Below are 144,179 nucleotides of genomic sequence, written 5' to 3'. Positions count from 1 at the left end.
TTGCTCTTTGTGCAACGTTACTTTGGTTTAGTTTAGTTTAGAGAATACAGCGCCCGTCATTTTAGCGAGTCCGCGCCGACCGGCGATTCCTGTACACAAACACTCCCCTACACACGAGGGACAATTTACAATTTTTACCGAGGCCAATTAACCTACAAACCTGTACGTCTTTGGAGTGTGCGAGGAAGCCGGAGCAGCCGGAGAAAACTCACGCAGGTCACAGGGAGAACGTTCAAGCTCCGTACAGACAGCACCCATAGTCAGGATCGAACCAGGGTCTCTGGCGCTGTAAGGCCGCAACTCTACTACTGCGCCCCTCTTGAAATGCGGATTGCTATTAATTTACAGCAGTTTAACCAACAGCCGGATTGTGGTCAGAATATATATTTTTGAGGCTGTTGATTGTTCATAACACTACAGAAGAAATAGGTGTGGACTTTTCCTTAATAGTACATCAAACAGAATGGAATAGCTATTATTGCCATTTCCACGTTCACCTTGACTCCTGTGTTGTTGACTAATAGATCTTCATTGATCTGAAGCCCGCTGTCTTTAGCAGTGTTTGTATGGAGCAAGTTCCTCTGGGTTCCATGTTTTGAGATGCCATCAGAGACAAAATTAATTATAAAACTGTCGCCTGAAGGAACGTTGTAACAATTAATATTTGAGCATAATTAGCAGTAATGAAGGAAAGGGGATTTAAATATTCCTTTTGAACATTAACTGGTAACAAACCAATTAACAGTGTAATTGGGAAATTTTATTCCCACGGATTGAGACCACCGTGGGAATGAAATTTTTTTTTATTGTTTATTTATTTTATTTGTTGGTTTAATTGTTTTATGATGCTCTGCCAGCACAAGAGTTTAAACTGTCAGAAGTCATCACACCAGTTTCTCAAACGTAACAATTAACAGTACCATTCACCATAAAGCTGTGATCATAACATTTCAATTCAAGCCTTCAAATCCAGAATTCCCCTCACTATGCTGAAGTTTAGCCTCATTTAGTCTCAAGATGGATCTTTTCAAGACATATTAGATTAACCCAGTAAAGGGTAAGAAGGAAGGACATTAGTTCTAGTCCTGCCAGCAGGGCCTGGTAACACACTGTAACACATTGGGATAAGGGATTTAAAAACAGTGAAAATCTGGAAAAAGCAGAAAAGACAGGTTTGAACAACAGGCAAAAGAACATGATGGAGGTGTTTTATTTATGCAACACCTTGCTGTGATCAGGAGTGCATTACAGATATCCTGTACAAAGTATTCTGATGGGATACATCTCAGCCTGGTCTTCTCTTGAACGCCTAAACCTACAGAGAGTGTTGAACACGGCCCAATCAATCAGAAGCCCTTCACTTCCCCCTTACATCTCCTTCCACCTATATTCCTCTCCCTGGCTTTACATTTCACTCCACTTCTCTCCGCACTGACAGCACCCGTAGTTGGGATCGAACCCTGGTCTCTGGCGCGGCAAGCGCTGTAAGGCGGCAACTATACCGCTGCTCCACCGTGCCACCCCGTTACCACCACTTATTAAGCAAAGTATTGTGAATGCACACAAGGAAACAGAGAATGCTGCAGAGATTCAGCAGGACAGGCAGCATCTATGGAGAAATAAACTGTTAGATTCTGGGTTGATTATTCATCAGAACAGGAAGGGATGGGACGTAACGTTGCTTCAGAGGAAGCAGGGCAGGCAATGTGGGAGGGGCATGAGAACTACACTGCAGCACTGAAGGAGCCCATTTGGCCCATTGGATTGATGATAGCACCTAGGAGAACATTCACAGCCTTTCTCTGCCCTGAGTTATCTCCTAAATCTGTAGAGGTATTTCCAATCGGGGCTGAATGATTCTGTTTCCAACCCCCTGTGGGCAATTAAATGTAAATCCTGACAGCACAGAAGGAGGCTATTCAACCCATCGGGTCCATCCGGGCTATCAGGGAGCAATTCCCTATCTCCACTTCCTTTCTCTTTTTTCTTTCTCACATCTGCTCCCTTTGATTTTTTTAAATTGCCATTTACCAACACGGGTGTCATTTACAGTAGCCAATTAATTTGCCAACGCTTCTTTGGGGCCTGAGAGCAAAATTGGAACACCGGATTGAAATTCTCATGGGTACTGGCAGAACGTGCAAACTCCACATAGACAGTGTGCAGGATCAGAATTGAATCTGGAGCCTCGGATTCAAAGCCTGAAGAAAGGTCTCGACTCGAAACGTCACCCATTCCTTCCCTCCAGAGATGCTGCCTGTCCCGCTGAGTTACTCCAGCATTTTGTGTCTACCTTGGATTCAGCCTTGGCAATGCCAATCATCGTTCCTAAAGACCAACTTCCAGTTGGAGTTGGAAATAAATTAATATTGCCTGAAACTTCTGTAAAATGTCAGTGAAAAATTAGCTGGAGGCAGTGAAGGCTATTTTCTGTATGCTTTGCTGATGTCCTTTTGTGTCGATTTAATTTACTGTTCCTTGTGTTGAAAGGCAATTCTAGTTGGAAGTTAAAATAATGTGACAAAATAATTTGTGTTCAGGGTAATTATTGACCAAGGTGTAATTTTTGAAGACTGCATTCAGATGTAGCATTAAATGATGGTTGATCAAGATCCTACTGATAAATGGTTGGTAATTTCTCTGATTTTCCTATAATGATTTGAGTTTCCCAATGACTTCCAGGTCTACTGTTATAATGCACATCATTGAATCTGTTGAACAGATGGCACCAATGTGCAGGTTTCAGGCATGTGTCAACAATGTGACATTTAAGTTTTTCTACTAAACCTAACGCAATCTGCAGATTTCGATTGAACTGAGTGGAATGAGCAGGGCTACATCCATAAAGCCTTTCATTACAAGGGTTTTACTGTGATATCAGGGTTCATGAAAAATGTAGGAATTCAAATGTTTATTTAACTGATTGATCTCGTCACACATGCACAACAATATCAGGCCATCAGATGGAAGGTCAGGATTTGTGAAAGGAAAGTCCAATTTAGTCAGTCATTGTCAAGGTGATCATCCTGAAGTGACAAAAAGAAGTTCTTGATTTGCTCGCGGGATTTTTCTGAGTGCTCCGGTTTCCTCTCACCTCTCAAAGACATGTGGGTTGGTAGATTAATTGAATGCTGTAAATTGCTCCAAGAGTGTATGAATGTCATAGTATCTGGGGGGAGGTTGATAAAAATGTGGGGAGATTAATCTACGATTAGTGCAGATGGATGTTTGATGGTCAGTATGGACTTTTTGGGCCAAAGGCCCCGTTTCCTTGCGATATCTCTCTATGAAGTCCCCTTAATATCTATCAAACTGTAGGGCTGAAGTTTAGCTCTTGGACTCTGTGATGGATAGGAAAGGTTTACAGGCAATATGGGCCAGGTGCAGGCATTGAGGAACTAGCACAGTTACATAACTTGGCTGGCTTGGATGAGTTTGGCCAAAGGGGTTGTTTTCATATTGTAGAACCATGTGAACTCTACAATTATATTTAAATATATATTTAAATATATATATTAAAATATAAATATAATTATAATCTATCATTAGGTCTGAAGAAGGGTCTCGACCCAAAACATCACACATTCCTTCTCTCCTGAGATACTGCCTGACCGGCTGAGTTACTCCAGCACTTTGTGTCTACCTTAGCTCTATAAACCATGTTAGTCAAAAGATGCTGAAATTTCAAGATGAAGGACTGTCTTTTAAGCTTAATATTCGGGAGTGAAGTCCAAAACCAACGTCAAGTAGAGGAGCATTGCTTTACGATTTGGCTGTTATCTGACCCAGGATTGCCTGAGACGAATAACAAGGAACTGCAGATGCTGGTTGATATCAACGATAGACACAAAATGCTGGAGTAACACAGCGGGTCAGGCAGCACCTCTGGAGATGATGGGTAGAGGACATTTCAGGTCGGGACCCTTCTTTAGACTGAAGAAGGGTCATGACCCAAAACGTCATCCACCCATTTTTTCCAGAAATACTGCCTGACCCGCTGAGTTACTCCAGCATTTTGTATCTACCTTTGCCTGATCCTAAATTGGAATGATGATCCAGCATTACTTCAGTGAGAATTTTAAACAAAATAGAATCTTCAACAAGACTGCACATATCGCTTTATTCAGTACTGACACCAACAGTAGTAAACATCTTTATTAAACCAGCCTAAGTAATGCTGCTGTCCACAAGATAAAATTTGTCCGTGATTAATTATACGTGGTGCATGGCGCAGTAGCTGTGATAATTGCAGTCATGTGGATAATTAGGGAATGTTTCATGCTTGTGTTAAGAATTCTGCACAAGGAGCAAACTGGGATGGCCATATCATTGAAACATACAATGAGGGGGGGACCTCATTGAAACTTACCGAATAGTGAAAGGCTTGGATAGCGTGGGTGTGGAATGTGTTTCCATTAGTGGGAGAGTCTTGGACTAGAAGTCATAGCCTCCAATTTAAAGGATGTTCCTTTTAGAAGGAGATGAGGAGGAATTTCTTTCGTCAAAGGGTGGTGAATCTGTGGAATTCTTTGCCACAGGAGGCTGTGAAGGCTGTCAATGGGTATTTTTAAGGCAGAGATAGATTTGTGATTAGTACTGGTGTCAGGGGTTATTGACATGGACAGAGAACTGGTGGCAGACAGGAAGCAAAGGTTAGGAATTAATGGGTTCTTTTCAGAATGTCAGGCAGTGACTAGTAGGGTGCCCAGGCTCAGTGCTGGGACCCCAGTCATTTACAATATGTATTAACGCTTTAGACGAAGGAATTAAATGTAACATCTCCAAGTTTGCGGATGACACAAAGCTGGGTGGCAGTGTGAGCTGCGAGGAGGATGCTATGAGGCTGCAGGGTGACTTGGATAGGTTGGGTGAGTGGGCAGATGCATGGCAGATGCAGTTTCATGTGGATAAATGTGAGGTTATCCACTTTGGTGGCAAGAACAAGAAGGCAGATTATTATTTGAATGGTGTCAGATTAGGAAAAGAGGAGGTGCAACGAGACCTGGGTGTCCTTGCACATCAGTCACTGAAAGTAAGCATGCAGATACAGCAGGCAGTGAAGAAAGCTAATGGCATGTTGGCCTTCATAGCGAGAGGATTTGAGTATAGGAGCAAGGAGGTCCTACTGCAGTTGTACAGGGCCCTGGTGAGACCACACCTGGAGTAATATGTGCAGTTTTGGTCTCCTAATTTGAGGAAGGACATTCTCGCTATTGAGGCAGTGCAGCGTAGGTTCACCAGTTTAATTCCCGGGACCGACATATGATGAAAGAATGGATCGACTGGGCTTATATTCACTGGAATTTAGGATGAGAGGGGATCTTATAGAAGCATATACAATTCTTTAGGGATTGGACATGCTAGATGCAGGAAAAATGTTTCCGATATTGGGGAAGTCCAGAACCAGGGGTCACAGTTTGAGAATAAGGGGTAGGCGATTTAGGACTGAGATGAGGAAAAACCTTTTCACCCAGAGAGTTGTGAATCTGTGGAATTCTCTGCCACAGAAGGCAGCGGAGGCCAATTCACTGGATGTTTTCAAGAGGGAGTTAGACATAGCTCTTAGAGCTTACGGAATCAAGGGATATGGGGAGAAAGCAGGAGCCAGGTACCGATTTTGGATGATCAGCCATGATCATATTGAATGGCGGTGCTGGCTCGAAGGGCTGAATGGCCTACTCCTGCACCTATTTTCTATGTTTCTATGTTATGGGGAGAAGGCAGAAGAAAGGGGTTAGGAGGAAGAGTTGGATCAGCCACGATTGAATGGCTGAGTAGACTTGATGGGCCAAATTGCCTAATTCTGCTCCTGTCATTTATGACATGACTCTTATTATTGTCTGTAATGCACTGTAAGAATGGGTTGTAGCAGTAAAATCAGCATTACAAAGACAGCTGGATATATGTTTGAAAGGCGATCATTAGCAGGGATCAAGAGGAGATCATTTGCAGATCAGCATCAATCTGAAGAAGGATTCCGGCCTGAAATGTCACCTATTCCTTTTTTTTGCAGAAATGCTGCCTGACCCGCTGAGATTCTCCAGCATTTGGTGTCTATCCTTTGCTAGGGTTTGGGAAATGCACATTGAGCTGGGACGAGTCGAATGTGATAAAGTCTCATTTGCAGGAACTAATTAATGAGAGAAGTGTGGACGAGTAACTGGTGCACATGGTGGGCCTCAGAGCCTTTTTTCTGTGCTGTTTGATTTAATGACTCTAGATAGTTTAAGGGTTTTCTTGGGATATCAAGCACTGATATCGACACGTCAAACTTCCTGAAACCATTTGATTTCGCCATAGGCACAGACTCCAGGAGCCTCCCCAATCAACCACCCTTGATATTGCGGGCATGAGCTGAGAAACAGTCCACTCCCCTTTCCAGCAAGCAGGAATAGACTTTCACAACTTCACCAGAGAAGAGATGGAACTAAACATAGAAACATAGAAAATAGGTGCAGGAGGAGGCCATTCGGCCCTTCGAGCCAAAGGACATAAGGACATAATCTCACCAAAGGACATAAGGAAGAGGAGTAGAATTAGGTCATACAGCCCATCCAGTCTACTCCGCCATTCAATCATGGCCAATCTATCTCTCACTCCTAACCCCATTCTCTTGCCTTCTCCCCATAACCTCTGACACCTGTACTAATCAAGAATCTATCTATCGCTGCCTTAAAAATATCCACTGATATGTCCACTGTATCCAAAAATGAGATGACAGAATTATGGTGTTGTGCCTCCATCCCTGCGCTTTCCAGTACTGAAGTAGATCATGTGTTGGTTTATTGTATTGTTGTTAAGTACACTGAGGTACAGTAAAATGCTTTGCTTTGCATGCTTGCTGTACAAGTCATACCATACATGAGTACAATCACACCATGCACAAGCACAACAGGTAGTTAATAAAGAGAAAGGAAACAGGGTGCAGACTATAGTGTTGCAGCTACAAAGAAAGTGCAGAAACAAAACATGAGCAAGGCCCACAATAAGGTAGATTGGAAGATCAGGAATATATCAATAGCGCGTGTGGTGCCTGTTCAAGAGAGGTCTGAATTGGACTCTTGATCTATGTGACACGGAGTAATAACCTCCACAACGTGATCATTCCTGGTGAAGGTATAGGATTTATTTGCTCTGGTGTGCTTGTAAGTGTGGTAAATCACAGATAAATCGATACAACTGGATTTCGCCAATCAGATCTCCTGAGAGTGTGAAATCTGTCATCCCCAATACACTTTGTAAAGAACCTGTTATGGATAGTCGATGACTCATGGAACATTCTTTTGTTCAAAAGTTTCTTTCTGTTGCAAGGATAGGCAGAATAACAATTGGAACAAACTTCTGCTCTTATTCCCATCAGATATGATTGTGGATATGACTTCACCAATAGACTACAAATTCTGCACATGCACACCGACTTTGCAGCTGAATTGTGAGATCAATACGACGGCTGATGTTTTTATCGGCCTTATCAAAGGTTCCGAGTTCCCCTCTCCAGGGCATATGCTTTAACTTTCTCACTTAAAGTGAAATTTAATTCACGAAACCCTTACGCCCACACCGCGTTTCAGACCCTCTTGTTCAATGGAAGCAAAACTGGAGCAGAGGCAGGCACTGGCGTCCGAGTCACGGGGACATGGATGCAAGGCCCACCCCAGAGACATTGATGCATCATCCAGACTGGCACTTGGATGCAATACTGACCTTTGTTTTAGACTTTCAACTTTAGAGTTACAGCGCGGAAACAGGCTCTTCGGCCCACCGTGCCCGCGCCGACCAGCGATCACCGCATGCACTAACACTACCCTACACACTAGGGTAAATTTACAATTTTGTTTTACCGAAGCCAATTAACCTACAAATCTGCAGATCTTTGGCGTATGTGAGGAAATCAGAACACCCGGAGAAAACCCACACGGTCACAGGGAGAACATACAAACTCCGTACGGACGGCACCCATAGTCTGGATCGAACCCGGGTCTCTGGCGCTGTAAGGCAGCAACTCTACCGCTACGCCATTGTGCCACCCCAATTTTATAGTCATGGATAGAGATTTAGGTTTTAGTTATGGAGAGAGACAGACAGGGCAGGCCCACAAGTTAAAATTCTAAACTGGGGCAAGGCCAACTTTGAAGGTATTAGACGAGTATTAGACAGGAGCTCGTTCAAGTGGACTGGAGCAGATTGTTTGAAGGAAAAGGAATGTCCAGAAAGTGGGATGTATTTAAAAGTATGCTGACAAGAATTCAATACCTGCATGCTCCTGTTAGAGTGAAGGGCAAAGCAGGTAGGCGTAAAGAAGCTTGGGTGACGAGAGAAATTGAAGCTCTGGTCAAGAATAAGTAGAAGTCATGGGGCAGGTATTGGCAGCTGGGATCAAGTGTATCCCCAGAGGAGTTTTGGGACCCAAGAAGCACCCAAAAGAAATAAATCGGGAGGGAATGAGTGGGACGGGGGATAGGCCTAGCAAATAACCCCAAGAGATTTTATAAGCACATTGAGGGGAAAAGGGTAACCAGAGAGAGAATGGGACCCCTTCAGGAATCAAGTGGTCAACTTTGTGTGGAGCCACAGGAGATGGGCAAGGTCCTCAATGAGTATTTCTCCTCGGTGTTTACCGTGGAGAAAGACACAAGGAGCGGGGAGTGGGGGCAGTCAATGGAAGTGTCTTGAGGGCAGTCAGTATTATGGTTGGGGAGGTGCTGAAGGTCCTTTTGCGTATGAAGGTAGGCCTGATCAGATATATCCAAGGACACTGTGAGAAGCTAGAGAGGAGATTGCAGGTGCCCTGGCTGAGATTTACAAGTTATTATTAAAAACGAGTGAGAAGTGCCAGAAGACTGGAGGGTGGCAAATGTTGTGCCTCTGTTTAATAAGGGCTGCAGGGAAAAGCCTGGAAAATACAGGACAATGTGTCTTACGTCTGTGGTCAGAAAGTTACTTGGGAGTATTCTGAGGGATTAGAACTGCCTGCATTTAGATGGACAGGGGTTGATTAAAGATAGTCAGCATGGTTTTGTATGTGGGAGAACGTGTCTCAGGAGCCGGACTGAGTTTTTTGAAGATGTGATCATAAAGGTTGATGAGGGCAGAGCTGTAGACGTTATATATTAGGATTTCAGCAAGGCGTTGACAAGGTTCCACATGGTAGGCTGCTCTGGAAGGTTAAATCGCATGGGATCCAAGGAAAGCCAGCCGACTGGGTAGAAAATTGGCTTCACGGAAGGAAGCAGAGGGTGATGGTGGAAGGTTTTTTTCCGGACGAGAGGCCTGTGACGAGTTGTGTGCCTCGGGGTTCGGTGCTGGGCCCATTGCTGTTTGTCATCTACATCAATGCTTTGGATGGGAACGTGCAAGACATGATTGGTAAGTTTGCAGATGACACCAAAGATGGTGGTATTGTTCACAATGAACAACTTCTCCAAGGTATCACAAAATGCTGGAATAACTCCGCGGGTCAGGCACCATCTCAGGAGAGAAGGAATGGGTGACGTTTCGGGTCGAGACCCTTCTTCAGACTGATGTCAGGCGAGGGGGCAGGACAAGGAAAGGATGTAGTTGGAGACAGGAAGACAGTGGGAGAACTGGGAAGGGGGAGGGGAAGAGAGGGACAGAGGAGCTATCTAAAGTTAGAGAAATCAATGTTCATACCGCTGGGGTGTAAGGTGCCCAAGTGAAATATGAGGTGATGTTCCTCCAATTTACGGTGGGCCTCACTATGACAATGGAGGAGGCCCATGACAGAAAGGTCAGACTGGGAGTTGGAGGGGGAGTTGAAGTGCTCAGCCACTGGTTGGTTGAGGCGGACTGAGCAAAGGTGTTGAGCGAAACGATCCCCGAGCCTGCGTTTGGTCTCGCTGATGTAGAGGAGTTGACATCTGGAACAGCGGATACAATAGATGAGGTTGGAGGAGGTGCAGGTGAACCTCTGCCTCACCTGGAAAGACTGTTTGGGTCCTTGGATGGAGTCGAGGGAGGTGGTAAAGGGACAGGTGTTGCATCTCATGCGGTTGCAGGGGAAAGTGCCTGGAGAGGGAGTGGTTTGGGTGGGAAGGGACGAGTGGACCAGGGAGTTACGAATGGAACGGTCTCTGCGGAATGCAGAAAGGGGAGGAGATGGGAAGATGTGGCCGGTAGTGGGATCCCGTTGGAGGTGACGGAAATGTTGGAGGATCCTTCAACTCCACTCACTTTCTCCAGATTAGAGGTGCACTCACATGGACCCAAGCCACTCCTGCCTTTTTTGTAAGGGACATAGAACAGTCCAGGGGCAGAGCTGTGTCTAGTGTTACAACTATCATAGCTTTCAACACCTTTTAAATGGTGGATGCTCTAAAATATATATTACATGAAAAGTTAATAAAAATGCATAAAAATTCTTGAAACCATTAAACAAAGGTAAAACGATTTAGAATACAAGTCCTTCCCACTGCCTGGTAATCTACTAACTGACAGTCCTCATTGAAATCGAGAGGTCCCTGAATTCGTTTATTTTGTTCAGTTTAGTTTAGTTTAGAGATACAGTGGGGAAACAAGCCCTTTGGCCCACCGAGTCCATGCCAGCCAGCGATGCCCACACACCAACACTATCCCACACACATGGGGCAAATTACAACGAGACCAAGCTAATCGACCTACATACCTGTATGAGTGTGGGAGGAAACCAGAGTAACCGGAGAAAATCCACACAGGTCACGGGTAGAACGTACAAACTCCGTATAGACAGCACCAGTAGTCAGGATCAAATGTCTCTGGCGTTGTAAGGCAGCAACTCTACCGCTGTGCCACTGAGCCTTCTTCTTCTGTCGTACGTCTTTTGGACCTGCAGCTCCGTTGAGGCGAGCCAGGCCAACGTGTCATCGTCCAGGTCAATCAGACCTCGTTCACCATTCAGTGGCCGGTATTTGGGGCAACTGGTAATTGTGTGCTCCACTGTCTGTGTTGGGTCCCCACACTTACAGAAGGCACTGTCCACGAGACCCCACCTCTTCATCGCTACTCCATAGCGCCCGATGCCTGTCCTCAAGCGGTTGAGGGTTATCCACTGCTTTCGGGGCAGGTCCTGGCCAGGGACGTCCATGGGTTCACCGATGTAGCGGTGTAGCCTAGATGGTTCCGCTGACTTCCACTGGTCTCTCCATCTCGTCTTGACCCAGTTGGCCTTGGAAGTGAGCCGCTCCCCTACTATAGATCTGACAGACGCTGTACCATTTTAGTGCAATGCTGGATCCCAGCAAAAGGGGGCACTGTTTGTGGCTGTGCAGGTCTGGGATGAAGGGCTGGATATGCCCAGTGATCAGGCAAGCACATCCTCCCTAAACTCTCCTGCATTTGTCAGTGAGACAAAGACTTAAAATGTAAATGAAATTGAGGGTTTACTGTGCGTAGATTGAGGGTTTACCGTGCGTAACTCAGCGGGACATGCAGCATCTCTGGAGAGAAGGAATAAGTGACGTTTCGGGTCGAGACCCTTATTCAGACTAAAGTCAGGGGAGAGGGAGTTACATAGATAAGGATGTGTAAGGTCTGAACGCTGGACAAAGAGGATGCGGATCAAGGAACATGCAGAACAGATCATTGTTTGCTGGAAGAAGGTAACAACAAAGCAGACAGAGATAAAATGTGGTCGGAGACAGTCAGACTGGTTGGAGAACTGGGAAGGGGAAGGATGGAGAGAGAGGGAAAGCAAGGGTTACTTGAAGTTAGAGAAGTCAATGTTCATACCACGAGCGTGTCAGCTGCCCAGGCGAAATATGAGGTGCTGTTCCTTCAATTTGCTTTGGGCCTCACTCTAACAATGGAGGAGGCCCAGGACAGAACCATACAAAGTTTACTGTGTGTTACAGCCAGCACAATTTACCACAATATATTATTTGTGGAGTAAAATCAAGCCACAGGGACTAAAACTTGAACATAAAATAAGCAGAGTAGGAACTAAAGGCAAGTTCAGAGGGCGTGCAGCGTAGGTTTACTAGGCTAATTCCCGGAATGGCGGGACTGTCATATGTTGAAAGACTGGAGCGACTAGGCTTGTATACACTGGAATTTAGAAGGATGAGAGGGGATCTTATCGAAACGTATAAGATTATTAAGGGGTTGGACACGTTAGAGGCAGGAAACATGTTCCCAATGTAGGAGGAGTCCAGAACAAGGGGCCACAGTTTAAGAATAAGGGGTAGGCCATTTAGAACTGAGATGAGGAAGAACTTTTTCAGTCAGAGAGTTGTGAATCTGTGGAATTCTCTGCCTCAGAAGGCAGTGGAGGCCAATTCTCTGAATGCATTCAAGAGAGAGCTAGATAGAGCTCTTAAGGATAGTGGTGTCAGGGGGTATGGGGAGAAGGCAGGAATGGGGTACTGATTGAGAATGATCAGCCATGATCACATTGAATGGCGGTGCTGGCTCGAAGGGCCGAATGGCCTCCTCCTGCACCTATTGTCTATTGTCTACAGTTAGACAAGAATCTTAGAGAAAAATATATAAGGTTATTTCACCAGGTCAATGGCACTTTGTTAGTAGTTTTCAAGTTTCCCAAGAGTGATGATTATATTATTCTAAATTACTATTGGTCTTAAAGTACAGAGGCCGGGGAAGTAAGGATTAAAGAGTGTGAAAGACAAAGCACTGTCAGAATGAATAGATTAAATAATGTGAAGAAATAAGTCACTTGCAGGGTATTAAAATTTGGAAGAAATATATTGTTTTGGAAGTTAAACACCGCAGCAGAATCCTAATAAGTCAAGTGTAAGAGCTTCTGTGAGGTGTCAGTGTGATGAGGAACTCTGAGTCAGAGAAGTAGAAATCAATTCCTGGGCAGTAACGTTACACACACTACAGAGTAGCAACATCACATGGTCTCCAATTGAGCTGAAATTTAGAAGCAGATTGCAATAAGTATCCATTACAATACAGAATGTTTAGGGATGACTTTCGTAGCCACAAGAATGAAGATACCAGTCGTGCTCCAGAGATTTCTGTGCATTGTCCAGTCTGAAACATCTATTTTAGTGCTATTCTCCAATTCATTAAAGGTCAGTGGTCTTAAGTGTTAACTCCACTTCTTTCTCTGGAGACGCTGCCTGGCTTTATGAGTATCCCATCACTCTGCATCTTAAGATAGACACAAAAAGCTGGAGTAACTCAGTGGGACAGGCAGCATCTCTGGACAGAAGGAATGGGTGACGTTTCGGGTCACCCATTCCTTCTTCTGATGAGTTTTTGTATCTCTCTTCGGTTTAAACCAGCATCTGCAGTTCCACCTTACACACTCTGCATCTTAATGTCAGTACTATGGGACCTGCAGCTTCATGGGCTTGTGTCAAACCATTCTCTAGATATGTGAGTTTGACCCAGGCTTATGCATGTGGATGAAAGGTTTTGTCTTCAGAATTCCCTCCGCAAAGCAGCCATTTCTCCACCTCGCTTTCACTTAGAGACCTCAAGATAAATTCATTTAAATCTTAGGTCACCTAATCCATCCTCGTCCCTTCAGGTAATCCAGTTTTCTTACACTTGCCTGTGAAACGTAGCAACTTATCCTTTCAATTGGCAGCACAATATACTGTAAAACCAGGAAGAACCTTCATCTGCACAACATGATCATTATGGCCATGGGTATTTCACAGGATGCTGACGCAAATGACTACAATGTTGACCAAAATGATATGTTTTAAAGAGCAGCTTAAATGAAGAAAGAGGCAGGGAGATTTAAGAAAGGACTTTCAGAGCCCAGGGTCTTGCTAGCTGAAGGTGCAATGGTTTTGGGCACTGAAGTGGAAAACCTTGTAGAGCAGCTGCCTTGCAAATCTGGAGACCTGGGTTCAATCCTGAGCCCGGGTGCTCCCTGTGTGAAGTTTGGATGCTCATTCTTAACTTTAGGTGTTATCTGCATAGCTTTTGCACGTTTACCCTGTGACCATGTGGGTTTCTTCCGGGCGCTCCACTTTCCCCCCACAGCTCAAGGATATGCGGATTGACAGGTTAATTGCCCCTAGTGTGAATGTAAATGGTAGAATCTGGGAATAATTGTTAAGATTGTGGGGAGAATTTTTTTTTAAAGATTTATTTTGGATTAGTGTAAATGGGGTTAGTATGAATTTTGTGGGTCAAAGGCGCTATTTCCATGCTGTCTCCCTCCCTCTTTCTGAGCTCCCCTCAATATCTAGCAAATTGATTAAATCACCTTTGTCCTTCTTGATGCCAGCCATTCGGCCAGTTCGGTTAATTTTGCCCTGAAATTTGCCACAAAGTTTGCTGAGCTAACACTTTCTGAAACCCGAGGCACTGGGAGAGTGGAAGGGACACCTTCCACAGATGGGAAGGTGGTGCTTTGACAAAGGATTCCGAACGTTGTGGTGCAATCTTGCAACGCTGCATCATCATCCAAAGCTGCACACCAACATGCTCGGCAGAAGCAGAGCAAAGTCCCTCCCTGAGGAAAGGCTTGTGCATTTTGCTGTTATTTTAAGCAGAAATTTTATTCTGCAAGTTAATGATTCACTCTGAAGCCTCCAGGGCCCATGATTAACACAAGAAGCACACCTGCATTGCCCAAACTCTGTCTTCAGGCTGAAGTTACAAATGGAACTGTAATCACTCTTCCTAAATTAGCCTTTCATCCAAACCCTCTCGGCAAGAACTGATGTATTTATAGCCCCAGACCTACTTTGAGTTATTTTTCTTTCTTGGCTGCAGTCTGGAACCTTACTACGTGCATCCAGTCGGATGATCAGCCATGATCATATTGAATGGCGGTGCAGGCTCGAAGGGCTGAATGGCCTACTCCTGCACCTATTTTCTATGTTTCTATGTTTCTATGTTTCTATGAAAGCGTTTTCAAATCCCGTGACACAATATTCCACATTTCTGCACCTCATGCCCTGTGTCCCGAGAGTATGTGCAGATTGAGTTGAGCTCCACAAAAGTGAGGGTGGTATCCAGTCAATAGCAGTGACGTCCGAACATATGGTTGGTGCCAGACTGTTTTTTTCGTGATGACACTGTGAACAAGGCCTTGAGTAGGGCGGCACGGTAGCGCAGCGGTAGAGTTGCTGCTTTACAGCGAATGCAGCGCCGGAGACTCAGGTTCGATCCTGACTACGGGTGCTGCACTGTAAGGAGTTTGTACGTTCTCCCCGTGACCTGCGTGGGTTTTCTCCGAGATCTTCGGTTTCCTCCCACACTCCAAAGACGTACAGGTATGTAGGTTAATTGGCTGGGTAAATGTAAAAATTGTCTCTAGTGGGTGTAGGATAGTGTTAATGTACGGGGATCGCTGGGCGGCACGGACTTGGTGGGCCGAAAGGGCCTGTTTCCGGCTGTATATATATGATGATATGATATGATAACATGGGAAAGGAGCTTTCCTTCAGAGAGTGTTGCCCAGATTTTATGCTCAGGTTCCTTAGGTTCAAGAGTCTGAGTCCAAAGGGAGATTGAGATCCAATAAAGATCGACACAAAATGCTGGAGTAACTCAATGGGTCAGGCAGCAACTCTGGAGAAAAAGGATGGTGATGTTTCGGGTCGGGTCCCTTCTTCGGACTGAGAGTTTTCCATACAGTCCCAGCCCATTACTTATCCCTTAACCAAGATCAATGGAGCTGGTTACTTGCCAGTGTTCAGGAGTTGTTGTGGTACGTGACTTCCATAGCTTGTGGCCACGAGGCGTGATGCCCCTGATCTACTGAGCTTACCGAACTCTCAACGCGAGTTCACAAACCCACATCAAGTAGAGTTTATTGTAACTTGCGCACATGTACAGTGTGGTACGGGTTTCAATGACAACCTTGCATGCAACAACAACACAGGCATATGGACTCAGACAATAACACAAAAACAAATTATACATAACTTAACACATAACATTACAAATAACAAAGGAGGACCTGGCGGGGGATACTTTGTAACTTTGTCGGCACCCTTTATATGCATACCTTGTGTTTGTGAAACAAAGAATTTCACTGTGACCCGTCACATATGACAAATAATGTGTTCATTCATTCATTCATTCATTCATTCATTCATTCATTCATTCATTCATTCATCCATTCATCCATTCACATATCTAAAAGAAAGAAGACTGCAAAAGAAGCAAGGCAAGACAAGGGTTCTGGTGAAGTGGATGCTACCTGTTGATCAACAGCTCCTCAAGCCATATGATGCTTGGTGAGGTTTCATGCCTGTGCACTTAGTTGTCATGGGACCTATGTGTGTACCGAGCCCGCTCCTTAAATTACGTTCCAGCTGGCAAACATGGCTAGGGTTTACCATGTCCACCATCTTAAGGAAGGAGATAAAAATTGACTTTGCAGCGTGCAAGATGTGTCTACTCCCCCAACTATGAGGCCAAATGCTTTGCAATATATCCCTTCCCTGACCCTGACTCCTGCACTCCACGCTCAGATTGAGGCAGAATTTCTGTTCTTGCTCATTTGTTCCAGGATTGTTAACGAACTCCCAGCTGAATGTGGTAATAGTAAGGGAGGGCTGCCACTCTACACCCAAGTTGGGAAATTCAGCCCCTGAGGGACCCAGTTCTCTGGGATGGGGAGGAGTGAAGTAGGGGGGGGGGGGGGGAGGAGGGGTGAAGTAGAGGGGGAGCAGCCAGTCAAAAGAGGACTGCTCGCCAATCTCCAATGAGGTTTTGATGTTCCGACCAACATCTGCCTGGAGAAAAGGTACAGGAGGATTTGGATCGAGACACTGAAGGATGGTTGCTAAATATATTGATGATTACAATTACAATGATGGTCGGAACATACAATGTGAAGAAGATGTAAAAACAGACCACAAAGATATACAGAGAGGTTCAGTGAGTGGACAAATAATTTGCAAATGGAGTATACAAAAGGGAAATTGTGAAATTGTTGACTTCTCGGTGAATAAAAATAAATACATTACCTGAATGGTGAAAGCATGAAGGGGACTGAAATGCAGAGGGACCTGGGAGCCCCAGTGCGTGCTTTGCCAAAGACCGGTGTGCGGGCACATCAACTATCAGAATGTTATTGTTTAGTTTAGCGTAGAGATACAGTGTGGACACAGGTCCTCGGGCCCACCGAGTCCACGCCGACCAGCAATCACCCATACATTAGTTCTATCCTACAGACGAGGGCGGCACGGTGGCGCAGCGGTAGAGTTGCTGTCTTACAGCGAATGCAGCGCCGGAGACTCAGGTTCGATCCTGACTACGGGCGCCGTCTGTACGGAGTTTGTACGTTCTCCCCGTGACCTGCGGGGGGTTTCTCCGAGATCTTCGGTTTCCTCCCACACTCCAAAGACCTACAGGTATGTAGGTTAATTGGCTGGGCAAAAGTAAAAATTGTCCCTAGTTGGTGTAGGATAGTGTTAGTGTGCGGGGATCACTGGGCGGCGTGGACCCGGTGGGCCGAAGGGCCTGTTTCTGCGCTGTATCTCTAAAAATCTAAATCTAAATTACTGAAGCCAATTCACCTACAAACCTGTACGTCTTTGGAATGTGGGAGGAAATAGGAGTAAACCCATGCAGTCACAGCGAGAACATACAAACTCCGTACAGACTGCACCTATAGTCCGGATCGAACTCGGGTCTCTGGCGCTATGAGGCACCAATTCTACCGCTGTGCCGCTGTGCTGTCCTTGCAAGAAGAATCAGTTAGAAAAGTAGGGAAAGATGTGTTATATTTAGTGTTACAGAACATCAGTGAGGCCAAAATTTGGATACTGATTAAGGTAGGAAGTTGATGCTTTGAAAGGAGTTCAGGGAAAGTTACTAGGCTAATTCCTAAAGTGACGGCTCAAGAGACTGCAGATGATGAAACCTTGAGTAAAAAAACTAAGTGCTGGAAGAGCTCAATTGGCCAGAAGTGGAGAGAAGTGGGCAGACACTGTTCCAGATCATGGTCCTTCAGTTCCCTTCACTGAGGCGGCCTAACCCATTGACGTCCTCCAGCACTTTCTTCATTCTTGAGTACGAGTAAAATTGCTTTATGTAGATAGGTTGGAAAGGCTACCATTGTTGGGAGTGGAAGAAAGAGATAAACCAAGAAATCACAGCTCAGAGGCACTTGGACTTGGAGAGGAAAGATGCGGTTGTCATGGTCCTTTGGGAACCAACAGCATCGGGTAAGAATGCTGAAGATGTTTGAGGACTTTGTGACCAAAATACAGAGCAGAACCGCAAAGGTTGTGGCCTCTGCTTTGCTATCTGAGGCACAAGCAAATTGCCATGGTCTAGACAAGATCAGAGAGCTGAATGCATGGCTCAGAGTTTGGTTGGGAGAAATGGGTTATTATTTATGAGGGTAATGACACCAGCGTTGGGGGGAAAAGGGTTGCCGTTTCACTGACATGGGCTTCATTTGAATCTGTTTGGGATGAACACCGTAGCAAATAGAATAACGTGGGCATAAATGAGGCTTTAATGTAAATAAGAGGAAAGTGACACTGCTTTTCATGTAATGGTGGGGCTCCCCCATTCAATCTGCGAGCAAAATATCATTGGGGTTCTCCACCATTCAGAGGTGGGTGTTAGTACAAACCCATCACCACACCAACTTAAATTACATGTGTAGGAAGGAACTGCATTCCTTCTCTCCAGAGATGCTGCCTGTCCCGCTGTGTCTATCTTCAACTTACATTAAATGCTTTAATGTTGTAATACCTTCTACTCAATAACCAAAGTCTGTAGTCTCTTTTTTGCTCTGGTTTATTTTCACCCACATGTTTAGACCGTAATGGTGTATCCTTATTGTTTTGATGTGTTTATGCTTTATTCTTAATTGTTAACTGTATGTTTGTGTTGTCATTTGTGAGCGAAGCACCAAGGCACATTCCTTGTATCTGCATACTTGGCCAATAAACGTATTAATTAATTAATTAATTAATTCAAATCATCTCATAGGAGCATATCAAACTAGGAGGGAGAGGCATTGAGCAGACGCATTTAACCACCATGTTTTGTACGTGGCCCTGTTAAATTTAATCTCTTCCTATTGTGTCTTCTGACACCCTCTTGAATTGAAGTGTTCATCAGCATCTCAGTCTCCATCTACGAAAGTGAGAACTAAATGATCAAAACACGAACAGTTTAAATTGTTCTCCAGCGTTTGTCACATTCTCAGTTGGACTCAATGATTCACAACTTCCGCAAATCCCAGATGCCACTAATAGTCTTCCTTTAGCATGGATGGTAATTTTTACTTTCATTGTTCTACTTGTACGAAATGAATGGAAATGAAATGAATTGACGCTGAGGTCAATTTAAAGAGGAAGTGTAGGAAAATAACTGCAGATGCTGGTACAAATCAAAGATATTTATTCACAAAATGCTGGAGTAACTCAGCGGGTCAGGCAGCAATTCAGGAGAGAAGGAATGGGTGATGTTTCGGGTCGAGACCCTTCTTCAGACTGATGTCAGGGGGGCGGGACAAAGGAAGGATATAGATGGAGACAGGAAGATAGAGGGAGAACTGGGAAAGGGGAGGGGAAGAGAGGGACAGAGGAACTATCTAAAGTTGGAGAAGTCAATGTTCATACCGCTGGGCTGCAAGCTGCCCAAGCAAAATATGAGGTGCTGTTCCTCCAATTTCCGGTGGGCCTCACTATGGCACTGGAGGAGGCCCATGACAGAAAGGTCAGACTGGGAGTGGGAGGGGGAGTTGAAGTGCTCAGCCACCAGGAGATCAGGTTGGTTAAGGCGGACTGAGCGAATGTGTTGAGCAAAACGATCGCCGAGCCTGTCGCTTGACAGTATAAAGTCAAATGTGAGCTCAGTGGAGATTTCAGCAGCTTGTAGCACTCACCACCTCTGACTCCAATGGTTGTGCACTTAGTCCCACTCCAGAGACTGGGCAGCATATTCTCAGCTGAAGTACTGGTTGAAGCTGATGCCTTTCGGATGGAATGTGTCTTCTCTCTCACGTGGATGTAAATGATAACGCGGCTCTATTTCGAAGCAGGGGAGTTATTATTCTAGGCGTCCTGTTCATTGTTTATCACTCAGTCAACATCTCCAAAGGTGATGCATCTCGTCATTATCGTTTTTCTATTTGTGGAACCTTGCAAATTGGATGCTGTGTTGTCATCCTGCGGCGGTGACTTCACTGCAGAAGCATTTAATAGACAGGTAAATACTCCGGGACACTGCAAAACGCGCTCTGTAAACGCACGTCTTTCTTTGTTCCCGTTTAAAACATGGCAGCAGCCGCTCCCCGCAAAGTTTAATGTGACGCCTCCTGGCTAGGATTCTTCTCACTCATCTGATCCTGGCACAATGCAAAAGACAAAAATAAAACAATTGAATCATGAATATAAGATAGTCCGTAAGAGCTCAAATAGAAATTTAACGAGAAACAGTTGTACCTGTTGGAGTAATAAGTGTGCAAAGAATGAAGGAAATGTATAGCAGACTTGCAGTTAGAGTCACATTAAGGAAACAGGCCATTTGGCCCAATTTGCCCATGTTGACCAAAACGCCCCATCTCATGTTTACTCATGTTTGGCCCATATCTTTCTAAACATTTCCTATCCATGTACTTGTCCAAGCGTCTTTTAAATGCTGTTATTGTATTTGCCTTAACTACGGGCTCTGGCATCTTATTCCATATAGCCAACACCATCTGTGAGAAAAAGTTGCCCCTCAGGTTCCAAGTAAATCTTTTCTCTCTCACCTGAAACCAATGCTCTCTCTGGTTCCTGATTCCCCTGCCCTGGAAAAAAGTCTGTGCATTCACTTTATCTCTTCCAGTCATGATTTTATACACCTCCTTAGGATCACGTCTCAGCCTCCTACACTCCAAGGAATAAAGTCCTAGCCTGCCAAAGTTCTCCCAATTATACCCAGGGCCTCGATTCTTGGCAACATCCTTGTAAATCTTTGCACTTTATCCAGCTTAATGCCATTTTCCCTGTAGCAGGGTGATTAAAACTGAACAGAGTATTCCAAGTGCGGCCTCACCAACATCTTATATAACTGATATAGGGAGAAGCTAGTTAAGCATGTTGGAAAGAAAGGAATGGCAGGAAGTGCTGATAGACTTGGGTTCAATCCTGACTATAGGTGCTGACGGTAAAGAGTTTGTACATTCTCTCATGACTGCGTAGGCTTTTCTCGGGTGCTCTGGTTTCCTCCCACACACCAAAGACTTACCGGTTTGTAGGTTAATTGGCTTTGGTAAAAATTGTAAATCGTCCCCTCTGTGTAGGATAGTGCAAGTGTGTGGGGATCACTGGTGCGTGTGGACTCAATGGGCCAAAGGGCCTGTTTCTGCGCTGTATCAAAAAACTAAACTAAACAAAACTGGGAATCACTGGGAGTGAAATAATGCTTCTCTTACAAGCAGAGGGAAGAGTAAATATACAGATTTATTTCTGAGAATAGGGTAAATAAAAATGCAGTGTTGGTTAATGATCATAATTATCCAACAGTACATAAGACAGTAACCGTGCGAAGGATATGGAAGATGCAGAATTCTTGGAATTCATTCCGAAAAATACTATAACTTGTATGGAGCAGCTTAACAGGAGAGGGGACAATGCTGGGTATCATTTTAAGAAACAGATTTAGGCAAATGGAGGGGGTGGAAATGGGACAGCACTTTTATGATCACAATTTGATCAGATTTTGCATTGTTTTGGAAAAAGGGAAATGATGGGCTGGGAGTATGAGCTTGAACCTGAACACAGCTCCCTTTACCAGGTGGAGAATTGCTTTAATGATAATGGACTGCAAAGAGCAGCTTGGAGGTCAATCAGTGTCAGCACATTGGGAGGACAGTGAGAGTTCAGCCAAAAGTGATGCAGTACGAGAATAATGGGAACTCCCAAATCTAGCACACAATGGGTGCTAATGCACACAGGGTGGACCGGGGAAAATGTAAAGAATGCTCAACACCATGGAAAGCCTGAAAATAGAAAATAGAAAGTAAATTGGTAAGACAGAGGGAACACTCTGAGAGCTGGCATGGACTCCATGGGCTCAATGATTCCTCTACCTGTGGTAAGAAAATATCTGAGATAAGTACATGTGAAAATATCGGCAGACAACATCATGAAATGCACTGGGATGTTATATAACAACAATGGGCAGCACGGTGGTGCAGTGGTAGAGTTGCTGCCTTACAACGCCAGAGACTCCGATTTGATACTCACTGCCTGTACGGAGTTTGTACATTCTCCCCGTGACTTGCGTGGGTTTTCTCCGGGTGCTCCTATTTCCTCCCATACTTCAAAGACGTACAGGTTTGTAGGCTAATTAGCTTGGTATAATTGTAAACGTTGTCCTTCGTGTGTGTAGGATAGTGATAAATGACAGATTGATCAGAAACACCTTGGGTATGATATAGTTGTGCTGGCGAGAGTGCAAAGGAGATTCACTAGGATGAACTAATACCTCTTGATTAGTACGTCAGAGGTTATGGGGAGAAGGCAGGAGAATGGGGTAAGGAGGGAGAGATAGATCAGCCATGATTGAATGGTGGAGAAGAGTTGATGGGCCGAATAGCCTAATTCAACTCATATTCCTTATGACCCTATGACCTTATGATGTTGCCTGGATGGGAGATATGGGGAGAGATTGATGTGGCTTGTTATCACAGGAGCTAAGGAAGCTGAGGAGTGAACTGATAAAGGTGTGTAAGCTCATGAGAGGAAGAGAGAGGGTAGATAGTTAAACATTTCTTTTACCTGGTAGGGGTATCTAAAAGGTTTAAGATGAGAGGTAGGGGGGGCAAAAGTTTAAGATGAGAGGTAGGAGATTTAAAGGGAATGTAGAACAATTACTGTTGTTAACAAAATTAGACATGTGGTTGTTTGTGAGGAAAGAATTTGATGCTTAAAGAGATTTAAATTGACTGCAAAGCCGGCATAAATCAGAGCAAATGGAATTCAATCTTGGAAAGGATGTGGGGGAAGCACTTTGGGACAGAGTTGACAGAATCAAAACCTTTTGATCGAACAGCATCAGATAGGTCTGATGATCGATGTATCCTTTAAATCGTGATTAGTTCCCACCCATGTTTATCTCAAAGGAGTGGGAGTGTTCTGTGTGCCAGACCGTCTGTGCAGCAGCTGTCATTGATGGCTGGTCAGGTGCGTTATACCATAAGGTACCAGCGTAGGTGGGAAGCTCTGGATTATGAGATCAGTATCAACATCACTTGGCAACTGTACCAGCCAGCGGAGAAACCATCAACACCGATGTGGTATTTTGACAAAGAGCCAAGCTAAGAGGTTAAGAAGTCCAGTGTTTGGCAGAGGACCACAATGAAGAGATTCCTACTGTTGTGTGAACATGTGTGAACAGCAGGTGTAGATGCAGGAAATTCACCTATGTCCTCATTTTGGCAAAGCACAGTAAAGTTCGCTGTTTAAATTGAACTCTGGCGATTGTATTGGGAAGGCTTCCATAAATCCATGGAATTTCCATGCCATGAAAGTCACTGCGCTCAAATAAAGCGCGAACAACATCTCGGCATGAATGAAACCTTCAGGTATTCCAGATGACAGGAAAGTTTCTTTATATGGTGTGCATGGCTCTAAAAGGGATGATTTTGTGCTCTTTCCTAATGGAGCTAATGTACATCATTCCTGGCATTTCCTATGTGCTCATTGCCCGTGTTTCCAGTGTGTTTATCAACAGTGTTAGTCTTGCACAAATGCACACTGGGCTGTTGTGCTTATTTCTCACCGTGGACATTGAGAGCATTCACAGAGGACCAATGTACTCACTCCCAGTGGACCCACAGTGTTCATCCCCACTGTTATTATAGCACCCATCTATTGAGGAGACAATGGCACATTCCTGTGGTTCCACCAAGCTCATTCCAGTGGAGCCACTGGGCTCGTTGCCAATGAGGCATCGTGCTCATCCTTAGTGTTCCCACTGTGCATGGTCCCAGTTGAGCCCTCGTAATCATTCCCATCAGTTCCAACACGCTTATTCCCATTAGAGCCACTGATGCTAATTCCCAGTGCCCCATTCTGCTCATTGCCATTGATTCCATCATGTATGCTCCCATGGACCCATAACACTTATTCCCAATGCTTCCATTGTGTTCACTGCCAGTGTACTCATTGTTCTCATTCCCGATGTTCCTTCACACTAATTCCCGCCATTTGCATTGTGCTTAATCCCCGTGGACTCATTGCAGTTCTCTATTCCTGATGGGATAATATTCTGAAACGTGGTGGTATCATGCCTGCAATCATGCAGGGTGTGCTTCTAAAGCTGTTACTGAGAAAATAATGCCTCCATCTTTTGGGAATAGTATGCCTCTGTAAACGGATTCTTACTGGTTCCATAAAAAAAGGGATCAGCGTCGAATTAGTGTAGATTAGTGCACAAACTCAATGGGCTGAACCCTTTGTTTCCACGTCTCGATGACTCTACAGTGTTCAGTCCTATTGTTGCTGATGTGCTCATTCCCTGAGGAAACATTGTGCTCAGTCTTTGTGGTTCCACTGGAGACATTTGCTCTTTCCCAGCAGGTTAGGGCTTTGGCGTATAGTTGCTATCTTGTGTGTAAAGTGTTGTCATGCCTGCAGTCATGTAGGATGTGCTTCTAAGGCTGTGTTACTGAGGAAATCCAGCCTCCGTCTGTTTGGAATATCACGCCTCTTTCTGGGCGTGGTCAGTTCCGGCAAGTCATGGAGGTGGGCCACCAGTAGATGGCTCTCATGGACAGAGTGAACTCGGAGAGAAGATGAGGAGGTTAGTATCTAAACCAGGGCTGATGGGACTGGGCAAGTGATTGTACGGGTTGGGCTTATCCTTCTGTTGCTTAGGCACAAAAGGTTTGCCCAGTGGACTAGGGGAATAATTTGAGTTGACAGAGATAGAAGGCTGGATTTTATATCAACAAAATCACTGGAATCCAACACTTAGTTTTGTGGGAAGCTGAAGAGAGAGGTCAACATGCCAGTTTGGAGTAGGGAAAAGAAGCTGGGAATTATCTCTGAAACCCTGGGAGTGTAGGCAGTCAGAACCCGTTTCACAGAATGGAACAATCAAATACTGGAGGGCATAGCTTGAAGGGGGTATGGGGAGAAGGCAGGAACAGGGTACTGATTGAGAATGATCAGCCATGATCACATTGAATGGCCTACTCCTGAACCTATTGTCTATTGTCTATTGTCTATTGTGAGAAGGGCAAAGTTTAAATGAGATGTTTAGGGCAAGTTTTTTACACAGAGGACAGTGAGTGGCTGGAACTTGCTGCCAGGGGTGGTATTTGAGGCTGACGCGATAGTGACATTTAAAAGGGATTTGGATAGACATAAGGATATGCAGGGAATGGGGAGATATGGATTATGTGCAGATAGATAAGAGATGACTCAGCATCACGTTCAGCGCAGACATTGTAGGCTGAAGGGCCTATGCTTGTGCTGTACTGTTCTATGTTCTATATCTTCCAGCATGATCATGAAAAAGTGAACATGGTCTAGGCAGAGAGCTGTTAAATCAGAATACGTACCCATTCAAATTCACATCGAGTAGACTCCATGGGCCGAGTGGCCTAATTCAATCCTATGATTTATGAACATCCCTTAGATGTGAGGTGAGGCTCAAGATAATGGGAACAGCCAGGACAAGAGAAACCTTTATTTGGGACATGCCACAAATCTAGAGCTATGTCTGTAGGCAGGTTGGCTGCTGCAGAAAAATTTAGATTTAAGGATTTTTTGATGAAAGGATTTAATGGATTTAAGAAAGCAAGTTTTAAAATTCCGTTATAAGTGGAGGTGGGGGTGGGGGGGGGGGGGGGGAGGGGGTGGGGGGTGAGGGTGGTCAAGGTATTTAATCTTGTCTATGATTAAACCAATGGTATTAATAAGGTCACATGAAATGGGGAAGACAAGGGTATTGGACAGTGAGGTAATAGGACGGGAAAACAGGGCAGTCACTGAAGTATTGAGGGCCAGCAGCCACTGAAGCATGGGGCAAGGGAGGAGACCACTGTAAATATTTGTGTGAAAGCATTTTCACAGCAGTGGGATGTGAGGGCGGAAAAGGATTGGAATCTAAACTGAGATGCAAGTGGATGATGAACCTATGCTTGAAAGACGAAGCTGTGCCAGAGGAGGTGAGGAGACGGTGGTTTGACGATGAGCCACTTTGTTGGCCTAATGAGGGTGGTGAGAGTGATTCTAGAGAGGGGATCTCCTGTGCAAAGTGAAAATAGACTTCGAGAACTAAATGTGCATTAGGAAAGTCTATGGCCACCAACGCTCACCCCCAAACCATGGCTGGGAAGCCTTAGATATTGCAATTATCACGCTGGACATTACCTCACTCGCATTGACATGTAGCTCCACAAACAACAAATAAAATCTGTTTGAATCTCTTCTGCAATGTGCTTACAAATACATGTTTTTTTACAACCTAATATCCTATTTTCCAGTTGACATATTTCCAATCCACTTACTCCGATGACCCGGTTTCACCATATCTATGACTGCTCTTCTAAAGTCTGATCACTGACCCGAATTGGCTCAGTTGTTAGTTGGGTTTCTGTGCTTCTAGCTGGTTTGAGCTTAAACTGGAATTTGGGGTTATACCAGAAGAGTTACATCATATCCATTGTTCCCGTGGCTTTAGCTTCCAAGAAAAATGTCAGAAGAATAGAACTTGTCATGTGAGATAAAATCCATGATCCTCTTTGTACTGGAGGAAGGTTGGTATTTGACCTAAACCATACTCAGCAAATATTTGCTGCTGCCATTGGTGACAACAGCGACATCCTTCCCCTGATGTTATAGATAAATTTATTGGCAGGATATTACTGGGGATTATTAGAGATTTAGCCAGATTTCACGAAATCCTATTTGTGATTCCTTCTTGGACTCCTTTGCTGCTCTCCGCTAGTTTATATTTCACAGTTCCATAGAGGCTCCGTGGACAGTGTTGCTCTGTGTGACTACAGTTATTTGCTACAGTAATTACACACAATCCTCTGACCTCAGGGGCTCTTGGATGAGCTATTTTTTGCCACCGAGCCCAGAGTGTTGTGGGTTCATTTTATTTACTGAAATGATTCTGTTGCTTTAGCTTCTGAGCAGCTAGCTCCAATTTCTTGTGAACATCCCCGAGTCAAAGCGTAATGAAATTAATCGATCGTGTCCTAAAATATCTAGTCAGTCAGCAAGGTGAGATGATGTAGTAAATGGGGCCAACACTATCGTTGTAACACCAAATGTCAGGAGAGAATGACAAAGGTTATTGCCATGGTGACTTCAACCCCCACTCCCGAGTGGGAGTTATCTACAGGCCCCCAAACAGTAGCCTCGATATAGGGTGCAAGTTGAATGAAGAGCTAAAATTGGCATGTCGCAAATGTAATGCTACGGTGGTTATGGGAGATTTCAACATGCAGGTAGACTGGGAAAATTAGGTTGGTAATGGACCCCATGAAAGAGAGTTTGTGGAGTGCCTCCGAGATGGATTCTTAGAACAGCTTGTACTGGAGCCTACCAGGGAGAAGACAATTCTGGATTTAGTGTTGAGTAATGAACCTGATCTGATAAGGGGACTTGAGGTAAAAGAGCCATTAGGAGGCAGTGATCACAATATGATAAGTTTTACTCTACAAATTAAGACGGAGAAGGGAAAATCAGAAGTGTCAGTATTACAGTATAGCAAAGGGGATTACAGAGGCATGAGGCAGGAGCTGGACAGATTTGACTGGAAGGAGGCCCTAGCAGGGAAGACAGTGGAACAGCAATGGCAGGTATTCCTTGGAACAATGCAGAAGTTGCAGGATCAATTTATCCCAAAGAGGAGGAAAGATTCTAAGGGGAGTAAGAGGCACCCGTGGCTGACAAGGAAAGTCAAGGACAGCATAAAAATAAAAGGGAAGTATAACGTAGCAAAGAAGAGTGGGAAGCCAGAGGATTGGGACTCTTTTAAAGAGCAACAGAAGATAACTAAAAAGGCAATACGGGGAGAAAAGATGAGGTACGAGGGTAAACTAGCCAATAATATAAAGGAGGATAGTAAAAGCTTTTTTAGGTATGTGGAGGAAAAAAATAGTCAAGGCAAATTTGGGTCCCTTGAAGACAGAAACTGGGGAATTTATTATGGGGTCAAGGAAATGGCAGATGAGTTGAACCGGTACTTTGGATCTGTCTTCACTAAGGAAGATACAAACAATCTCCCAGATGTTCTTGTGGCCAGAGATCCTAGGGTGATGGAGGAACTGAAGGAAATCCACATTAGGCAGGAAATGGTGTTGGGTAGACTGATGGGACTGAAGGCTGATAAATCCCTAGGGCCTGATGGTCTGCATCCCAGGGTATGTAAGGAGGTGGCTCTAGAAATTGTGGACGCATTGGTGATCATTTTCCAATGTTCTATAGATTCAGGGTCAGTTCCTGTGGATTGGAGAGTAGCTAATGTTATCCCACTTTTTAAGAAAGGAGGGAGAGAGAAAACAGTAAGTTATAGACCAGTTAGTCTGGCATCAGTGGTGGGGAAGATGCTGGAGTCAATTATAAAAGACGAAATTGCGGAGCATTTGGATAGCAGTAACAGGATCGTTCTGAGTCAGCATGGATTTATGAAGGGGAAATCATGCTTGACTAATCTTCTGGAATTTTTTGAGGATGTAACTAGGAAAATTGACAGGGGAGAGCCAGTGGATGTGGTGTACTTCAACTTTCAGAAAGCGTTCGACAAGGTCCCACATAGGAGATTAGTGGGCAAAATTAGAGCACATGGTATTGGGGGTAGGGTACTGACATGGATAGAAAATTGGTTGACAGACAGAAAGCAAAGAGTGGGGATAAATGGGTCCCTTTCAGAATGGCAGGCAGTGACTAGTGGGGTACCGCAAGGCTCGGTGCTGGGACCGCAGCTATTTACAATATACATTAATGACTTGGATGAAGGGATTAAAAGTACCATTAGCAAATTTGCAGATGATACAATGCTGGGTGGTAGTGTGAAGTGTGAGGAAGATGCTATGAGGTTGCAGGGTGACTTGCACAGGTTGTGTGAGTGGGCGGATGCATGGCAGATGCAGTTTAATGTGGATAAGTGTGAGGTTAGAATAAGAAGGCAGATTATTATGTGAATGGTGTCAAGTTAGGAAAAGGGGATGTACAACGAGATCTGGGTGTCCTAGTGCATCAGTCACTGAAAGGAAGCATGCAGGTACAGCAGGCAGTGAAGCAAGCCAATGGAATGTTGGCCTTCATAACAAGAGGAGTTGAGTATAGGAGCAAAGAGGTCCTCCTGCAGTTGTACAGGGCCCTAGTGAGATTGCACCTGGAGTGTGCAGTTTTGGTCTCCAAATTTGAGGAAGGATATTCTTGCTATTGAGAGCATGCAGTGTAGGTTTACTAGGTTAATTCCCGGAATGGCGGGACTGTCCTATGTTGAAAGACTGGAGCGGCTAGGCTTGTATACACTGGAATTTAGAAGGATGAGAGGGGATCTTATCGAAACATATAAGATTATTAAGGGGTTGGTCACATTAGAGGCAGGAAACATGTTCCCAATGTTGGGGGAGTCCAGAACCAGGGGCCACAGTTTAAGAATAAGGGGTAGGCCATTTAGAACGGAGATTAGGGAAAACGTTTTCAGTCTGAGAATTGTAAATCTGTGGAATTCTCTGCCTCAGAAGGCAGTGGAGGCCAATTCTCTGAATGCATTCAAGAGAGAGCTAGATAGAGCTCTTAAGGATAGCGGAGTCAGGGGGTATGGGGAGAAGGCAGGAACGGGGTATTAATTGAGAATGATCAGCCATGATCACATTGAATGGTGGTGCTGGCTCGAAGGGCCGAATGGCCTACTCCTGCACCTATTGTCTATTGTTTATTGTCTATTGTCACTCCATATCAATATTGTGCCGATTTTTACAATCCATCAACTGCGATTTTCTATTTGGGCTGAGCTCGAGTGAAGAGGTTGTGACATTTCTATTGTTGGCCAAAGGTGCATCATGAGAATGAGCTACAATTACATCGAACAAGGGCAATGTTTTTTTTTGCGTTGGTATGCACCCATACAATGTTAAAGTTAAAGTTAATGTTACAATGTTATTCAGCCACTTGACACATATTCAGTTTAGTTTAGAGATACAACGTGGAAACAGGCCCTTCGGCCCACCGAATCCGCACCGATCAGCGATCCCCGCCCATTAACATTATCCTACACCAGGGACAATTTTTACATTTATACGAAGCCAATTAACCTTCAAACCTGTACGTTTATTTACTTTTTTTTGTTTACACAATTGCCGATTACCTCACAGGATGGCTGATGCATAATGAATGAGTGTATCCTGAACCATCTGACATGTTGTAGATATGTATGGGCCTGCGCCTTGGAAGAATGTAGAGGTTTTGCTGTCAAATTGTGCATTTGTATTTGTGATATGATGTATTGTGAACACATCAGCTGCAAAGGGGTGTCCAGGGAGGGTGGATGAGGGTTATTTTTGTTGTTATATATAAAAAACAAAATGGAGGAGAATGTAATGCATTACATCATTCGTATTGTATCTTTCCTTCAATAAAAATAAATATATTTTTAAAAAACCTGTACATTTTTGGAGTGCGGGAGGAAACCAAAGCTCTTGAAGGAAACCTACCTGGGTCCTGGGGAAAATGTACAAACTCCATGTAGTCAGGATGGAACCCGGGTCTCTGGCATTGTAAGGCAGCAACTCTACCGCTGTGCCACCGTGCATTGTTTATTACCTATTGTTTATATATGTTTATTGATTGTGTGTGCCAGCACCTTTATTGCTATAAAATAGGCACTGGACCTGGAGAGAAGGAATGGGTGACGTTTTGGGTCGAGAGCCTTCTTCAGACTGCCATCCCTAACCATTCTGATGAAGGGTCTCGACCCAAAACATCACCCATTCCTTCTTTCCAGAGATGCTGCCTGTCCAGCTGTGTTACTCCAGCTTTTTGTGTCTATCTTCGGTTTAAACCAGCATCTGCAGTTCCTTCCTACACATGTCACCTCTCACTTGCCAGGCTTTGTGCCGGCCCACTTCTTTTCCAACTTTTTCCTCCCTATTACAATCAGACAGAAGAAGGGTCCTGACGCAAAATGTCACCCATCCGTGTCGTCCAGAGATGCTGCCTGACCTGCTGAGTCGTTCCAGCACATTGTGTTTTACACATGATTCCAGCATCTGCAGTTCCATATATTGCCACTTTCACTTTATTGCGCTTCTGGAAGTTGGAAATTTGGTCTCCTCTACCAAAGGAAAAAGCAGCACCGGTGACCCAGATATCATTCAGAGATCAGGGGCATGGAAGTGGACAACAGTTGGCAACTGTGGAAACATGACAGTGTCATCCCCTCCTCATCCTGTTATAACCTGCATTAGCTGGGATCTGGTTAATCTTCCCTCTCAGCCCTTCTATCAGTCTGTATTTGTTCTCACTCTGGAACACACAGCCTGAAAGGTTGGTACCAGCAGATCCAACAATATATTTTAAAAGGCAATTTCATAAATGCTTACAAAAAATTTTTTTTGAGAGAGACTGTCTCAAATTAATTAGGTAGTCAATTCAAAGTGCTGGCCTGAGTGGAGAAGGAAGCCATTTGATCCATCAACTGATGAATTAACTGATCAATACTGAGCTCCTTCTTTTCCTACCACCGAGTCTGCTGGACAAAGGGATTTAGTCGAAATAGAAAGAGAAAAGCAAAAAACTACAGACGCTGAAAGTCTGAGATAAAACTAGAAGTTGCTGGTAACACTCAGTGGGTCAGGCAGCATTGTGGAGATAAGACAGTTAGTTAATGGTGCACTGCAGCAAACCTTCATCACAACTGGCAGCACTATTCTTTTTCAGCAGCAGTGCAGGGGCTTCCATCTGGTTGGATGAGGAGGGGCATGGGGAGAGGTCGAGATGCCCGAGGGGGCAGGTGATGCTTGAGGTAGAACACGAAAAGAGAAGGACTTGCTTCCTTTCACTGATAGGCACAGTAACCTTTCCAGAGCATAATCACTGCTGTAATGTAGAAAGCACAGCCGCCACTTTGTACGCAGCAAGCTCCCAGGAGCGGCCATGATTTGCCGCCTTGATGTTGTTTGAGAGTTAATGTTGGCCAAGGCCTATGGGGAGAACTCCCTCACACAGCAAGTTGACCCATGTTATGATTCAATGCTGCGATTGACCCCAGTGCTGGGATTGAACACAGGGAAAAATTAGGAGACATTAAAAATGTTCTTTGACAATTTCCAATTTATTTGTATTAAATATACCACACATGAAAGACAAAGGCTGATAGCTCTACTTATTCACAGAATTTGGCATCACCGGCAAGGCTAGCTTTTATTGTCCAGTTTTAGTCTAGTTTATTGTCACGTGTACCGAGGTACAGTGAAAAGCTTTTGTTGAGTGCTAACCAGTCAGCAGAAAGACAATACATGATTACAATTGAGGCATTCAGTGTACAGATACAGATATGGGAATAACGTTTAGTGTAAGAAAGAACTGCAGATGCTGGTTTAAATCAAAGGTAGACGCAAAATGCTGGAGTAACTCAGCGGGACAGGCAGCATCTCTGGAGAGAAGGAATGGGCGACATTTTGGGTCGAGACCCTTCTTCAGACTGAAGAAGGGTCTCGACCCGAAACGTCACCCATGGTAAGGAGCCATCTTGTTGAACCTCTGCAGCCCTTCTGGTGAAGGTTTTCACAAAGTGCTGCTGGACAGAAAATTCCCAGATTTAGACTCAAGTCAGGTTGGTGGAGGGGAACCTGTAAATGGTGGTGTTCCCATGCAATGGGGTCTGACACTTCCACCTGCCAGTAACTGGCAGCTAATGAAGCATGAGCACGAAAGAACTGTGCTGTTAACTTTCATCACAAAGGTTCTGGAACAATAAACAGTGCAAGAACAACGCAGCAAGTTGAACAGCACCTGTGGAGGTAATGGGATTGCCACCATTTTGCATTAGACAGCCTGCACCAGGACTCCAGATTCCAGCATCTGCAGTCCCTGGTGCCTTCACAAAGGCTCCAGTGTTGGTGGAGTAGGATTTGTAGTTGAGCTAATCTCTGGGCACTGCAGGCTAGCTTAAGGAGTTTATACAAATAGGGAAAATGGACAGGTCATAAATTTCTACTTGCGGTCTATGATATTAACAGCCCTGCTCCAAACAGACCTTTAAAAACCAGGAGCTTGATTGGCTTAATGAGAGGTAATGAGAGCCAATAAAAGAAAGAGGGTTAGCAGAGGGCGGCATGGTGGCCCAGCGGTAGAGTTGCTTCCTTACAGCGCCGGAGCCCCGGGTTCGATCCCGACTACGGGTGTTGTCTGCACGCAGATTGTATGTTCTCCCCGTGATCTGCGTGGGTTTTCTCCGAGATTTTCAGTTTCCTCTCACACTCCAAAGGCGTACAGGTGTGTAGGTAAATAGGCTTGGTAAATGTAAAAATTGTTCCCAGTGTGTGTAGGATAGTGTGTATATGCCGGGATTGCTGGTCGGCGCAGACCCGGTGGGCTGATGGGTTTGTTTCCGTGCTGTAGTTCTAAATTGAACTAAATAGAGCGGCAATATTGGGAGCGGCCATGTTGGGTGAGAGGTTTTGTTGAGGTGAAGTGCTGTTTGAGGCCGTTAATTATAATCAATTGCAACTAACTAACTTGCATTTGACTTCCTACTGAAAAAGCAGAATATATGGTACAACATCGAATCATTAGTGCATCGTGTCCATTCCTGCCACACACTGATGGAGTCCCTCCTTTTGAGGATTCAACAGTACGCACACAAATACATCATAGTTGCTGCTGGTTTTTCATATTGAGCGATAGCGACACATAGCAGGGAACAAGACCCTCTGATCCATTGAGTCTAGACATCAACACAAATCCTACATAAATTCCTTAAAAAAAAATTCTCCGCACTCTCATCAGAATCTAACCACTCACCAACGCACTCAAGGCAAATCACAGTAGACAATTAATCTATCAACTTAAAAGGGAGGAGCAGCCCACTATCAGTTTATTTTCTCGACTCGCCCGCCAAATTTTAGGGAAAAAATGCTCTGCTCTACTCTCAAAATGGCTGCTCACCAAACCTCTCCTTCGCTTATTTATTCACAAAATGCTGGAGTAACTCAGCAGGTCAGGCAGCATCTCGGGAGAGAAGGAATGGGTGACGTTTCGGGTCGAGACCCTTCTTTGTACCAGCATCTGCAGTTATTTTCTCTCCTCCGCTTATATCCTTTTCCTTAAAACCCTTTCCTTCCCTTCCTCTGATCGTACTGGAGTCTTTAGTAATTGAAGTCTCCAGGTCACTGGACCCAGGGGAATGAATGGGTTAGGAAGGTGCTGAATGGGAGGTCATGTGAAGAAACCTCCATCCAGAAAGTAGCCTTCCTAGTTAGGAAGCAACAACTGTCCATTCACTTTTTCCAATGAGTTTCACTGAGTGGGTTAAGCTCTTATGCATCAGACTGCTGCTTACTTTTGGAGAGTGACCAATAATCCCCTTTGGTCAGCAACATTATAGCCCTTCTGAATAGTTTCCCCCAGAGAGTCTCCCAGAGGGATCAGATACTGGAAACAACTTGCACAGCGTTTGGAAGGCACTGAAACACTATAGCTCTGGTGAATCTCAAGAACAAGGCAATATCATCTGCTAAACGGAACTTGCCTCAGTCAAATGCTGCGCGTTGAAATGCAACATTTATAGCCTGGAATTTTGCTTAGTAGTCTTCAGAGCCCAGGAGAAATATCAGGGCCTCAGAAGTTTCAGTCAGTACTGCGCGGAGATGAAAAATTTGCATCGGAGATGAAAATACTGCGTGACCTCAAAATGTCTCCGAGCACTTTATATCCATTAAAGGTCTTTTGAAGTGTGGCTTCTGTTGTGATGTGGATTTAGGCACAGCAAAGTTTCACATGTGTGTGAGCACATTATCTGCTTTAGTTACATTGGTTGAATACTCCTTAGGCCCACAACAATGCGATAGATTTGTGGATTCATTCAGATGCAGCCCAGCTAATTTCCCAGCCCTGCCTGCACCTCCTTGCACCCTGCAGAATTTTCACCACCCGGACTGCAGCAGAGCAAGGAGGGGGGAATTATGATGCTGGAGGTACTTAACAGGTCAGGCAGCACCTGCAGAGACGGCAGCAGAGTCAGCGTTTCAGATTGATGATCTTACATGAGAATCAATGTTCAGTTCAGAGATTGATAGGACATTAAGGCAATCAGGGGGTATGGAGTTAGTGCTGAGGTAAAAGATCAGCCATCCTCGCGTTGAATGGTAGAGCAGTCACCAGGGGCTGAATGGCCTACTCCAGCGTCTAGTTCTGCTGATTCCATTCCTCTCTCTTGTCTGAAACTGACCCACGTCGCTCAACATCATCAAATTTGGATCGCTGCTCCCTGCCCTCTTCAACCACCACCCCCCCCCCCCCCCCCATCCATCCCCTATTCAATTTCTAAAGGATTCCTCCTTCCACCCTTCTGAGCTCATCTGCTGTAGAAACCTTCGTCAATGCCGTTGTTGCCTCTCAACCCACTAATGGGATCTCTTCCCTCTCTTCTCTTTTCCAGTTGTCCTTAAAGTTCCCATATCTTTCCCTGCATCATAAATGTTCATCTGTATCAGAGAAAGGGAAGAGTGTCATCGATCTAAATGAAATTGCCACTGCTGTCACAGACTATAACAGTATGTATGTAGAGGAATACATGCCAAAGAAGACAATACTAGTGTTCCCGAACCAGAAACCATGGATGAGCTGTGAAGGGATAAAAGGGAATGACCACAGTGAGAAAGGTCCTTGATTATGTTGGCAGCATTCCCAAGGCAGTGTGAAAAGTGTAGCTGGAGCCGATGGTGAGGAAGCTAGTCCGTGTTATGGACAGGGCTACATTCACAACTCTGCTATTTCTTACGGTGTTGGGCAGAGCTGTTCCCAAACCAAGGTGTGTTGCATCCGAATAGGATGCTTTCTACGTTACATCTGTAGAGGTTGGTAAGAATCGGTAAGAACCACAATCAATGGACTCCAGCTTGGTTCAGAATCTCCACTTGGGATTTTTGACAGCTTTGCAAAGGTCATAAATAGATTTCTCGCACTGCTCGAGATTGTTTGACTTGAACACTGCAGACTTCGACTTCACTAGGAGTGATCCTCACAGCTCATCCATGGTTTCTGCCTAAGGAACACGTGATGTGTCTTCTTCGCACTCATTCATTTACATACTTACTGTTGAAGTCTGTGGTGGTTGATTGTCCTTGAATGTGGACTAGTTCCTGAATCAAAGCAGTTGCAAAGGATGTCATCTATTTTTTCAGGCCGCATAGGCACAGTGGCGCAGTGGTAGAGTTGCTGCCTTACAGTGCCAGAGACCAGGGTTCAATCCTGTCTACGGATGCTGTCCTGACTACGACCACGTGTGCTGTCTGTATGGACTTTGTATGTTCTCCCTGTGACCACGTGGCTTTTCTCCAGGTGCTCCAGTTAACTCCCACACTCCAAAGATGTACAGGTTTGTAGGTTAATTGGCTCTGTAAATTGTAAATTGCCTCTTTTGTGTAAGATAGTGTAGGATTGTTCCCGATGTTGGGGAAGTCCAGAACCAGGGGTCACAGCGTAAGGATAAGGGGGAAGGCTTTTAGGACCGAGATGAGAAAACATTTCTTCACACAGAGAGTGGTGAGTCTGTGGAATTCTCTGCCACAGAAGGTAGTTGAGGCCAGTTCATTGGCTATATTTAAGAGGGAGTTAGATGTGGCCCTTTTTGCTAAAGGGATCAGGGGGTATGGAAAGAAGGCAGGTACAGGTTACTGAGCTGGATGATCAGCCATGATCATATTGAATGGCGGTGCAGGCTCGAAGGGCCGAATGGCCTACTCCTGCACCTATTTTCTATGTTTCTATGTTTCTATAGGGGGGAATGTAGAGCATGGAGGAGGTTCCACAGGCAGGGAAGACCGTCGTGCAAGATTGTGTGAGATACGGAGTGATCGCTGGTCGGCGTGGTCTCGGTCGGATTAATGGCCAGTTTCACACTCTAAAGTAAACTAAAGTAAACCAGCACCGTATGACTATCTGTACTAGATCCTCCTGCTTCAGTTTCTGCCTGGAAGTAGGGAGTAGAAGCACAGCCAGGTGGTCCTGTTTTCCAAATCATGCTTGGAGGATGGAGGGGTAGGCATCTTTGATGGTTGTGGAGCTCTGGTTGAGGATGTTTTTGCCTTTGGTGGGACACAGGATGTACTAATAGTATTTTGGTAACACACTTTTAAGTTTGGCCTGGTTTAAATGATCATGGCCAAGTTGTTATGAACATGGTCGGGGGGTACTTTATTTCTGGGCTACTGTCAGTGGTTTGTGGATTCACCCAGTACAAGCTTAGCATCAGCATTGGGTGAGATGGAGCCTGCTCTCAAGGTAGCTGAAATGTATACCCGCGGCAAATAGTAAGGAACGCATTTTACTGCTAGATATTGCCGATGATTACAGATTAGGGGGGTATGTAGGGGCTGGAAGAGATTGTAGAAGTGGGCAGAAGAGTAGGGGGTGCAGGGCGGGGGAAGATTACAGAGATAGGGAGGGGTGTAGAGCACGGGTGAGGTTCCACAGGGACGACTCTAGGGTATAAAGCTGACTTCAGACGTGTGCTGGGTTTGGAGGCTTTTGGACGTTAAAGAAATAAGAACGGTGAAGCATAATCATTGCGTTGCATTTTAACGTGGAGTGACAGGTGGAGTTGGGTGAAATATTGGTCAGCGGTCACGAGGCTGTGAGCACTGGTAAGGTTAGATGCCGACCGTAGGATAATACATGAGCCCGGACATTTCAAAAGCCATTTACTGACCTTGGAAAGTGTGAAGGGTCACATTGTTTTTATTATAGGCATTTGTCTTGTGATCGAGCAGAACCTAGCTACCTCCCTGCATTACTCTGAAGCAGTGTAACTGTCTGAAAAACAAGATGAAAGAAAGGTAAAATTAGCTCCGACTGTCAACATTCATCTGCAGAGCCAAGAATTCCTCCACCTTCGTGATTTATACAGTTTTAGTACCTTATTAATCCTAAATTATTGCAGAATTGCAAACATGATGATTTTCTGCTGTTAAATTCAAGGAGCATTCTGTTCGCTGGCCCAGGTGGGAATATTTGATGGTTGCACTTGCTCTGTTTTACATCCCATTATGCTACGGCTTTGTTTGCAGAAAAGCAAGTTTCTAAGCCATGTTTTTCCCAAGTTTTGGGTCGTTATCAAACATCCATATTTTAAATAGACAATAGACAATAGACAATAGGTGCAGGAGGAGGCCATTCGGCCCTTCGAGCCAGCTCCGCCATTCAATGTGATCATGGCTGATCATTCTCAATCAGTACCCCGTTCCTGCCTTCTCCCCATACCCCCTGACTCCGCTATCCTTAAGAGCTCTATCTAGCTCTCTCTTGAATGCATTCAGAGAATTGGCCTCCACTGCCTCCTGAGGCAGAGAATTCCACAGATTCACAACTCTCTGACTGAAAAAGTTTTTCCTCATCTCAGTTCTAAATGGCCTACCCCTTATTCTTAAACTGTGGCCCCTTGTTCTGGACTCCCCCAACATTGGGAACATGTTTCCTGCCTCTAACGTGTCCAACCCCTTAATAATCTTATACGTTTCGATAAGATCTCCTCTCATCCTTCTAAATTCCAGTGTATACAAGCCTAGTCGCTCCAGTCTTTCAACATATGACAGTCCCGCCATTCCGGGAATTAACCTAGTAAACCTACGCTGCATGCCCTCAAAATGAGTGGGAAGTGATGAGATACTTAGCAATACAGGTGGATAGTCCAAATTCAAGCATTTGTGTTGGTTAGGGCATTGAAGGAAAATCTCATACCATAAAACATGGAATATTGAACGTAGAACCGTACAGCACAGGAACAGGCTCTTTGGCCAACAATGTCTGTGCCGAACATATTGCCAAGACCAAATCTTATCTGCCTGCACATAATCCACGTCACTCTCTTCCCTGTCTAGCAGTGTGCCTATCCAAAAGTCTCTGTTCAGCACATTCCAGGCACTCTCCACCCCCTATGTAAAGAACTTATCTGCACATCTTCTTTAAAATGTTCCCTATTTATTCAAAGCAATGTCCTCTTGTACTTGATATTCCCACCCTGGGGAAAAGTTCTGACTGTCCAACCTAACTAAACCTCTCATAATGGTATATGCTGGAATAGACTCCCTGGCAATAAATTCAGAGACACTGAGTGGTCACAGAAATTAGTCAGTGGTTATTCCACTGAGTGTCATTGAATTGAGGAGTGTGGACAGAAAATCTATTGAAGGTCAATCACAGGTTGCATACTGATAGAAGGAGTTTGATGGGCTGAATGGCTTTCACACTGGGATTTCCAATACCCAGTTGCTCAATTCTGGGATTGTGGTGCGGTTGGAGATTGCCAGTCAATCTGCTGGAGGAACTCAGCAGGCCGAACAGCATCTGCAGGGGGAAAGGAATGGTTGCTGTTTAGGTTTGAAGTGCTGAGGCAGGGTTTTGACCTTTCCACCCACGTATGCTGCTTGACCCACTGAGTTGATTCCAACAAAACACTGGCTGGCCTCACTTATTCAAACTCAAGAGCTTGGAAACATCTGGTGCCCTTGACCAAAGTCAACCGTTACAACTTTTCTTTTGCTGGAGAATAACATTGGGGCGGCACAGTGGTGCAGCTGGTAGAGCTGTTGCATCACTCCTGAGGCTGCAGGGACCAGGTTCAATCCTGTTTCAATCCTTAGAAAAAAACTGAACTTAAAATATCTCGTCCTTGTCTGGGGTGGGAAGGGTGGGTCCTTGAATGCCTATCAGATATTGAAGACTTCGAGGAAACATCACTTTCTCAAGAGGACACATTTATTCTTTAAATACTCCAGATAATGAATGCGAATCAATATTCTACAGCTGCCACAGTGGGATTTGAACCCAGGACCTTTGTGTCGTTTATCCTGCCCAGAGATGCACCTCCTGAGCAAACTGACTTATGCTGCTCGTGACCGGGGAAATCCTCAGTCTTCGAGTGTTCTCGCACTCGTTCCCCAATCACTCAATGGGCTTAGACTTTCACCAACAAAATACCATGGAGGATTAGCTTGTATTTTACAGAAGTAAAATCGAGTGACTGGTTCCAAGTGCGTGTGTGATTTACGCATTTCTCTTCAATCCAGAAATAGCTGTGCGGTGAAGAGAGCATGGCTTTGCTAACATTAGAAATGCCGCTTCACACGCTAGAAAGTTACCTTTGTCAGAATTGTAGATGAGTTTTGTAGATTTTTATTTGCTTATCTCTTTCATTGCCTGACAGTCTCAACCCGTGTTACGTGACGACATTTGTCAAATGTTATCCATCCATCAAGGAGAGATGTTTGTCGAAGAGATCCAGAAATGACTAGTGGAGTCCCACAAGGATTTGTGTTGAGGCCTCAACTATTCAAATATTTATTATTGACTTAAATGATGGGATTGAAAGTCACATATCCAAATTTTCCACTGACCAAAAAAGGCAGATAACATTGCTCGGTGATGTAGGTGGAAGAATTCAAAGTCTGAGGGATATTAATAGATTGAACGAATGAGGAAAACAGGCTAATGGATGTAAAAGTATTAAAGTTGTGATGTTATCCTCTTTAAACCTACAAAAAACATTGAACAGATGTGGAGTGATTGAGTTTCGCTCTCTGTCGATGGGATAAAGCAGCACCGTGTTTAGCCAATGACAAATGGAGCTCGCACGAAAAATAACAAAGTTGACCAAAGAGAGGTTTGCAGCATTTAGGGTGTTTTACATTCAAAGGCAAGAACTAAAGTGGGGCCTATGCAGCATCTGATGGGGCATGGCCCAATCCAGCACAGTCTCAGACAATTGACACAAATGCTGTAGTAACTCAACGGGACAGGCAGCATCTCTGGATAGAAGGAATGGGTGACATTTCGGGTCGAGACCCTTCATCAGACTGAGAGTCAGGGGAGAGGGAAATGAGAGGTATTTTCAGGCGAGAGTTTCAGACAGCATGCACCAAGTGGTCAGCAGCCAGAGGTCACACACACACCATGGATGCTGCTAAGTAGTCAGAGGTTGCAAAGGGATGGATGTGGTAAGAGAGATCTAGACATGGTCATTAGAAATAAATGTCCCCGGGAGAGAGATCCGCTGTGCTGGAGGGCAGGAGATTTCCAGGTCTACGTGAGGATGGGTCTGGCAGCAGACGGTTCCAACAGTCTCTTCATTCACTCGAGAAATAAAATCATAGAGTTGTACAGCACAAAAACAGGTCCTTCTGCCCACCACATCCACATCAATCATTGCACTATTCTATACTAGTCCCATTTCCCTGCATTTGGTCTGTAACTCTCGACTATATTGGTAATTCAAGTGCTTGTCGAGATGTTTCTTCAATACTGTGAGAGTATCTATCTCCATCACTTTGTCAAGCAGATTCCAACCAGTCTCTGAGAAAAAAGAAATCCCCATCAGATCCCCTCTAAACATTTCTGCCTGTCACTTTATGCCCCTGACTTTTTGTCTTTGACACCTCCACCAAGGGAGAAAGATTCTTGCTGTTTCCCATGCCCTATGCCCCTTGTGATTTTGTATCTCTCCATCGCCCCCCCCCCCCTCCACCCCCCCTCCCCCCCCCCCCTCAGCCTCCTCCACTCCAGGGAAAACCAACCCAGCCTATCCAATGCAGATGAAGGATCTCAACCCAAAACGACAGACATCTGCCCATCTTCTACTGCCAGTGAAGCTCCATTGCCAGTAAGGTATATCAACTATGTTGATCACCATGGTGCAAGGCCTCTGAACCTTTTCTGGTGCTAACATATTCTCACCACTGGAGAATACAAAACCTCTAACTGCTGAGTTGACAAATAGTTGAGTCCGTATTAACATGAACTTTATTACACCCAGCTATCTGTGATCAACAGTATTGGGAGCTAAAGAATTGTCTGGACAAACTGAATTTAGATTTGTAAAGTCTTCAAGCTTTGACACCTTGTCATCTCTTAATTCAACAACAGGTGATGGGTCATAATATTTTTTACACATTTTCTTTTGAAGGTGTACAGGTTGTCTAATGTGGAGAAGTTGGGCAAGGCTTGTGTCTGCTGGAGTTTAAAAGAGTGCGAGGTGATGTGAAATGCATACGATTTTGAGGAGTGTGGATGTAGAGAGATGATATTGTGATTTCAGTTTGAGATACCACATGGAAACCTGCCCTTCATCCCATCAAGTTCACCCTCGATCACTCGTTCACACTTGTTCTATATTATCCCACTTTCTCATCCACTCCCTTCACATAGGGGCATTTTTTAGATTTTTACAGAGACCAATTAACAATCTTTGGGATGTGGGAGGAAACCGGGGCCCCAGCGAAAACTGACGTGGTTTCGGGGAGAATGTGCAAACTCCACAGAGAAACCATCCAGGGTTAGGATCAAAACTGGGTCTCTGGTGCCGTGAGGCAGCAGCCCTAGCAGCTGGATGCTTCCTCTTGTGAGAGAACGCATAACTAATGGCTCACTGTTTCAATTTAAGGGCTCACCCATTTAACAGAGGTGAGGTGAAATATTTTCTCTTCCTCAAACAACCATGGAAACTGAATCTTTGAATGTTTTTCAAGGCAGAGGGAGGCGGACTCTTCATTAGCACAGGGGTGAAGGTTACTACGGGCAGGCAGGAATGCAGAGTCCAGGTTAGAATTAACCATGATTGTGTCTTATGGTGTGGCAATCTCGAAGGTGCTATGTAATAGCCCATGCACATATCCCATTCCTGTTCCTAATTTGTATCTTCATATGATGACAAGATTAATAACACACCATGCTAACTCTTTCAGAAAGGAGGAGTATCCTTTACACAGTTTTAATTCCCTTGGCTGAATTCCCTCCCTGAACCTCCTCACCTCTATATCACTCCTTTATTATTTTCAAAAAACGTAATATTTAACAAAGACTTAGACCTAGTTTTAACTTTTTTTTAAAATGCAGATCAGTGTTGTTTATATTTTAAGTTATTCCTGTGAAGAGTGCAATGGAAGTGTCCATCACCAATATGGTTACAGCCATGTCCCACTGCTGACATTATCTCCTGGATCAGGATGTTATAATATTTCCTTGGTCCAGTATGAGTTCCGATATTGCTTCCGGACCATACGGATTGCTGTCCAATCTATTTTGGTCGCTCCGTCAGAAGGAGAACTTGGTCCAAATGTAAATCCTCCCACTAAAAATAGAGAGGGGCTCTTCCACCCTGCGATTGGACTCCAATCGAGTGGACATCAGCTGGCTCTGGGCACGTTGAAAATTCAGTCGGGTCTCCTGAAATAACCAACAGAAGTTAATGGCTAAACCATTATCGGCGAAACCAAGCGCTGGCTCGGCGATCACTTCGCTGAACACCTGCGCTCGGTCCGCATTAACGCAACTGATCTCCCGGTGGCCCAGCACTTTAACTCCCCCTCCCATTCCCAGTCTGACCTCTCTGTCATGGGCCTCCTCCAGTGCCATAGTGAGGCCCGCCGGAAATTGGAGGAGCAGCACCTCATATTTCGCCTGGGCAGTTTGCAGCCCAGTGGTATGAACGTCGACTTCTCCAACTTCAGATAGCTCCTCTGTCCCTCCCTTCCCCTCCTCCTTCCCAGATCTCCCTCTATCTTCCTGTCTCCACCTATATCCTTCCTTTGTCCCGCCCCCCCTGACATCAGTCTGAAGAAGGGTCTCGACCCGAAACGTCACCCATTCCTTCTCTCCCGAGATGCTGCCTGACCTGCTGAGTTACTCCAGCATTTTGTGAATAAAAAGAAGTTAATGGAAAGTATTTCTAATTGATTACGGATGTGGGCTCAGGCAGGAGGGTGATTTTGTGTTATTGTGCACGGTGGCTCAGATGTTATCTGTTAAAGGGTCTGTTCAGTTGGAAGGTCATTGATTCACAACTATGGTGCAACAGATACTCTGCGTGGCCTTTCCAAGGCAGGTCATCAGCCACAGCGAGTGACTCACCTACTGACATTCCCAAAGCCCTTCCGCACATATACAAGTCAGGAGTGCGATAGAATGCTCTCCACTTCCCCGAACACAGCGCCAGCAACTCTTAAGAAGTTCCACGCGATCCAGGACTAAAGCAGACAATTTTTATTGACTCCCCCTCCACCACCCTAAACGTGCACATCTTCCACCACTGAGGCAACCTATTGAGATTGCATCGATTCCTCACCATTGATTATTTTCTTAACTGAGTCACAAAGCTTACAGACTTCCATCCGGTTTCTAGACCTAAAACCTATGGGCACAAGTCTCTTATAGCAGCAGGGCAGATGAATCAAAGTTAATAAAGCAAATAGGATGATGGGTTTCAGAGATAGTGTGACTAGATACAAAAATAGAGAGTTCTGCTAAGCCTAGAAAAGGGACTGGGTTTAAATCGAGTTAGTTAAGAAGGGGCGGCAGGTGGTACAGTGGTTGAGTTGCTGCCTTACAGCGCCAGAGACTTGGGTTCGATCCTGACTACAGGCGCTGTCTGTACAATGTTTGTACGTACTCCCCGTGACCACGTGGGTTTTCCCCGGGTGCTCCAATTTCCAACCACACTTCAAAGACATACAGGTTTGTAGATTAATTGTCCCTTGTGTGTAGGATTGTGCTAGTGTATGGGAATTGCTGGCCGGTGTGGACTCAGTGGGCCGAAGGGCCTGTTTCCGTGCTGTATCTCTAAACTAAACAAAACTATACGAACATTGGGTTCAGTCCGAGGTGCCATACCTTAGGCACAATGTGGGTGTCCAGGCTTGAGTGGGGATATCATTTATCAGAATAGTTCCAGAGTGAGGGATATCAGCAACAAGGTTAGCCTGAAGAAGCTGGGGTCGTCCTGAGCTCTGATGAGATGAAGAGGAAGTTTAATAATGGTATTTAAAACCACAAAGGGTTGGACAGTCAGTGCTTTTTCGTGATGATGATGTACCAGCACCTCTAATAAGTTAAATGCCATTATTTTGTTTTCCAGCAATATGACACATGTTTATTAGTGTAGGAAGGAACTGCAGATGCTGGTTTAAACCGAAGATAGACTCAAAAGGATGGAGTAACTCAGCATGACAGGCAGCATCTCTGGAGAGAAGGAATGGGTGGGTGACGTTTCGGGTCGAGTCTGAAGTGGGGTCTCGACCCGAAACGTCACCCATTCCTTCTCCACAGAGATGCTGCTTGTCCCGCTGAGTTACTCCAGCTTTTTGTGTCTATCTACATGTCTTTTTTGTGGTATGTGCCGGCACCTTTTGGTCTTCAAAAGAAAACGCTGTTAAGTGTTAATAAGAAGAGGCTTAAAAGCCAATAGCCAGAGGGCACAGATTTAAATGTGATTAGCAAAAGAATAAGAAGTCATATGAGGACAAAATTATTAAAGACGATAAAGCTTAAATAAACAAGTGAAAATAATTGGCTATCTTCAAAGACTAAAGAAGATAGAGGCTTTGATTAATTTTAAGGGTGATTTAAGTGGATGCAGGGTAAGAATATGGTGCTCAGATGACAAACCAACCAGCGAAGATTGTATTGAATGATGGAGCAGACGCAAGGGGCTGAATGCCTGACTCCTTCTCCTGATACATATGTTCATATGTTCATATGTTTGAATGCATGTATGTTCATCTGTGAAGGACGTGGAATGGACTCCGTAACGGCTTGGTGGATACTTATATATTGATTGGAATCAATAGAGAAGTAGATAAAACAGTCTGAGGAAAAATACTGCAGAGATTTGGAATGGTGGCCTTCCTGAACTACTGCTTGAAAGGGGTTACATGGACTTGATAGACCGAATGGCTATTTGCAATTCTGCAGCAAACTTTTCTTTAGCTGTTCTACAAAGCCAAGAATGGCCGTCCTTGTCTGTTTATTCATTATAGAAATCTGGTCAGCCAGTATTTATTATCCATCCCTAATTGCCCTTGAGATGGTGGCGGTGAAACTCTGCCTTGAACCAGTCCTGATGAAGTTACTCTGTAGTTGTCAGAGTTTGGATTTAGACCCAGTGATGATGAAGGACTGGTGATATATTTCCCAGTAATAACAGTGCTTGACTGTAAGTATGTTTCCCATGCTTTTACTCGTGTTTTTCTTGCTTCCAGGGATTGGCTTTGGGAAGTGGACTTCTTTGACTTGCATGGGTTGGTTTCTTGAGAGTTCTTTGAGCACACTCCCAACTCGTCTTGTAGATGGTGGAAGGATTTTGTGGCTTCAGCAGGTGAATCACTGACTGCAGGATACCGAGCCTCTGACCCACTCTTCTAGGCACACTATTTACATGGCTGGTCCATTTGAGCGCCTGGTCAGTGAGTAATCTTTGGATATTGATGATAGGGTGACTCAGCAATGGCAATGGCAATGGCAATGGCAATGAATGTTAAGAGTGGGTGGTTAGGCTCTTTCTTGTTGGAAATGGTCTTTGTCTGGCACTTCTGTGCCACAATCGTTATTTCCCACATATCAGCCCGTGTCTGAATATTGTCTCGGACTTACTGCATGCACGCACGGGGCTTCATTTGTGGAAGAGTTGTGAATAGACGAACATATGCAATCAGTAAGCTAACGTAATGATCACTTCTAAACCTACCCAAACCACCCCCTCCTCGGGCACTTTCCCCTGCAACCGCAGGAGATGCAACACCTGTCCCTTTACCTCCCCCCTCAACTCCATCCAAGGACCCAAACAGTCTTTCCAGGTGAGACAGAGGTTCACCTGCACCTCCTCCAACCTCATCTATTGTATCCGCTGCTCTAGATGTCAATACATCGGTGAGACCAAACGCAGGCTCGGCGATCGTTTCGCTCAACACCTTCGCTCAGTCCGCCTTAACCAACCTGATATCCCGGTGGCTGAGCAGTTCAACTCCCCCTCCCACTCCCAGTCTGACCTTTCTGTCATGGAGTTGCTCCAGTGCCATAGTGAGGCCCCTCCGCAAATTGGAGGAACAGCAACTCATATTTTGCTTGGGCAGCTTGCAGCCCAACGGTATGAACATTGACTTCTCCAACTTTAGATAGTTCCTCTGTCCCTCTCTTCCCCTCCCCTTTCCCAGTTCTCCCTCTATCTTCCTGTCTCCATCTATATCCTTCCTTTGTCCCGCCCCCCTGACATCAGTCTGAAGAAGGGTCTCGACCCGAAACATCACCCATTCCCTCTCTCCTGAGATGCTGCCTGACCTGCTGAGTTACTCCAGCATTTTGTGATACCTTCGATTTGTACCAGCATCTGCAGTTATTTTCCTACTTCTAACATAATGATGGAAGGAAGCTCATTGATTAATTTTAAGGCTGATTTAAATGAATGCAGTGGACTAAGTAGATGAGAATGTTAGCTCTACCACAAAGAGCCTCAAATATCACAGAGATATAGCATGGAAACAGGCCCTTCATCTCACTGAGTTCGCACCAAGACCCCAAAGACTTCTTGAGGGGACAATTTTTACATTTATACCAAGCCAATTAACCTACAAACCTGTACATCTTTGGAGTGTGGGAGGAAACCGGAGCTCCTGGAGAAAACCCACGCAGGTCACGAGGAGAAAGTACAAACTCTGTACAGACAGCACCTGTGGTGTGGATCGAACCCGGGTCTCTGGCGCTGTAAGGCAGCAACTCTACCGCTGCGCCAACGTGCCAATCTCGATCATTTCTTGAAATCGCACGAAGTGAATCAAATTGGTTGAAGATTGGCTTTTTTGATGGCGGGTCTAGGGTAGATTATTCACTTAGCTTTTCTAGCTGATCGCAAGTTCTCCAATCTTGTGTTTGGATCCCTACTGCTGAGATCAGCCATTTTCACTGCACTGTGCTTGAAATACTTCGTCTTATTAACTAGAACCAGGTAATATGCGCACGTGATTGTGAAGTTAAGATGCAAATCAAAAATAGAGGGCGAGTTGACATTATAATTTGTTTGAATTACGCTGGTAGATTTGGTTGAACGAACCAATTAATATTTATTCTGCAGCTGCAGAATGTAATTCAAGTAAAAGAAGGTTTGTCAGGAATTGCTTCTCGGAGAAATAATTTATAAGTAGACGCAAGCATAAATTCATAATGAACACCCACACATATCCACACACACACACACACATTATGCAGTAGAGAACAGGGGAGGAAACTCTGTTTAATTTTTCTCTCCAATTTTGGGTTGATGTGCCAACTCCAATGGCAGTCTGAAGCCTCGCAGGAGGTCAGTTCTATCACCACGGATCATAAGTGCCATCTTCGTAGCTTGAACGGTTGAAGTTCCATCCTGAACTATCAACACAGCTTAAAGGTGACTTGTACTTTAATTGTTATCAGTGTTATTCCAGAGTTAATTCATGTTAACATTTATATTTAAAAGGTTTACTTTGATTGATATCATCTGCTGAAATTTAATTAAACATCATTAACTCAGCTTGATTTTGTTTGTACTTATTTATTGCACTCCTTTGCAAATGATTCTCAGCTTGGAGTTAAATTTGGACGCCTCTGTTTGAAACCTCTGTCACTTTTGCAAAACTACCACCCTCTCACTCGGTGAATAATAATATCAAAGAACGAGACAGAAAGTGATTTGCAGCTCAGCATCAGCGAGGAAGGATCTGTGTGGCATGTTCGTTGAATCTTACTCTTTCATCTTAAGGGCGGCACAGTGGCGCAGCTGTAGAATTGCTGCCTTACAGCGCCAGAGATCCGGGTTCAATCCTGACTATGGGTGCATAGGAAAATAACTGCAGATGCTGATTCAAATTTAAGGTAGACACAAAATGCTGGAGTAACTCAGCGGGTCAGGCAGCATCTCAGGAGAGAAGAAATGGGTGATGATTTGGGTCGAGACCCTTCTTCAGACGAAGGGTCTCGACCCGAAACGTCACCCTGAGATTCTGCCTGACCCACTGAGTTACTCCAGCATTTTGTGTCTACCTGACTATTGGTGCTGTCTGTATGGAGTTTGTACGTTCTCCCTGTGACCTCTGTGGGTTTTCTCCAAGATCTCCGGTTTCCTCCCACAAAGAAGTACAGGTTTGTAGGTTCATTGGCTTGGTATAAATGTAAATTGTCACTAAGTGTGTGTAGGATAGTGTTCATTTGTGGGGATCGCTGGTCGGTGCGGATTTGGTGGGCTGAAGGACCCGTTTCCGCGCTGTATCTCAAATTTAAACTAAACGAAAATAGAAAATTTGTCATGGACACTGATATGGCTCCACTCCCTCTCTGTTGTGCTTGCTTTCTTGAAGAAGCACATCTCATGGTTCATGAAAGATGGCCCTTTAACGGGAGTACGTCCACAATTGGCCTTTTGTCACGAGGCCAACAGCAATTACAAAATCATCATTCAGTCGATGGAGGATGCAACAACTGGACCTCTTTGTACAGAAACGCTAAGCAAAGCTCTTTAAAATGCATATTAAAAATTGCACACAAATTACTCTTTCTGATTAAGAAAAGTGGATTGAAATGTATGAATGGAAAGCCACTGTTATCATCAATCGTCTTTGGTGATGTTAAGTTATTTTATTGATTCCTCTCCTCTCCTAAAATAAGAATTAAACACGTTGCCAAAGCTGAAAATTACCAACACTATTAAACTATTACTAATATTAGAAAATTTATTGCAAGCATTGGAGTGTTTATCTAATTGTTGTTTGATCAAAGGTGTGAAATAAAACCAGAGGGTGCTGGAAATACTCAGCAGGTCGGGCAGGTATTGTGGAGGATGAGGCAGCGTTAACGTTCCAGGCTGGTGCCCTTCCATCATAACTGGGATACACTAAGGAGAGGAGAGGTTTTGTTGCAGAGCCATGGGTATGGATGGGCAAAGGGATCAATGGGGAAGTCCTGCAGTAGGATGGATGGCATTTCCCACTCTGTCCTGTGATATCATGAGAGGTAGAGTCATAGAGGGGAGGTACATTTCCTCCCGGTGGATGCAACAAGGACTATAAACCATCATGGCTGCCAGCAAAAGATTACAAAACCCATAGTCAGCAGGGCTGCCTGCCTTGCTGACACTGATTGCTGCTGACACTGATTGCTGCTGACACTGATTGCTGCTGACACTGATTGTTGCCCAGCTGAACCAGGTGAGCTGATTGCCTCAATGAGAGAGCTAAAAGGGAAGGGAAGTAGTGTATTTAAAAAGAGAGACAATGACTGGAGCAGAGAGGCAGAGAGGCAGAGAGGCAGAGAGGCAGAGAGGCAGAGAGGCAGAGAGGCAGAGAGGCAGAGAGGCAGAGAGGCAGAGAGGCAGAGAGGCAGAGAGGCAGAGAGGCAGAGAGGCAGAGAGGCAGAGAGGCAGAGAGGCAGAGAGGCAGAGAGGCAATGACTGGAGCAGAGAGGGAGAGAAGCAGTGTTAGAGTTATATTTTGTAAGAAGGCAGCAAGCTACAGTTTTGATTTAACTACCTGTTTTGGTTTTGTGTACCTGTCTGCAAACAATTAAGTTTACCTGTTTTTGGAAAAGACTAAATATATGGAATTTAAGTTTGAAAACAAGAACTTTTCTGTCTTCATTTCCGGCACCCACACCTCCCAACCTTCAAGAGAAAAGCTCCCGACCTCTCAAGACATCACAGTCCTTAATAACCAGGGTATGAAGCCCAAAAAGATTCTGAAACAGCAGAGTTTATTGAATGGAACTTCTATCGCAGTCATGGAGTCATTCAGCACAGGAGCAGGACGATCAGTCCACAGACCCCACACTGACCACCACGTCCACCAATCCTACGCCCCTCCAATTTTATTCTACCTGCATTCCCATCAATTCTGCCCAGATTCTACCATCCATCTCGACAACTGGAGCGATTTGCAGAAGCCAATTAACCTACCAACCCACACATCCTGGTGACGTGGGAGGAAACTGGCGCATCTGGTGGAAACCCAGGTGGTCACAGGGCGAACTCGGCACAGATGGTACTGCAAGTCAGGATTGAACCTGGTTCACTGCAGCTTTGAATCATCAGCTCTACCACATGCACCCTGACACTAGTTTGATATCTTGATCCTTCTATACTATTATTCCCATATGCACGCCTGGAAGATTCGTGTTTTGTTTCTTGTCTTGTCATCAGATTTCACCAGTCTCTGCCACCTCTCTCCATTTATTTTCTCTTCCCAACAAATTTTCAATCCTGAAATAGAACAAAACAAGAGAATGTCGGGGAATGTCTTAGCGAGACTTATTGTCAGCAATACTTAGTGGAGAGGAAACAGAGTAAATGACCTTTTATCAGGTCTGTAGAAATTCCTGGCTTAATATAAAAAGAGAGTATGCTGGAACACTCGGCAGGTCAGGCTGCATCTATGGGGAGATGAACAGACCGAACATTTAAGGCAGAAGACCTTTTGTCAACCGGAGATGCTGTTGACTTGCTGATTGCCTCCAACATGTTCCTTGTTTATTTCAGCACTCCAGTGTTCCGAGTTTCACTTGAATGTGTGAGCACATGTCCCTTGTGCGATAAGCAAGAAGAGTTATTTTCGTACCCGCTCGTCTCACACCCCTCTCCCTCCCACCCACCTTTCCTGATTCCACCACTGGGTCTCAGTTGGCAAAATGATCAAATGGCCAATGTTCTGTTACTGAGCCAGGCACTTGAATCCCAGTCTGCATATTGGTCCTCATTTCCCATGGATCTGCGAGGACGTAGATGAAAGGGAGGAGGAAGCTAATTCAGTGGAACCATTCATTGAGGAAAACAGCAACATATTTTAACAGATATGAGCCTGGCAATGATAGTGCAGTAGAATAATGGTCTCTTGAAACAATTACTCCATCCCATCAGGAACTGGCTGGAATCCACATTCCCATTATTTTTCCAGACCCATTAATGAATCCGGCCTTGCTTGACACATTCCCATTGCCCAGAGTTGTCAGCTGTGACCCCCATCCGACTAAACACATGCGATCCAGTTGTGGAAGATGGAGCGTTGCGTTCTGTCAAACCTGTCATTGGTCATGAAAATTAAAAAATATTCAGCGCTGTTGAATATTAAAACTGGAGCAAATGAACAAATCAATAAAACTTAAAAAAAGTTAATTAACACCACATAAAACACTCAGGAATAATTTACAACACTGAACTAACATAAGGTGACTAAAAAGAGAATCTTGCCTTTCGTTTTTGCATTTTATTCCACATGTACGGAATGCCCGTTGAAATACACTTCCGGCTCCAGTTTGGTGCAGGATTTAAGAGCCGCAAACCTATGGAATTCCAGGTAGACTGAGCTCTATCATTGGACCTGCCTATCACTATGGAACTGCCCAGTTATGCAGCGTGCACATGGGAATGTGAGATCAGCTGGTGACTGAATGGCCAGATGCCGTTGCTGAATTCACCCCAAAGTTAAGTTCAATATCTTTGATGAATAAAAACCTATCAATCCAAGAAGGCAGAAGAACCATTCCAAATTTCTACCCTCCTTAGTAAAATATGAGCTGTTCGAGAAACTCAGTGGGTCAGACAGCATCCGTGGAGGAAAATTTGACAGGCAAATTTTAACTCAGGTCCCTTCTCCAGTCAGAAGAAGGGTTCCGATCCGAAACATCGCCTGTCCATTTCATTCCTCATCACCTAACCTGCGACGAATCTTTCTCTCTCTCCATCTCTGCCGGCTTCCTTTAAGGTTGTGAAAATTGACCCTAGTAATCATTTTGGCTTACATGGATTTTATCCCCAGTTTCTGTAAACTTTCTCATGCAATTTCAGGATATCTATGGTGCACTTTCTCCAACCGTCCAGTCAGAGCTGTTCACATTTCTCCACTTATGAAATGAACAATGTTTAGTTAGGCTGCTGCAAAATTGCTGCTCTCTTGAATTCAAGTCTTCGCCCAGCAATAATTATGACGCACTAACAAGCCCTTCAGCCCACCGAGTCCATGTCGATCATTGAGTACCGTTTACACTAAACTATAAATACCATTTATACTAATCCCACTTTACTCTTCACACATTCGATCAACATATTCTCCGTGCACCTACATCGTTGACGCAATATATGGTGGCCGATTATGCTGACCGATCAAACCGCATGCCTTTATAAGGACCAGGGCAAGCATTGTGGGCTAACTTGATTACATGCGCTGTGAGTTGTTTCCAGGCATCTATTTTAGTCTTGTTCTTCATAAGCCTGACACAAAGTGTACTTCAGGCACCCACTTAGCACCCACTCTCTTGCCTTCTCTACCCATCAATTAATTTTAGTTTAGTTTAGAGATGCAGAGCGAAAACAGGCCCTTCGGCCCATCGAGCCCGCGCCGGCCAGCGATCCTCACACATTAACCCTACCTGACACACACTCGGGACAGTGTTACCTTTATACATTCATACCAAGCCAATTAACCTGCAAACCTGTGTGTCTTTGTGGGAGTGTGGGAGGAAACCGAAGATCTCAGAGAAAACCCACACACCAACATTTGCTTGCATCTTACTTGGAGGAATATCTTGCAATATCTCCCTGTTCGCCGAGTGGAATATTGACTTGCTTTATCACTTTTCATTTACAGGGGGAAAAAAAAACCTCAGCCACAAAAACAAATAACAGTTCTGCCTGACAATAGGTTATTTACAGTAAAAACCTCAGAACTGGAAAGGAGCCATTTTAGTTTGGAGGTCGGCCACCATCTGACACCCTCTTCATTTCCAATCCATTTGCATTATTTTCTTTCTATTTTACCCTCCCATACTTTCACTGCCGCCCACACTAGATTATAGAATTGTGCATATGGAACAATTCCACAGGGACTCGATGATATCCAGAATCCCTTCTCTCACGTTGAGGGAACTGGTGCAGGTTGCATCAGATTTGAGCTACTCAGGAGTGAAATCGGGATGCACTTTCTTTTGCACAAAGGGTAGCCAAAACCTGGAACACAATTTGGATAATGGAGTGCTTTCACATGTGCTGTTGGTGTACGTAAACATGTAACAGAAACGGTTGAATGAAGTAGCTCCACATGTTCTTCCCGTGAATCTTTTGCATTTCTCTCTCTGTAGTCTGCAAAGCTTGCATTTGATGCAAGAACACACACACGCACGCACGCACGCACGCACGCACGCACACACGCACACACGCACACACACACACACACACACACACACCCACCCACCAAAATTGGTAATGGGGATAGAAAGTCAACTTGAAACAAGTAAATATCTCAATTCCGTGGATGAGCATTCAGGGTGAGCCTGGAAGCCTGCAATCCCTGGCCTTAACTTTGTTCCCACTTTGGGATTAGTTTCCGCCCAAAGTGACTGTTGCTCTGGAAGAAGCAGTAATTGGACAAAAAGTGCAGGGAAAACAGTGTGTTTGTGTACTGGATCATTGCAAGAGTGGTAAGAGGGCAAAATTGTTGCTCAGACTCAAGCTATTCCACGAAAACTCTGACTGCTATGACTAAGTATCTTAGTCTTTCAGTTCACAAATGAATGCATTAATATATCGTTTGAGAGGAAATAATATGGTGGACGTTGATGGTGATGGTGATAATGCCTCTGCACAAATTGACAGTATATAAGAGAATAGGAATATAATTTTTCTGAAGAACAAGATTTTTCTAACACTACAGAAAGCCGAGGATGCTTTGCATAAAAACCAGAGGTCGTGAGTTTTGGAGGATTAATTAGTTTGTACATCAAAAGTAATCAATCACAGGATAATGGAGACAAACTCAGTGAATGCTTATTTTGGGTGATTCACACCCTAAATCATGCACAAAGGTTTACCTGTGTCTAACAGCCGACAGGTTATCGCATGGTGGCCAGAGGGACATGTGTCAGATATGGAACAGAGCAGGTAAAGAGCTGCCATGGTGGTCAGGGAAAATAGGAAGAGGGAGAAGGCAGCACAGCAAACTCCTGTGTGGCTGTTACAACCACAGTCTGTCCCAAGAAACAACCAGGTAAAGGCTTATGGTGGAAGCAGTGATCTCAGCTACATTGGGCCGAGCTGCAAAATACAGAGACGTTGTGATCTTTGTTTGGGATTTTTTTTTTGGCCAAAGGCAGAGCATGTAGGAATGTCCCAGAGGCTTCCTTTGATTCACTTCTCCTTGTCGACTTGCTTCAGACTGTTCATCTTGTGCTGTGAGTAAAAAAACGGCAGATTGTAGGATGTACCTTGAGAAGTCAATTTCTGTTGTTAAATATAGAAATATCCACTGCGCATCACATTATAAGATGTGAACTTAATTTGAAGTGGAAGTGGATGGGCCAGTATTATCATGCCCGCTCGTTGATTACATAGAACCTAATTGACCCGAAACGTCACCCATTCCTTCTCTCCAGAGAAGCTGCCTGTCCTGCTGAGTTACTCCTGCATTTTGTGTCTACATACAATCTAATGTTCATTGATCACAATGGTTAACAAATATAAATAACCGAACGTTGTACGTGGCTACACTGATCAACCAACAGTGATGGACAAAGACCGACTCTGGAAATTAGAGGAAGCAAGTAGAGGAAGACTCTGTTAAATTAGAATGAAGTGGAGTTCTAGTGAAGTCATGCCAGAGTGACTGAGCAACACTTGGTGTTACCTCAGGGGACAAGTCTGATATTGGTTTTGGTATTAGTTTATTATTTCCACTTGTACTGATATACTGTGAACAAAAATTGTTTTGGGTGCTATCCAGACAGATCATCTCATATATAAATACATCAGGCAGTGCGAAAGAGAAAATAAACACAGTGCAGAATATAGTGCCACAGCTACAGAGAAAGTACAGATAAAAATAAATGCAAGGGCCACAATGAAGTAGATTGGAAGATCAAGAATCTATCCTTGGCATATGAAAAGTCCGTTGAAGTCTGATAAATGTGGCCAAGAAGCTGTTCTTGAATCCGGTGATGTGAGCTTTCAAGCTGTTGTATCTTCTGCCCGACAGGAGAGGGAAGAAGCGGTAATGACCAGGATATGAGCTGTCGATAGTCAGCTGCTTTCCTGAGGCAACGTTAAGCGTAGATCGTGGGGGCGTGGTGGCTGGATTGTGCGATGGACTGGACCACTGGACTGGGCTGCATTCACAACTCTCTACAGTTTAGTTTAGTTTAGTTTAGTTTAGTTTAGTTTAATTTAGTTTAGTTTAGTTTAGTTTAGTTTAGTTTAGTTTAGTTTAGTTTAGTTTAGTTTAGTTTAGTTTAGTTTAGTTTAGTTTAGTTTAGAGACACAGTGTGGAAACAGGCCCTTCGGTCCACTGAGTCAGCACCGACCAGCAATCAACCTGAACATTAGTTCTTTCCTACACACTAGAGACAGTTTTAGTGAAGCCAATTAACCTACAAACCTGCGCGTCTTTGGAATCCAAAGCACCCGGAGAAAACCCACGTGGTTATAGGGGGAACGTACAGACTGCGTACAGACAGCACCCGTAGTCAGAATCAAACCCTGGGTCTCTGGCTCTGTAAGGCAGCACTAAGGCAAACTTGCGGTTTTGGTAGAGCAGTTGCCATACCAACCCAGGCGATTTATCCGGATAGGATGCTTTCTATGTGCATCTATGCCACTGTTTGGCAATTAGAAGGTGGCACTGAACATACATTGAACATACAGTTGACAATCAACAATGACAAAGCTCACTGCCTACATCAAGGGAAATATAAGTGAAATTGACAGGAGCCAAAGATTTCACCGAATCGGATCTGCCACTTATGCTGCAAGTAGGTCGGCCATTGAAATTTGAAAATTAACACAGACACAACTCCTACACGAAAACAAAGGTACTAGAGGAACAAGATGGATCACTCTGTTGAAATCGCCTATACTGAAGTGTAGTATGCAAAGGAGCCATTTTAGTAGGCAAAACCCACCGTCCGTTATGCCTCTTGCAATGTAATCAGTGTTTTGGGGAACAGTATGCATGATGATACTATTAAAATGCAGAATATATCTCATCTATCAATTCACAGATTTTTGTTCTTTTTCTTTAAAAAAGTTTCTGCAAGTTTCTGCCTACTAAAATGGCGCCATGACGTAGTGCGGTTTTTAGGGTCGAGTGGTCTATCTTGTTCCTCTAGTATCTTTGCACAAAACTACCTTCTGGTGTGAACTTCCAGTCAAAAATCTCTCAGCAGATCCAGAACGTTTACTTCAGTCACGGAACAGGCAGTTTTTGTAAACTAAGTTGGCCACACCAACAAAGGGACAAAGTGCTGCAATAACTCAACGGTCAGGCAGCAACTCTGCAGAACATGGAGAGAAGGGTAGATGATAGTCCGGAGTGAGACCATTCTTTAGACAGATTGCTGTGGGGCGGGGGGGGGGGGGAGGGGGGGAGGGGGGGAGTGGAAAGAAAGTTGGAAGGGATGAGGGGTAGTACAAAGCCTGGCAGGTAAGGAGGAAGGTTTTTTTACGGGAAGATGGTTGGAGATCAGAAATCAGAGATGAAAAGGCAAAAGGTGTGACAAAAGGATTGAAGAGTTACGAATTGTGAAGCTAGAGGAAGGAACGTAATGGGAAGGGGAGGGGGGTAGGGGAGGAGAGGTGTGAGATGAGGTGAGGCACAGGGCAGGCGGGGGAGAATGGAGGGCTAAATGGGGGAGAAAGGGAGAGGAGGAGAGGGTTTGCAGTTGCCTAAAATTGGAGAATTCAATATTCCTTCCATCGAATTGTAAGCAACCCAGGCAGAATATGAGGTGTTGTTCCTCCAGTTTGCGTGTGGCCTCACTCTGGCAAGAACTCCTCAAGATTGGAGCATGAAGTCAGATGGTTTGTCTCTCGGCCAGGATTATATAAAGGTCTAGAAGAACTGGGACACGGGAGTCAACCTGGTAGAATTCTCGGCAAGCCAATGAAGGCACCATTTCCAAAGTAGCAAAAAAGCCAACAAGATCTTTCCACAGAGAACATTTTGATCTTCATGAGAAGGGGGCTGAAGGATAACTTATTAGTTCTCACAGTTATCTCTTTCAAAATGGATCAAGATGAATCATGTTGGGTTCTGCACTCCAATAGGGCACTGTCAAACCCTTGATCCGGTTTCTCGTGTGATGGTTCACTTGTTGTACTGGACTTTGAAAATCAATATCATTGCTGTTCATTGCTCTCTGTGCACTTTACTAAACAAATGGTATTACTAACGTCATTAACATGTTAAAGAATCAGAATCAGACTGAGCTTCACTCAGTCAGGCTGAGAGAGGAGAAAGAAAGAGGGGAAGTTTTGAGAAAGCAATAAAATAATGACTTAAGTCATTAGTTTAGTTTAGTTTAGTTTAGAGATGCAGCGTGGAAGCAGGCCCTTCGGCCCACCGAGTCTGCTCCGACCAGCGATCCCCGCACATTAACACTATCCTACACACACAAGGGACAATTTATATTTATTTATACCAAGCCAATTAACCCACAAACCTGTACGTCTTTGGAGTGTGGGAGGAAACCGAAGATCTCCGAGAAAACCCACGCGGTCACGGGGAGAACGTACAAACCTCGTACAGACAACACCCGTAGTCGAGATCGAACCCGAGTCTCCGGCGTTGCAAGCACTGTCAGGCAACAACTCTACCGCTGCGCCACCGTGACCGCCCTAAAGATTAGAAGCACAATTCAAATAACACCACCTATGAAACCTGATGCTCGGACATAGGACGGTGGAGCGATCGTGGAGGTGTCACTTAATTCTCACAGAAGATACTCAAAGGTATTTTGGAGAGTTGTGTGATCATTTGATGTTGATCCAGTGGGGGAATGTGGAAGAAACAGGACAGAATGTACTCTCTTGAAGAGAGTCAGGAAAGCAAAACCTTCCTCAGATCAGGGAGTAGAAACAACGGCAACAACACGCCCCTTTCCGGAGATCAAAGAGACTGAGAAAAACCATGAATAGATTACATTTTGTTCATAATTTGGATATCAGCATTATTTTTAGCAAAGAGGAGAAGGCAGTTTATTGAATGTCAAATGAACGACATACAAGTATGCTGTTATGTGCACAAGCACAGTGTGCAGAGAGAGCTATATAAACCACACGCTTGGTAACATAAGAACATAAGGAATACAGGCAAGGATGAGCCTTTGATGTTTACTCCAGCCTCAGAGGGATTGTGGCTGATCTCCAGGGCTCCACAATCCTGTACTAACCTCACTTGATTCCCTTCATAAAATAGATATCTATCTGTTCTAGCAGGTGTCCTTATATTTTTGTGGGTTTCCATACACTCTGCAAAGAATGGTGGGCCCCACCTACATGTGTCACAGTCGTCAGTGGGCTTCAGAGAAGCGAGGGATTCAACATGTATGGATGAGGTGGACAAATGAAGTTGTAGAAGGACTCTTTCCACATTCTTTGGCCTTGTGTATCCTGTGCGTGCTGCAACATGCACCATGCAGCAGTGGAACCACCAGACACAGAGGGGTAAATTACATTTGTGCCCCAAAACTGAGGTCCGGTATCTGCATCGCTGTGAGGACACTCAGTGGGAACAGGAACAAGAGTTGCCCAAGACCCCTCAAACTTACTTCTCCCCCAAAATAAAAGCAGTTGATTCCCTTTAATGAATTCCTTTCATGAGCACAACCACTGCTAATGAAGACACAAGAGACTGCAGATACTGGAATCTTAAATAAAATGAAACTGCTGGAGGAACTCAATGGGTCAGGCGGCATCTGTATGGGGTAGTTACAGACGACATTTCAGACTGGAACCCTTCTTCAGACTGATGGAGTAGAGGGGAGATAGCTGTTTTCACGTCCAGCCTCGGTCACTGACACCTATCACATCTGGCCTTGGTTACTATCTCATTTCATGTTCGTAGGAAGTGTAATAGGAGCAGAATTAGATCATACGGTCCATTAAGTATACTCCACCATTCAATCAAGGCTGATCTATCTTCCCCTCTCAACCCCATTCTCCTGCCTTCTCCCCTTAACCCCTGACACCCATACCAATATAGAATCAATCAATCCCTGCCTTAAAAATGTCCATTGACCTGGCCTCCACAGCCTTCTGTGGCACTGAATTCCATAGATTCACCACCCATCTCTACCCTACCAGATTCTTCTGTCAATAATCCCTCCTCACCTGAATCCACCTTTCACTTGCTAGGTCTTGCTCCTCAACTCTCTCCACCACCAGTTACCACCAGAGAATCATACATTTATGGCAGACAAGGAGGCCATTTACTCTAACATAGGGTATCTATGACAGCCACCAAATGGACTTTAACAATCTCAGTTTAGCCAAGAGTGGCCCTGCAGATTGCAGCTCTTCATGTTCATCCTGCTGCCTAAAGTTAATGTGTGTCACCATCACCTACTGCTCACCATGCACAAATACATATTTTTCTCATCTCCTCTCTAATTTTTCTATCAGGCTATTAAACACTCCAACGTCCAACTAAACTCTGAACTACATGGACTTGGGGAAGATTGTTTTTTTTATCTTTGCACCATTATTATTTGTTTATTTCTTATTATATGCAGAATTTATTTTTGTTGTTTATTATGGTGTTTACAGAGTACTACATTTACATTTCTGTTGTGCTGCTGTAAGAATTTCATTGTCCTAAGACAATAAAACACTCCTGATTCTTGAAATTCATCACCCTCTCAATGAAGATATTTCTCCTCAGCCCAATCTCAAATGGGTGACCACTTATTCAGAAACTATCGCCTCGAGTTCTGGACTCACCCACCAAGGGAAACATTTCCTGAGCATTTGTTGTAAGGAGATCATTTCTCTTTCTGCTAAGTGAGAGAGTGTTTTATTCTCACTGTGTTCCGAAGCAGAGCAATTAAATTCTTACTTTCAGCAGCAGCACAAAAGGTTTGTGCTCAATAGATAATAAAACAAACATTAAAAAAAAGTTTAAAAAAAAGTTTTTTTAAAAGTTTTTAAAAAAGCTATATAATGCAAAGACATAATAAAGCCCAGAGTTGCTCGTGCAACCCAAGTAGTTTGTAGTTTTGGAACACAGTGAGAATAAAACACTCTCTCGCTTAGCAGAAAGAGAAATGATCTCCTTACAACAAATAAGGGGTAAATGCTCAGGGATTTATTCACAAAATGCTGGAGTAACTCAGCAGGTCAGGCAGCATCTCGGGAGAGAAGGAATGGGTGACGTTTCGGGTCGAGATGCTCAGGGAATGTTTCAGAGAAAAAGAACAGGTGACGTTTTGGGTCGATACCCTTCTTCATTCTGAGAATCAAGGAAGAGGAAAACAAGAGATATGAAAAGGTACAGAGAACAAATGAGTGAAAGGTATGCAAAAGGAGAAATCAAAGCCAGCTACGATGATCAAGGACATGTGGAGCCCACAATGGTCCATTGCTGGCTGTAGAAAAGGTGATATGAGTGATACAAACAGTCAAGCTGAGCTGGAGGACAGTGAAACTAATTCGACGACTAGGGCAGGGGAGGGTCCCAGAGAGAGGGAATGCAAGGGTTACTTGAAGTTAGAGAAATCAATGTTCTAACTTCAAGTCCAAGTAAGCTGCCCAAGCGAAATATGAAGTGCAGTTGTTCCAATTTTGGCCTCACTCTGACAGTGGAGGAGGCCCAGGAGAGAAAGGTCAGTGTGGGAATGGGGACCACTCAGTGAGTGGGGAAACAGACTCAAAATACCTCTCACTAGCGTCGCAACTGAACTCCAAGTTCCAGCTCCACCTGCGCAGCGGGTTACTGACGTTTGCACAGCGGGCAGCGCGTTCCCATTATAATGCCTTCATTCTCTGCAATACACAGGCAGCTCAACTCACAACACTTTGCTTACAAGACACAAATTATTCCTGATGTGACAGGCTAATGATTGATGATCAGGAACATCACGAGGATACGACTCCGGAACTAAGCAAGCAACAGTGACATTGATCTGTGCAAATAGAATTACGAAAAATCTCCAGCATTAAAATGTGTCTCAGCTTCCTACCGCTCCGTCCGTACAACCACCAAACTGCTTCCAGCCAGTTTCCCCTTTCAATGCATCAATAATATTTTCATCAAATTTGTCTCGCTGTTACTTGCGATTAAAATAATTCCTTTTCTTTTTTTGCATTACGCTCTTGTCCATGTTCTTATTGGGAAGGAAACCGGGAAAAAATTCCCACTCCCTACCTCCAATCTTGCAGTGTGGGAAATAGGGCACGAGAGTGCCACAACTCACAGAGCCACTGCCACCTAACATAATAAGCCACTCGGGGTCAGTTCTGACCTCTCTCTGGCACAGTCTGTGTGGAGTTTGTACATTCACGCTAAGACTACTTGGGTTTCCGCTGCTCCCAAAGACATGCAAGTTGGTGGCTTCATTAGCCGTTGTGAATGACCCTCCCGGGGTGTAGATGAAGGGGAAAAGTCTGAGCGCTGTTGATGGGAAATAAAAGAGGACATGTGTCAGATTAGTATAAATGGGAAGGTAGACACAAAATACCGGAGTAACTCAGCGGGTCAGGCAGCTGTAGGGGAGAGAAGGAATAGGTGACGTTTCGGGTCGAGACCCTTCTTCAGGCTGAAGGAAGGTCTTGACCCGAAAAGTCACCCATTCCTTCTCTCCCCAACTGCTGCCTGACCCGCTGAGTTACTCTGGCATTTTGTGTTCGATTTAAACCAGCATCTGCAGTGTTATTTCCTAGTACAAATGGGAAATTGGGAACAAGTCAGAATTGAACCCGAGTTACTAATGTTGCAAGCCAGTGGCTCTAAAGTCTTGGCACTGTCACGCTGGATTATCCACTCTGCAAGACAGGAGGTAGGGAGTATAAATGGGGCATGGTCTCAATGGGCTGCAAGGCCTGTTTCGGTGCTGTATAACTCTGAGTGGGAAGGCAGATATGAAATCCAATGCTCCCCCAGGCACCTGATAGAGCTGTAGAATGTATCTGATTTTGGTTTTCTGTGCTCTTGGCTTAAAGCTGGCGGGTGCCTTCCTCATGAAGAGAGCTGAGCATCTGATCACGGTTAGATCCTTAGTGCATTCAAGCTACTCTCCCATTAGTGTCAGTCATGATTCAGTGGGTGGTACTTTGGTTTCTGAGTCAGCAGGTTGTGGGTTTTAATTCTCATTCCAGAAACTTAGAAAATAGCTGTGAAACAATTCAATTATTCTTGTGAGAAGTGGTTTCAAAGTTTTTTTAAAAAGATTAACCCTTTGGAGCTGGACGTTTTTTGGAACCCTCTCCCTCTCCCCCTTCCACTGGATCAATCATTGAGTAACTTCAAGGCTGTGAGGGATAGGTTTTTGGATGCTGAGGAAATCAGAAGGCGTGGGGCTCATGATAAACTACAAATGGCTCTGGATCAGCTGTGATCTCACTGTAAGATGGAGCAAGTTTGAGGGGTTTGTAAAACCTACTCTTTTTAGAGATACAGCGCGAAAACAGGCCCTTTGGCCAACACACGTGTCTGTGCCGATCATTTCCACCCGAGGATGAATAAAGTTTTATCGCATCATATCGTATCGTGTCGTATCGTATCGTAATCCCTGCACATTAATACTATCACACACACACACTAGGGACACTTTACAATTTTGCCAATCCGATTAGCCTACATACCTGTAAGTCTTTGGAGTGTGGAGGAAAACTGGAGCACCTGGAGAATACCATCAGAGGTCATGGGGAGAAAGCACTTACCCCACACTGACAGCACCTATAATCAGGATTGAACCCGGTTCTCTGGTGCTGTAAGGCAGAAACTCTACTGCTGCGCCACCGTGACACCCTGCTAAAAATCCGAGAGGAAGATTGATATCAAAATGGATTTGCAGTGTATGTTTTTCCTCCTAAGGACGTTCTTAAAGGCTGTACGGCCAATAAAGTGCTCAATTAAGTGCAGCCACTGTTGTAATACAGAACATTATGCTGGCAATCTCCGCAGGAAGGATCACAGACAGCGATCTTAGAATAACCAAGTGATTGATCTTAGTGGTGTTGCATTGACTTGAAATGCTACCTCTGTTTCTCTCATCATAGATGCTGGCTGACTCGCTGAGTGTCTGGTTTGATTTTTGGGGGTTTGTTAACAATGGAACAGATCAGGGGAAATGGTGAAATGTCCATTTGCTGTAGACAGCCAATGCTAGTCCCATGGTGATAACGTGGGTCTGATGGTAGTAAATGGTAGCAAGGTCAAAGCAGATTTACTCACTGGACCCGAGTTAATGTGAAACTCGGGGTTGGAAGATGTACCTGATAGCATACTGTCCTCACCTGTTGTCTTCCTTCTCACCTGTTGTCTTCCTCCTCCCCCTCCTCCCCCTCCTCCCCCCTCCCCCCCTCCCCCCCTTCCCCCCTCCCCCCCCCTCCCCCTCCTCCCCCTCCTCCCCCTCCTCCCCCTCCTCCTCCTCCTCCTCCTCCTCCTCCTCCTCCTCCTCCTCCTCCTCCTCCTCCTCCTCCTCCTCCTCCTCCTCCTCCTCCTCCTCCTCTTCCTCTTCCTCCCCCCCTCCTCCTCCTCCTCTTCCTCTTCCTCCCCCCTCCTCCTCCTCCTCCTCCTCCTCCTCCTCCTCCTCCTCCTCCTCCTCCTCCTCCTCCTCCTCCTATGCAAAAATAGGAACAGGAAATATACCTGATGGTCTCTAATTCTGGATTCTACTGTCGGAGAAAGACTGACGGGTCAGCCCATCCCAGAATGCCAGTGTGAAGCCCTCTCTGGAGACTGTTACAGGAAAGCCCTCATTTGGTCCAGGCAGCAGGGTTCATCTTATCGTTTTTCGCCACCACGCCCCTTGCTGATCAGCTTCTTCTGCTGCTGCTGCACCTCAGTCCTTGAGCGGAACCTTCTGCCTGTTGCCCTGTCAGTTTGGTAAAGTGCCAGCGGTTAAAGTGGGCCTCCAGAATTGGGTTGGGTTCTTGAACATCGCCCAGTCTTACTGACTCCCACGTCATTCCTGTGCCACCCCTGTCCAGCTCTGTGCTCTGCTCCCTGGGCTGTGCTCTTCAGTCATTGTCTATACTCTGGAAGAAGGAACACCGCCAGGTGATCAGATTTCAAAAAGTAAGGGTGGGGGATGGAGCAATAGGCATCTTTGAGGGTGGAATAGCTGTGGTCAAGGGTGATGATCCTCTGGTGCTGCAGGACATGTGCTGGTGGTAGTTTGGAAATGACTGCTTCCAACTGGGCATTGAAATCCCCAATTATGATACGAAGGGTGTTGGGGTACGCCTTCTGGAGTTTGTTGACCGCAGGGTACAGCTCCACCGGTGCGAAATGAACGTGCGCCTGGGGTGGGATGTAGACCATGATGAAGGAGGTGAATTCCTCGGGAGGTTACCAAGTGCTCCAGTTGCGGTGAACAGGGGTTGGACAGGACCGCTACGTCTGAGCACCAAAAGGAGTTAACCATGAGGCAGATGCCACCGCCTCTCCCTTTCCCTGACGCCTCCATTCAGCCCATGCGATGAATGGAGAATCCTTGGGGCTGGATAGCTGAGACTGGGGAGCTTGGGGTGAGCCATGTCTCTGTGAAACAGGGCACACGGCATTCCCTCGTTTCTCTTTGGTAAATCAGCCTTGCCCGTCGGATGGTGGGGTCGGGAGGGGAATTGGGGGAGGGGGGGGGGGTTGGGGGGGGGGGGAGGGGAGGAGGGTGTTGAGGGGAGGAAGGGGGAGCTGTTGTAGCCCTCTGCACTTTAGTCTTACTTGCAGGCCGCCCCACATCGACCGCGTTTCCAGACACAAGAAGCTTCCTGGCGCTGTACTCACTGTAATAGTCACAGCAGCGAGAGACGGCGGAAAAACATAGCCACAACAAAGATTAATAACTTCTGGGAAACAGAAGGGCGAGTTTGAGGGTGAGAGCTTGGAGCTCTTCCATAAATAATTATTTCTCCAAGCAAAAGCAATGAAGTTGCCACTGACAGGCACAAGCTAATGGTGCCCTCAGGATGTATCTGATTTCCCCACACCTTACTGAGTCAAGCCACAGTGAGATATTAAGGGATAGGTATTACACGGAGATGTGAACTCCTCTTTGCAGATGTCGAGTTCATTAGGTGGCCACTTAATGCATGACCCAGATGCTTAATTATAGGCCTGTGGTTACCGCATCAATTCCTCTTTACTCACAATGTATTATATTACACAGAAAGTCTGAGGGTTCCTTAACTGTGTATTCTATCTACCTCATGCACAATTTGCACATTGTGAGTATTTCCAGACCATTGGGGGGGAGGGGGAGGGGGAGGGGGAGGGGGAGGGGGAGGGGGAGGGGGAGGGGGAGGGGGAGGGGGAGTGCAAAAAGAAACATGTGTGAAATACATTGGAACACCCCCAGTTTAATTTATGGATAGAATGATCATAAAGAGAATTAGATGATACCATAAATTGCAGCAGCTGAGCGTGACTGATTTACAGCCTCGTGAAGTGAAATCAATTTATTGTAAGATGAGGATTTTACTCCTTTTTGTTCTAACTTTAGGAGCAGTGATTTGAGGGCAGATATTAAAAGCTTGTGCTGCGAACTCGATGTGTAATTATCCCTACACTTAATAATCGTAGGATATTGATTGCAAATCTATCTAGTGTAATCTGTAACTACTGTTTATTAAAAGCCTTGTGTACAGAATGGATTCCCAAACCTTTCAAATATGCTTCACGTCACACATTCCCTGTCCATATTACCCAGCTCTGCTGACCAAGTTTGAAATGAATATATCTGCTGCTTACAAAGCAGACTGTTCTACTTGCAGACAGCTTCACGCCAATTTATTGGCAATTTTTCAAAGAAGACTATCTGATCTTTTAGAACTAGAATTAGGAGCTGTACGAGATGTTGTTGGGGAGATCACGTTTGGTGTCCTATATGCAGGTCTGGTCAACCCGCTGTAGAAAGGATGGCATTAAGCTGGAAAAGGTGCAGAAAAGATTCACCAGGATGTTGCCTGGACTTGAGGGCTTCAGACATAAGGAAAACCACTGTCGGCTGGGACTTTTTACTCTGGAGCATTGGAGGCTCAGGAGTGAACTAGACCAAGTGGACTCGTTGGGCCCTTACCTCTCCTGCATTGGTGAAGTGCCCTCTCCTTCCCCCTCCCCCCACCCCTCTCCCCCTCCCTCCTCCCCCTCCCCCCTCCCCATCCCCTCCCTCCTCCCCTCCCCCCTTCACCCCACTCCACCTCCCTCTTCCCCTCCCTCCCATTCCATCCCCCTCAACCCCCCTTAACCTTCCTCCCCCCACCTCCCTCCACCCCCCCTTCCTCTCTCTCCTCTCCCTCCCGAGGAGATAGATGTAAACATTAAAATGTGAATAACTTTAAAAATATAACACCGATTTCAATGAAACTTCTTCCAGTAGCACCAAAGGGACGACGGTCAGTAAGGTGGGCCTAAAATTGTCACGCTATCGTGTACTGTTTTGGCTGGAATTCAGGAACAAACAAACAAACAAATGAGAGGTTTAGTATATAGATAAAACCATGAGGGTTTTATGCACTGAAGATAGACACAAAATGCTGGAGAAACTCAGCGGCTCAGGCAGCATCTCTGGAGAAAAGGAATAGTTGATGTTTTGGGTCAAAACCCTATTATTCTACCGTTATTAAAAGTGTAGTGGAAAATTAATAAAAATAATATCAAGGATATCCCCCGACTAACTCCATGTCATTCAATCTCTCCTCATATGTATCCACCTATCACTTGCTAACTCTTGCCCCTTCCCCCAACTCCTTTTTTACACTGGCTTCTTCCCCTTTACTCTTTCAGTGCAGATAAAGGGCATCGACCCAAAATGTTGACTGTCTATTTCCCTCCACAGATACTGCCTGATCCATTTAGTTCCTCCGTTCCTTTGTGAGGCAATGTCTTTCCTAATGGTACACTGTGCAAATATTTTGTACTGCTCAAGTATTCTGTTACAAATGTAATTGCATGAAGTCTGTTAATCAGCCCTCATGGTCTGACACATGACACACCATGGAGCAGAAACCAATACCACCGGTTAGTGTTAAACTGCCAAACATGCCTTGGTATCATTTTCACAAAGTACTCCTGCTGCCGACTAAATAAAAGGAGGATGTGTTTTAGTTTTCCACCATTAATATTAGATGGTCTTACTGATTGTTAGCACTCGAGAACAGGTATATTGCGAAATCCAATAAGCGATGAACTTGCGGAGAATGGATCAGCTGTGGTGTCTTTGGACGAGAGAAACCCCATTGTGATAGACGCTCTCGGTTGGCAGTGTGGGGAGTGGTACAACATTGCACCACCCGCATTAACCATATATAACCATATAACAACTACAGCACGGAAACAGGCCCGTTCGGCCCTACCAGTCCACGCCGACCATTCTCCCTGACCTAGTCTCATCTACCTGCACTCAGACCATAACCCTCTAATCCCCTCTTATCCATACACCTATCCAATTTATTCTTAAATAATAAAATCGAGCCTGCCTCCACCACTTCCACCGGAAGCCCATTCCATACAGCCACCACCCTCTGAGTAAAGAAGTTACCCCTCATGTTACCCCTAAACTTTTGTCCCTCAATTCTGAAGCTATGTCCCCTTGTTGGAATCTTCCCCACTCTCAAAGGGAAAAGCCTACCCACGTCAACTCTGTCCGTCCCTCTCAACATTTTAAAAACCTCTATCAAGTCCCCCCTCAACCTTCTACGCTCCAAAGAATAAAGACCCAACCTGTTCAACCTCTCTCTGTAGCTTAAGTGCTGAAACCCAGGCAACATTCTAGTAAATCTCCTCTATACCCTCTCCATTTTGTCGACATCCTTCCTATAATTTGGCGACCAGAACTGCACACCATACTCCATTGGGACAGAAAGGATCAAAGAGACTATTCGGCCAAGAAGCGATGATCAGCAACAACATAAAGGACCATGTCATCATAAGGGACAAGGAAGAGAGAGGGAAGGGACTCAGGTGCTTAAGGGTGGAAACCTTCATGAACATGTTCTATTACAAATGTAACTTTATACTGTAGAAGGGATAGGGTTAGGAAAGGGAAGGTGACAATGTGAGGCAGAACAGATTGGTATCAAATCCCGTCCCTTCTAGCCAGCGTTGTCATATTGTTAACACAAGCTTCAGAGGAAGACTCGCCCTTTTAAAAGCAGAGCCCAGAATACTTCCAGAAGAAACAATCATTAGGAAACATGAGTGCGTGGAAAGGAACCGCAGATGCTGATTTATTTTTTACCAGAGATAGACACAAAGTTCTTACCAGTGGGTCAGGCAACATCCCAGGAGAAAAAAAGATGCGTGATATTTTGGGTCGGGACTCTTCTTCAGAAACATGACTTGTACGTCTTCATTACTGAAGAGTCCATTGTTTTGAATGAATATCGAAACTTAGTCCTGTAATGCAGGAAATACAGCAACTACAAAACATTTATTTGGCCTGAACATTTGTTTTGGACGTTGATTGATTAATAAATGCTGGTAAAACGGTGAAAACCTCTACTGTTCTTCAAGCTGCCATGGAACCTTTCTGTTTCGATTGTTTAGCTAAACAGCCCACCTCGTGAATAACGCAAGATGGTTTGGTCTTCTTCATTAAGAACCAATTGAGGTCAAACATAAATTGGAATAAGTCAAATGGACTCAGAGATAACTTCATTCCACGTGTCTGTTTGAGCTTGGTAAATTCCTATGTAGAGCAATGAGATAAATATCTGGTTACCTACTTTAGTCATGGTTGCCAATACACCAGAGAGAACTCTACATTTCTTCCTGTGGACATTTTTACATTGACCGAGAGGTCGGTCAGAACAGTAGTTGAACATCCAACACAATTACCTGCACCTCCCAAGCTGGCACTCTTTTACTGATGCCCATGCTGTGCCTGACTTTGACCATGGAGCCACCCTTGGGCCCACACCTTTCTGAATAGGAACCGGAGTGTTATTACAAAACTTCAACTGGAGAAATGAAAACTGCAGAATATTAAATATGGTGATGGAATTGGTCAGTGAGACACTCTACAACAAAGGAGAGAGAAAAACAGGGTCAACATTTCGAATGCGAGCAAAGACTGAGAGAGATCCATCTTTGATCTCAAGCCTAGAACACATGGAACTGCATAGTGTGCCAGCTATGATTACCTCAATTTTTAGCGTCATAGAGAGACAGAGGACAGAATCTGGTCACTGTGTCTGTGCCATTTTATTACCCCCACAGCTCCGCCCACTCCCTTTTCCAGATCTTCCCACTAATCTGCATACCTGGGGCAATTTACTTGTGTAGGGGAGGAACTGCAGATGCTGGTTTAAACCGAAGATAGACACAAATAGCTGGAGTAACTCAGCAAGTCAGGCACCGTCTCTGGAGAAAAGGAATAGGTAACGTTTCGGGTCGAGACCCTTCCTCAGACTGCAATTTACATTGCAATTTCTGCCTGCAATTTACCTGCCTTCAGTTTAAGATAGGAACCTGGACCACCTGGGGAAAACCCAAGCAGTCACGGGGAGAACATGCAAACTTCACACGGATGGCATTAGAAGTTAGGATCCAGCTTGGCTTGCTGGAACTGTGAGGCAGCAACTCGACCAGCTGTGCCACTGTGCGATCATTTGACCTGCACAGAGCCAATTATTTTGGGAAATAACTTACATCTTTTCACTTTGAGTGTTAACAACCAAATATGATTTCCCCCCCTCCATTAACTCATCTTACTACAGGTGTTGGCTTACCAGATTTAAAATAAGTGTTCCTCCCCAAAAATCTATAGGTTATTTAGCTTTGGATGAAAATAAAGTCTGATTTCACGAATAAATTGCAATTAAAACACAAAGTACTTGTGCTATAACACCAGGATAAGCACTCAACCAAGAAAATCAAGCCTAAAGCCAAAGTACTAAATAAACTGATTATGCCAACTTATGCGAAGGACAATAATAACTTCATTTGCAATAATCAGCTACCTACATGTTAACAAGCATACTTTTTAAAAAATGATCGTGTAGATGCAAGTATGTCATTGAGGTTATCAAGTGGTTATTGAGGTTATCAAGTGGTCACCTCCATTCACTGGTGTTTTGTTGAGTTAGGCCCACAACACCTCGGGAAGCCTTAACAGTTAGTTCTGGCATCCCAGAGCAACCCCCTCAATACCAGCTCTCACCACCTATGCTACCAGTATCTACCAAATAAAGGAAACCGCAGACTTAATGTACAAACTTTATATTAAGTGGAAGATGGGATTGGAGAATAGCTTGATCTCAAATATCCCATTGGAATCATGATCTTGAAAAATTAAACGGTTAACATTTGAGAGAGGTGTGCCGTTCCTCTCTGTGTATCCTGATATCGGAGGTATAATTGGTGCTTTTTCCCCCATTTACTTTCTTCTAACGCTTCAGTGGTTTGCCAGAGCAGTTAAGCCTAACACTAAGCCATGGAAATTCGGAACTAATTAGAGATTCTATCTGGCAATACCATAAATGATTTATTGACTTTCCACTACAGTCTTGTCCATCTGATTTACACAGAACAAGAGACAGCAAAGAGCAGCAATCTCTCCAATCCAGCGAATCAAAATATTAAAGGAGAGCTAGCTGCAGAAGGAAAAAAAAAAATCATAAGTTAGCAGAGGATTTGCAGGTATTGGCAGCCCTGGGTACACAACCTGCCGCTTTCTCCTCTGCGCCTTAATTATTCATTCAATTCCCAGCGCTGTCAGCCATCACTCGCTGACTGTGGCACTTGCCCGGCTGCAAGCCGTCTCCATGCCCAGCCGATTACCTTCACGGAAATGCAGAGGGCCTTTGTGCCAGTGTTAACACAAGCCACTAAATTGTCCCCTCGCTGGTGCGTCGGATCCCCGGTTGTACAGATACCGTTTCACAGGGCAGCTGGAATGTGGGCATCACCAGTCCTGGAGGCTGAGTGAGGCATTCGGCTGACTCAGGAGGCTGTGGGGCGGCACGGTGGGGCAGCGGTAGAGTTGCTGCCTTACGGCGCCAGGAGCCCGAGTCCCATCCTGACTACCGGTGCTGTCCGTACGGAATCTGTACCTTCTCACCATGACCGCGTGAGTTTTCTCCAGGCGCTCCGGTTTCCTCCCACACTCCAAAGACATACAGGTTTGTAGGTTAATTGGCTTGGTAAGAATTATAAATTGTCCCCAGTGTGCAGGATAGTGTTAGCATCGCTGGTCGGCAAGGACTTGGTGGGCCGAAGCTCCTGTTTCTGCGCTGTATCTCTAAACTGAACTAATTAGTTGGAGCCGCATTGATCATCATTGCAACTCCTTTAGGCACCTCGACCAGGTGTGATTAAAGTAAATCTGTGACATGAAAAAACAGAGAAGCAGCAATTGTCTCTTTAGATCACAGAAGATTAAAGAGGGATTTAAGGCAGGCTTAAAATTCCAAGAGATCGATCTGATTAGCTGCAACATTTTACTCAACCTTTATCCATGGAAGCTCCTGCCTTTTGTCACTCCACGGTACTGATCAACCTCATGGCCTGTCTGCCATGGCTGTCCTCAAGATGGAGTGGGTGATGACTAAACAGTGGATTCAAAGCCTCTACAACAGGACAGCCTTGATATCTACCTTTGCACCATTTTAACTGGCGTTGATAATCAAATGACTTTGGAAGCAGATTGACTGACTTGAACGCTATTTTTCAAAAGAATGATCAAAGTTCCAGAACAATGTTGATATGTGCACGGCAGAAGTTTGCGGAGGGTGCATTTTGTGCAGAGGTCATAGTTCTTTAAAGAATGTGCCTCTCAACAGAGAATGCAGAGAAGGTGTCGCATGCCACTTCAGCAATTGAAACAGGGATTCATACATTTAGTTTTTAGTTTAGTTGAGAGATACAGCAGGAAAAAAGGCCCTTTACCAAAGCCAATTAATCTACAAACCTGTACGTCTTTGCAATGTTGGTGGAAACCGGAGTGCCTGGGGAAAACCCCCAGGTGGTCACGGGGGAACGTACGAACTCCATGCAGACGCTACCCATAGTCAGGATCGAAACTGGGTCTCTGGCGCTGTAAGGCAGCAACGCTACTGCTGCGCCACCGTGCCGTCATGTGTTAAGGTCGGCGCAGCTGGTGTGATGTTTACAGCCAAATTTATGCGTCAACTGGTCTCTTCTACCTGTTTATTGATGCAGTGTGTTGACCGCCATGATTGGGATGTGGACAAGATCAGAAACTTGCACAAGGGGCTGTAGGAGAGAGCAGTCCTTTCAGCAATGTGCTCTTTACCTTCATGCAACCTGTGAGATCGGCGAGACGAAGCGCAGGCTCGGCGATCGTTTCGATGAACACCTCCGCTCAGTCCGCTTCAAACTACCAGATCTCCCGGTCGCTCAGCACTTTAACTCCCCCTCCCATTGCCAATCTGACCCTTCTGTCAGAGTGAAACCCAGTGCAAATTGGAGGAACAGCACCTCATTTTTCGCTTGGGTAGTTTACACCTCAGCGGTATGAACATTGACTTCTCTAACTTCAAATAGCCCTTGCTTTCCCTCTGTCTCCATCCCCTCCCCATTCCCCCACCAGTCTCCCACCAGTCTTACTGTCTCCGACTACATTCTATCTCTGTCCCGCCCACTCCCCTGACTTCAGTCTGAAGAAGGGTCTCGACCCGAAACGTCACCCATTCCTTCTCTCCAGAGATACTGCCTGTCCCGCTGAGTTACTCCAGGATTTTGTGCCTACCTGTGAGATCATTAGTTATTTTGTGACATTGCTCCACTGCCTCGAGGAGCCACTGTGTGGCTTGTTACATAAAATCGAGTGTATGCCGCTTATGAATTATAGAATATGACCTGCTCTCTGTACATTGCGGCAGTGGTTGCAGTGCAGAAGCCTCCAGTTGCTGACAGGTTCTGTAAACCATTAACTATATGCACAATGTGTGTTCTTTCATGAATGAGGAGCCTTTGACAGATTCATTTGCCAGGTCTTCCATTGTGGAGAATCGGTGAGAGAAGGTACGAAAGCGGCGTTTGAATGCTGGCTGATGGAACTGGGGAATTTAGAAGTCATATCTGAATTGGATCATTAATTTGGATTGATTTAGAGAAGATGGCACGGTGGCGCAGCGGTAGAGTTGCTGCCTTACAGTGTCAATGCTGACTACAGGTGCTTGTCTGTACCGAGTTTGTATGTTCTCCAGGTCCTCCAATTTCCTACCACATTCCAAAGGCGTACAGGTTTGTTGGCTAATTGGCTTGGTATAAATGTAAATTGTCCCTAGTGTGTGTAGGACAGTGTTAGCGTGCAGGGATTGCTGTTCAGCACGGACTCGTTGGGCCGAATAACCTGTTTCCGTGCTGTATCTCTAAACTAAACTAAACCCCGAGGTGAGCGAGAGAGAGAGAGCTAGATAGAGCTCTTAATGATAGCAGGGTCAGGGGGTATGGGGAGAGGGCAGGATCGGGGTACTGATTGTGATTGATCAGCCATGATCACATTGAATGGCGGTGCTGACTCGAAGGGCTGAATGGCCTACTCCTGCACCTATTGTCTATTGTCTAAAACATATTTGGACTCAAGGTTAAAATAATCCCATGGACTAAATCTGAGAAGATACACCTATTTGCTGTTGCCAGGGCTTTGGGGCAGAGAAGGGATGTGAGACCATTGATGGATTTTACTTGCAGGAGCTGAGTGTTTCTTGGATTGAGTGAGCAGAAGGTGTCTCAAATAGCACGTGGCTGAGTGATGTCAAGGACCGATGAAGACTCATGCATTTGCTATTACCAGGAGCAACAGAATATGACTGGCGATTATATTAACTTGAAACATGGAAATTATTTATTCTTGATACTAATTGTTGAATAAAACAATTTCCATGAACATATTGATTAGATCAGAACCATATTTTAAGAAAATAGTATTCCTCCATTGACAGAGACCCGGGTTCGGTCCTAACTAGGGGTGCTGTCTATATGGAGTTTGTACGTTCTCCCCGTGACCTGCACGGGTTTTCTCTGGGTGCTCCTGTTTTCTCCCACACTCCAAATACGTACAGATTTGTAGGTTAATTGGCTTCGGTAAAATGGTTAATTGCCCCTAATGTGTAGGATAGTGTTAGTGTGCGGGGATCACTGGTTGGCACGGACTCGGTGGGCCAAAACGGCCTGCTTCTGCACTGTATTACTAAAAAGACTAAAGTCTCCACCCACAAACTCCTCCCAATGGACCCCCTCCCATCCACTGCTTCTACCTGCCCACCCTCCCTTGCTTATTTGGTTCCACGCGTTACCTTCATTTCTTACCAGATTCCACCACCTGCAGCTCTTAGCCGCCTCCACTAATCTCCATCCAGCCTCTGTCGCTGTCACCACCATTCTGCTCTCCCCCCACCCAACTCCATCTGCAAATCAACACTGCCTCACTTGGATCCACACATCAATTGCCATCTCTAGCAAACCAACTACCCCCTCAACTCTTTCCACTTGCTATCGGCCCTCTTACACTTTCAGTCCAGATGACAGGTGATCAGCCATGATCACGATGAATGGCGGTGCTGGCTCGAAGGGCCAAAATGGCCTCCTCCTGCACCTATTTTCTATGTTTCTCTGTTTCTAAGGCCGAAAAATATCGACTGTCCATTTCACTCCACAGTTCCTGCAGTAGATTGCCTGTGGCTCCAGGTTCCAGTATTTACTAGCGTCTGTAACAAACCAGCTTTCTACAACAATGGGCAGGCGATACAAATAAATAGACACAAAATGTCCGAGTAAGTCAGCGGGACAGGCAGCATCTCTGACATCCCAGAGACGCTGCCTGTCCCACTGAGTTACTCCAGCATTTTGCGTCTATCTTCGGTGTAAACCAACATCTGCAGTTTCTTCCTACACTGATGCAATCAAATGTTTCTTCGAGCCATTCTTTTCGTCTAAAATGAATGATATTGTTTCAATTCCACTCAAGCTGATGACTCACATTAGGCAAAAACACATTGGGAGGGGATAAAGTATGTTGGCAAAGAGAAATAGAAGTCAATTGCTAAGTGGGTATTGCAACTGAGAGAGTAAAATGGCTGCTCAGAGACCTTCAGCTCCAAATGTCTTTCTAAATTGCCTGACATTTAACAACTTCTCGTACAGCACTCAGATGTGTAAAAAAATGCTGTCAGGACCTTTGTGCCAGGCTTAGCCCGTACTTTTGTGGACTGCGTGTTGCAACCTCGACGCAAGAGGTTTTTAGTTCCATGTTCGGAATCCTTTCTAGCATTTGCAATTGCGCGGGATTACTCACCTCCTACTTGTACTCCAGCAGCTGCCCCGCATAACCACTGACCTCCCTCCCCTATCTTTTCCTTCTCCATTAACTACTTTCCTTAAACATAGAAACATAGAAAATAGGTGCAAGAGTAGACCGTTCGGCCCTTCGAGCCAGACCGCCATTCAATATGATCGGCCTTGATTGTTCTAAGAATCACAGGCCTGAAGGTTTGGAAAGGATAATAAGCACTGCTGTTACTGCAGTGGTGGCTGATCATTCAAAATTACTACCCAGTTCCTGCTTTCTCCCCATATCCCTTGATTCCGTTAGCCCGAAGAGCTACACCTTGCTGGAACTCCCTTTTGAATACATCCAGTGAATTGGCCTTCACTGCCTTCTGTGGCAGAGAATTCCACAGACTCACAACTCTCTGGGTGGAGGTTAAGGGGGGGGGGGTTGAGGGAGATGGAGTGGGGAGGGAAGAGATGAGGGGAAGGGGAGGGGGAGAGGGATGTTGCAACCCACATCCCAAGAGCAACATTGGAAACTGGGTCAATTCAAGTTGCTGTGCCTTTTCCAAAAGCCAAGCCAGTTGTTGTCGGCCTTGTTCGTTCTAAGAATCACATGCCTGAAGGTTTGGAAAGGATAATAAACACTGCTGTTACTGCAGTGGTGGCTTTCAACAATTCACACGACCCTCGAGGCAGCACACTAAGACTAACAGCTTGACCACGTGTCCTCCTTGGCTTCGAGATGATGCTAAAATCTGGGGCTGTTTGCCTTTTCAGTGAGAAGGTATGGCTGTGTAGGTGACAGCGACTGCTGGGATTTGTGATGGAAAAAGATTGATGCACTGTTTCTCAAGCTGCAATTTACATGAAAAGTGCACCTAATTACTGATATTGTCTTCATGAATATCACCACTGTGTTTCATATCTCTGGAGTGATAGCGATACAGTAGCTGAGAAGAAAAAAAAAAAAAATGCTTCTGCTTCTCTCCCAGAAACTAATAAGCAATTAATCCTTAAGTGCAGCGGTCACGTGCTTCCATGTAAATAAACAATGAACAGTGCTCAAGAGGTATATGTCTGTTTTTCTCTGCTTATTCAATGCCTCTCTTTCCCTCAGGAGTCTTCTAGTTGGTGGTTAATCATTTAAGAATCTCGTTTCCAGCCCAGTTTAGATTTAAAGCAGCTGGCAGACTGGTATTAGGGGACTTCTTTCACGCTGGACGAGTGGTGAGGCCTAAACTTCTGCCCAAGAGGCTTTCACACACAAAAATGCCTTGTGCATTTTAAAGAAAACAAGGTTCTAGCATGTCACCAGCAATTGCCTCAGTCAAAATCGGAGAGTGGATTGGTCTGCATCACCCTTCCTTTACTAGCTCATAGACCAATGGGAGGCTTTACAATTCTGGCCTTTACAATTCTGCACTCTGAGTGTATTGCATTGTGTTTCTTTTTTGTAAGGTTTTGTAATAATACTACATTATTGCTCCAGTACACTATAATACTCTACACTATATTGTTCCTCTAGTAATTATGATATGACAACTAAATATATTATTACTATTGTGTAGGATTTTGGTCAGTCAGTCTCGTTCCGCTTTAATTTTGGTTCCTACTGGCAATTGTTGCTTTGAGGACATACTTTGTGTCTCCATGTGTCCCTGGAGGACACATGGAGATGGCCTGTTGAGTTACCTGCTACTGTGATAGCTGTGATTATAAGGAAGGGAAGAACGTAACTGTAACCCTATTATTACCTACAGCCCAGAGAGACTGGAGTAAATCAAGGCCAAAAACGTAGGGTTACAATTGTATGACTCCATGCCCCCACTTGATTCCTTTATTATGCAAAGAGCCTCCATCATATGCCCACAACAATCTTTCTCCTGGTTCTTAGCTTTACTGCACCCGACACACTGCTGACGCTTCTCTGGCTTATGTCTGCCATTGAGTCTGTTTCTCTTCCCGTCTGTTTCTCTTCCCATCTCTTACCCCAGAGTATCCATCTCTTGCAAAGCAATGCAATCAATTAATATAATGCAATCTATTGCAATGTGATCAATGCAATGAACTTAATACAATGCAATCCCTTGCAATCCAATCAATATGTTGCAATTCAATTAGTGCAATGCAATCAACGCAGCACAGTGCGGCCTCTTACAATGCACTGCAGCCAATGCACCAAGAGGGCAGTAGGGCACTTGTTCAGTGGTCAGCTGCAGCCCCTCCAGGGATGCAGACCTTTGTGATTTCTGAACGGTGGCTAATCCAGTTGGAATCTCAATTCCTGCCCAGCTTTTGCACCACAAAGCAAATGACAATGGGCTTGCACCTTGCTTGAAAGATGAATGTCCACATCAGTGAGTATCCTTATAGAAGCACCTCCACAGATGCCACAGGGCATTCACTATTCACTCTCCGGTCTGCTTGAACTTGGACACAACACCCTGTGTGATCTCTTTGTAGAGTCTGGAGGATCTCAGTGCCATCCTGAGCAAGTACTCTCCATCTTGAGTAGCCATGATCTGGCATTTCCCTGGAGTCAGTGACAGTCACGTTCATTTCCACATTCTTTAATAATTTCCCCTGTCCCCCCGGGTAATCTCCAGCTTTGACAGAGCTTGGAGACTCTGGTGTCGGAAGGAACTGGAGATGCTGGTTTAAACCAAAGATAAACATGAAATGCTGGAGTAACTTAGCAGGTCAGGCAGCATCTCTGGAGAAAAAGAATAGATGATGTTTCGGGTCAAGATTCTACCCCCAAGACTTCAGATTCTGGAGAAGGGTCTCGACCCGAAACATCACCTATTCCTTTTCTCCAGAGGTGCTGCCTGATCCACTGAGTTACTCCAGCATTTTTGTGTCTATCTTCAGAGAGTCTGATGTTGGGCACATGGACAAAACGAGCCTCCCATTGGAACTGCCTGAGCCTGTTCAGATCGTCAGGGTTGAGGGCATCAGCCTGGGTGAGTGCGCCAGCATCAGTTAGCCTGTCTTGCCAGAGGAGACAGAGGGTTGCTGGCATTCCTCCCGCACATTGCCACAGGCCATCGCAAGGCCGGCCTGCAGGAGGTCAGCCATCACTGCTGCAGTAAGCTTGGCATCTGATTTGTGGTCTTGACATTTAAACGCTCCTTTCCTCAAACAGCCAAAGACTGATGCATCGAGGTGCTGGCATATTTCACCATCTATATCTAGGAAAATAACTGCAGATGCTGGTTCAAATCGAAGGTAGACACAAAATGCTGGAGTAACTCGGCGGGTCAGGCAGCATCTCAGGAGAGAATGAATGGGTGACGTTTCGGGTCGAGACCCTTCTTCAGACTGAAGTGACCCAGCCAGGATTCCTCAGTCCACCCACAGCATCTTCATTTATGCTGGACCTGAAAATCTGGTCCTCTGTTTCCTTTGTTTCAATGCTTCAACATCTACAGTATTGGGCTTTCATAGAGTCAGAGAGTCAGATAGTCACTTTTCGGGTCGAGACCCTTCTTCAGATTGAAGAAGGGTCTCGACCCGAAACGTCACCCATTCCTTCTCTCCTGAGATGCTGCCTGACCTGCTGAGTTACTCCAGCATTTTGTGAATAAATACCTTCGATTTGTACCAGCATCTGCAGTTATTTTCTTACGCAGTCTTTTAATCTCGATATCTGCCCTGCTTTTGTTTGTCCCTGTCCCTTTCCTCATAGATCCTAACATGGATCTGATGCGTCAGGGGTTATGGAGAGAAGGCAGGAGAGTGGGGTTGGGAGAGAAAGCTAGATCAGCCATGATTGAATGGCGGAGTGCACTTGAGGGCTGATGGCCTAATTCTGCTTCGAACGGCCTATGAACTTATGAACATTGGCTGCTCACATTGCAGCCCGTCACTTGACATGAGACTGCAATGTAAGAGACATGGCCATCTGTGCCTGGACCGCTGTATCTCCTACTCCGCTCATCTCCAGACAGATGTAGAGGGAAGAGACTGGCGGAGGGAGTGGGGCCTGGGACCATTTGTACGTGGTCTGCCAGCTTTTGGTCATTAAGGCATCCCTAATTGATTGCAACTAGTGTGCTGGCATCAGGGACTATGTAAACCACTCAGCCGATTGCTTAGCACCATTAGCTGCCAGCCCGATAATGAAAAATGCCAGCAAGAGGACACTATAAACCAATAAGGAGGCTGATTTGATTTTCAGACTCTTGCTTCATGAATGTGCCTGGACTCATTAGAATTTTGCCTTCACAAATCTGCCTTCTCCACTGGGTGTTCTATTGATTCACAATCTTGTAGCTGTTCGCCAATAAAGAATAGATTATCACTTTGCTAAATAATGGGGAAATCCAGTCGTCAAAGGGCCGATTGTTAGCTGCTCCAGCTTGTGGTTTCCAGTTCACTGCACTGTTTGTTACGTGTGCACCTGTATTGGCATGGACTAGCCCTGGTTTTATTCCCTGTCACGTTTTTGATCACGTCAGCATTGTGGTTGATTCGACAGCAGAATGAGTTGGCACACTGGTGTTTTTCCCCTCAGGGATCTTGCTTTAACTCAAGTCCAGACCGGCAGGGTAGGAGCTCACCAACCACTGTAAGAAACAACCAACCCTGACCTCTCAAATTCTAAATCGCCAATGTAAAAGCAGAAAATGCTTAAAACATTCATAGTCAGGTAGTATCTGTGGAAAGAGAACCAGAGATAACACTGCTGCAGCTGGGACTGTAAAATGGCGCCAAAATGCCACCTCTTGCATACAAACTCAATGGGCTGTCCTGAACAAGAAAATAACTGCAGATGCTGGTACAAATCGAAGGTATTTATTCACAGTTACTCCAGCATTTTGTGAATAAATACCTTCGGGCTGTCCTGTACATTCTGGTCTAACTGGAAGACTATGCTCACGTTCGGTGATAGTCTTGCTGAATTTAGTTTAGTTTAATTTAGAGATACAGCGTGGAAACAGGCCCTTCGTCCCAACCAGTAATCCCCACACATTAACGCTATCCTACATACACTGGGGACAATTTACACTTACACCAAGCCAATTAACCTACATACCTGTACATCTTTGGAGTGTGGGAGGAAACCGGGGATCACGGAGAAAACCCAAGCGGTCATGGGGAGAATGTACAAACTTCGTACGGACAGCACCCGTAGTCGGGATCAAACCCGGGTCTCCGGCGCTGCAAGCGCTGTAAGGCAGCAACTCTGCCGCTGCGCCACGCTGGCCGCCCCTATAAAACTATCTGCAAAAAAAATGTATTTCACTCTATCTGGATACACATGATAATAAAGAAACCTTTGAAACCATTAACCCATTTGGTCTCACCCTGTTGGGGATATTCGCTTTGTTTTAGAAACATAGAAACATAGAAAATAGGGGCAGGAGTAGGCCATTCGGCCCTTCGAGCCTGCACCGCCATTCAATATGATCATGGCTGATCATCCAACTCAGTATCCCGTACCTGCCTTCTCTCCATACCCCCTGATCCCTTTAGCCACAAGGGCCACATCTAACTCCCTCTTAAATATAGCCAATGAACTGGCTTCCTGCAAAATTTCCCTCCTGCAAAATTTCTATCCCTCCTGCAAAATTTCTGCTATCTAAAATTAACTTGTTTTCTCTCTGTCCCTTTTCTGATGAAGGGTTTCAGATCTGAACCGCTAGCACAGTTTCTCTCTCCAAATGTGTGTTTCCAGCATTTTCTGGGTTTTCTTATTCCAAAGGTCCATTTCTAAATTTCAAAAATTGTCAACATAAAATTGAATAAAGTTGCATTAAATATTACAGCACCGAAGCAGGCAAGCAGGCCCATCAACACTAAGTTAATTTATCTGCTACTTAAGGCTGCTCACATCTCTATCCATCTCGCTCGCTTGACATTTCCCTCAGTTCCATTCTGTCTCAGTGTTCATGTATCAGGCTGTTACTGGTAGAAACATTGGTGCTGAAACTAAGCTCTTCTATAAGTTATGTTAATAACTTAGATGAAAAGACAGAGTGCTAACCCAACCAGTGTTGCTAATGATATAAATCTGGGTGCGAGAGTGAGCTGCGAAGCAGGCACAAAGAATACATAGACAAGTTAGGTAAAAGTGCAAGAAGGTACAAGTTGCAGTATAATTTGAGAAAATGTGAGGATATCCAGTTTGGTACGACTAGATTTAGATTTAGATTTAGAGATACAGCGCGGAAACAGGCCCTTCGGCCCACTGGGTTCGCGCCGCCCAGCGATCCCCGCACATTAACACTATCCTACAAACACTAGGGACAATTATTTTTTTACATTGGCCCAGCCAATTAACCTACAAACCTGTACGTCTTTGGAGTGTGGGAGGAAACCAAAGATCTCGGAGAAAACCCACGCAGGTCACGGGGAGAACGTACAAACTCCGTACAGATGGCGCCCGTAGTCAGGATCGAACCTGAGTCTCCGGCGTTGCATTCGCTGTAAGGCAGCAACTCTACCGCTGTGCCACCGTGCCGCCCTAGAGGGTTTGAACTATAGGCAGAGGTTGAGTAGGCTAGGTCTCTATTCCATGGAGTGCAAAAGGATAAGGGGTTTATCTTACAGAGGTGTATAAGATCATGAGAGGAATAGATCGAGTAGATGGACAGTATTTATTTCACAAAATGCTGGAGTAACTCAGCAGGTCAGGCAGCATCTCAGGAGAGAAGGAATGGGTGATGTTTCAGGTCGAGACCCTTCTTCAGACTGATGCCAGGGGGGCGGGACAAAGGAAGGATATAGGTGGAGACAGGAAGATAGAGGGAGAACTGGGAAGAGGGAGGGGGAAGAGAGGGACAGAGGAACTATCTAAAGTTGGAGAAGTCAATGTTCATACCGCTGGGCTGTAAGCTGCCCAAGTCTTTTGCCCAGAGTAGAGGAATCGAAGACATAGGTTGAAGGTGAAGGGGAAAAGATTTAATAGGAATCTGAGGGGTGACTTTTTCACACAAAGGGTGGTGGGTGTATGGAATAAGCTGCCAAAGGAGATAGTTGAGGCTGGGACTATCCCATCGTTTAAGAAACAGTTAGACAGGTATACATGCTTAGGACAGGTGTGGAGGGATATGGACCAAGCGCAGGCAAGTGGGACTAGTGTAGCTGGGACATTGTTGGCCGGTGTGGGTGAGTTGGGCCGAAGGGCCTGTTTTCACACTGTATCACTCTATGACTGTATTAGGAAAATAGCATGCACTTTAAATAGTGAGAGACTTACATGCCTCAGGGAGTACTGAAACATGGAACAAAAAAATTCATATGGTAGTGACCCGAATTCAATCCTGACCTCTGATACTGTGTGTATCGATTGTACGTTTTTGCTGTGACTGCCCGGGTTTCCTGCAGTGCTCTGGTTTTCTTCTACAGCCTTACGTTCTCTGGGCTGGAAGCTGTCAATTCCCCCAGTATGTAGGTGAGTCATAGAATCTGTGGGGGAGTCGATTAAAATATGAGAATAATAACATTGGATGTGTGGGATTAGTGTAAATGGATGCTTCATGGTTGGCACGGACTCAGTGGGCCGAAGGGCCTGTTTCTGTGCTGTGCGGCTTTCTGCCTCCATGAAAGTAAAAATACTGCAGATGCGGTAGAAAAGAATACCAGCGAGACACATCCTCTTAATTGGCTCTCTGAAGAGTAAGTTAACATGCATACCAAAAATAAATTAACAAGAAAATACTGTCCTGCATTTCATACCCAGTTGGTAACCCAGGATGAGATTAATAGTGGCATCAGCTCCCTGTCTACTGACTCCAAAATCATTCTACTGAAGTCGTTAGATGGACTTTTGAGTCAGAGTCCATCACACTGATTTTATTGCAGCATGTGTTTAGCATTGCCAGCCAAGGGTAAACCTCTAAGCAATGGTATGATGGGCTTTATTTCAAGTGGTGTTGGCGTAAGAGAGTAAGGAAGTATTGTCGTATTTGTACAGGGCTGTAGGGAGATAACACGTGGAGTGTTGTATGCAATTTTAGTCTTTCTATTACCCCGAAAATCACGTTTTGTGCCGTGCGCAGATTAACAGATAATCCAAAGGAAAAGATTCAAGGGTGTGCTGAAAGGCTCCTTGAAAAAATAATCAACATTTCCTGGTCCATAACTGCTCCCAATGGAGATGGAGCTCTCTTGAGAAGCACATGCATTGGGAACACGTGGAAGCCCCGGGTAAGCAGTGGAAGGAGAGCAGCACCATACAAACTATCCAGCCGCCTGCCCTGTCTTCCATGTCCTGCCCACCTTTGCAAGAGTCTACAGGGCCCACATTGGCATCACCAACAACCTCAGACTCCACAGAACAAGTGTGGAAGTAGGTCACCTTTGTTCCCAAAGGAACTGACTGAGTGGACCTAAGAAGAGATTTATTTGGCTTGAAGGAGACGGATTGCAAATTCTGCATGATTGTTATCCAGGGTAGGGAGCTGTCCAATAAAGGGAGAATGCATGATCAAACCTAAAATTGCAAATATTCAGAAGGCTGAGTTCGTTAACAAATTTAAGATACCCAGAGGGTTAACAGGGCAGACAGGGGAAGGCCGTCTCCTCTGACTGGACTGTGGAATCAGAGGGAATTTTCCCAGGGAAAATATGAAATAATCCAGAATCAAGGTTCAGAGGAAGTCAAGAAGTCAGGCATTGTAAACCTTTGTCATTGTCTGCACTTGAGGCCAGTGGTTGCTTCGTGGCTGTCTATATTCAAGGTTGAGATTGATAGATTTGGGGATTTGGGGAAATATGGTGTATGGGGCTTATGCAGGAAGAAGAACAAGGCAGGGGATTATCGTGAAATTGGGGGGTGGCTTATGGAGCTGTACAGAGAACATGTTCTATTTCTTATGATTTTCGTTCTTGTACAGCTCCTGCTTTAAAACTGTAATGCAGTTTCAAATGGGTTCGTGGCTGAGAGTTCTCATTTCCACATTTATAAGGTGTGCGGATGGAACCTCCGAGTGCTGGCGTTGGCTTGTGAAAGGATACTGTTCGGCTGACGCTGCATTCTAAAACCTTTCTGAGTAGTGAGCAATTTGGGGTCCAGTGTTAATTCATCCTAAACACAGCTGCCTCTGACCTTCTCGAAACTTACGGATACAATAACCTAGCAATCATATGCTGGCTTTAAGTTGTGATCTGGGCTCTTGCCAGCGTGTCAACAGAAGCTGAAACCAACCCAAAACCGTTCAATGAAAATCAGAAATACTACAGGTGCTGGAAATCTGAAATCCAAGCACAACTGCGGGGCCAGACTCAGCAGGTCAGACAGCATTCACGGAAAGAGAAAAGGATTTAAACAGATGACTGTGTTTTGATATTATGTGTTATCTCTGTTTCTCTTCCCACACATGTGGAGAGACTTGTCAATATATTTGGAGATCAAATCAAGTCAAGTTTATTGTCATCTCCACAGGTATGGTGAGACACAGGTACAATGGAAGTCTTGCTAGCAGCAGCTTCACCGACACACACACACACACACACACACACACACTTGAACAACATGCAAAAACATAAATTGCACGTAGGTCATGCAAGACGGTGAAAAGGAAAAAGAATGTTTTCATTCATTTTTTCATTTTAATTTTATTTCGTACATGTTAAAAGACATCAATTAAAAAACAAAATAAACAAAAAAACAGAAGAAATACAAAGAATTTCATCCATTACTTAACGTCTTTACGTGTGCGAAAAGGAGTAGGAAGAAGTGTGAACTTATTTAATCCTACCCCCATCCCCTAATCAATATTTATCAAGTATTATCTATAATAACTAATACCTAAAATACATATATAACTACATATATACTCACTCACCCCTACAATCATATAAATATACCTATTTACACAATAATGTCTATATTAACTACATCTGATATATATACATACATTAGGCCAATCATATATATACATATACCCGACCATTTACATACAAAATATAAATACAAATATAGTCACCCACCCGTATAATAAGTCAGATATGTGTAAATATAAGAAGACAATGGTGCAAAAGGCAATTAGAAAAACAAGCCCATGGTCGTGGAAGAGGTGGTCTGTTGTGTTCTGTTTCCGAGGTAGGATTAGAGTTGTGGTGGTCAGTTCCAGTACGTTATGGTTGCAGGAATGTAGATGTTCCTGAATCTGGTGGCGTTTCTGCATCTCCTGCTTTGACGGTGACTGCGAGAAGAGGGCATGGTCCTGATGACATCGATAGAAGTTTGGTTGATAAATAGAAGACGGATAGTAGGAGTGAACAGGTTGTTTCAAGTCAAGTTTATTATCATCTGCACCTATGATGAGGTACAGATACAATGAAAAGCGTGCTTGCAGCAGCATTCCAGGCACAGACACAACACACACAAATATAAATGATACATAGGTTATATATAAGATACATAGAAATTCGACACAAGGAAGAAACTGGCCAGTGATGTGAAGAATTGTCCCATCGCGGGAACCAGACTCGTTGGGGGTGATCCTACTTTAAGTATCAAGAATAAGACAATTTGAGGAAAGGGAACTGACCCTGCAGGGGGCATTGGGGCAAAGTCTTAGGGACAGGTGAATGAGTGAGCAAGGGTCAAACACCTTGATCAAAAAACTAGTCATAGGATTTGCTCAGTGTTTAATGGCAGGCCATGGAAACTGCAAGGTTTAGTGTAGTTTAGAGATACATTGCGACCCGTCGAGTTTGCACTGACCATCGATCATCCCATACACTAACTTACACACACATTAAGAACAATTTTACAACTTAATAAAGCCAATAAACCTGCAAACCTGTACGTCTTTGGAGGGTGGGAGGAAACCGGTGCACCCGGAGAAAAGGTTGTATTGAGTCAAAGTGGCATCACCAAGTTAAGCCACAAGATTTATTGTTGCTATTGTTTTCCCCTCTGAAGCTGCTTTGATTTTATGACTGTCCTGGTATTATTAGCTTTAAAATTAGCTGTGTGCGGGTGAAAATTACCTTGTGTTGCAGTTAACACACACACTAAGTGTAAATTAACAATGAGTCATTTGATGCATTAACACTAACAGGCTCCACGTATTTTTTTTGGTGTTTGCTGTGTGAGACAATACAGAGCCTGCAATAGTGTATTTTGACTTGTTAATAATTATTTGTGGGAATGAATCTGTGATCCATCCCAATTCCCCCAGACTCGATGGGATTCCCGCAACCCAAGGCTGGTAGAAAGATATCTGTGTGGCATCTTTCAGCAGGGAATTAGATCTATGTATATTTCAAGAGGAGAAAGCTGCACGGCTCTGGGAAGGGAGCAGAGGAGTGGTACACCTCTTTGGTGGAGTTAGTATGGACACAGTGGGCTGACCCACTGGCCCACATTCCCATTATAACCAGCTCATCACTGGGATCACTGAATAAGCTTGTGGCTCAGGTCCCCAATAACACAAGGTCAATGTAATAGCATGAGAGAAGACGTAGGGATGATTTACAAGTTTGGTGAAGATATTTTGACCACCAACAAAGTTAGAAGCACTGGGCTCCTTCCTCTGACAGAGAAAACCCAAGAGGTAGCCTGAAAGGGGTCCTTGCCATTATAGAATGAACGTGGTATAAAGGTTGTTGGAGAGAGAACAGAAATGGGAGCCATGCATGTGTTAGGAAAATATGCAGTGAAGAATTCAAGGAGATTTGTTATTCGGAGAGTGGTGAGGATAATGGAGTGATTTCCTTGGGGGTACCGACACCATTCACAAATAGTGCGTGGTATTGAAGCACAAAGGGGAAATTTGACGATGTACATGATGCTCACTTTGATAGAGTAGGACAAGAAGGCCTGTGAGAAGCATAAGTACCATCATGGACCAACTGGGACACATAGCTGCTTCTGAGGTATACATAACCAATAAAAGAATCTACCAGACATGCCTTATATAGAGAAGGCAGCATTCCTACAACGGCATCAAGTTTAGTTTAGAGGTACAGCACAGAAACAGGCCCTTTGGTCCACTAAGTCCGTGCCGACCAGCGATCCCTGGTCACCAGCACTATCCGACACACGAGGGACAATTTACAATCTTTACCGAAGCCAATTAACCTACAAACCTGTCTGTTTTTGGAGTGTGGGATGTACCAGAGCACCCGGGGAAAACCCGTGCAAGTCACGGGGAGAACGTACAAACTCCATTCAGGCAGCACCTGTGGTCAGGATCGAACCCGGGTCTCTGGCGCTGTAAGGCAGCAACTTTACCGCTGTGCCACTGTGCTGCCCACAGGTTTTTGACACCGTGATTAAACATAGCATAGCTTAAGGACAGAGCTGGTGAGAGATGCCAGCAGAGGCACCTCCCACTACATCTTTGTGCAGGTAGACTTGGGGGGACATTACAAGACCTGGGCACTCCTGCAGGATTTGGCTCAGCAATTAAGCTTTCGATGGATTTAGTCTTTGCCCGGAAGCAGGCCCGTGGGCAGGAATCAAACATCACCGGCTTGCTGTCAGTTTGAATATTTTTTCCCACTAGCAGTGGCAGGACCTTAGGCAACCATTAGTCTGCTTACCCATTATCCTGGCCCCCGCTTTCCTCCGTAACACGCTGATGTATAAATTAAGCTGGGGAAAGCTCAACAATCTGCTTGGAAAATATGACATTTCCAGCACCCAGTGGACCCAATGTCCTGGATGGATGACATCGAATGAAAGTTAAAACGTTCTACTCAAGGGCGCTATTCACCTCAACCCACAAAAGGTCCACATCTAAACCTACTACACACTTCTTTAATGAGATGTGTTAAACATTTGGCTCCTGTCGGGCAAGTGTTATTTCATTTCATATTTCATATTTCAGATACAGCGTGGAAACAGGCCTTTTCGGCCCACCAAGTCCGCGCCGCCCAGCGATCCCCGCACATTAACACTATCCTACACACACTAGGGACAATTTTTTTACATTTACCCATCAAATTAACCTACATACCTTTACTAGTAACCATGTTAGTAACCATGTTACTTTAAACTCAAAGACTCATGCAGCACAGGAGTAGGCCCATCAGCTCACCACATCCTCCACTCTCCGGCACCTGTCTACGACGATCCTTTTCGAAACTTGTTCAATGTAACCCACTTCAACGCCTCGTAAATCGGGGCAGTGGTTGTGTGCGGGGCTGGGAATCCTGAGGTGAGAGGGTGGGAGGTCACAGTACCATCTGACAAACTCCTACCACAGGCAGAAGCATTGCCAGACCATTGCCTGTGGTCCAGGAGCGGAGGCAAAGCATTACTGCCGCTCGCCTGCTCCTTTTGTACTGGGCTTCCTCAGTGTTGCTGCTGAACTGCTTGTGATTCATTTGGACGCACTGCCCAAACCCAGATGGTCCTGCCTGCCAGGAACAGCCTGGCTGCCCTGTCGATGGGAGCCTGCGTGCTTCAGGTGAACACCCTCACAATCCTGCAGCAGACAATGAAGCCATGCAGCCCTTCATGCCTTTGCCAGTTCATTGAACAAGATTCCCATTTAGTCCCACAGTTTTGCCATTCTGTTGATTTTCAACTATCCACCCTCTTCCCTTGCGAATTACTTCACGAACTGTCATGTTCTAGCAGAGCTATCTATAGAAACATATTAATTTTGGAGATAATAATAATAATAATAATAATAATAATAATAATAATAATAATAATAATAATAATAATAATAATAATAATAATAATAATAATAATAATAATAATAATAATAATAATAATAATCTAATAACAATAATAATAATAATCTAATAACAACAATAATAATAATCTAATAACAACAATAATAATAATAATAATAATAATAATAATAATAATAATAATAATAATAATAATAATAATAATAATAATAATAATAATAATAATAATAATAATAATAATAATAATAATATATTCCTTTATTTGTCCCACACCGGGGAAATTTACAGTGTTACAGCAGCAAAGTGGATAGCAAGAGATCATTCATTATAAATAAAAGTAAAGACAAGGACAAATTGTTATCATGAGGCGCGTCGGTAGAGGCCCGAAATAAAGGCAAGGAGCCAGGTATTTTGGGGGCGTTATGGTTTATTACACGGTTATCAGACGGGTCGTCTGCCGGAATGGCTTCGCGCCCAAAACCTTGTCCTTATATATGTAGTGCCGGACCGCCCCCCTGGACTGGTCTATTTCCGTGCTGAGGGGTCGGTAGTGGTATGGCCCGACCCTTGGGAGCTGCCACAATCAGTTTACTGTGTATTGCTTAACTGTTACTGTTGACTCGTCTGCTGGGAGCAGTGCTGGTTGTGCAGTCTCACAGCAGCGGGAAGGAAGGACCTCCTATATCTCTCCTTCACGCACTTGGGGTGAAGGAGTCTGTCACTGAAGGAGCTACTCAGTGCAGTGACAGTGTCCTGCATGGGGTGGGAATCGTTGTCCAGCAGCGATGTTAACTTTGCCATCATCCTCCTCTCTCCCACCGCCTGCAATGAGTCGAGGGGGCAACCCAGGACAGAGCTGGCCTTCCTGACCAGTAAAATTACCAAATGTTATATACCATCATTGCTTCTTGCTTCTTGCAGGGAAATCCCAAACTTGCCCCACCCCCCGCACCCTAAGCCCCTCCTGGAAGTCCTGCCGCCTCTTTCTTGATAGTGCTGCCCAGTCTCAGGCTCTCCTGCCGCTTAAAATCATTCCTTTCCATTTGTCTTCAGCAGCTTGGAAACTCTGATGAGTTAGAACGGAGATGAGGAAAAACGTTTTCAGTCAGAGAGTTGTAAACCTGTGGAATTCTCTGCCTCAGAAGGCAGTGGAGGCCAATTCCCTGGATGCTTTCAAGAGAGAGCTAGATAGAACACTTAATGATAGCAGAGTCAGGGGGTATGGGGAGAAGGCAGGAATGGGGTACTGATTGGGAATGATCAGCCATGATCACATTGAATGGCGGTGCTGGCTCGAAGGGCCGAATGGCCTACTCCTGCACCTATTGTCTATTGTCTATGGTCTATAATAAACTAAACTGTAACTGTAGATGGTGCATCTTGGTCAGCATGGACAAGTTGTGCCGAAGGACCTGTTTCCATGCTGTGTGACTCTATGACCCCAATGCTTGCCATCACAACAGATGCGTGCAATCTTCTATCCTCACCTGACATGGCAGGTTCAATGCTGACAACGTGCAATAACAAAGAACAACACATCAAACTCCAAAATACATCCAGGGAATATGAATACGTCTCTTCATCTGCAGAGAACAGAGGAAAGTGCCTGAAGAAAGAGATGCTTGTAGAAATGCCCGCTCTCCATATAATCAGCCATTGTGCACTCGTCGCTTGTGTGAGGTCTTATATGACTATACATTTGTCATTGCCCTTTGAAATTACAAGTCAACAACGCTGGTGAGCTTGGAGCCACATCAGATAAGGGTTGGCAAATTTTCTTTCCTGAAGAATATCAGCATGGCAGTTGATTGTTTAACGACAATTCAGTAGTTTTATAGCTATCATTTCTTTTAATTTCCAGATTTATTCAATTACAATTCCCATGGACCAGAAAATTTATATATTGGAATGACATAAAATCAGGGAAGGTTACACCTGATCCCGATGAGAGCAGTCCGGACGGAGGAGAGGTGCCGCCCATTCTGGGATTGTCTTGTTATCCCTAGGAATTAACGATGAATGGGCTCAGCATGGCTGTAGGCTATACCCAGGAGAAACATCAGAGAGCACAAATAATTGTGTTTTTTCATATTCTTTATAGACTTTGCCATAAATCAAGGACCGGTCTCATCACGGTCACTCCCTCTTCTCCCCTCTCCCATCAGGTAAGGGGTACAGAAGTGTGAAAATGCACACCTCTAGATTCAGGGACCATTTCTTCCCAGCTGTTATCAGGCAGCTGAACCATCCTATCACCCACTAGAAAACAGTCCTGACTTACCATCTACCTCATTGGAGACCTTCAAACTGTCTTCAATCAGACTTTACAGGCCTTTATCTCATACTAGACGTCATGCCCTTATTCTATATCTGTACACTGCGGACAGCTTTGCTTGAATTCATGTTTGTAATCATGTGCAGTCTTTTCTTTGACTGGATAACACACAACAAAAAGCTGTACCTTGTCACTGTACCTCGGTGCACGTGACAATAATAATAAACTAAAATAAACTAAAATATATCAGGAAACATTGGAAAATGATCACCAATGCATCCACAATTTCTAGCGCCACCTCCTTAAGTACTCTGGGATGCAGACCATCAGGCCCTGGGGATTTATCAGCTTTCAGTCCCATCAGTCTACCCAACACCATTTCCTGCCTAATGTGGATTTCCTTCAGTTCCTCCGTCACCCTAGGATCTCTGGCCACTAGAACATCTGGGAGATTGTTTGTATCTTCCTTAGTGAAGACAGATCCAAAGTACCGGTTCAACTTGTCTGCCATTTCCTTGTTCCCCATAATAAATTTCCCCGCTTCTGTCTTCAAGGGACCCACATTTGCCTTGACTATTTTTTTCCTCTTTACATACCTAAAAAAGCTTTTACTATCCTCCTTTATATTATTGGCTAGTTTACCCTCGTACCTCATCTTTTCTCCCCGTATTGCCTTAGTCATCTTCTGTTGCTCTTTAAAAGAGTCCCAATCCTCTGGCTTCCCACTCTTCTTTGCTTTGTTGTACTTCTGCTCTTTTATTTTTATGCTGTCCTTGACTTCCCTTGTCAGCCACGGGTGTCTCTTACTCCCCTTGGAATCTTTCCTCCTCTTTGGGATAAATTGATCCTGCAACTTCTGCATTATTCCCAGGAATACCTGCCATTGCTGTTCCACCGTCTTCCCTGCGAGGGCCTCCTTCCAGTCAATTCTGGCCAGCTCCTGCCTCATGCCTCTGTAATCCCCTTTGCTATATTGTAATACTGACACTTCCGATTTACCCTTCTCCCTCTCAATTTGTAGAGTAAAACTTATCATATTGTGATCACTAATGGCTCTTTTACCTCAGGTCCCCTTATCAGATCAGGTTCATTACACAACACTAAATCCAGAATTGTTTTCTCCCTAGTAGGCTCCAGTACAAGCTGTTCTAAGAATCCATCTCGGAGACACTCCACAAACTCTCTTTCCTGGGGTCCATTACCAACCTGATTTTCCCAGTTTACCTGCATGTTGAAATCTTCCATAACCACCGTAGCATTACATTTGCGACATGCCAATTTTAGCTCCTAAGGCACAATGCTAATGGAAGTTGTTGTTGGCGAACAACATACAGATTGCATCACACATTATCTGGAATGAAGGGCAATAGTGTAAGTTCAATAGAAGTCGGGAAAATGTTAGTTGATCAAGCCAATCAAAAAAATATATATCAAATGCAGCGGTGGAATGTCAATCTGAGCCCCACATAAACAGCACAGTGATAAACAAGATAATAGCGGTATAATTTAGCCGTGATGCAAAAAGGCATCAAAAGCGCACATTAGACAAAGAAGGAATGAGACTCTTACCTAAGTATGTGTGAGTCATGTCAAATTAAACTACCCTTTGATTTAAACCTACCTCAAAAAACAGGTTTATATAATCTGGCTGGGAGTGCATGATTCAGATCAACCTGCCTTCTGTCTGTGTGTGAGAGACACTGAACACAGCTTCAGCAAGCTAGAGTGCAAGCTGCAAAATGGGTCCTGTATCATTTCTGCAAAACCATGTCTCACTATCAAAGAGGAATGTACATGCAATTCTTCAATAAGAATTGCTACTGATTAATGCAAGGTGCCCTTTGCCTCCCAGACATGAACTGTCTTTACCAGTGAGATTAAAGTTCAACAAAATGAATGTGAACATACAAAAATCCGAAAGGAAAATCGAGCATTGTGTATGATACCCTTCACCACCTCACACCCATGCACACCTGACTGCGGAGTATAGACAGCATCTCTGGGAAACTTGAATAGACACAAAGTGCAAGGGTAACTCAGCAGGCCAAGCAGCACCTCTGAAGAATATGGATACATCACCTATCCTGACACACTGAGGTTCTCCAGCACTTTGTGACTTTTAAAAAAAATATTAAAGCTAATTTTGATGCAAAATGAGGACTTAACAAGATAATCTGCAGGAAGGATCTGCAGAAGCTGGTTTAAACCGAAGATAGACACAAAAAGCTGGAGTAACTCAGCGGGACAGGCAGCATCGCTGGAGAGAAGGAATGGGTGATGTTTCAGGTCGAGACCCTTCTTCAGTCTCTCGACCCGAAACGTCACCCATTCCTTCTCTCCAGAAATGCTGCCTGTCCCGCTGAGTTACTCCAGCTTTTTGAGCCTCAGAAGATAATCTGTTGCTTTGGATATTTTGAGCCTCAGAAGATAATCTGTTGCCTGGATAAATGTTACCTCGAGCATCAAGATATCACATAAGCTGCTTTAGAACTGTACCAATGATTTTCCTCAATCACCCACAAGGGCAGATAAAACCTTTGGTTTCAAGTCGCACCAGGTTGGAACGCCACAACACATGTTACCAAAGTAATATATCGTGTGAAAAATAAATACTGTTGCAGCGATGCCAAAATAATGAAAGATGGAGAGCCTAGCTTCATAAATTCTACACAAATGGCAGAATAGTAGGCACCAAAAGTTGGGAGTAAACGCAAGTTGGAGTACAAGAGTTAATGCTTGTCCCTTTGACTTAGTATAGAAGCATCGATGTCGAGCTTGTCGCCGTGGGAAGCCTGTCAAGGAACTGTGTGAGAAGCAAAGGTAACGCCACGGATTAGATAGAAAGGTGCTTGAGAAACAGCAACTGCATGTAATGAGTCTATAGAAGCACATTGAACAGGATAGGCTATACCCATGCACTCCATAACTAAAGGAGGAAGATTTTCAAGTGTGAATTTATTAACTTGAAGCTGCTCGAGTCCCTGACTATTCCTTTTTGTGCTGGTAATAATTTTGCTAAATCTAAACTAACACCAAATTTGAAAGAAAACAAAACAAACTTTTGAATTAAAACCCTTGAGTGGTGCTAAGAAGGACAATCGGTACACCTTATGCACTTAGCAGTAATCATCCAGTGAATGTTTGTACACAGTGGACTGTCTGGTAAAGGACACCGTGAAATTAAAAAAGATTTAAAAGGAACGAATTTGGCTGGGTGTTGCAAATTAGGCAAAATCAACAGCGATGGATGTGAATATTAAATATATTATAAAATAGATTGCTGCTTTGGGAGTGCTTAGAGTGTGCGATCACCAAAAATTAGTTTGAGCTCAAATGCCTGAAACCTGTAATGCAAGACAAGAATCCCTGGTGTGTGTAGGGAACGAACCAACATAGAAACATAGAAATTAGGTGAAGGAGTAGACCATTCAGCCCTTTGAGCCAGCACCGCCATTCAATATGATCATGGCCGGTTATCCAAAATCAGTACCCTGTTCCGTATTTTCCCCCAAATCCCTTGATTCCATTAGCCTTAAGTGAATCTGTGGAATGCATTGCATTCTGTGGAGGCCAACTCAATGGAGATTTTTAAGCCGGAGATTGACCGATTTTTGATTAGTAAGGGTGTCAGAGGTTAGGGGGTGAATACAGGAGAATGGGGTTGAGAGAGAAAGATAGATCAACCGTGATTGAATGGCGGAGTAGACTTGATGGGCCGATTGGCCTTTTTCTACTCCTAGAACTTCTGAACATGAATTGCAGAGGTACAGAGCTCCAAATCTCAACAGTTCCAGTTGTAACAAAGTGTTTAGTTTAGTTTAGTTTAGTTTAGTTTAGTTTAGAGATACGGCACAGAAACAGGCCCTTCGGCCCACCAAGCCCGCGCCGACCAACGCTCCCCGCACATCAGGTTTAAACTTCAGCATGGCTAATTAACATGGCAAAAGAATGGGGCAGAGATCTATCAGGAAGACTGTGCATGGTCACCAGGCTTAAGACCGCTGTCTAGAAAGGATTATGCTGACATTTTTCTGCGTGATCTAAATGAATGGGGAAAGTTATTGAAAGAGGTTGATGGTCGTAATTAAACTTGGATGGACTCCTGGATTCATTAGGGCCCTGGTTTATCTCGATACTGTGAATCTATTTAATGAATTTGTCTTGGACTAGCATCATTTGAATTCTGATTTGAGACAAGATTTGGTTTGGATTTGCTTAATTTAGATTTGGTAAGGATTGAAAGTAGAGATTTTGTAGCTTCAGTGTGGCTTGAGTTTAGATTACCTCTGAATTGAATCTTGTTTAGATAAAGTTTGATTTGGAGATATATCATGCCTTGAGTTTGACTTTGGGATGGTTTGATTTAGTGTTAAAAGAGTTTGAATTCATTTTAGATTTATTTCTAATTCAGCTTGGACTGAAATAGTGTATATTTGTATTGAAATGACATTTCAAGTGAGGACAGAATTTGACTGATTTCTGATGTGTATTTTATGTAACGTCTTCTGATGTATATTAGAATCAGGTCAGTCTGACGGAGGATCTGACCCGAAATGTCACCTATCCATGTTCTCCAGAGATGCTGCTTGATCTGCTGAGTTAATCCAGCACTTTGTGCCTTTTTTTGCAAATCAGTATCAGCAGTTCCCTGTTTCTCAGATGTGTTTTTATTAGGTTTATATTGGATTTTAATACATTAGTCTTTAAGCACACTATTTGAAAATATGTGTGATTATTTCTGAGTGTGGGGTTGACTTAGATGGAGTGTTGATCTGCAGTGGGGCTGGTTGTGATGAAGGTACATGTAATGGGTCAAGGCATGGTTGAATGGCATTGGTTCTTGTTTGCATTGAAATATGGTTTAACCAGGAGTAAGGTCAAACCGACTTAGAAATTGGTGTCAATGCCACCCATCGTTTTCACCATATGTTGACACAAACTTTAACATATATTTGGATTTATCTTAGATTAGTCATTATTTGTCCATTAAATTGGATCAAATCTAATTATCATTGAGTTTGGTTTCAATTTAAACTTGGATTTAGATTGGTGAAGGGTTTGTTTACATTTCTGTGGTTTATTTTGCTGGTTAATGAGGACTGAGTCGTCTTTTAGGCAGAATTTCCGGTTGACTTTGATTGAAATGGACTGAACTGTGGTTTAATATGATCGTAATTTGAATTTGAAAATGAATTTGCGCTCAGTATAATTGGAATTTTGATTTTGGTTTCTTCACTTAATTCAAGTTCCTCATTCTCTCGGAGTATTCTAACAACTCCTTTCTGACCCTCTCGAAGAGCTTAGCTTCCAGATGTCCATGGAAAACATTTCTTCAACTGGGGCTAAATGGATGTTGTATGGATAGGCAAGGTCTATATGCCTTTCTTAACCATCCTATTGATTCATCAAGTGTCCAGATGTCACCTACCATCAACGCCATCTACCCTTGCCTTACTGTTCCTTAATGGGATCCAGTGCAGGACTGAGGCAGGTAAGAAGTTGGACATCAGCATGAAAGGCATTGCAAGAAAATTCAATGGACAGAGTAGGCATGAGCACTGCATAGAGCAAGAAAGTACCATTGGATTGAATAGCATTGTTTAATTCGAGAGGCGTGATGGGTAAGGTGGATGAGCTCAGGGTGAAGAAAGGTATATACTACTGGGACATTGCAGCCATTAAGGAAACCGGGCTAAGAGAGGGATAGGACTGGCCGCTTAATGTTCCAGGGTACAGATTCTACAGGAGAGACAGAGGCATCTTGGTGAGCATGGGCAAGTTGGGCTGAAGGGCCTGTTTCCATGCAGTATGACTCTACGACTCTAATGCCACTAACTCTATTCATTAATAAGAATGAATTATTTCTGAAATAAGACAGATGATGGAAATGCTCCGTAAATCAAGCATACTTGGCCTACGCACAACATCCATTCAGCCTCAGTTGGAGAAAGGTATTCCATGTGCATTTGGAAGCCAAGGTCTTTGAGAGGGTGCAGAAAGAAGTTAGAATACTCCGAGAGAATGAGGACTTTGAATTAAATGGAGCACTCGCCTTGTCAGTTACATCCGTCATTTATCTATAACCCCTTGCCTTTAATATCCCTGGCAGCATTTCTTAGATTTCTTGTATTTTCAGGACTAGATGGGCGTTGAGCACGAGTTAGGAGTGGGTGAGCTCTTCAGTTTTGCAGCAAAACCAAATAGGCTGCAAGTATAATTTGCATAATAAGCCCTTTTGGAAAGATAAAATGGGTAACACATTATTTTTATCAGTGTTCCGACAGTCCATTACTAGATTATTCCAAAAATAATGAACTGCAGCGGCTGGAAATGTAAAATAAAACAGAAGCTGATGGAAAGACTAGGCTTGTATTCACTGGAGTTTAGAAGGATGAGAGGGGATCTTAAAGAGACATATAAAATAATAAAAGGACTAGACAAGCTGGATGCAGGAAAAATGTTCCCAATGTTGGGGGAGTCCAGAACCAGGGGACACAGTCTAAGAATAAAGGGGAGGCCATTTAAAATTGAGATGAGAAGAAACCTTTTCACCCAGAGAGCTGTGAATTTGTGGAATTCTCTGCCACAGAAGGCAGTGGAGGCAAATTCACTGGATGAATTTAAAAGAGAGTTAGATAGAGCTCTAGGGGCTAGTGGAATCAAGAGATTATGCGGAGAAGGCAGGCACAGGTTACTGATTGTAGATGATCAGCCATGATCACAACGAATGGTGGTGCTGACTCGAAGGGCCAAATGGCCTCCTCCAGCACCTATTATCTATGATTCTATGATTCTATGAAATGCTGAGCAGGTCAGTCAGTGGCTGTAGAGAGGGAAGTGGACTCAATATTTCAGGTCAAAAACCTTTCATCAGAAATTATTCCACCCTATCTTCTCATTAGTTCAACAACACATTTTCTTTCTCTGATTACGAAAGGCTTGATGGTCAGCATAGACTCGATGGGCAGATGAGCTCTGTTTATGTGCCATGTGATTAGGACTTTTTGAAGATTATTTAATAAGTTTAGTTTAGTTTGGTTTCGAGATACAGCGTGGAAACAGGCCCTTCGGCCCACCGAGTCTGCACCGACCAGCGATCCCACACATTAACATTACCCAACACACACTAGGGACAATTTTACATTTTTACCAAGCCAATTAACCTACAAACCTGCACGTCTTTGGAGTGTGGGAGGAAACCGAGAATGTGCAAACTCCATACAGTCAAGGACCGAGCCCAGGTCAGGATCGAACCCAGGTCTCTTGGGCTGTAAGTCGATTAGTTAATTCAGACGCAGTTTTTGTCAGAAGTGACTACAAGTGCATTTCATCAATAAAGTCACTTATTGTTTGTGTTTTTACAGCTAAATCAGGAGGACATGTGGAAAAAACTAGATCAAGGCTTGAGAGTAATTTACCTGCTCACAGCAGGTGACATTTTGGGTCGAGACCCTTCTTCAGACTGAGAGTCAGGGGAGAGGGAATCTAGAGGTATGAAAAGGTACAAAGAACAAATGAATGAACAAATCAAAGCCAAGATCAAGAAAAGGTAGAGCCCACTAATCGATTGTTGGCTGTGGAAAAGATGATAACAAGTAGATACAAACAGTGAAACTAAGCAGGATGATAATGAAACTAGTAGGACGACTAGGGTGGAGGGGAGGGGGGGGGGGGGGGAATGGAGAGAGAGAGTATGAATGTGGTGGGCTGAAGGGCCTCCTCTATGCTACATGATTTTGACTCTATAACTGTAAAGATGATGGGGGGCCAATGAAACGAAGAAAGGAGTGAGGGGGGCTAAGTTTATTGTCATATCCACAAGTATAGGTATAGTGTAGGCACAGATATAATGAAGATTTTACTTGCAGCAGCAAGCTCATTGACTCAGACAACACACAAACACATAATTATACATAAATCATGTATGAATTACACGTGTATTCTGCAAAACAGTGGAAAGTAAAAGACTGCAAAAAATAAGACATTGGTACAAAACACGATAGAAATATCAGTCCATGGTAGTGCACGAGGTGGTTCACTGAGTTCTGGTGCCGAGGTCGGTTTAGGGCGTGCAGGTTGGTCGAAAAACAATAAGACAAAAAAGTGCTCAGACAATTAAAGATAAGAGCTACTCACACAGATTGCTGGGCTGACATTTACCTCTGTATGAAACCCCCCTCCCGTGACATTTTCCTCATGGATCCTCGTCACCATGAGATTCACCACCCTCTGCAGGAAGGTCCGTGATATCTCAGTTTTATCTCAGCTTATAACTATGTCCTCTTGTTTAAGAGGACAGTACGTGCTGGAGAATCTCAGCAGGTCAGGCAGCATCTCTGCAGAAAATGGATAGGTGACGTTTCAATTCAGGACCCATCTATAGACAATAGACTATAGACAATAGGTGCAGGAGGAGGCCATTCGGCCCTTCGAACCAACACCGCCATTCAATGTGATCATGGCTGATCATTCTCAATCAGTACCCCGTTCCTGCCTTCTCCCCATACATCCTGACTCCGCTATCCTTAAGAGCTCTATCTAGCTCTCTCTTGAATGCATTCAGAGAATTGGCCTCCACTGCCTCCTGAGGCAGAGAATTCCACAGATTCACAACTCTCTGACTGAAAAAGTTTTTCCTCATCTCCGTTCTAAATGGCCTACCCCTTATTCTTAAACTGTGGCCCCTTGTTCTGGACTCCCCCAACATTGGGAACATGTTTCCTGCCTCTAACGTGTCCAAACCCTTAATAATCTTATACGTTTCGATAAGATCTCCTCTCATCCTTCTAAATTCCAGTGCATACAAGAGGCTGACCTGTTGAGTTTCTCCAGCAGTTTGTGTTCTTTCATGTAAACCAGCATCTGGAATTTCTAGCTTCTCCTCTTGTTCAAGATTCTCTTAATTATAGAAATATCTCAGCTACCCTGTGGAGACCCCTTGGGATCTTCTATGTTTCAGTAAGATCTACATTCTTTTACACTTCAAAAATATAGAACCACTTTCCTTGGCCTCACCTGATGGAAGATCTGGGTAGAGTGGATGTGGAGAGGATGTTTCTGCTGGCGGGAGAGTCTAGAACCAGAGGCCACAGCCTCAGAATAAAAGGACATGGCTGTACGATGAAGAAGAGGAGGAATTTCTTTAGTCAGAGGGTGTTGAATCTGTGGAATTCATTGCCACCGAAGGCTGTGGAGACGGGGGGTCAATGGATATTTTTAAGGCAGAGATTGATAGATTCTTGATTAGTAAGGGTGTCAGGGGTTATGGGGAAAAAGCAGGAGAATGGGGTTGAGAGGGAAAAATTGATCAGCCGTGATATGGGAAATGGGGAAAAAGCCAGAACGGGGTACTGATTTTGGACGATCAGCCATGATCATATTGAGTGGTGGTGCTGGCTCGAAGGGCTGAATGGCCTACTCCTGCACCTATTTTCTATGTTTCTATGATTGAATGGTGGAGTAGACTTAATGGGCTGAATGGCCTAATTCTGCTCCTATCGCTTGTGAAGCACTGTCTCACCTCAGGAAATCTGCTATGGGCTGCCTGGGATGTCAGTAAATCCTTTCTTAAGTACGGAGACTGATCTGCCAATGTTTCTCAAGGGAAGGAAAGAAAGGTGGCAGCATTTCGGATTATAAAACTCAATCCTGGTGTCCGTTTGGAGTTTGCACATTTCCCCTGTGAATCCATGGGTTTGCTCTGGCTGCTCCAGCTTCCTCCTGCATTCCAAGACATGCACGTTGGGAGGTCAATTGCCCTCGGGGTGTAGGTAAATTGGTCGAATCTGGGTGACGCTGATAGAAACATGGGAACTTAGAAAATAGGTGCAGGAGTAGGCCATTCGGCCCTTCGAGCCAGCACTGCCATTCAATTTGATCATGACTGATCATCCAAAATCAGTACCTCGTTCCTGCTTTCTCCCCACATCCCTTGATTCCATTAGCCCAAAGAGCTCTATCTAACTCTTGAATACATCAATTCAAGGAATGGGAACATGGGCAAAATAAAATGGGATTAGTTTTGTATTAGTAAATGAGAGCTTGATGCCAGTGTTGACTTGATGAGCTGAAGGTCCTGTTTCTATGCTGCACGACCTTATGACTACGACTTAAAACATAAGAATGTATAAACATAATATTTAGAAACAAAAAAAATGCAGGCAAATGTTAAAAGCTTAGATGGGCATCTTGGTTGGCATGTGTGAGTTGGGCCAACTGATGCGTTTGTGTGCTCTATGTTTCTATGACTGTATAAAAATACACAAAATAGAAGCTGGAGTAGGCCATTCAGCCCACATGCCTGATCCTAGAATCAATGTGTTCATGGCTGATTTGTATCTCAGTGACCTCTCCTGCCATATGCCTTGATTAACATCCAAACTCTATATATCTCTATCTAAAAACTCTATCTAGCTTGAACAGACTTGCACTGGGGTCCCTAAAGCACAAGACAGAGAATTTCAAAGATTCATTGCTCTGGGTGGAGGAATTTCTCCCCATCTCCTCCCTGAACAGCTGACCCCCTATGACATTCACGCTGGTCTCTGGTTGTAGATTTAGTGTATAAAACCCATGAGAGGAATAGATAGGGTAGATAGATGCACAGAGTTGGTGAGTCAAGGACCAGAGGACATAGGTTTAAGGTGAGGGGAAAAAGATTTAATAGGAATCTGAGGAGTACCCTTTTCACACAAAGGGTGCTGGGTGTATGGAACATGCTGCCAGAGGAGGTAGTTGAGGCTGGGACTATCCCAATGTTTAAGAAACAGTTAGAGAAGTACTTGGATAGGGCAGGTTTGGAGGGATATGGACCAAACACGGGCAGGTGGGACTAGTACAGCTGGGACACGTTGCCCGGTGTGAGCAAGTTGGGCCGAAGGGCCTGTTTCCACGCCGTATCACTCTATGACTCTATACCCCAGCCATGCTAAAGATAATCTCTGCAACCACCCCGTCAAGCAAGTAAGGATATTGTATGTTATAACTTGCATTTACACAACACATTTTATGACCTTAGAACCTCCCACAGCGTTTTGTTGCCAGTAATATAGTCACCGTATGTTGTTGAAAATCTTGATGCTTTCATATAATTATATAATAATTGATATTTACTCAAGTTGGGGTGTGCATTAGCTTGAGTCAGCATCATTGGGTTTTTTCTCTAATCTTTATCTTAAGCTGCTCCAGAGTAAACATCCAAATCTGGCTATGTTAAATCTGAGGTGCAGTGCAGAAATTGATTTTTAAATTCTCGGAGTTTGGCTGCATTTATTATTCAATGCCTGCTTTGCCTGGTATCTGAATTCAGACAATGGCCATATGTTGAAGAGCTGACTTCTGCAGATGTTGGAAATCAAAGTAACAACAGAAAAGAAAGACACGAAAAGCTGGAGTTACTCAGCGGGACAGGCAGCATCTCTGGAGAGGAAGAATGGGTGACGTTTTGGGTCAAGACCCTTCTTCAGACCCGAACCGAAATGTCACCCATTCCTTCTCTCCGGAGATGCTGCCTGTCCCACTGAGTTACTCCAGCTTTTTGTGTCTATCTTCAGTTTAAACCAGCATCTGCAGTTCCTTCCTACACATAACAACAGAAAAGGTTGGGTACACTCAATGGAACAAACTTCATCTGTGGAGAGGGTAACAAAGTTAATGTTTCTGGTTAAAAAAAACTTTAATTGGAACTGTTTCGAAAAAGGTTCATCAACTATTTTTCTCACTCTGTACGTCCCACGTGATCTGCTGAGTATTTCAAGCATTTACTACTTTTATTTCAAGTGGCTGTTGGTTCCTCCATAACCAAGACATCACTGGCTGATGCCCCCCCCCCCCCCCCCAAGAGAGTTGCTTGGTTTGATTCTATCAAGGTCACCATTGTTATGAAGGTCTGGGGCTGATGATGGGACTCTTGAGGTGGGGTGCCTTGTCTTTTGGCCCATTGTGCCCATCTATTCTGTCAGTTCAAAGCTTTCTACCCTCACTCCAACATCCCCCATTTTAACATGCCTTACACTCAAGATCTATTCATCCCTGGGACAGTGGTTCAGGTGTGGAAGGTTTCCTCCTCTTGTACTCTTGTGTTTTTAGATTTTTAGATTTAGATTTAGAGATACAGCTCAGAAACAGGCCCTTCAGCCCACCGAGTCCGCGCCGCCCAGCGATCCCCGCACATTAACACTATCCTACACACACTAGGGACAATTTTAACATTTACCCAGTCAATTAACTTACACACCTGTACATCTTTGGAGTGTGGGAGGAAACTGAAGATCTCGGAGAAAACCCACGCAGGTCACAGGGACAACGTACAAACTCCGTACAGACGGCGCCCGTAGTCAGGATCGAACCTGAGTCTCCGGCGCTGCATTCGCTGTAAGGCAGCAACTCTACCGCTGTGCCACCGTGCACAGGCACTTCACCAGGCACTGCAGATGCTTTGAACCTTGCATAGAATACGCTGAATTAACTCAGTGGGTCAGGCAGTATCTGCGGAAGACATGCATAGGTGATACTAGACAAAGTGGACCCGTTGGGCCCAAACCTCTCTTGCATTGGTGCAGCACCCTGTCCTCCCCCCCCCTCTCCTCTGTCCTCAACCCCCCCTCCCCTCCCCCTTCTCCCCCACTCCCCCCTTCCCCCCTCCCTCCTCCCCTCCCCCTCCCCTCCTTTTAAACTTTAAAATGTGAATAACTTTAAAAATATAACACCGATTTCAATAAAACTACTTGCATTATCACTAAAGTGACAATGGTGAGTAAGGTGGGCCTAAAATTGTTGCACTATCGTGTACCGTTTTGGCTGAAGTTCAGTCACAAACAGGATAACAAACGAGAGTTTTGGTATATAGATGGATAAGCCTGAAACGTCACCTATCCCCGTCCTCCAAAGATGGTGCCTGACCCGCTGAGTTACTCCAGTGCTTGGCGTTCCAGTACAGATCATTAACCAGCAATAATGGATCAATGCGTGCACTGTCTTCTTATTTTGAGGAGAGGCTGGATCGTGTATCAAGAGAATTAAGAAATTCATGTGATAATCCTCCTGCCTATTTTTCGATTCACAGCAAAGTACATAGTTCACATACAATACCCTTTATTGTCATTCAATCAGACCATACAGGATTTCAGTATATTTGCAGATTCCAAGCACCTGATCAAATTGATAGAGCACATGCAAGCTTTCTCTCATGTTCCATGCTTCAATGATCCCACTGCAGGTGCATAAGGTAAACCTCCTATTTCCACTTCTCCAATGCCTTAGGAGCTCACTCGTTCCCATTCACAACATACCTGTAACAAAACCCACGGAGAGTTTCCGGTCTAATTGGTCCAAATCTCACGTTGCAGTCACTCGATCCAATTTTGTGGCACCACCTACTGATACCACACCCGCTCCTGGGCTCCCACACCCCTCCCCTTGACGTTCCTGGTGACTTAAAGTTGGACCAGGAGGGATGTGATCGAGTACATGAAAGTTTGGCGGGGGTAGTGGGTGGGGTTATTGGAGTGGTGAAGAGGTGGGTGGGGTTGAATATAAGGGGAAGAGAAGGCTTGGCTTTCTGTTTTCTGTTGATGTCATTGGGTTCGAAAATATAAAGGCAACTTCTCAAGAAAATAGGACACTTTGCTGAGGGGTTGCTTGACAAGATCTACATGCTTCACACCTATATTGGCAAAGCCACACAGGTAAGTTGTTCATTCATACGAGGAGCCACCTTTCGCTGGAAAGACTCATCGATCTGCAATCTCCTCTCTACTTGCTCTGTTTACATGGTTTGTTTGGATGGTTGGGCGAATTAAACAGGTCTTTGCTCACACCAGAAAAAGTATTTTTCTCTTGATTTTGTCCAAACAGGTTCTTAAAATGGGCTGACGTCTCTTTATGTTAAACGGGGTAACACGTCTGTTAAACAGCTAGAGAAGCAGTTTGAAATATGTGATATAAGCATCACTTTACCAAGATTACCATCATCAGTTTCTGTACTTGCATCGTGCACGACTATCATCGCACTGGTCTTTATGTGTCTTCATTCTGATTTTAACTATTCTTTAAATATCGCTATTTCCTCTCATTGCTGCTATTAAAATAAGATCACTCTGATTGTTTAAGGTCAGTCGGCAACACAATACCCTTGCTTTTCTTACTGTTCTCTTTTTAGTTGATGAGATGGGGGGGTTGGATCTTGATCGAATGCTCCATTTTAAAACAAATAACAAAAAGAGCCGTGGAGAATTTATTTAAAAACATGGTTTGTTGCGCTGAGAGTGAGAACTGGTCAGATGTTCAAAGGCAAGGAAACTTGGGCACGTTATACATCGGGAGAGACTGGAGGACCATTACCATTGTTCATAATGACATGAATGAAATCAAACTTGGTCTATATAGGATTATCCTGTTAGTTTCCGATAACTAATGCTGAACCAAAAATCAGTGCATTGTTATTGTTGTATGATCAATGAGAGAGCTTCACAAGTCTGTGGTCCCAGTGGGGAATATTGCCCATTGGCACAACTGGTCAGGAATACATCTGCCTGCTTACTACATTGTTCCAAACTCTGTTAGCTGCAGGACATGAAATATATATTGGCTGGATTCTCTGAATTGTGCCGCACTTGAAGCTTCTCGCCTGCGGAACAAATCAGCAACCATTCCAGTTAACCCATTCCACTCTAACAAGGGTGGCAGAGAATACTCTCTTGGCATAATTGTATAATGTCAAGCAAATATATTCTTGCTAGCTGGAGTCAAGAACCTGAGGACACTTGCAAAGCTTTAGAGTCAGATCTTTCAGGGCGATGATCGGAAACACTGCTGCATGCAAATATTTGTCATCCTCTGCAACGAATGACACTTTGAATTGAATTGAATTGAATACTTTATTGTCACGTGTGACAAGTCAAAGTGAAATTCTTTGCTTGCGTACCCAAGGTATGCAAATAGTCGCCACGTAAAGAGCGCCGAACAAAGTTACAAAGTATTCCGCGCCAGGGCCAACTTTGTTCTCCCCCCATGGCAGTTCCCCCAACGCCTGGTTCGCCTTTGTTACCCCCCCCCCCCCCACCACCCCCTCACAGTGGTCCCACCATGCTGGATCCTCCTTTGTTCTTCCCCACAACTCCCCCACCCATGGTCCCCCCACGCCAGGTCCTCCTTTGTTCACGGCAGCGCGACCTCCAGCTCCGTTGGCCGCAGCACCGGGCGCGGGTTCCATCGACCCAGGCTCCGACACATGACTTTCCTACTGGTGCTCTGGTTTCCGCCTACGTCCTCAAGACGCGCGAGCTCATAGAACAATTGGCCGCTGTAAATTGCCCCTCGTGTAGGTGAATGTGCCGGTAGTTTGCTGGGAATGCAGGAAGACTACAATGGGATCCGTGCAGGATTAGTGTAAATGGGTGGTTGATGGTTGTGGTGGACTTGGTGTGATGAAGGATCTGTTGCTGAGCTGAATGCCTATGACTCTGAAAAAGAGAAACAGCAGAAAACATGCGTCAGGTTAGGCAGCATAAATGGAAAATATTTGTGGTTTGTTGACACAAGTATTGATCAGCAACGGTAGCTGTGGAGCTAGGTCACAGATTCACCATCTTATCGAAAGCCAAGAGAGGTGAGGGATTCTTGGTCTTCTCGTGTTCCGATCTTGCGATGTTATTTTCATTCAGAGATCCCAACACGACCACACCATGACTGCATCTCCAGCCCGTCCCACCACCACCTGTCCCGCCTCATTACATTGTTGCTGGTCCCAAATATCCGTCCCTACCCCACCAACCACACCCCCACTGTCTCCTCCTCACTCCCACCCACTCTCACCACACCATCTAGCTCCTCCCACCATCCTACACAACTGCCCACCACATCACCCCACCCACCAAACCCTCATCCCCACCCACTCTCCCAACCACAACACCACCCCCATCTGTTTCCTTCCCGTTACCCCGATCCATCATCCCACTCCATCATTCCCAACACCCACTGCAGCACATTGTCCCCTCTCACCGCCAACTATGCCCATCACACCAGCCCACCCCAGAACCCTTCATTCACCCCTAGATATCTTCTCAACACGTCACCCCAACCTCCAAACCATCCTCATCCCAGTATCCTTTTCAAACCTCACCTCCACCCCTCTCCAGCACCATTACGTCCACACCTCACTCCCATCCAGCTCACCCCTTCCCCAAAACCTTTACCTACACCTGTCCCTATTATTCCAATCTCCACCATTCTACATCACCCCATCTCCATCTGCCCCAAGCATTCCAATCTCCACCCCTTTGCAACACCCTTACCTCCACACCTCGCAATTACACCACCCCTTGTCTGCACCACGCCCACTTTCACCCTTCACCATCATCCCACCTCACCCCTCCTCAAAATCTCTACCTGCACCTGTCCAATATCACCTCCGTCTCCACCCTCCCACATCCCCATCACCACCCCTCTGCATCACCCCATGTCTGTTCACCCCGCATCCCCATCTCCACCCCTCTACATCACTCCACGTCCATTTGCCCCCAACACTCCCACCTTCACCCCTTCCCAAACACCACCACCTCCACCTGCCCCGAACACCCCCATCTCCAACCATCTACATCACACGTACCACCATCCTCCCCCAACACTCCCATTTCCACCCCTTCCAAGCACCTTCACCTCCATCCCCTCTCCATCATCTCCAGCCTCCAACTCCTGTCCACTTCCACCTCCATCCCGTCCCCATTACCACCATCGTCTTTCCGCAACCACTTTTTCTGAGACGTCCTGAACCCTTTGGAACGGGTTCACCCCGAGTCTGCCAGCAGAGTTTGCCAACTTCAGCAACGTCGTCAAGGGTGGCAATCAATGTGGCCGGGGAGCTGTTTCGGTCGGACTGCTTCGGACGGGATGCTAGGAGGGGGTGCGGGGAGGGGGTGCGAGGAGGGGGTGCGGGGAGGGGGTGCGAGGAGGGGGAGTGCGAGGAGGGGGTGCGAGGAGGGAGTGCCGCTCCAGCTCTATGAGAAAAGCAAAGATGCTCGGACCAGAGATAATGAGGCTTCATAGACTATCAACCAGAAACAAAACCCAGCAATCCTTGCCCTTCCCAATCCCTGTGACGGTAACAGGGAAATTGATGAACCAGAAATGAGAAGCAACATTCCAGTTCACAGACTAATTGGTGCCAGGAGCAGAATCCTAACATAATGCTAATAAGATCAAACATTCATTCATTCATTCTATACGGGGAAGATGGAGTGGCAGGCTTTGGGGGCTTGGGGTTTGGGTGTGGTGGTGGGGCATGAATTGTGTCAGTGCATGGTTAAATGCACGGAATAGTCCCTCTCCCTCTCCCTCTCCCCCCCTCTCCCTCTCCCTCTCCCTCTCCCTCTCCCTCTCCCTCTCCCTCTCCCTCTCCCTCTCCCTCTCCCTCTCCCTCTCCCTCTCCCTCTCCCTCTCCCTCTCCCTCTCCCTCTCCCTCTCCCTCTCCCTCTCCCTCTCCCTCTCCCTCTCCCTCTCCCTCTCCCTCTCCCTCTCCCTCTCCCTCTCCCTCTCCCTCTCCCTCTCCCTCTCCCCCTCCCTCTCCCTCTCCCCCTCTCCCTCTCTCCCTCTCCCCCTCTCCCTCTCTCCCTCTCTCCCTCTCTCCCCCTCTCCCTCTCCCTCTCCATCCTCCCCCCCTCTCCCCCCTCTCCCCTCTCTCCCTCTCTCCCTCTCCAGAGCCTAGTGGCTGCTTTCTAAAGAGTTAACGACACTTGCTGTCCTCACCACACTGCCTCTGACAGTCACATCTGCTGCTCCCAGTGCCTGATCGAGCAGATTCATAAACCACCCGCCCCACACCCACCTCCCCTATCCCACGCCCTCCTTCTCCACCATCACTCTGGCACCCACGACCCCCCTCCCTAACAGCACCAAGAGTGCTTAACATCGGGTTGAAAGCAACACTAATTTCCCCTGCAGCAAAGCAACCGGCCCCAGGTTTGTAACTTTAGTATTTTTTTTAACGACGTTTTGTAGATTCATCTCTAAAGTTACACAAAGCCAAAGTGCAGCAGACAGTCAGCATTAGACGGGTACTCAGCAAACAGGGCGAGTTAGGAATGTGTCTGCCAGACTTAAAAAAAATATATAATCTAATCATTATTATTAAGGAGTACAAGCATCGCCTCTATATCAAATATGTGCTTCTGCGTGACTTTGTTTTGTTCTCCCTTGATTGTTCCTGTTCAAATTCTGCTTAGAAAAGCAAGATTAAGGTCGGGTGGTAAAGCACTGCATTTAAGGACTTAGCGTATTTTGTTTTTGCAAAGGTTTTTTTATGACAAGAGTCACTAATTGAACCAGGAGTGAGCAGGAATAGAGCAGATTGGTTGTGATTTACAGTTTCTGTGGTCTACCCCACCATCTTATGTTTACATCAGTTGTATAAAAAAGGAAAGAGTGCTTTTCGTTTATATTTAAGTTTTAGAAGAATTTTTCTGTCTGTTTCAAACCAAAGAGAAGTGTTTTGCACATTGCCGTTTACATTAGCATATGGATGTGCGTGTGTGTTAGTATGTCTGTGCATTAGTCCTTGTGTGTGTGTGTGTGTGTAAACGTGAGTGGCGGGTGTGAATTTGTTTGTGCATTTGACTTTCTGTGAATGCACACATATTCTGCTGATGCTCAGGTATGTGTAAGTGTGCGCATGTAAGCCTGTGTGTGTCCGTGTGTGAGTGTGCATGTGTGTGCAAGTGTTCATGAACAGTTTAAATTTAGTTTGCCAGCTGAAGGACTGTGTGGAATAGGAGGCGGTGGGAATGCTTATATGGGTGTTTTGATTACACTCCTGTGTTAGTAAAACAAATGTACTGACAGCATGCCTTGGAGAAGCGGGTTGGCAATTGTGTACAAGTGATAAGGAACTAATTGAGATGTACTCTCCTGAGACAGAGAGTTATACAACACAGAAACAGATCCTGTGGCCCACCGTATCTACGCCGGCCATCATGCCTATCTATATTAATCCCACTTGCCTGATTAATTCCAGATCACTTTTAAGAACCTGCCCAGATGCCTGGGCTGTTACTGTTCCTGCTTTCACCACCTCAACTGACAGCTTATTCCAGAAACCAACTCCTCTGTGCGAGGAAAATTTACCCTTCAGATCCCCTTTAAAAGCCTCCCCCGCATGTTAAACCTATGCTTTCTAGTTTTGCAAACCGCTGCAATAAGAAGCAGACGCTGGCTATCTATCCTATCTATGCCTCTCATAATTTCAGATGTCGTTATCATGTGACCTTTCGGCCTCCTTCACTCCAGGGAGAATAGACCCCGCTGATCAAATCTCTCTTTATAACTCAAGCCCTCCAATTCAGGCTGCATTCTCATGAATCTTTTCTGCACCTCTCCAGCTTAATCGCATCCTTCCTATCTTGTGACGACTGGAACTAAAAAAAGAAGTTCCTCTGAAAAATGGACTGAAGTACAATGACATCTTAACCACAATGTAATACATTGTTCTACTGTTTTGGTACACACCTGTGTGGCCCTCCTCATTGCAACCTCTCCAAACTTCTCAAACTCTCCGGCTGGGGTTCTAAAGTTCCATCTATCACTGTTCCATCTATCACTGAGGATGTGACAAGTAAAATGGATGAAGGAGAGCCAGTGGATGTAGTGAATCTGGACTTTCAGAAAGCCATTGGTAAGGTCCCACACAGGAGATTAGTGGGGAAAATTAGAGCACATATATTGGGGGTAGGGTATTGATATGGATGGAGAATTGGTTGGCAGACAGGAAACAAGAAGAGTAGGAATAAACGGGTCCCTGTCAGAATGGCAGGCCGTGGCGAGTGGAGTGCTGCAAGTCTCAGTGCTGGGGCCGCAACTGTTTACAATATATATTAATGATTTAGATGATGGAATTAAAAGTAACACTAGCAAGTTTGCAGATGGGACAAAGCTGGGTGGCAGTGTGAACTGCGAAGAGGATGCGAGGAGGTTGCAGGGTGACTTGGACAGGTTGAGTGAGTGGGCAGATGCATGGCAGATGCAGTATAATGTGGATAAATGCGATGTTATCCACTTTGGTGGCAAGGACAAGGCAGCAGATTATTATCTCCATGGTGTCAGATTAGGAAAAAGGGAAGTGCAATGAGACCTGGGTGTCCTTGTACGCCAGTCATTAAAAGTAAACATGCAGGTGCAGCAGGCAGTAAGGAAAGCTAATGGCATGTTGGCCGTCATAACGTGAGGATTTAAGTAGAGGAGTGAAGAGGTCCTTCTGCAGTTGTACAGGGCCCTGGTGAGACCACATCTGGAGTATTGTGTGCAGTTTTAGTCTCCTAATCTGAGGAAGGACATCCTTGCTATTGAGGGAGTGCAGCGTAGATTTACGAGGTTAATCCACAGGGTGGTGGGACTGTCATATGAGGAAAGATTGGAAAGACTGGGCTTTTATTGACTGGAATTTAGGATGAGAGGGGATCTTATAGAAATGTGTAAAATTATAAAAGAACTGGACAAGCTAGATGCAGGAAAAATGTTCCCAATGTTGGGGGAGTCCAGAACCAGGGGCCACAGCCTAAGAATAAAGGGGAGGCCATTTAAAACTGAGATGAGAAAAACTTTTTCACCCAGAGAGTTGTGAATTTGTGGAATTCTCTGCCGCAGAGGGCAGTGGAGGCTAATTCACTGGATGAATTTAAAAGAGAGTTAGATAGAGCTCTTGCGGCTAGCGGAATCAAGGGGTATGGGGAGGAGGCAGGCACGGGGTACTGATTGAGGATGATCAGCTATGATCACAATGAATGGCGGTGCTGGCTTGAAGGGCCGAATGGCCTCCTCCTGCACCTATTTTCTATGTTTCTATGTTGTGCTTAATGATCTGCAAAAGCTTCTTGGTCGCCCATCTTCTTGGTAGTTTGCCCCATTGTATTGCCCCACTCTTCCCTACCACAACCATCTGAAGCACTGACACTCGACTGTGCTTGTCCCTTGCACGTCTCTCAATCTGATCTCTTGTGATTGCTGATCGAGGCTGCCAGTCTCTGATCTTATTTTGCCTTTCTAAACCTCTCAAACCATTTCCCCTTCTTTCCCCAGGCAGCGCGTCCTCTTGATATGCCAATCCCTAAAGCATTTTTTGTATTTTTGGCATCATGTTGTTTTGATGTCGGAACATTTTGGGACGTTTTGCCACATGAAAGGAGCTACAGCAATACAAGTTCTTGTCGTCCAGTGAAGGCTGAGTTGAGCTGCTGCCCAGCGACTCCAGTGACCCAGGTTTGATCCAGACCTCCGGTACTGTTTGCGTGGAGTTTGCACATTCTCCCTAAGACAAGGTACTCCGGTTTCATCCCACATCCTAAAGGTCGTGCAGGTTAGTAGCTTGAGAAGTCACTGCAAATTGCCTCTAATTTGTGGTAGAATGGTGGTATCTGGTGGGAGGTAAAGGGGGGAATGGGTCACAAGAAAAAATCATGGTGAACTGGACCGCTCTTTGAGCCATCATTGACTGGCTGGTCCAAGATGCTCTCTATCTATATCAAAAGGAAATATGGTAAACATTAATTAAGTTTTGTGTTTGGACAAAGTCAAAGCCACACTGCAATGTATTTGCACTATTGTCATTGTCTTGAGAATCAAATCATCCTGAACTGTTTTGTTGCTTTTTGTGCCTGTCATTTTATCACCTTGTCCCCTGGAGAGAAGGAATGGTTGACGTTTCGGGTCGACACCCTTTTGAAGAAGGGCCTCGACCGGAAACACTACCTATTCCTTCTCCCCAGAGATGCTGCCTGTCCCGCTGAGTTACTCCAGCATTTTGTGTCTATCTTCGGCTTAAACCAGCATCTGCAGTTCCTTCCTACGCATGATCACTTTGTCCTCTGGGCATTGGCTCCCATAACAGTGGGAGAGTGAACTCAATCATTGGAATGAATGGGATGGCACTAATAAGCTAATCTACCTGAGCATTTCTTAAACCCAGCTTTAAATCATATTGATGACCCGAGTCACATGCTTCCAAGCCCAGTTGATGTGAAGTTGCCCCCAGTATGGGTAGAGTGCAGGGGAACACATTTGCAGGCTGCCTCTGAGGGAATGCAGTGTCTTCAGGGACCCAACCTACCCTCTCTGGTAAACATATTGGAGACATGATGAGACACCCCTCATGTCCTGGCTCATAGTTACTATTCAGTCAACATCACTGATATGGGAACGTGCTTTGTACAGGTTAGCCATAGTGTATCTGAAATCAAAGCATACAGATACACTGGTGATGGTATTTAATTGGTTAAAAGCATTGAGAAGCTGTGAATAGTTCTACATCAATGCCAACCTTTCTCACTATTATTTTTACCATCATTATTATGATTATTTTCAAAGGGGTTTCTCCGATTCTCAATGAGCAGTGTTAGGAAGGAAACATGTTGGGATTAACAAAGACAGGAAATACTGGAATAGCTCAGCGGTTCAGGCAGCATCTCTGGATAGAAGGAATGGGTGACGTTTCGGGATTAATTTCTGTCCTGCCCCCCCTGATATTTGTTACCAAAGAAGAGGGTTGGTATTAAGGTAGTGTTAGAGGCTAGAGTTTTGTTAGGATTTGGGGTTAGGGTTAGGGCATTCAATTCTATATTATGACTCATTCACTGAGATGTTTCTCGCTTGCACTTTCCATTTTACTGTAATGCCTGCTTCTCGCTCTCTCTTGCCCTCTTACTCTCTTGTTCTCGCTCTCTCCCTCTCTAAATATATATATATATATTTTTTTTTAATTTTAAATTTAAAATTTTTCACCACAGTTAATTGAGATGGGAAATGTCTGTCAACTGTTGAATGAGGTGGGAGAAGGTGGTCAAATTATCCAATATTGCTTGTTGATATCAATTATGTTGAGGGACATTTAAGCTAATTTTTAAATATATCTATATTCTGCCGGTGAACCACTTTGAGCTGGCGAATCAGTGCAAACGTTCTTCCTCCTCTGCCTGCAAAAAAAATCCACAAGATGTGATTTCACAAAGTCTCAGGGCTGGAAGTGTGTGGGCAATAGATCTGTAAAACCAGTTCACAAAAACTGTGGTAATGTTATTAAGAGAATGGGTACATTCCATTGATTGCAATACATTGCTCACAGCCCAGAGTGGAACACTATTATAACAGCAATCAATTCATGTTTCTTTCAAAATATCTATGATACGACAGTGGGGATGCATTGTTTCATACTTTAATTTTAGTATCTTGCAACACAGTCCATTCATAAATATTATGAATGTATTTTCCTGTTAAAATAACCTGGCAGGACTTTTGTGATCATGAGAGCATATAACATTACATGTAGTATTAACACACAGACCCAAAAAGTAGTGGCTGTGTTAATAATTCAGTTGCTGTGCACTTCGGATGTGTCTCGTTACTGCCTTCCTTTTTTGAGATTAACATTGTTTGAAATGAAAACAGATTTTCTCTGAATTTATTGTTAATTGACCTGAACTCCCAGCCACCCACCACTAATCCAGTTTCCAATTCCAAAATTAAAAGAGCAAAAGACCGAGAAACAAAGTTATATTTAAACATTAATTTCAAAGATAAAATCTAATCGAAAAGATCCTTGTATTCATCGGCTCTGGGATCTAGGTGGTCTTAACTAGTCTCCTCTCCCCCCCCCCCCCCCCCCCCTTCCTCTCTATCCTTTAACAGCTCTGCAACTCACTATAATTTCTATCTTCCTGCAATTCCAGCCTTTTCCACATCTCCAGTTTTTGTTGTGCTGCCATTGGCATCCATACCATGGAATTCCCGCCTAAATCTCTCCACCTCTCTCTCCCCCAAGTGAGTTACTCCTTAAAAACTATCCTCCTTGACCAAGCACCTGCATATGTCCAAATATCGCTGCACACAGCTCATGATTCTTTTATCCCGCTCCTGTGAAATGCCTTGGAAAATTCTATGACTTTCAAAGTGCCATCTGAACCTGTTGTTGTTATTAAATGGGTAAGAATTAGCCGTGGCAGTCCAACACAGCTTGCACAGTTCCTCTCACCTAATTGGAACAGTGGGATGAAAATTAAATGGTTGCATAATTGGGAGGGGTTAAATTTGGATAAAGATTAATAGTCGAAGAAAATTCTTCTGATGGAGATGCAAATGTTCTCCTTAGAATGAGGAGAGTGAAGAGGAAATATTAATACAGGGGTTCAAGATCATGTAGGGTTTCGTTTGTGGATAGTGATGAACTGCTTCCATTGATCCAAGACCTAAAGGATTAAGAGGAAATCAGAGACGACCATGAAGATCTGAAGCAAAGATGTAGCCGAAGCCGTCATGATCATGTTGAATGGTGGGGCAGGGTGAAGGGGCTAGGAATCGACTGCTCCTCACTTTTGATTGTTTTCTGGTGAAGGTGGGATACATTTCCCTTGCATGATTGTGTTAGGTTTACACAGTGTGTTAAGGTAGTGTGAATGCACTACTTGCCAACGCACTGGCAACAGGTCCAGTCATTACCTCTGAAAGAGAATGAGATAAATGCCTAAAAGTAAGACATTATAGGGCTGGCAGGGAAAATTGGGTGAGGATGCGAAACAAAGTATTCACTGTATCCCCCCGGTACATGTGACAATAATAAACCAACAATAATAACCGAGCAGAGTTGTAGGATTAAATTAGTGTTTCTTACTCAGAGCCAACACCAGCGATGTTGGGACAAGCAGTCTCTTCTGGTCTGGAAGTCCTTGTGTTTCAAAAGATACGGCATACCTACCGCTAGCAGTATCTACCTATATTGCAAGAGATATAAGAAAATAACTGCAGATGCTGGTACAAATCGATTTATTCACAAAATGCTGGAGTAACTCAGCAGGTCGGGCAGCATCTCGGGAGAGAAGGAATGGGTGACGTTTCGGGTCGAGACCCTTCTTCAGTCTGAAGAAGGGTCTCGACCCGAAACATCACCCATTCCTTCTCTCCCGAGATGCTGCCTGACCTGCTGAGTTACTCCAGCATTTTGTGAATAAATATATTGCAAGAGATATTAATGACACCAAGTCAATGTTAATATTCATGGCATTAAGATATTAAAATGGTGTAGTCTGTGCTCCTGTGTCGAGATTCAGTGCCGATGAATATTGTTACAATAAGGTCAATCGTTTACTGATTCTGAGTGAATTATGTACGGGAGAGGTGCATATGATGATCGGGTTTGAGGGGAGAGGGTTTGGGAGAGACTGGGTTAGAAACACGACATGAAAAACATGCATGGAGTGAGTTGTGCTTGGTGTGGTTATGAAGGAGTTGCTGTTATCTTTTGCTGCTTCAAGCATTTTCATTGTAAAAATTGTGAAGCCACTGATCAGGAGGATTGTAGGTTAAAATCCAAGAAAACTGCAGGTGTTGGAAACACGAAACAAGCACGGAACATTTTGCAAACGTTCAGCAGGTCAGGCAGAAGGAGAAACAGAGCTAACACTTCAGGTCAAACACCCATACCAGAACTAGCTTGTGAACAGATCATGAACAGGAGTTATTGCAAAGGGGGTGATGTTTGCTGACAATACCACGCTCCCTGTATAAACATAGTCTGACTGCCACGATGCAGTAAGGTTGGTAATTTGCAGCCCTTTAGTAATTTGTCTAGTGCTTTTTTTAAACAGCCTCACTGAGATCCTACTCTCTATTTTCTGACATCAGCATAAGTCACATTAAAAATGGATAAACTTCTCCATTTGCAGAGTTCTCAACACATTCCATGTTGAAGCTTCATGAATGATGGTCGAATCATTTTCAGAGTTAAGGAAAGGATGTTTAATGTAATGCTAGCTTTTTCCTTGAGCAACTGCTGTTGCTGATGAATTATGTTCATATACTCAACAACTACCTCTGGGGCTATACCAATGCGACAGTGTCAGAATTCAAACAAGGTTGGGGAGTTGCAGCACAATAGCCTAGCATGGCTGATTTCCAGTATATAAGGGATGTTTACACTTGCGTTACACTTATGCATCATGCACAAATCTGGGATGTGTATTAATCTGTGAAGTGTGTGTATGATTCTGTGGGATATATTTGATGTATTGGAAGGAACTGCAGATGCTGGTTTAGGCACAAAATGTTGGAGTAACTCAGGAAGTCAGACAGCATCTCTGGAGAAAAGGAATAGGTGATGTTTCAGTTCGAGACCCTTCTTCAGACTGAAGAAGGGTCTCGACCTGAAACATACAATACAATACAATATATCTTTATTGTCATTGTACGATGCAATAATTTAATTAATTTAAACAACAACAACTCAACGAAACAAATTGTAACAGTTTTAAGACAGAAAAAAGTGCAAGTAGATCTGTGCTGGTTCACTGTGCGATGTGACCATCCGGCTCAGCAGGGCCGGTTCACAGCAGCTATGGCCCTGGGGATGAAGCTATTCCTGAGTCTGGAGGTGCAGGCGTAGAAGGCCTTGTATCGTCTGCCCGATGGAAGGAGTTCGAACAGACTGTTGCAGGGGTGTGAAGAGTCTTTGTGGATGCTGGTGGCTTTTCTGAGGCATCGTGTGTTGTAGATGCCCTCCAAGGCTGGGAGCTGTGTTCCGATGGTCCTCTGAGCTCTATGGACTACCCGCTGAAGAGCTTTCCTCTCTGCCTCCACACAGGGATGCCATGTGTTAGGATGCTCTCTATGGTGCAGCGGTAGAAGGTCGTCAGCAGCTGTTGGGGTAGACCAGACTTTTTTAGTGTTCTTAGGTAGAACAGTCGTTGCTGTGCCTTCTTGACCAGCGCAGCAGTGTTATTGGACCATGTTAGGTCCTCCGAAATGTGAGTGCCCAGAAACTTGAAGCTGAACACTCTCTCCACACTGTCCCCGTTGATAAAGATCGGGGCGTATTCCCCGTTATGTGACCTACGGAAGTTGATGATCAGCTCCTTGGTCTTGGAGGTGTTTAGGGACAGGTTGTTATCAGAGCACCAGTCCGCCAGGTTCTGCACCTCCGCTCTGTATTTTGTTTCACCTATTCCTATTCCTTTTCTCCTTGCTTATATTTGATGGTTTGTCGGGGGTGCAAAGAGTAGGGAGAGGAAGTCAGTGAGTGTGCCTGGGTTTCAGAATAGTATGATGTTTGATACTCTAAGGGTTAAAATGGGATGCTTTTGTATCTGTAATGGATGAAGGTGGATCAGAATGTGGAGAGTGTGTGGATATGTGTAAGTATGTTGGATTATGCCTGTGTGTTTTAAAATTTAGTATGACAGTTTACAAGTATGTGACGTATGATGAGATGTACAAATGTATATGCTATGTAATTTTATAGAATGGGTATCAGTATGTCTGGGGCAAGTGAGGGTTGGTGTGTCTCTGTAGAACTGTGTGGTGAGAGTGTGAGGATGTGGCTGGAAATTAGCATGTACAACTGTACATGTGTGTATATCAGTGTACAATGGTATTGACATTATGAGGCTGTAAACTGTGAATGAGTGTGAGTAAATATACATGAGTGTGACAGATTATCTGAAACATAATGAACTGATGAGGGTGTGTGTGTGTGCTGTGAGTTGAGTGTAATTATGAGTGGGATGTGTATTAATGTTGAGTTAATTAAATGGTGTGTGGTGAGTTGATACGTGTGAGTGGGCATGCATGAAAGTTGAGTTGATAGGTGTGTGGGTCTGGGTTTGTGTTGACTGTTAGTGAGTTGTGAATAGGTTTTCGTTGACTTGATTGTGAGCAAGTAGAATGTGCATGAGTGCATGTCTGAGTGTGTGTTGAGTTGAGAATGAGATGAACATGAGGTTATGTTGAGAAGATCAATGTGAATCAGATGTGTTGAGTTGATAAGTGTGTGCTGTGCATTGGGTTGATAAGACTCAGTGTGTTCAGTTCATTGTGACTGACTTGTGTGAGTTGGTGAGTATGTTGTGTGTGAATGTGGTGTGAAGAACTTTCGAGCTTGTGCGGTGTGTTGCGCATCAAGTGTGAAGAAGGTGTGTTAAGTTGATGAGTGTGTGCAGGCTCTGTTGAGTTGAATCCATCAGTGGTATAAGTGAGGTGTTCTGAGTTAATGGGTGGCAGTGTTAAAGTGAGTGTGAGTAAAATGCATTGAACTGCTGAGTGAGTGGGGTGTATTGAGTTGATGGTGTGAGGCATGGGTTGTGTTGATGAGTGAGTGGGGTGTCTTGAGTTGATGGTGTGAGGCGTGTGTTGTGTTGATGGGTGTCAGGAGTGTGTTGTGTTGATGGGTGTGTGTGTAACTTGGCATCATGTTCGTAAGGACAAGGTAGGCTGAAGGACCTTCCAGTGCAGCACTGTTCCAATGGTCTAAAATGTGTACAGGGTGTGTGGTGAGTGTGCATGTGGTGTGTAGAGATGAGTGAGTACAAGGTGTGTGGAGGTGTGTGTACAGGGTGCAATGAGGTGCGCATGTGCAGATGTGTGGAGTGTGTGTTGAGTGTTTACATACAGGGTATGTTGTATGTGCAGGGTGTGTGGTGTGAGTGTGTACAAGTATGGAGGTGTAAGTGTGTACATGGAGTATTAAGGTATGTATGAGGTGTGTGGGATTAGTGTGCATGGGATGTATTGAGGTGAGTGTGCACAGGGTGTGTGGTGAGTGTGTGCAGGGTGTATGCGTGAAGTGAATGTGCACAGAATGTGTGAGGTGAGTGTGTAAGAGATATGTGGGGTGAGTGTGTATGGGGCATCTTGAAATTAGTGCACTGGTGTGTGAGTTGGTGGGTGTGTACAGTGTGTGGGGTTGAGTGTGTATAGGCGTGTATGGTGAGTGTGTATGGGGTATATTGGGATAAGTGTGTATGGGGTGTGTGGGGTGACTGTGTACAAGGTATGGGGGTGCGTGTGTACAGGTGTGTGGAGGTGATTGTGTACAGGGTGTGTAGGTGAGTATGGGGTGTATTGAGGTGAGTGTGCACAGGGTTTGTGTTGATGAGTGTGTACAGTGTGCATTGAGGTGAGAGATCTAGTGAAGTGAGTGTGTGCAGGGTGTGTGGGTGTGTATGCACAGGCTGTATAGAGGTGAGTGTGCACAGGGTGTGAGTTGGGTGTGTACAAAGTGTATTGAGATGAGTATACATGACGTGCATTGAGGTGAGTGTACACAGGGTATGTGTTGATAAGTGTGTACGGGGTTATTGAGGTGAGTGTGCATAGGGTGTGAGTTGATGGGTGTGTATGGAATTATTGAGGTGAGTGTACAGTGTGCGGAGGTGTGTACGGGTGTATTGAGATGACAGGGTGTGAGTTGATGGGTGTGTAGAGTGTACAGGTGAGTGTGTATGGGGTGCATTGGGGTGAGTGTGCACAGGGTGTGGGTTGATGAATGTGTGCAGTGTATACTGAGGTGTGTGTATGGAGTGCATTGGAGTGAGTGTGTAAGGGGCGTAAGTTGATGGAGTGTGCACTGTTATTGAGGCGAGTGTGTGTATAGTGTGTGGAGGTGTGTGTACGGGTGTATTGGGGTGAGTGTGCACTGGGTGTGGGTTGATGAGTGTGCACTGGGCTATTGAGGCGAGTGTGTGCATGAGGCTGTTGTGAGCTCCTGCCCTCTCCCGTGGACCGGGGGCGCTCCGGCGTGTAGATGGAGCGGAGCTGGATGCCCGGCGCCGCTCGGGGCTGCAGAGGCCGGCTGGGGGTGAGTGTGGTCGGGCGTGAGTGTGAGTGTGGTCGGGTGTGAGTGTGGTCGGGTGTGAGTGTGGTCGGGTGTGAGTGTGGTCGGGTGTGAGTGTGGTCGGGTGTGATCAGGTGTGAGTGTGGTCGGGTGTGATCAGGTGTGAGTGTGGTCGGGTGTGAGTGTGAGTGTGGTCGGGTGTGAGTGTGGTCGGGTGTGATCAGGTGTGAGTGTGGTCGGGTGTGATCAGGTGTGAGTGTGGTCGGGTGTGATCAGGCGTGAGTGTGGTCGGGTGTGATCAGGTGTGAGTGTGGTCGGGTGTGAGTGTGGTCGGGTGTGATCAGGTGTGAGTGTGGTCGGGTGTGAGTGTGAGTGTGGTCGGTGTGAGTGTGGTCGGGTGTGAGTGTGGTCGGGTGTGATCAGGTGTGAGTGTGGTCGGGTGTGAGTGTGAGTGTGGTCGGTGTGAGTGTGGTCGGGTGTGAGTGTGATCGGGTGTGATCAGGTGTGAGTGTGGTCGGGTGTGAGTGTGGTCGGGTGTGAGTGTGGTCGGTGTGAGTGTGGTCGGGTGTGAGTGTGGTCGGGTGTGAGTGTGGTCGGGTGTGAGTGTGGTCGGGTGTGAGTGTGGTCGGGTGTGAGTGTGATCAGGTGTGAGTGTGGTCGGGTGTGATCAGGTGTGAGTGTGGTCGGGTGTGAGTGTGGTCGGGTGTGAGTGTGGTGGGTGGGTGTGAGTGTGAATGTGGTCGGGTGTGAGTGTGAGTTTGATCGGGTGTGAGTGTGAGTGTGATCGGGTGTGAGTGTGAGTGTGGTCGGGCGTGAGTGTGATCGGGTGTGAGTGTGATCGGGTGTGAGTGCGGTGGGTGGGTGTGAGTGTGAGTGTGAGTGTGGTCGGGTGTGAGTGTGATCAGGTGTGAGTGTGGTCGGGTGTGAGTGTGATCAGGTGTGAGCTTCCCCAGCCCCGGGCCAGCGGAGAGGGAGAGTGAACATGCGCACAGCCGAGCGCCGGCTGCGGTGGGTCTCTGCCGGATCAGGTAGCGCTGGGCTTGGATAGAAAACCTCCCAGTGTGGCTCGGCCAGACTCCGGGCTGTGCAGCGGAGAGGGAGGGAGAGAGGGAGGGAGAGAGAGAGGGAGAGAGAGAGGGAGAGAGAGAGGGAGAGAGAGGGGGGGAGAGAGAGAGAGAGAGAGGGAGAGAGAGGAGGGGGGAAGAGAGAGAGAGAGGGGGAGAGAGGGAGGAGGCAGGGTGAGAGAGGACTCAGAGGAACAGGGGCAGGGACAGGTTGCGCCTCAGCCGCAGCTCCAAGTGCAACTCCAGGTGAAAGTGACAAGTGGCACCCGCGGCGCCCCCACCACAGGGCCGGGCCGAGCCGGGCCGGGCCACACGCTGGATGGCCGGACCGTGCCATGGATCCACCCTCCCTCCCTGCCTGTCCTCTCCTCTCCTCTCCTCTTCTCTGCCTCTGGAGCCGACCCCGGGGAGCTGGGGGGCGAGACGAGCTGCCATGAGCAGGTCCCAGCACTGCTCCCGAAGTTCGGACGCGGGATTTACAGCTGAATCTTCCCCGAGAGCGGCGACCCCCTGTCCCTGAAATGTCCCCAGCCCACTGGAAAAGGAGGAGTACACGGGCCATCGCGCCGCCACCACCACCTCGCACACTCTCCGTCTGAACGGGAGGGACAGAGACAGAGACAGAGAGAGAGAGAGAGAGAGAGAGCCGACGAAGCAGGTGAGCCAAAAAACAACCAACACAAATCATAATTAATAATAATAATAATAATAATAATAATAACAACCAGAAAAAAAAATGTGGACAGACGAGCCATTATGTCCCGATCTGCTAAAGGATAAGTTTGTGGAGAATGAGCCGATGGGGGGGGACACTGGTCTTCCCGTATCTGCAGGGCGAGTGATTGCAGTAACCGTCTCATCCTGCGCACTTTTAATTAAAAAACATGTCAACCTGTTTCTCTCAACGCGAATTTTTTCCCTTTTTTTTGGTGGGGTGGATTGGTGAATTGGTTCAGCGGCGGGAGAGATGTTTATCTTTATTCTTTACGTCTCCCGGCGTTTTACAGCCGAGAGGAAGCCAAAGTTAGGGGCAGGCAGGCAGGCAGTAAGGTAGTATAAGAAGATAACTGCAGATGCTGGTACAAATAGAAGGTTTTTATTCACAAAATGCTGGAGTAACTCAGCGGGTCAGGCAGCATCTCTGGAGAGAAGGAATGGGTGACGTTTCGGGTCGAGACCCTTCTTCAGACTGCCTGACCTGCTGAGTTACTCCAGCATTTTGTGAATAAAAGGCAGTAATGTAGTTTGGATGCAAAATAACGGGCGGGTTATCGCGAAAGACAAGCCGCTCTTTGATCGCAGCGGTCCCGCTATCTGAAACATCTCTCTCTCTCTCTTATATATAATTGCCCACCCTATTTATCTGCCTACCCCTCATTTATGAACTGCTCACCGCCTCACCTGTCACGTTCGTTTTAATATCAAGTAGAAATCGGGAATTCCTATGCATTCCAGCGCCTTCTGTTGTTATTTGAGTGAAGTGCCAGGTCAAACTGAGATTAACTTTTAACGCGATAATTTAGAATCACTGTCGTCGCTCCCCGACATTAAAAGCCCAAATTAAACGCGTTGAAGTTGCACAAAGTATTCTCATTAACTCGACATCGATAACTTTAAGCGCAGATTTTTTTTTACAAGTCGGGCTTATTGTAAGAAATATTACCTCCTCCGAAATTAAAGCATGATTCAGAAAATGTCAGAGTCGATGATTAGCTTAATCCGGGAGAACATATGCTAAACTCTGTGTCCCTCAGTGTGTGTGTGTGTGTGTGTGTGTACAGTGTGTGTGTGTGTGTGTGTGTTGGTGTCAAACCGAGCCGGTGGAGTTAACGAAACGCCGCGTTCAGTTGAGTGTAATATAAATCACAACGAAAAGCTGTATTCATTTTCAGTTCCGACGTTAGAATGGAGTTTCTAAGTTGTGTTTCAAGTTGCGAATAGCTTTAAAATAACCCCATTCGCATCGTCTCCCCGTGTTGGATACCACAGTTCCCAACATCATCCCCAGGATGACTTGGAACGCGTTTCGGTGGAAGAAACGGTACTGTTTGCGTTGAACGAATTGATGAAATTGTCGCCGCGCGGTTTCAGGTGATGAGCTTGGCCGCGTGATCTTCCCTCTAAGTCCACTCTCATCCCTCCGCAAGATAGACACAAAAAAAAGCCGTAGTAACTCAGCGGGACGGGCAGCATCTCTGGAGAGAAGGAATGGGTGACATCCCCTCTCTCCAGAGATGCTGCCTGTGTGTGTCCCGCTGAGTTACTCCGGCTTTTTGCGTCTACGGTTCAAAGCCAGCATCTTCAGTTCCTCGCCAAGGTCTGGAGGGGAGGTGGAGGTGGGGGGTTGTGGGTGGGGGTGGGGGGAGAGATAACCCCTACTGCCACCCACATCACATAGTGCAGCGTGACTTGGGAGTGGCCTGAAGGGCGAGATGATGAGTGGGAGGTGATGTCGTAGTGGGCAGGAGAGAGTGGACGGATGATCAGGAAGACAATAACAAGGGGTGAGTGATTCCAGCGTGGCAGACAGCGTTGAGGAATGGGTCGGTGCGTACACGCAACCTTGTCAAAACATCAACAGTAAGGTAACAGGATGCGTTTGATGCTTCACAGGGCGAGAGAGAGCAAGTATTCTCAAGCCACCCCGAGAATGGGAAGCAGTCACTGTGATACGGAATCTGCAACTGACTGCTTGCTGCTGCTCTTTACAGCTCCAGCCACGAGTGTACAGCGTTAGTTAAACAAACAAGGCGAGAGGAGAAATAACAGTGAGGGAAAGAGGTCAAGGAGTCTAAATAAAAAAACGCTCGTGGGAGGCAAACCACTGTTTAAAACAAAAAGTGCAGGTGCCCTAGAATAATCAAGACTGTCCAGTAATGGTGAAAATAAACAAAAACATTCCCGTATATTAGAAAATGATACAAAAACTAGATCGGATATTTATTTTTTTAAAATTCAATAGGCAGAGTTCAAAGATATAAAGATGATTTGACACCAACTTGAGGTGAAAAATAATTGAATTGAGAGCTATCAAGAACCCTATTGCTGCCAATGTTTTCTCTATTTTTAGCGTAAAAGGGTTTTTTTCACCGTAGAAAAATTATATAATTAAACCGCAGTCTGTTTAAATATACGCTATTCTCCCAATTACCTCATTAGAAGAATGTGTTCCTACTCATGTGTCGCAGAAGACTTGTGTTGGAGTTGGTTCCTTCTTAACAAAATGAAGCATTCTTTAAAACCTGGCTTCATGGCTGATACCCACCGAATTACTCAGCTTTTGAAATCTGTTATGCCCAAGTTTCAATGTCCTTTGAAACTTTGGCGAAGGACTTTAGCTTGGGGATATTCCCTGAAAAGATGAAATGACCCAATTACTCTTATTTATTTTTTTCAAAATTGAAATTGTGATTTTCTTTTAACGCATTATTACAGGTGACAATGAACCACATTGCTTTATTAAAGCCCTTGGGAGCTGATAGTCAGATTGTGAATTGCCCCACAGAATGTTATCTGACCTCTCTCTATGTGTTGGAAGGGATTGCAGATGCTTGTTTTTAAATAGGTAGCTGTTGGTGAACAGGGACTTGGTGGGCTGAAGGGCCTGCTTCTGAGTTGTATCTCTTTCTGTCCATAACTGCAGATGCTGGTTTATACTGAATATCGACACAAAATGCTGGAGTAACTCAGCGGGACAGGCAGCATCTCTGGCGAGAAGGAATGCGTGACGTTTCGAGTCTGAAGAAGGGTCTCGACCCGAAATGTCACCCGTTCCTTCTCTCCAGAGATGCTGCCTGTCCCGCTGAGTTACTCCAGTATTTTGTGTCTCTCTTTGTTATCTGACCTCTACATCTTTCCCAAAAACCATATCTTTGTAGATCTGGTAATTATTTTTACTAACCTTGCTAACATCATTTTAGCACCCATATACTATTTTCTTTCTCTGCAAAAATAACACCCTGAGGTGTGAACAATGTACCGAGCATGGCCAAGGTTTGATGTTAGTTTTTAACATAACATCTGCACCTTGCAAAGCAGTCTGTCTCAAAATAAATGCGTGCGCTTGCTTCTGCTGTGGCCTTCGTAACCTGCACTGGTATCTATAGTCGATTGTCCACTCCCAGATCCCTTTGCTCCACTCCTTTTAATTTCTAACAAATGTTTGATCTCTAATATTCTAATAAAATGAATTTTGATAAAGACATTTTTCTTTAAGAAATCGGTTAAACATGATATACTTCTTCAAAACATATTGACTTTCATTAGATTTGATTTTTGTTTCCAATTTTTTTCCATGTCCTTTTGGTGGGGATTCCATTATTTCTCCTACTAATACTCTCACATCCAAATTGTCTCCATTTTATTTGCATGTCTGTTGAATATTTAACCGTTTCATCTCGGCTCCTCGGCAATTTAGTTTTCTTGTTTCTCTTTGCCAATGTCATTATTTTACGACTTCTCTGCCAATCGCTCTCCCCTGTTGTATCCCCTAATATATCCCCTTTCTTCACCCCTTACTGGATATAACAGTATTCCTTCATCCTTAATAGAATCACCTTTCCTCATTCTTGATAGAGGTTTTTAAAATGTTGAGAGGGACGGACAGAGTTGACGTGGGTAGGCTTTTCCCTTTGAGAGTGGGGAAGATTCCAACAAGGGGACATAGCTTCAGAATTGAGGGACAAAAGTTTAGGGGTAACATGAGGGGTAACTTCTTTACTCAGAGGGTGGTGGCTGTATGGAATGGGCTTCCGGTGGAAGTGGTGGAGGCTGGCTCGATTTTATTATTTAAGAGTAAATTGGATAGGTATATGGATAGGAGGGGATTAGAGGGTTATGGTCTGAGTGCAGGTAGATGAGACTAGGTCAGGGAGAATGGTCGGCGTGGACTGGTAGGGCCGGACAGGCCTGTTTCCATGCTGTAGTTGTTATATGGTTATATGGTTATATGGTTATATGGTTAATACACAGCCTTCCCTCGTCCTGAATATAATCCCTACTCTCATCCTAAATATAACCCTATTCCTCCATCTTTACTATCATCCTCTTGCCTTATCCTTAATATAATCCCGTCTCTGATTAAAAAAAATAACACTCTTCCTTCATCCTTAATATAATCTCTTCCCCCATCCTTGATATATTTGCTTCTCTCATCCTTAATTTAACTGCCTTCCCTCAACTTTAATTTAACCTCCTTCATCCTTAACACAATTCCTTCCCTCATCCTTGTTATAATCCGTTCCTCATCATTCTCATCCTCAGTTTTAACCTTCTTTCCTCAACTTTCATGTATACATTTCCTCACCCTCAAATTTTCTCTTGCTATTTATTCATCATTGCAGTTCGCCAGTACTGCCATCCACTTTATATTGCTGAGTTCTAATCTTAGCTGCTCGAAACCAACCTGTTTCCAAAGTCTTGCCCAGGCCTTCTGAGTAATTCTGAACCATTTCATGCACTGGCTTTTGAATTTTACAAGTTTGTGACTTCATCTGACCAATTATTGTCAATATCAAACACTCCCAGGTCAGGTACTAACTGATGCAAAGGCATATTTGCTGGATGCCAAAACATGTTTTCGTTGAACAGTATCTTATTCTCCAGCAGAATTGTAGATGTTTCACATTTTACTCTGGTCAATCTCAGCAAAACCGCTTCCCTTCTGAGCATGGATTAATTATAGGCTCACATACAGTGCCCTCAATAATATTTGGGACAAAGACCTATCATTTATTTATTTGCCTCTGTACTCCAGAATTTGAGATTTGTAATAGAAAAAAAATCACATGTGGTTAATGTGCTCATTGTCAGATTTTAATAAAGGCCATTTCTTCAGGAAACGGGGCTTCCCCTCCTCCATTATAGATGAGGCTCTCACTAGGGTCTCTTATACATCCCGCAGCTCCGCTCTTGCTCCCCCTCCCCCCCACTCACAACAAGGACAGAATCCCCCTCGTTCTCGCCTTCCACCCCACCAGTCAGCGGATCCAACAAATCATCCACCAACATTTCCGTCACCTACAACGGGACCCCACCACTGGCCATATCTTCCCATCCCCTCCCCTTTCTGCGTTCCGCAGAGACCATTCACTCCGTAACTCCCTGGTCCACTCGTCCCTTCCTACCCAAACCACCCCAACCCCGGGCACTTTCCCCTGCAACCGCACGAGATGCAACACCTGTCCCTTTAACTCCCCCCTCAACTTCATCCAAGGACCCAAACAGTCTTTCCAGGTGAGACAAAGGTTCACCTACACCTCCTCCAACCTCATCAATTGCATCCGCTGTTCTAGATGTCAACTTATTTACATCCGCGAAACCAAGTGCAGGCTCGGCGATCGCTTCGCTGAACACCTGCGCTCGGTCCGCATTAACCAAACTGATCTCCCGGTGGCCGAGCACTTCAACTCCCCCTCCCATTCCCAGTCTGACCTTTCTGTCAAGGGCCTCCTCCAGTGCCATAGTGAGGCCCACCGGAAATTGGAGGAACAGCACCTCATATTTCGCCTGGGCAGTTTGCAGCCCAGTGGTATGAACATCGACTTCTCCAACTTTAGATAGTTCCTCTGTCCCTCTCTTCCCCTCCTCTTTCCCAGATCTCCCTCTATCTTCCTGTCTCCACCTATATCCTTCCTTTGTCCCGCCCCCTGATATCAGTCTGAAGAAGGGTCTCGACCCGAAACGTCACCCATTCCTTCTCTCCCGAGATGCTGCCTGACCTGCTGAGTTACTCCAGCATTTTGTGAATAAATACCTTCCATTTTTATACATTTTGGTTTCACCATGTAAAAATTACAGATGTGTTTATACATAGTCCCCCCATTTCAGGGCATCATAATGTTTGGGACACATGGCTTCACGGGCGTTTGTAAATGCTCAGGTGTGTTTAATTGCCTCCTTAATGCAGGTAGAAGAGAGCTCTCAGCACCTAGTCTTTCCTCTAGTCTTTCCAACACATTTGAAAACTTGTATTGCTGACTATCAACATGAGGACCAAAGTTGTGCCAATGAAAGTCAAAGAAGCCACTATGAGACTGAGAAACAAAAATAAAACTGTTAGAGACATCAGCCAAACCTTAGGCTTACCAAAATCAACTGTTTCTAACATCATTAAGAAGAAAGAGAGCACTGGGGAGGTTACTAATCGCAAAGGGACTGGCAGGCCAAGGAAGACCTCCACAGCTGATGACAGAAGAATTCTCTCTATAGTAAAGAAAAATCCCCAAACACCTGTCCGACAGATCAGAAACCCACTCTTCAGGAGTCAGGTGTGGATTTGTCAATGACCACTGTCCGCAGAAGACTCCATGAACAGAAATACAGAGGCTACACTGCAAGATGCAAACCACTGGTTAGCTGCAAAAATAGGATGGCCAGTTTAAGTTTGCCAAAAAGTACTTAAAAGAGCAACCACAGTTCTGGAAAAAGGTCTTGTGAACAGATGAGATGAAGATTAACTTATATCAGAGTAATGGCAAGAGCAAAGTATGGAGGGGAGAAGGAAGTGCCCAAGATCCAAAGCATACCACCTCATCTGTGACACACGGTGGTGGGGGTGTTATGGCCTGGGCATGTATGGCTGCTGAAGGAACTGGCTCACTTATCTTCATTGATGATACAACTGCTGATGGTAGTAGCATAATGAATTCTGGTGTATAGACACATCCTATCTGCTCAAGTTCAAACAAAGGGCCTCAAAACTCATTGGCCGGTGGTTCATTCTACAGCAAGAGAATGATCCCAAAATGGTCAATGAGTGGCCAAGTTAATCACCCGATCTGAACCCAATTGAGCATGCCTTTTATATGCTGAAGAGAAAACTGAAGGGGACTAGCCCCCAAAACAAGTATAAGCTAAAGATGGTTGCAATACAGGCCTGGCAGAGCATCACCAGAGAAGACACCCAGCAACTGGTGATGTCCATGAATCACAGACTTCAAGCAGTCATTGCATGCAGAGGATATGCAACAAAATAGTAAACATGACTACTTTCATTTACATGACATTGCTGTGTCCCAAACATTATGGTGCCCTGGAATGGGGGGACTATGTATAAACACAGCTATAATTTCTACATGGTGAAACCAAAATATATAAAAATGGCCTTTATTAAAATCTGACAATGTGCACTTTAACCACATGTGTGATTTTTTTTCTATTACAAATCTCAAATTGTGGAGTACAGAGGCAAATAAGTAAATAATGGGTCTTAGTCCCAAACATTATGGAGGGCACTGCATGCCAGCGAGTCGAATCACTGTCCAAGCTTTCATTAGCTTTGGATCCTACAGGTGACTGACTAACGCAAGACCATGTTGGAAAGTTTTAAGGACAGCTTGTTAATCCATGGAAAAACTTGCCACTACCTTGCTAACCCCTGCATATTCAGATATGTGCCCAGTTTCGAACTTTTCATTGTCATCCCCCTGATTCTGAAACTAATGTTTTTCAGAATGATAATGAATTACTGAGAGACTGTTGTCAGGGCAACACTTCACATTCTAGAACTAATGTTTTTTTAAATTCTTGTGGTGAGAAATAATGGGTATATGTCACAAGCAATCACCCTGCGTGGAACACAAGAGCATACATTGCCTCTAGACTTTATTAAATATTTGCCAACGCAAGCTATCTTTATGCAGGTTTCTGCCATCTCTTTTAGCTCCAACTGAGTCCTCTTCTCCAGGAAATGCACACCTCCCTTTAGTGAGGAGCTACCCAGTGTCCAACATGACATGTGTCGGAAGGAACTGCAGATGCTGGTTTAAACTGAAGATAAACACAAAAAGCTGGAGTAACTCAGCCAGTCAGACAGCATCTCTGGAGAAAAGGAATAGGTGACTTTTCGGGTTCATGAGGTTAATTCCCGGGATGGCTGGACTGGGCTTGTACACACTGGAATTTAGAGGGATGAGAGGGGATCTTATTGAAACATATAAGATTATTAAGGGATTGGACACGCTGGAGGCAGGAAACATTTTCCCGGTGTTGGGGGAGTGCAGAACCAGGGGCCACAATTTAAGAATAAGGGGTAGGCCATTTAGAACGGAGATGAAGCAAAACTTTTTCACCCAGAGAGTTGTGATTCTGTGGAATTCTCTGCCTCAGAAGGCAGTGGAGGCCGATTCTCTGGATGCTTTCAAGAGAGAGTTAGATAGAGCTCTTAAAGATAGGGGAGTCAAGGGATATGGGGAGAAGGCAGGAAGGGGGTACTGATTGTGGATGATCAGCCATGATCATAGTGAATGTCGGTGCTGGCTCAAAGGGCCGAATTGCCTACTCCTTCACCAATTATCTATCGTCTATTGTCTATTGAGACCCTTCTTCAGGCTGAGAATCAGGGGGCCCAAATGAAATAAAAGACATTTGGTCAGATACATGGAGGGAGAGTTTAGAGGGATATGGGTCAAAGGCAGGCAAATTGGATTGGCTTAGATAGGCACTTGATTGACATGGACAAATTGGGCTGAAAGGCTTGTTACTGTACTCTATGGCTCTATGTTACATGTGATTAGCATCTGAAGAAGGGTCTCGACCTGAAATATCACCTATTTCTTTAGTCCAGAGATGCTGTCTGACCCGCTGAGTTACTCCAGCTTTTCGTGTCTATCTTCGGTCCAACACCACATCATGGCCAACATTCATTGCTCAACCAAAACCAATGGATTTCTTCTCATGTGCCCATGGAATCGCGCGTGAAAATAGCTTTCCACTGCCTCCCTTACAGAAATATCTCCACCTCACAGGCATTGTGCGCAATGAGCTTTGGGGTGTTCTGAGATTGTGTAAGGGTCTACATAAATACCAGTTCATTCTTCGCGCAAGTGCCACTGTGCCTTGGCTGTCCCGTCTACGAGTGTGAAGGTTCTGGGAGCAAGCTCGCCTCAGAAGGCTGAGCAGGAAATACAACTGAGGTTGAAGGAGTGATGCACAGTCAGAGGAGCTGAATTATGGACCAGACATTAAACCAAGGGAACCACTTCTTACTCCACTTTTATCTCCACCTCTCCCCTCAGGTTGATGAAAAGATTACCCCAACACGCACACTTAAATACCAACCCTAGTGTCCTGCCCAATTTCTATCCCTCAGATAACAGCTCTGAGAAACATATTACCTGGTTAAGGTTATTGAAAGCCAGCTGTGCACAAATTAGCTGCTACATTCCCTAGAATCTTTTGTTCATTCTGTTTTTGCCATGCAACACTCAATAGTTAATGTCTTATTGTTGGGGGAGTCCAGAACAAGGGGCCACAGTTTAAGAATAAGGGGTAGGCCATTTAGAACGGAGATGAGGAAAAACTTTTTCAGTCAGAGAGTTGTGAATCTGTGGAATTCTCTGCCTCAGAAGGCAGTGGAGGCCAATTCTCTGAATGCATTCAAGAGAGAGCTAGATAGAGCTCTTAAGGATAGCGGAGTCAGGGGGTATGGGGAGAAGGCAGGAACGGGGTACTGATTGAGAATGATCAGCCATGATCACATTGAAATGGCGGTGCTGGCTCGAAGGGCCAAATGGCCTCCTCCTGCACCTATTGTCTATTGTCTATAAACTGAGTAACTTGCTGGGACATTTCGGAGGGCGATCACAAGTTGGTCCGAACAGAGTCATGACACAAGGTTTCAAGGTTTCAAGGTCAGTTTATTGTCACATGTACCAATTAAGGTACAGTGAAATTTGAGTTACCATCCAGCCATTGTTGCAGTGAAAAGCAACATGACACACAACCACATAAATGTTAACATAAACATCCATCACAGTGGATTCGACATTCCTCACTGTGATGGAAGGCAATAAAGTTCAAACCTCTTCCTCTTTGTTCTCCCGCGGTCGGGGCAGTCAAACCATCCGCGGTCGGTGCGATCAAAGCCCCCGCAGCCGATGATCGAAGCCCCCGTCGGGGTGATCGAAACTCCTGCGTCGGGGCGATTGAAACTCTCTCCGCGGCATGGATTTCCCGAGTCGGCCACTTCTTACCAGAGACCACGGGCTTCATGATGTAAAAGTCCACGACAAAAGGATCGCAAGCTCCTCGATGTTAAAGTCCTGCTGACTCGGCCTCCACAACCTTCTGTCACAAAGAATCCCACAGACTCACCACCCTTTGACTACAGAAACTTCTCCTGGAAATACTCAACAGGGCAGGCCACATCTGTGGAAAAAAACAGTCAACGTTTTAGGTCAGATTCCCAGCAACTGCAGTATTTTGATTTGTCTTTAGTGGTGGATGTTGAAGAATAAATATTGGTCTGGGTACCAGGAAGAACTTTTCCTTTCTTCTTTGAACCCCACAAGCTCACATTCACAATGGCGCAGAAGGGAACTCACTCAAACATCACGTTATAGAATAACTGCATGTCCCAGTAGTGCAGCACTCACTGGAATCTGTGTGCAGTGGCAGCCCAGACTTCAGAGGCTTTGGGGAACATTGAAACCCACAACCTTATGACTCAGAAGCAGTCTTGCTCTGTGAGCCACAACCGGCATTACGAATAGTGAAAGGCCTGGATAGAGTGGACGTAGAGAGGATGTTTCCACTAGTGGGAGAGTCTAGGACCAGAGGATGCAGCCTCAGAATGAAGGGGCGTAACTGTAGAAAGGAGACGAGGAGGAATTTATTTAGTCAGAGGGTGGCGAATCTGTGGAATTCATTGCCACAGAAGGCTGTGGAGGCCAAGTCAATGGATATTTTTAAGGTGGAGATTGATAGATTCTTGGTTAGTACGGGTGTCAGGGGATAGGGGAAGACAGGAGAATGGGGTTGAGAGGAAAAGATAGACCAGCCATGATTGAATGGCGGAGTATTCTTGAATGGCAGAGTATTCTTGATGGGCCAAATAGCTTAATTCTGCTCCAATAACTTGTGATTGGAAAATGGATGGGTAAATAGAAGGTGTGGCTATGGATGGAATTGACAATCCAAACCCATCCAATGTCATATTCAATCCAGGGTAGTACAGTGGTGCAGCTGAGAGAGCTGCTGCCTTACAGTGCCCAGGTTCGACCCTGACTTCAGGTGCTGTTTGTGTGGAGTTTTCTTGTTTTCCCAATGACCATGTGGGCTTCCTCCAGGTGCTCCGGTTTCCTCGCACACCCCAAATGCGTGCGGATTTGTAGGTTAATTGACCATAAATTGCCCCTAGTCTATAGTGAGAGGATGCGAAAGTGGGATAACACAGAACTAGCAAGGACGGTGGGTGGCATGGACTCAGTGGGTCGATAATGGATCATTGCATTCAATCAATTAATCAATTGCAGCAGATTAGACCTTCTGTAATAAGGCAGGAATTTGCTTTCATCGTCTCAGTGAGGGAGAGAGAGAACGATAGGCAGCTTTCCCAGTTCCTGATGGAAAAAATAAAATAGGTCATTATTTTAAAAACATTAGACTTCTATAAGGAGGACAAAGGTCAACTGATGGGGGGGAAATGCATAGCTCATGTTGGTGTATCCCTTAGACTGAACACATGCTTTTGCAAGATTCTGATTGTAACAAACCCAAATATAGTACAGTAATATAGAAATTGAATCTTTGGAAAGGAATCTCTCAAAGAGATGCAGGTGTTGGTGGAGAGTCTGAAACAACCCTTCATATTTGAGGAAAGATCTAACAGGGTGAACTTTATGAATATGCTATGGGCTATTTCAGTGATTTTGTATACTTTCAACATTACATGTTGTTCAAATCCTGAGCAAAAGAAAGGTTAAAAGTTTTGTGGTGAAGATACTGCTTTGTATATCCCGTGTCATTCCAATAAAACTTTTTAGTTTAGTTTAGTTTAGAGATAGAGCACGGAAACAGGCCCTTCAGCCCACTGAGTCTGCGCCGAGCAGCGAACCCCGCACACTAACACAATCCTACACACACTGGGAACAATTTACACATATCAAGACAATTTACCTACATACCTGTAGGTCTTTGGAGTGTGGGAGGAAACCGAAGATCTCGGAGAAAACCCACGTAGGTCACGGGAAGAACGTACGGACTCTGTACAGACGGCGCCCGTAGTCGGGATCGAACCCGGATCTACAGTGCTGTGAGCACTGTAAGGCAGCAACTCCACCGCTGAGCCACTGTGCGGCCCATAACAAACGTCCTGGTATTATAGAATCAGAGGTATTTATTCACAAAATGCTGGAGTAACTCAGCGGGTCAGGCAGCATCTCAGGAGAGAAGGAATGGGTGACGTTTTGGGTTGAGACCCTTCTTCAGTCTGATGCTGCCTGACCCGCTGAGTTACTCCAGCATTTTGTGAATAAATACCTTCGATTTGTACCAGCATCTGCAGTTATTTTCTTATAGAATCAGAGGGGACCATTCAGTCCATCATACATTTTAGGACCTTGAAAGAGCACTAATTAGTCGAACAGCTCCACGCCCATAACTAAGAAGACCACAGCATATTTCAGCTCGGTAGTTAAAGTCCGATCGGTTTCCATTGAATGCATTCTCTAGATAGAGACAGAATGTTGATGTAACTCAGCGAGTCAGGCATCATCTCGGGAGAAAAAGAATAGTTGACATTTCTGGTCAGAACCCCTTGGATACTCCAGTGTGATACCCTAGATCTGGATTGTTCATTCCATCCACAGTCACATTCCTCAATTTCCATATCCTCTTGCCCATCCTCACAGAGTCCTGCAAATTTCCTCTCTCCGAGTACACAATTCCATTTTCAACTTTACTGTTGAATCTACTTCCAGCACACTGCTTCTTGTTTATAACAAGTTAATCTGTCACCTTGCCTCTGGCATTTTTACCAGTTGTTGTAAATCTCTCCACTCCGGTCACTGCCAATTTACTCTAGTAAGCCTTCATAAGTCACCAATGTTCCACCTGCTTCTATTCCAACAGTGCAATGTAAAGTCAGCATGCTCAGAGTCCGTGTTTATCTTCTCTATGCTCATAGTCAGCATGGTGTTGTGCGTGGTCCAGTCTCACCAAACTGAGTATGTTGAGGAGGTAACAAAAGAGATTGACGTGGGCAGTGCAGGAGACGCTGTCTTTTCTGGACATTCATGAGACACGACAAGACCCTGCATGGTAGATTGGTCCAAAAGGTTAAGGTTGGTGGGATCCAAATAATGCTGACTAGTTGGATCAAAAATTGCCTTGATAGTAGGAGGCAGAGGGAAGTGATGCTAGGATGCTTTTCTGCATGAATCTCAGCGATCAGTGGTAAGCCACCGGAATTGGTACTTGGCATTTTTGCCCTTTGTGATCTATGTTAATGATTAGGATGTGTATGTAGGAGCTATGATCAGGAAGTTTGCAGATGATGCAAAAAGGTCATAGAATTAAAAATGCTTAATTCAACAGAGTATTGATCAGTCAGAAACCTGGAGAGGCCATTGGCAGAAGGCATTTAATCTGACAAGTGAGGTGATAGGGTTTGTGAAATCAGGGGGGTAGGATATATACTGCAAATGGTAGAGAACTAAGGAATGTAGATAAACAGTGAGCACCCTCTCCTCCCTCCCTCCCTCCCTTCCCCCTCCCCCATCCCCATCCCCTCCCCCTCCCTCCCCCACTCCCTCCCCCACTCCCTCCCCCTCCCCCACTCCCTCCACCCTCCCCCACCCCCTCCCCCACTCCCTCCCCCCTCCCCCACCCCTCCCCCCTCCCCCACCCCTCCCCCCTCCCCCACCCCTCCCCCCTCCCCCACCCCTCCCCTCCCCCACCCCTCTCCCACCCCTCCCCCCCCTCCCCCACCCCCTCCCCCACCCCCTCCCCAGGAGATAGATTTAAACTTTAAAATGTGAATAACTTAAAAAATATAACACCGATTTCAATGAAACTTCTTCCATTAGCACCAAAGGGATGACGCTGAGTCAGGTGGGCCTAAAATTATCGCGCTATCGTGTACCGTTTTGGCTGTAGTTCAGGAACAAACAAACAGACTAACGAGTTTTAGTATATAGATTAAAACTGGGCCTTAAATGGCAAGACAGAAAGAAACAGACCTAATGAGGGCTAATGGGATTAGTGTAGATGGAAAAGAGGTGGTGTGGACATAATGGTGTGATGGGCTGTCTCTACGGTGCTGATTGCTGTTAAATTCAGTGATTAAGGTATGAATGCTGCATCAGTTCTGTGATTTGCTCTGGCTGTTGCACTCGCTTGAAGACCCAAAACCCTTTGAGACAAACGTGCTCCTCTAACTCTGGTCACATCAAAGTTTATTTGCTCATTCTTTGAATGCTGTGCCTTCAGCTGCCTAGATCCACAGCTCTGGAGATTTCTTCCTAAATCTCTCCTATTTAAAACCCGTGTCTTTGACCAAGCTTTGGTTAGCTGAATATCGCTGAGTGTCCCGGTTCCATTTTGCTTCGTTTGATAATGCTCCTGTGAAGTACTTTGCGATATTAAAGGTTAAAAATTGAAACCTGACATTAAAAGTTCAATGCGCTGCGTGAATTTGTCTGATGAGGCTGTTGTTTATCTACTGTTGCCAGCTCATCTATCTTATAATACACTAAAAGTTCAACACATTTTTAAGGTCCTTTTTTCCCCGCATTGCAGTTGTCGGGCATCCATTCAAAAGTGTAACACCTTTCTATCCAGTGACTGGTTTCACTGAAGTCTCTTGCAGTCAATTGCCTTCTGCAGTCAACTTCACTGTGTACTAGGAAAATCAACTACAGATGCTGGTACAAATCGAAGGTATCACAAAATGCTGGAGTAACTCAGCAGGTCAGGCAGCATCTCAGGAGAGAAGGAATGGGTGTCAGACTGAAGAAGGTTCTCGACCCGAAACGTCACCCATTCCTTCTCTCCTGAGATGCTGCCTGACCTGCTGAGTTACTCCAGCATTTTGTGATATCACCGTGTACTAGGTGTCACTTCACCCAAACTTATAACTGCAACAGTGCTGACTGCATTTTATTGAGGCTATATATAGATACTCAATAAAAGAGAAAGCATCACATAATCCTACGTGAGATAAAGTGAGCGACATGATTCCTTTTTCCTTCCCTCTGGTCATTCTCCCCTCTCCTCTTTGTGAAGTTTGCAGTCGGGGTTCCATGTTTCATAAGCACGTTGCCTGACTGTGTAGTAAGTGGTGTCAAAGTTATTGAGTCACAGGGCAGAGACAAATGTTAATGGTTTCCCTGACATTTCATACATCCCCATTTCATCTTCACTACTCTCAGGACAACAAGAGTCTCTAGAGTCTTTAATTATAATTTAAACCTTTGTGTGTTCATATCATTCTGGTGATCTGTGCTGCCACCTCCCTAGCTGAACACATTGTTTCGGAGTAGCATGTAGTGCCAAATTCTGAGCACCAGATGGGATCTAACCCAAGCAATTGAAACATAACTTCCTCTAGCCTATTTAGTTTAGGTTAGAGATACAGCGCGGAAACAGGCCCTTCAGCCCACTGGGTCCGCACCGACCAGTGATTCCCGCACGCGAACACTATTCTACACACACTAGGGACAATTTACACATACGCCACTCCCTGTTTGTCTTTGGAGTGTGGGAGGAAACCCAAGATCTCAGAGAAACCCACGCGGTCACGGGGAGAAAGTACAAACTCCTTGCAGACAGCACCCATGGTTGGGATCAAACCCGGGTCTCTGGCGCTGCAAGCTCTGTAAGGCAGCAACTCTACCGCTGCGCCACCGTGGCCGAAAACTGTAGCTCTGTGACACCATCAGTGTGGTATGCATTTAGCCATTAAGAAATGTAGTTATTTTATGGTAAATCTTCCTGACCAGATATACCAGCAGGCTGTCGCGTTTCGGAGGGCATTTTAACTTGCGGTTAGAACTGCCCCCAATTTCATAGGCACCTCTGGCAGCATCCACAAAGCAACGGGCTCCAAACTCTGCCATTTTAGTGAGAGAGAATGAGAACGACAGGGAGATACATCATGGAAAAAGCCCCTTCGGTCCAACGTGTTAGTTGTTTTTAATGATCTAATTAATTAATCTTATTATCTTATTGAAACATATAAGATAATTAGGGGATTGGACACATTAGAGGCAGGAAACATGTTCCCAATGTTGGGGGAGTCCAGAACAAGGGGCCACAGTTTAAGAATAAGGGGTAGGCCATTTAGAACGGAGATGAGGAAGAACTTTTTCAGTCAGAGAGTGGTGAAGGTGTGGAATTCTCTGCCTCAGAAGGCAGTGGAGGCCAGTTCGTTGGATGCTTTCAAGAGAGAGCTGGATAGAGCTCTTAAGGATAGCGGAGTGAGGGGGTATGGGGAGAAGGCAGGAACGGGGTACTAATTGAGAGTGATCAGCCATGATCGCATTGAATGGCGGTGCTGGCTCGAAGGGCTGAATGGCCTACTCCTGCACCTATTGTCTATTGTCTATTGTTTTGACCATCAAGTGCCAATTTACAATAAACTTGCACTGATCGTATTTTATTCTCCTCACATTCCCATCAACCTCCCCCTGATCCTACCACCCATTTACACACAGTTTACAGAGGCCATTTCACCTTTCGCCCCACATGTCTTTCGCTTGTGGGAGGAAACCGGAGATCCCGGGAAAAACCCATGCAGTCGCAGGGAGAACGTGCAACCTCTGCACAGACAGCACGGGAGGTCAGAATTGAGCACGAGTCACTGGAGCTGCAAGGCAGTGGCTCTGGCAGCCGGGCCACACGACCTGTGTTTTAAACCCACGCTGATAAATAGGAGGTAATTGAATTCTGGTTTTGAAATTCAGGAGCCCGGATTGATAATGGGAAGCAGAAGCTGGAGTCAACCTTTATGCAATGTAAGTAATTGAATAAATCTGGAAATAAAACCTGGTGGCATTTATGATGGTTATGAACTGGTTGGGTTCTCTTAAACATGTCCTTTGGGGAAGGATAAATGCTGTTAGCCCCTGGCCTGGTGTAGCTCCAGTTGTACAACACTGATGCTGATGTTTCCCAAACATCTAAAGTGGCTTAGAGCCCCATAGAAATGGCTTAGGACCCCATGTAATTCAGGGCAATTAGGTGTGGGCAATAAATGTTGGTCTTACCAGCAGTGGCAGCTTTCCATGGATGAACATGCACAGTGGCATAGTGGTAGAGCCACTGCCTTTACAGCGCAGAGACCTGGGTTCGATCCTGACTACAGATGGTGTCTGTATGGAGTTTGTATGTTCTCCGCGTGACCTGCATGGGTTTTCTCCAGGATCTCCGGTTTCCTCGCACACTCCAAAGACATGCAGGCTTCCAGGTTTGGTATAATTGTAAATTGGCTTGTTATAATTGTAAATTGTCCCGAGTGTGTGTAGGAAAGTGTTAGTGTTAGCTGTTCGCTGGTCGGCGTGGACTCGGTGGGCCAAAGGGCCTGTTTCCGCGCTGTATCTCTAAACTAACCGAAATGCTAAAATATTGTCTCTTTTACCCAGCACATAAACATACGAACCTTTTCAACCTACCCCACCACGAAACAGTTTGTGAAGAAGCAGGTCTATTGTTTCATTGTGTTATACCCACCGTCTAGTGTCTAAAGCAACTTCTGTTGGCCACCCAAGGTTCACAAGGTTGCTACGCTGCAGTCGTGATTGACAAGTTATTGTGTAGGAAGGAACTGCAGATGCTGGTTTACCGAAGATAGACACAAAAGGCCGGAGTAACTCATTTTGCTTTTAGCTTGTTGAAGTTCCCAATGCCTTTGGCGAAGGTGGTTGGGGTCGGTTGCTCATGTGTGTGTATATCCCAAAATAGCCCAAGCAGAGGTATTACTCATTAAGTGGTTGCTCAGTTAATTGAAGCATTGCCCAGGAACAGAGTTCCACACAGGAAGAAATTCCCAGTTAACAGAATATTTCTACGGCACCTTCTGTCACCACAGGAAAGCCATAAAACCTTTTGTGGTTAATGATGTACCTTTTGTGGTCAAAGTGGTCACTACTGCATTGTAGGGAGCACATAGCAAGATCCCAACAGACTGGAGTAATAACCAGAGTTTCTGAATTTACCATGGTGCTGGTTCAATGATGAGTTGATGTGGCGACTTAATTGCTTTAACTTTAGACTTCAGACGTTAGGTTCACGGTACGGAAACAGGCCCTTCGGCCCACCGAATCCGCACCGACCAGTGATCACCCGTACACCCAAACCTGCACATCTGGATTGTGAAAGGAAACCGGAGCACCTGGAGAAAACCCACGTGGTCGTAGGGAGAATGTACAAACTTTGTACAGTGAGCACCCGTAGTCAAGATCGAACCCGGGTCTGTGGCATGGTAAGGCAACAACTCAACCGTTGTGCCACTAAGCCACCCCAACTTGAAATAGTTGTTGGATCATTTTATTCCTTCCGAGAGAAAAATAACACAGACTCTACCGACTCCCCCAAGGGGTTCAGTCTTGCTGAAACATTTACATACTAAAACTCTCGTTTGTTTGTTTGTTTGTTTGTTCCTGAACTACAGCCAAAACGATACACGATAGCGTGACAATTTTAGGCCCACCTTACTGACCGTCGGCCCTTTGGTGCTAATGGGAGAAGTTTCATTGAAATCGGTGTTATATTTTAAAAGTTATTCACATTTTAAAGTTTAAATCTATCTCCTAGGGAGGGAGGGGTGGAGGGAGGATAAGGAGGGTTGCGGAGAATGGAGTGGGGGGAGGGGAAGAGGGGAGGGGGAGGGAGGGGGGAGGAGGGATGGAGGGGGAAGTGGGGAGGGGGATGGGGCAAGGAAGGGAGGGGGAGGAGCAGGTGCTGCACCAATGCAGGAGAGGTTTGGGCCCAACAGGTCCACTTGGTTTAGTGGAGGAATGATTCTGAACACAACTGTACAGAATGCAGTGATGGTTGCTCGCCCAGATCATTACCAACAGTTGGTTTCTGCTCAATTGTGAACCTGTTCACAGTCATCGAGCATATTGATACCATACAGCTTCAAGCTTATAGAGACGTCAGCTTGTTTGAATATTACTTTAATAAAACTCAACGTCTTCAAGAAAGGGAGACAATTGAGAATCACAAAAACTACAAACGCTGGAAATCAGAAATAAAAACAGAAAATAACTAGAAGTCTTCAGCGGGGCAGGCAGCATCTTTGGAGGGAGAAGCAGAGAAGATTTCAGGTTGAAGCTGCTTTGTCAGAACCAGGAAAGAGGGAAATTGGTATTAATTTGCAGAGGCGGTGGGCTCGGGATGTGTGGAACAGGGAATATCTTCCATGGGGTGAAGCCAGGGTTTTTTTTGTGGGGATACATTGTAGTGGTCATCTGGTCAATGCAGAAAACTGCGTGGGATTTGATTCAATGTGTAGTTGGCCTAGTTTCAAGGTTAGTACAGTAACTATCACTTCCACCTCTGTATCAAAAGGTAGGCACAAAGTGCTGGAGCGACTCAGGCAGCATCTCCGGAGAAAAAGGGTGGGTGACGTGTCGGGTTGGGATCCTTCCTCAGACTGGGTCCCGACCCAAAACGTTCCCCATCCTTTTTCTCCAGAGATGCTGCCTGACCCAGTAAGTTACTCCAGCATTTTGTGTCTATCGTTATGTGATAACTGTTACTGAATTGGAGGAAACACCACAACTGCTTTGCACTCTATCTGCAATGTAATAATGAGCAGATAATCTGCTTAAATCAAGTTGTTCAAAGCAGAGACATTGATAGCAGGGAGCATTCCCTCTTCAAAACAATACTGAGGATCATGTCCATCCATCTGAATGTGTGGACTTAAGGTCTATCTTTGGTGTAGACCAGCATCTGCAGTTCATTTATACACACTCTGAGTCAAAAGAGATGGATTAAATGCAATCCATAGACCTGAGGATAAAATTCTAGACCATCCCAGTGTGTCACACTTGTAACTGTCATCATTGGGATGAGATTTTAAAAACAGAAGATTTTAGAAATACCAAGTATGCCAGGCAGCATCTATGCAGAGAGAAATAGTTTCATTCGTTTCTGGCTCTGATGAAGGGTCATTTGATGTGAAACCTTAAATCTGCTGCTCTCTCTGCAGATCCTTCCTCAGTGTTTCCACCATTTTCGGTTTTTGTTTCAGATTTTCGGCATCTGCAGTCTTTTGGCATTTTGATTCCTTTAAACCAAGGCACTGTATGTTCTCTGAAGTGCACGGCGTTCAGTGCACCCCACAGTCATGCGATAAACAACAATCAATGGGGTACAAGGACTGCTTCCCCCCCATCCCCAGTACAAGGAGACAATGCCCCAGCAGAAAGACCGACCAGAGCCCTTCAGCCACGAATGGGAACCAAAGTTCCCACGGATGCAGAAACTCTGAAGGATCAACATTAATGCAACAGTTACATTACGATTCGTTGTAGGTCTCCATCAACCAGTGGCTACAAGGGTATTGTGTAAGAGGAAACTGCAGATGCTGGTTTAAACCCAAGATAGACACAAAAAGCTGGAGTAACTCAGCGGGACAAGCAGCATCTCTGGAGAGAAGGAATGGGTGAGACCCATTCAGGTCGAGACCCGTCTTCAGATGCTACAAGGGTATTATTGGGACATTGCTACTTTAATTAGTATTTGTATTACCTTTAGAAAGATGAGGAGGAATATCTTTAGTCCGAGGGTGGTGAATCTGTGGATTTCATTGCCACAGACAGCTGTGGAGGCCAAGTCTTTGGCTATTTTTTAGGC

This window comes from Rhinoraja longicauda, chromosome 21 (assembly GCF_053455715.1).
Source record: "Rhinoraja longicauda isolate Sanriku21f chromosome 21, sRhiLon1.1, whole genome shotgun sequence".
Lineage (NCBI taxonomy): Eukaryota > Metazoa > Chordata > Chondrichthyes > Rajiformes > Arhynchobatidae > Rhinoraja > Rhinoraja longicauda.
Note: the sequence above shows the minus strand (reverse complement) of the source record.